The sequence below is a fragment of the Emydura macquarii genome, unplaced genomic scaffold, assembly GCF_026122565.2.
Source record: "Emydura macquarii macquarii isolate MOO-44397 ecotype Brisbane River unplaced genomic scaffold, CSIRO-AGI_Emac_v2 contig_1390, whole genome shotgun sequence".
Lineage (NCBI taxonomy): Eukaryota > Metazoa > Chordata > Testudines > Chelidae > Emydura > Emydura macquarii.
The window spans coordinates 20,961,263-21,105,441 of record NW_027131527.1 but is presented as its reverse complement, the minus strand read 5'-3'; the positions used below and the strand labels follow the sequence as shown (position 1 = coordinate 21,105,441).

General features: G+C 40.4%; 1 protein-coding gene across 6 annotated transcripts; it reads right to left on the bottom strand.

The window, feature by feature from the left end:
• Positions 1-39,868: 39,868 nt before the first annotated feature.
• PCGF5 (polycomb group ring finger 5) lies at positions 39,869-142,989 on the bottom strand. Of its 6 annotated transcripts, XM_067552826.1 has the most exons (13): positions 142,171-142,989; positions 141,962-142,040; positions 139,204-139,238; positions 133,104-133,219; positions 95,119-95,419; positions 87,159-87,255; positions 61,150-61,205; positions 60,978-61,037; positions 52,367-52,515; positions 46,244-46,342; positions 45,051-45,140; positions 43,000-43,059; positions 39,869-40,607 (listed from the first exon to the last, which is right to left on the bottom strand). In XM_067552826.1, the coding sequence occupies exons 5-13, from the start codon at positions 95,228-95,230 to the stop codon at positions 40,560-40,562; spliced, it is 771 nt and encodes a 256-aa protein (XP_067408927.1). In that variant the 5' UTR covers positions 95,231-95,419; positions 133,104-133,219; positions 139,204-139,238; positions 141,962-142,040; positions 142,171-142,989; the 3' UTR covers positions 39,869-40,559. The 6 variants fall into 6 exon arrangements, with proteins under 6 accessions (XP_067408927.1, XP_067408925.1, XP_067408929.1 ...); XM_067552824.1 differs by lacking the exons at positions 139,204-139,238; positions 141,962-142,040; XM_067552828.1 differs by lacking the exons at positions 139,204-139,238; positions 141,962-142,040; positions 142,171-142,989 and adding an exon at positions 137,626-137,820.
• Between the last annotated feature and the right edge of the window lie 1,190 nt (positions 142,990-144,179).

Here is a 144,179-nt window from a genome sequence, read left to right as displayed (position 1 = left end):
AAAAGTACTTAAGATCACAAAGATATAGTATGTTAGAATGAGCCAAAAATTAACAGATTATGCATTCTCTTTGGAATCCATTTAAGGACGTTATGGGTGTAACTTCAAATTCTCTTTAACTTTGGTGAGAGCCTAATGTGGAATGTCCCTGGGAAAAGTTAAGAGAACAAAAGCTGTAAAGTAACAAAGTATAGATAAAAAAATAACTGGGAAAAATTCATAGCAGCAGAATATCTTCTACTGGATTATGAATCTGGGAAGGTATTCTTTTGCTCTGGCAACTGGCAATTTGCCAAATCAGATCACACAAAAAAGGGTTCAGAAAAGAAGCTAAGTGCTCTAGCACGGAGATGAATCCGAAGAGGATGTACTGGCAACTCACAATGATTGTAGAAGAGTTTTCAGATTTTTTTTTTGTCTTCAGTGGGGGTTTCAAAAATATTTCACCTTTATTCTATATCATTGACTTACTTGTCTTTAATAAATGAATTTATAATTTTAAGAAATGTTTCATTTTTGAGGTGATGCAAAATGGTGATTAGAATGACTGAAAGGAATTTATCTAATGAGACTTACCTTTTCAGCACTGGCATTTTGTTTGTATTTTATAGCAAAATGTCAGCTTTTGATTCTAGTTCATTTCAGAAGTAGTTGGAAGTTGATATTTGATAGCTGTTTGGTGGCCTATGTGAAATGAGTGGATCTCAGTCCAGCTGACACTGTACTCTCCATGACTTGTTTCTATTGATGTTGACCACAAAGTCATGGTCAATTTTTCCCCAAGCTTGTGTTCTAAGTAGGGCAGGCTGGAAAACAAGAATTCCACACTGCCTCAAAAAGAAAAGGAAAAAAAAAAAAAAAAAGCTTTTGCCATTTGTTTTCATTTTGCTTTGGAACAAAAATTAGACTTTTCAAAAAAATTTTGTGAGGAAAAGACACACTCAGGAACAGAGACCCACCTGGGATATGGGAGTCCCAGGTTCAAGTCCCCACTCCAAATCAAGCAGAGAGGTTTCTTGACATTAAGGGTATGTCTTCACTGCTGAGTGAAGTTGACTTACTTAAAGTTGACTTTCACCCATCAATTTTTAAAAGTCGCAGCAGCATGTACACACCATGCTGTTTGCGCAGGTCTCATGCGTCCACACTCACAATGCTTATTTCGACTTTCAAAGCAGTGCAGTGTGGGTAGCTATCCCACAGTGCAACTAGCCGCGGTGGCTGTTGGGATGAGTGTCATTGTCCCATGATGCAACGCTGCTTCTCCCTCCCTTCTTCCCCAAACAAACAAGAAAATTATTCTTGCAACGTTTTTTTACCCCACACGCTCGCCATTGCTGCAGAGACGTGGAACCAGCTCAACTCTGCACTATTATTGTGAGCATCACAAATACATTGCGGCTTATCATCAAGTATTTTCAAAGTAGAGCATGAAGCCGAAGCACAGGCAACAGCGATGCCACCGAGGCTGCCCTGCTACAAGCCATCAAGCAGAACAATTCCCGATTGCTGCAGGCTCGAACGCATCATCTGCAGTCCGTGGAGTGCCGGTTCTGGTGCAGGGAAACAAGCGCAGACTGGTGGAACCACATCGTTATGCAGCTGTGGGATGATGATCAGTGGCTACAAAACGTTCATATGCGAAAGGCAACTTTCCTTGAACTGTGCTCAGAGCTGGCCCCATCCCTGAAGCACGTGAATACTTGCTTGAGACAAGCTCTGATGATGGAGAAGAGAGTCGCCATCGCTTTGTGGAAGCTGGCAACCCCTGTCTGTTACTGCTCGGTTGGGAATCAATTCGGAGTCGGTAAATCTACAGTGGGCACCGCTATGATTCAAGTATGCAGGGCCATCAATACATTTCTGCTATGAAGGATAGTGACATTGGGAAATAGTGGATGGATATGCCACGATGGGGTTCCCGAACTGCGGGGGGGCATTGATGGGACGCACATCCCTGTCTTAGCGCCTGCCCACCTAGTGACCAAGTACATAAACCGCAAGGGGTACTTTTCCATGATCCTGCAGGGCCTTGTGGATCACAGGAGTCGTTTCACAGACATCTATGTGCGGTCATATGGGAAGGTGCATGACGCACGTGTATTTCGGGCTGTTCTCTAATATGGAGGCGGGCACTTTTTTCCCCAGACCAAAAAATTCACATCGGGGGTGTGGAAATGCCCATAGTGATCCTGGGGGATGCTGCTTACCCCTTGCTCCCTTGGCTAATGAAGCCATACACCAGGCACCTTGACAGCGACAAGGAGTGTTTTAACAACAGGTTAAGCAGTTGCAGAATGGTTGTAGAATGTGCTTTTGGGTGTTTAAAAGGTAGATGGAGGAGTCTCCTCACTAGGTTAGACATGAGTGAAAAGAACCTCCCTTCGGTGATATCTGCGTGCTGTGTCCTTCATAATGTGTGTGTGAAGCGAAGGGTGAGAGGTTCCCCCAGGGTTGGGCTGTGGAGGCAGAAAGACTGGCCGCCAATTATGAACAGCCAGATGCCAGCAGTACGCTGAGAGCTAACCGCGGAGCTCTTTGCATTAGGAAAGCTCTGAAAACCTGTTCCTGTATGTTGTTTGCCTTTGCTAAACATCCCCCCAAAATAGATATCTGTACCCCCCCAAATTCCTCCAGGACAACATATGATTTAATAAAGAAACATGTTGAAATGATGTAAACTTTTATTTATGAACATTCAAGTTATGGGTGAAGGGGGGAGTGTTCATTCACTGTCTCAAGGGGTAGGGTGGTAGCTTGCTGGCCAGCTGTCAGTGGGGCCGTTGCAGATTTCTGCTCGCCTCCACCAGGGTGGAGGCGAGCACATACTGCAGCCTGACCATTCTCCTCCGAGACCTCTTGGGGGTGGAGGAGGGGCAGGGCAACAAAGCCCTCGGTGGAGGAGCATTATGGAAGGGCTGTAGTGGAACTCTGTCCTGCCTCCGCTCCTCCTGAAGCTCCACAAACCTCCGCAGCGTGTCTGCTTGGTCCTGCATGATTCACAGTATCTCCTGCGTGGTACTGCGATCATGCTCTTGCATTTCTCTGCGACTCTCTCTGTCCATGTCCATATTCTGGAACAAGATCAGCCGCCACGCTCAGAGCTCTGTCTCTGCGGCTGCGTTCATGAGCTTGCCAAACATGGCATCTCTTGGGTCTTTTTTCCTCTTTCTAATCTGTAATAGTCTTTCCGCAGCATTTCTTGAGGGTTGGGCCAAGGCCGAGGTGTCTACAGAATAAAGAGAAAGTAACAAGGTTAGCAGACTGAAGAAAATGATACAACTGCAACAATGTAGGCAATACTCCCCATGCAGTGCACATGGCAAACACAGACCCTCAATCTATTCCTAACATCTCAGAAGAGTCGGTTCACTGTTCCCTTACAGAGACGAGAAGCAAGGGGATCTGTGGACAGTGTGGGGTGGGGGAGGGGTATATAGTCTCTGCTTAAACCAGATAAAAGTAATCAAAAGTTTTTTGGTAGGACACTGCAATGGGGAATACAAAAGCACAGGGCATCTGCTGTATAGCTCGGGTATTTTAAACATGTGCCGTGAGATATCAACTGATGATTTTCAGAGCGTATCTCATCACATAAATAATCTGTTCTGTGGGTAACCCCACAGTAAAGTCCGATAAACTCCTGAAATCCCCTTCCTGCCCCCGCCTCCCATGTAAAAGGACAGAACTGCTAAGAAGAAAAAAAACTCACCAGATGTGCCTTCCCCAGGATCATTATTGCTGTCCTGTGTGCTGCTGGACTGCTCTGGGGTCAGGAATGGGTCCTGACTTTCAGTAAGAATAGACACCCTGCTCTCCTGCACCCTGCTCTCCTCAGCCTCCTCCTTCGCCTCGTCCACGGAGTCCTCATCTTTGTCCGTGGACTGTGACCTAGCGGAGGTATTGATGCTGCGGGGAGGCATCGTGGTGGGATCGCCACCGAGAACTGCATGCACCTCATCGTAGAAGCGGCATGTTTTGGGTGAGGAGCCAGAACGGCTGTTAGCTTCCCTGGCTTTCTGATATGACGGATGCAGTTCCTTGATCTTCACGCAGCACTGCTGCATGTCCTTCTTGTGTCCCTTCTCCAACATGCACTGGGATATCTTTCCATAAATGTCCAGATTCCTTTTGATGGCTCTGAGCTGAGCCAGAACGGACTCCTCACCCCACAGACCAATGAGATCTAAGACCTCTGGTTGACTCCATGCTGGAGCACGTTTGGTCTTTGCAGTAGCCCTGAGGAGTACAGCGACAAAGTTCTGTCCACGCTGGCAGCACAGGAAATGAAAATTCAAATGTTCCCGGGGCTTTAGAGGAGAGGACATTTCCAGGGAGCGTGACCACAGTACAGCACAGCGCAAATGTCCAGAGCGGTCACAACAGAGCATTTTGGGATACCTCCCGGAGGCCCATGAAGTCAATTTAAGTGAAGTTGTGTCTACACTAACACTAAATCAAACCAATAAAATCGAATTAGGCGCTATGCCACTTGCAGAGGTGGTCTTATTACGTCATCTTTTGCTGTGACTTAAGTCGACTTAACTGTAGTGCCAGTGTAGGCGCAGGTGTTCAGAGATCGACGTAAGTGATGTTACATCGACCTCCATCACCAGTGTAGACCAGGCCTTAGTGCCCTAACTACTGGGCTAGTGGCTATTCTGGGAGGTCTCTCTCTCATGATTTCAGTGGAGGTATGCCATTTTACATCATCTGAGCACCTAGCACTATACTAAAATAATCCATGGTGTGACTCCTTGACTTCAATACCAGGCTAAATTTTTGTGTTGCACAGATATTTAAGGGATTCATCAATAGCTCTTACTGACATTAAATTTCTGATTTAGGTTGATCCATAGTTGGAAACCAAGAACATAACTTCCATAGTGCACCTGGATCTCTCCTGATATGGAAGCCCTCTACTGGGTTAGTGGTGATAACAGAAATAGCTATTCCATACATTATTACTATTGGAGATTTGTAGATCTGCTGGAAAAAACCATTTTTTTGTGAACCGTTTTGTGTCATGTTATCCTTTTTAGACTGATCTGATAAATTGGGAGCCTGAAATTTGTATCATTTAAGCTTTTTGAAGTCCAAGATTCATAGCGTAAAAAAATAGACATATGCCTAACACCAAAACTGAATAGGAAATACACTCCATATATGCTACCGTTTGTTATACTCCTGGTTACATGCAGAGTTGAGTTTCATGCATACATGCTATCATGTCAAAAGACTGCCTGTTCCAAGTAGTTTTAATCATAACTGCATAGCAACACTACTGAAGCCCTTGAGAAGATCCCACGAATAAAAAGTTTGTTCTTCTAGCAGAACAGATAGTGAAGGAGAGGCTTAAGCAGAACCTCTCTCTAGTGAAGAAGAGGTTCAAGTAAACCAAAATAATTTCAACAGTGTAGCTATTCATCCACAGACAGCAATGAACAGGAGTTATGCGATGGAATTATACGTACAGAAAGTCTATCTTAATGAAAGAAGATTATAGTTTATACTATAACTACATGGGCAGAAAAAAGTGAGATTTGGTTTAATGTGCTAACTATCCATCAGTCTCTCATGCAAAACAGGAAAATGTAGTCTCTGTGAAAGGAACTCTGTTTCATCCTAATAAGGCAGAGCTCTCTGCTAGCAACATAGTCTGGATGCCTTATGTATGAAATAATGCAAACCATCAGGAGAGTTGCTTCAGTGTGGCTGAGGCTGTATCATCTTTCCATCAATAGTGAGGCATGATCATTTTTGCAAGATTATTTATGTAAGCCATACGCAAATGCTTTGCTCATATGCATGCTATATCTGAGTTTCATGTTACAAGAGAAGCTACTTAGTGTCCTGGCTTACCCTCTGCATTCCTCCAGTGTGAAAGAGCAGCGAAAAAGACTATGCTTGTCTAGTAATCAATTTGCTGCTCAGGGAATATAAAGTAATAGCATATGTTTGATTTCTTTTCTCCTAGTAATAAAATGTCTCTGTGTCTTAGTTTGAACTGCAAAGTGTTTCCTCGGTTTTGATGATAACATGATATGGCTGAATGCTTTAGAACAGTGGTTTTCAAACTTTTTAGGCTGTGTACCCCTTCCCAAATAGTATAATCTACTTCATACCCCCATTTGAGATAGGCGGAGGTGATGTGGAGGGGTGGACACATAGCCTCCCAGATTTCTGCCTTCCATTTAGCAAAAGCTTCTAGCGGTTTACAAACTGTGGGGAACACCCCTTAGGAGGCATGGAGGAATGTTCGGGGGGCAGTAGGGCTGGCCAGTTGCACTGCCACATGACAGGGCTCAGGAAGGGAGCGCCACCTCCACCTCGACTCACCTCAGCAGGCCACCCAAAAATAATTTTGAGCTGAGAGTCTCCTTTGAGTTACAATTCCCTCCCCTCCCCACCTCACACATATTATAGAAGTATGGTTTGGATGAATGGACTATAAGACGGATAGAAAGCTGGCTAGATCATTGGGCTCAATGGGTAGTGATCAACGGCTCAATGTCTAGTTGGCAGTTGGTAACAACCAGAGTGCCCCAGGGGTTGGTGCTGCGGCCGATTTTGTTCAACATCTTCATTAATGAACTGGAGGATAGGCTGGATTGCACCCTCAGCAAGTTTGCAGATGACACTAAGCTGGGGGGAGTGGTAGATATGCTGGAGGGTAGGGATACGATCCAGAGTGACCTAGATAAATTGGAGGATTGGGCCAAAAACATCTGATGAGGTTCAACAAGGACAAGTGCAGAATCCCACACTTAGGATGGAAGAATCCCATGCACTGCTGCAGACTGGGGACCGACTGGCTAGGCATCAGTTCTGCAGAAAAAGACCTGAGTGTTACCGTGGACAAGAAACTGGATATGAGTCAACAGTGTGCCCTTACTGCCAAAAAAGGCTAACGGCATATTGGGCTGCATTAGTAGAAGCATTGCCAGCAGATTGAGGGAAGTGATTATTCCCTTCTATTCGGCACTGGTGAAACCTCATTTGGAGTACTGTGTCCAGTTTTGGGTCCCCCACTAAAGAAAGGATATGGACAAACTGGAGAGAGTCCAGCAAAGGGCAATAAAAGTGATTAGGGGGCTGGAGCACATGACATGAGGAGAGGATGAGGGAACTAGGCTTGTTTAGTCTGCAAAAGAGAAGAATGAGGGGGGATTTGATAGCAGCCTTCAACTACCTAAAGGGGGGTTCCAGGGAGGATGGAGCTAGGCTGTTCTCAGTGGTAGCAGATGACAGAACAAGGAGCAATGGTCTCAAGTTGCAGTGGTGGAGGTCTAGGTTGGATATTAGGAAAAACTTTTTCCACTAGGGGGTGGTGAAGCACTGGAATGGATTACCTAGGGAGGTGGGGTTTTTAAGGCTCAGCTTGAAAAAGCCCTGGCTGGGATGATTTAGTTGGGGTTGGTCCTGCTTTGAGGAGGGGGTTGGACCAGATGACCTCCTGAGGTCCTGTCCAACCCTAATATTCTATGATTCTATGACAGGCTGGGTGGTCCACTGAGGTGAGTAAGGGGGTGGAGGTGTTGCTCCCTCCCCGAACCCCACCGCCTGGGGCTGCTCCCTTGAACCTTCCTCCAAGCCCCCCCCTTGATTGGGGCATGCCCCAGAGTTTGAAAACCTCTGCTTTAGAAGTACTATGGGAACAGGCAGCAACAGCACAGAGCAGGGCAGCAAATTGTTTTACTGTTCAACAAAATTTTTTGAGATTTCAAACATTGTCCTGTTTCACATCTAGATGAAATGGAAGTCTACTGACTTTTTCATGGAAAAGGAGAGTCCCTCCTCCCAGAATAGCCAATAGTCCAGCAATGATGGGATGTGGGAGCCCCAGGTTCGAGTCACTGATGTACCTGATTTAGAAGTAAGCTAATAACTAGACTATTGGCTCTTACGGAGTATGTGGGACTATTTTTAGCGGAAAATCCATCCTGGACCTGAGAACCCTTTCCCAATGAAAATTTTATAAAAACTGGAATATTCCAGCAAAAAGCTTTGGTTTTGACAAATCTGCATTTTCTGACAAATACAAGCATCTACTTGAAAAATTCCTACTGAGGTCTAGTCCTGACAGCAGTTGCTTCTGCTGACTGCTGAGCACAGGGGTGGCTAAATTACCTGTTGATGCTGCTGGAAGGAGATAAATGAGCTCTGCAATAATTCATGATACGCCCTTATTTTAGAAGGGCTCTTTGTTTCTTGATCTATTTATAACAATCAGTTCAGCTATGTCAGTGCATTTTGAGGTGTGAGACAGATCTCAGCAATGACCTGAAGATAAACAGTTGAAAACAGCCAATGCAATCTTTTAGGGCCCGTGTTAATGGTTGTTTTAAAAGTAGGCTCTGTGGGTTGGGTTGTGTGGGAGAATTCTCTCAGCTCAGGCAGAAAAATAGTTTAGAAGAAAAGGTAGTAAATAAATAGGAATATCATTCCAAAACTACCAAAATTTTGCAAAGGCTCTTATTTTTTGCTGTCACATTCTATAATCCTTATTGGAGAAGAACTCCTATTGAAATTAATGGGAGTTTTGCATAAGTATGGACTGCAAAATTTGACTCTTGCTTTAAAAGTCTGTCTTGATTTGTGGACATAGTAGGCATTTCTTGCCATTCCTTTCTGTGAACAGTACCTAACATAGTAAGGGTATATTTTACTACAGTTTGGTGCTTTTTTCAACGGCACCAAAATTCATTTAATAATGTACTCACATTTGCTTAATAGTTTTCATTAAGGAGTGGATGGGTAATCAAGTATTGCAAAGCCATTAGTGGTGATCAGCTTTTGCTTACACCGCACCTCTATGATCTGTGGTATGTAACTCTACTAAACAGCACAAAGGCTTTACTATTTTTAAAAAAGGTTTAATTTTTTCATGTACATATATGCAAGAAAGAGCTAGCAACTGGAAACAATTTACACAGAAGGTGGAATAGCATTTCATATGGCTCTGTCTGGTGAATTCAAGAACATCAAAATAATGTTCATTCAATAGCACAGAAATAATATGGTTCTTAAACTTTGATCTGAGAACAAAAAAGGAAAGCCATGTGTCTATATTCAGCTTGGATTTTTTCCCCAGGTAGTTCGTTCATTGTTATGAATTCCTAAATTTGGGGCAAAATTCCTTTTTAAACCATTGGAAATTTCACACTGTGTCACCTCCTCACACACAAAATGAAAATATTCACAGTAGAATAAATGTACCCTTGTCTCAAATCTTTGCCCTATTCAGAACTGAAAATTGGATATACAAATTCTGTGAAATGCAGGATCCCTGTGAGGCAATGTCCCAGCCTATACAAAGCCATTCCTGCTAGTACTGCCAAACCAGCCACAAAAGGCAAAAGTTTGAAGGGCGCTTTTAGAAGTGCCTTTAATTAATGAGCACATAGAGCTTAGGAAGATTATGTCGCCTCATACAGAGCTCTCTTTTTCTGAAGTGACTGAACAGATGTCAAGTGGTTTGTCCATATCTACTAACCTAGGCTTCATACCAGTGGCCAGAGGTTACAAGCGAGTCCATAGCTCATTATCAGTTCTTTAAGCCATGTAGTATTATGTGCAGAGAGTCAAAAGCAACTGATGATGTATCAGAGTATCCTAGGCTATGTCACTTGGTTTAATCTGCAAATATATATTTTTTCTTTAAATTTTGCTCGCTGAAGTGGAAAATATGAAATTTACCAAAAGATAACAATATTAAACTTTTCATTGACAAACATCATACCTGTTATGTCCTACCACATTTCAGTTAATTTAGACTATGGTTTTTTTTTTTAATATTGAAAATAGGTACTATTACACTGCACAATGCTGCATAGTGCTTTCATAGGGGGAGCATGGCTTCACAGTGTCACTTGCCCAAGGTCGGGCCTAAAAAGCACCGTCTGGTCCTAAATTGTTTCAATTATGGTTCAGTGGGAAAAGGCCCCTGTTGCATCGACACAGAACGGTTCTGTTCCAAAGTTAGGGTCCATAAACTAATGTATGAATTATAAAAGCAAGCAGTAAACTCCACACTTCACTTCTCTTCATACACCTCCCTCTTACCCATTCGTCTACATAAGCAAAGGGACCAAAATATGACACCGCTTTTCTTCAGCCAGGGTCTTTTCCACACAAACCTATGAGTTTTCTACACCGAAAACATTAATCATTACTCTAACAGCTACCTCTGGTCTACTTTTGAAGACCTACATCAAAATGAAACAATGGAACAATGTGATGCCTCCTCAAGAACAAAAGAAATGCCAGAGAAAACATAAGATCCAAACCACTTAGCAACTGGAAAGAAAGGAGGTATCAACTATTTCAGTCAGCCGCATAGGGTTGCAACTCAGTGTTGCACTTAGATTTAAAGGGCCCAGCTACTAAGTTGAGGAAAGCATGATAGGAAATATCCTCTACACAAGAGTAAACAGAATACAGTGGTGACAAAGAAATGGCATTATTGGTTAATTAGAGGGACTAACTCCTGTCTCCCTGATAACCACTGAGATTTAAATCCCTGAAGGCTAGCATTTTGTATACAAAGCATAATTATGCCAATCTTCTGTAGTATTCTGATATAGATTTACACAAAGTTCAGACAATGGAAATCCAGCTTCCTTTTTGCTGTCCGTCACTGCCTGTGCTTTAAACATACCATCACATTCTCCTGAGTAAGAATCATCGGATCTAGTCTTTTTATGACTTCTCTTCTGGAGGAAGTGTGTTTAGGTATGTTGTGGGTAGATAGATGCCTCAAGCTCCATGAGCCATTTCTTTCTAAGAGTGGAATTTATATTTATTTAAAGTATTTCTTTGGTGTCTATCATCATGGAATCTAGCAATCATTTTCTGATAATGCTACTCTGAAATGCCAGGCATATCCCAACACAGCTTTTTCCATGCTGTCTTAGAGCAACAGCATTCTTTCCCTGTTTGAAGTAAGTATTGGGCTTTGTGTTCCAGTTTCCCACTGAATCATGTGCCAAATGCATTCATTTAACAGATGGATTCCTGCACAAAGCACTATCCCTATATGCTCTATAAAGGCAACTGCTCAAATTAATAAATAAAGTTCATTTTCACTCCCTAAAGCAGCCACCCACCCAAGCAGATGTTCAAATACAGTCACTCTAAAACCGGAAACCCACTCTGATCCAAATGCCTCTCACCAACTGTCAACCGACAGTTAAAATTGGAATTAATGCTTTACTCGTTCTAGGATATAAAGCAGAGAGCAGTGAGTCCTTGTTTTGCTGTCCATAACTGCACGACTGGAGAATGAATAATCATTTCTTTTCTTTTTTTAAACAGAACCATTCAGTTCTAAAACATTAATTTTTATCTTTTTGCTGCCAAAAACATTTTACGATAATGTTGTTTGTTTTCTTATTGAGCAAAAGGCAGACAAGAGAATAAGATGGTATAGTTTGCATGACCAGAAGGTGTAAAATATCTCCTCTGAATTTGGCCCAATGATCAAGGGAAACTGCCCCTTTGGGTAGGTCTACGCTGAAATTAAAAACTTGTGGCTGGCCCGTGCCAGCTGACTCGGGCTAAGAGATTGTTCAATTGCGGTATAAACCTTTGGGCTCAGGCTGGAGCCCAGGCTCTAGGACCAGTGCTTGGGCTGTAGCCCGAGCCCAAAAGTCTACATGGCAATTAAACATCTCCTTAGCCTGAGCACTGCGACTCTCAGTCAGCTGGCATGGGCCAGCCACAGGTGTCTAATCGCAATGCAGAGATATCCTTTGATGTCTCTTATGTTCCACTTCATAAAAGAGATGCCACTTCCAAAGGGGACAGAAAGTTGTTCCTCAGAAAAGCCCGAGGAAATACCACAGCCTTATCATTTCAGCTTATTTTTAGGTAATAATGTAAGACATATGGATCAATCAATATTCAGAGGAGTCATTCAAAGACTCATTTTGAGTAGTGTCCCCTGTAGTGAGTAGTGCATATTATATCAAGCAGGTCAGAAATGCATGCAAATGTACACTTTTTCTACATGTACTGTCTACTATGGATGTAATCATGAGAGCTAGGTAAAATTATATGTCCAAAACCTTTTTCAGAAAAAAATGTGGATTCTGTAATACTTAAACTCATGAATTTGTGTTGATTTCTCTCAATTGTATTGGACAAAAACTCCTCCTCCCCTCAAAAAGAAATAAAAAATTGATACATTTTGTTTTGAGATTTTTTAAACAAACATTTCAAATTGAAAAACTAAAGTAACTTTTTTGTTTGGAAATTTCATTTAATTAAAAAAAATAGTTAAAAATGCTCAAAATCAAAATGAAACATTTTGTTTGACCCATAATTATTTCTTCTCCCTGACTTTTTGATTTGCTGAAATATTTTAAAATTTTTGCTTTGGCCTGAAATGGATTTTTTGGAATTGTCAGACAACCAAAATATCTGTTGTTATTTGCCCAGCTCTCGTAATCATAAATGATAACATTTAATATAATATAAAAGGGCCTAGGAGCCGGATTCTAACCTCACTTACATGAGGTATCACTCCATTGTCCTGAGTTGAGCTACTCCAGATGTATGTTGGGGTGAAGTCAGAATCAGGTTCTATATCTGTAGAGTCATATCCTACTCCGATTTATGCCCTGTTCAATCTCATTGACCTCACTGGATTTGGATAGGGTGTAAGTCAGGGTAGTTTACATTTTCTTTGGGGCTACATATAAGCGGCAGAGGCACTAATTTCCCACATCCAAAACTTCTGGACTGGGGAGCCAGGTTCAAACCTTTCAAGTAGGGGAGAAGGAAATGAAAAGTTTTTATTCAACTGAAATACTCCAGAAGGTGGACTTCAAAAGAAAGAAAAAAAAATTGGAGTTGTTCTCCAGTAATATAACATACTAAAGTATACCTGCACAAATGCAAAGGAGAAAACGTAAGAATAACTGTAAATCATGTTAAATGATGAAGATGATGGTTTAGCAGGCATAACAAAATCTTGATGGAACAATCCTCAGAAATGGAATGTCAATAAAGAAGGCCCACGCTCTAGAGAACAAATAGAGCAAGAAGAGAGGTGAAGGGGTGGCATTATATGTTGGAGATGTTTACAATACAATGTTTACAATTGGGGAGCTACAACTTGATAATAAGAGAGTGTGATGGTGAAGTTCTGTGGATAAAGATATAAAGGAATGAAAAAGAAAGGAGAAACTGCTGTGGTTATGTGATCAGAATAGAAGGAAAATGAGAATGATAAATTCTCAGTTTATTGAACCTGGATAGTGCCAGTGAAGTCAGTAAGCCTATTCATGTGCATAATGTTAATCGCATATATAACTCTTGGTAGGATCAGGGCCTCTCATAATCATAAGCACTACAGGACACTGTATTCACTGATTCTGTATCTATCTAGAAACAAATACATCCTAACAGGCATAATCCAAACATTTCCTAAATGACACAGACAATAACTTTATGCTCCAGAAAGTAGAGGCTATAACCTGAGGAGTGATCCTGAACCTATTTGTTACTAATAGAGAGAAAGTGATTGAGAATCACAAGACTTACATTTTGAAATTGGCTGCAATGCATTCCTACAACAGGGAGAGTAAACAGCAAGTAGCATCCTTGGGACAAAAATAGAACAAAGAAGAACTTGTTTAAAGCACATGAACTGTTACAATTTCAAGCAAAGCTGTTGCTAAGAGGAAAACATATTTATGGCACATATATGAAAATCCTGTGTAGAAAGGATACATGAAAAGATTTTACTCAGACACAAAAATTCAAAATAAATACCATATTAATGCAAATGAACATATGTGGGGAGTGGAGATCTGGAAATATTTATCAGTATTTGTAACACTATAGAGAGTTCACTACAAGTAACAATACTGAAGAAAACAGGGCATCCTGCTGGTGCTCTGATGCAGGAGCAGGTGAATGGTGTCACCTCCTGATTTAACTGCATTCCAGGAAGGTACCTTAGATACTGAGTTCCCAAAAAGCAGCAGCTGGCTTTGTTGGAGAGATGTTTTGTAGCTCTAACCACAGAAGAAATATTTAGCTGTCACTGTGACCCTGGGTTTTATTAAGGTGCCAATTTTGTCTGCTATGATCAATAAGCGTCTCTATTATTGGTGTTTTCCCCTACAGAATTTCCTCTGTAAGTAGCTTGTATTAACAATTAACTCTTCAGATTTCCACCCCCATGACACACACTAATCCTACAGAAAGTATAAACACCTGACCCTTTTACTCTGTAAATGGAAGTTGAATTGAAATTCTCATCTGAAACTAAATAGTGATAATCTCAATGAAACCAATAATCACTTAATTAATATCACCCATTTTGTTGGAGAATATACATTTGGAAGGATGCAAAGGGACCTGGCATAGATGACTTCTAGTCTAGTACTTGTGGCATGATGAAGAGAAAACAGAATAGCAATGACTCCATCAGAAATGAAAGTGCATTAGCCCTTCATCCTATATGCTAACTGGTTCTGCTTCTATATTTGTATGCATTTCCTACAAAAATAGAGCATAACCCTTTTGCAAATTAAACAAATATCTGTGGCATGCTGTACATATAATGAACCTAAATCACTGGAGTCCCAAGTGCTTGTTCCAGCAACTCTGGGGAATGTCTCAGTAATGCGAGAACCTTGCCACTTAACTCTTAGGTCTACTTATCACAAGGTGGCAATATTTCAGGCTTATCTACCTTAACATTTCTGTATCTTATCACCATAATATCTAATGGACAGATTTTCAAAAGTGCGCAGCATCCAGCAGCTCCTGTTGAAAACAAAGGGTGCTGCTGGGTAATGATCAAATTTAGGTCTGCAGAGTGTTGTCCAGAACATTACTATCAAGTTACATTGTCACAGAGGTGAGTTTCAGAAACTTAGGACAAACAAGACAGGTAACACATAAGAGTATTACATTAAATCAAGCAACTGTCTCCTGTCATTGGGGTTGTCACTTGCCCATCTTAGTAAGATTCTGATCTGGTTGTACAAAACCTTGACTCTGTCATGTTTCACTGAACCCAAGGAATGGTTATCGTATGTTGAGCTTTTGCAGCAGTGAGAAATTAGTTTATCTAGTTAGGATTCAATCTCTATCTTCCAACCGAAAAAAAAGATGTGTAAAGGAAGAAAGGACTCTCTGCTGTAGGGATATGAATGGACAATGAAGAAAATTTTTTAAAATCTTTAACAGACACTTTTTTTGGTGTTGATTTTCTCAGCTTCTACTTTGATGACCAGTTTAATGAGTTATTTTTAAACCTTTTGTAGCTTTCATATTCAATGAGTCTCTCCTTTGAAACATCTTTGTTGCTGTCCCATTTGTGAACCTCTCTAGATGCCATGGGAGGAGCTTTGTCTTCTAACTTTGTAGCTTTCAAACTGACATTTTTGCCACTGACTAGCTTTTAAAATTCAGTTTGTGTTTTGGGATCATAGGAAAGTGATTGTTCTTTCAACTGTAGCAGAGAATAAGCCCCGTACATTCACTCTGCCCTCAAAAAACAAGATCCATGAATTCTGGTGGGTTAAAGCTAGATGGGCCCAGACCCACCAGAATTTGGAAGAACCATGGCGGGACTTTCCCTCCCATCCTTTGTGATAGACCTGTCTTCCTCCCATTCTATAGACCTTGATCTTCGTCCCAAGTGAGACCACTGGGCCCATCGGGCAGCAATCAGCTCTGTGCTGTGCTGCTGCCCGCTGCTCTGCTTCAGATTCACTTGTATGACTAGGCACAGGACCCAAAGAAGATCCTGCATTAATTCATCCCTGGCTAACTATCAATACTGTACTGATTAATTTGGGTTGCTCTTGTGTGCATGCAAGTCAAGGAAAATCACCCTGTCATCTCTTTTAGCATTTTCAATAGCATCCATCACTGGAATATCTAAGTGCTGCACAGGACAGACCCTGACAGGAACCTATTTTTTCTCTATAACCGTGGCATCCTTAATGCATCCTTCATAGTCACCACCTCACCCACATCTTTTTTTCTTCTTTTAATTATCAGTGATGCGTAAAAAGATGGAGGTTCAGTTAAATCCCCAAAGTTGAGCTCCTTCACTTTGTATGGGAACAATTTTGGGGCATGTTCTCTTGGCTGTAGGCTAAAAACCGTTAAGTTGCTGTTCATGCTAAATTATACCTTTTCTCTTTGGCAACTATTAATGGTATGGAGCACTACCTATCATCCACTCACTCATGCAAGTATTTTACATATAGCCCTGCCTATGACATTCATTACCACATTACCTGAAGACCTTTCTTTTTTCTCATACAAAGCTTCTTCCGGCGATGAATTCTTCTGGGGCTACCTGGCTGTCTTTCAGATGAAAAAGTCTTGATGCTATAGTTGCATCATGTTACTGTCTGCAGCCAGGCACTTCCTCCCCACTGCCTGTGCTTCCTAAAATGATTGACAATAAGAAATTAATAAAATCAGAGATTATGCAAAGTAACTGTGGGGCCACTTCTAATTCCATCACCACCTATGACAAAGTTTCCAAGCTTCTGCATGCTCAGGCCAACTCTTTGGCCCTTTCTACTGCCCATGACATCATGCCAAGGCCATGCTGTACCTTTCACTGCTTTCCAAATTCATGCAACCCTGTGTTCTCTAGTAATACCCTTACATGGACTGGGAAACCAGCTGCTGAAGCTGAAGAATTACCTTCCAATCCTCAGAGGAGGTGAGTGTTTAATGAATTGAGTCATTGCAGTGGCCTGTTGGTAGTTGAATTAGGGCTCATTCAGACTGGGAACATGCATTGTGTTAAAAATGTGTTAGCTGGTCAATGTTAACATATTTTAAACATTACTGTCATTGTTGACACTAAAACCGACATGGTATTTAACCTTGTGTTAGAATCTTTTCTAACAGGAAGCATTTTTTTCAGTATAGACAGGCTTTGGACCGGATTGCAAGTGAAGAATAAAGCTCTGGCTGGAAAATTATATGGTGCAAGGTCTTTGGAAATACTAGGCCCTGTGCTGCTGCTAGGTTGTACCCTGCCACTGATGCAGGAAATAATGCAAGAAATAATGCTATCTTCACTTCACTTCTTGTTTTTGGTTAAGTGGGCACTATTCATGATGATAATCTCTCTCATGCCAGTTCCTTCTAGTCTAAAACCAGACAGTACTAGCTAGCTAGAGAAGTGAATTCAAGCTATAATCATTTGAAACAAGAAAAGGTAAAGCAAAAACTGAGTTTTGTTTTGGCTCTGGTTTGAAATGTCTTGCCTAGCTAGAGTTTAAGTCTATTTTGCACTCCAGTTCTGTGGCAGGTGGTTGCATCCTATGTAAAAACCGTGTGCTCTTTCTTGGCTCCATATTACATGCTAAATGGCTGCATTCCTCCCCACTAGGTGTTTCTGGCAATGTCATTTTCTTTCATCTCACTTAGAGTAGCTGGGGCTAGAGTCACAAGGGGGACAGAGGAGCCAAACTGCCTCTTTAGATGCCTAAGGCCAATGTTCAGGTGCCACTAGTATTCACAAAATCACCACTCAGCTGTCAGTGCCACCTAACCCAGTAGGCAATTAAGCTGCCACTGGCAAAGTTCCGTAGATACTTACATTTCTGCCAGTGGCACAGCTGCCTAAGTCCTGACCTCCCCTAGCTGCTCTGCACCCTATCTCATCCCTAGCTAACACCCAGCAGGATTCACAAACCAGCAAGTCCCCTCCCTATCTCAGCTGCAAAGCCCAATCCGGCAGCCAAGTTCTGAGCATGCCTAACCTGCACAAAAGACACTGGGGAGGAAGAGATGCTGCCTTTATATCCAATAGCCTAGTGGTTAGGGCATGCAGCTAGGAGACTCAGCTCAAATACTCACTCTGCCTGATTCAGAGCAGGGACATAACCCAGGTTTCACCCTCCCATGTAAGTTCCAAACTCCTGGGCTATTGGCAATGCTTAATTTGTACCAGGGCTGAGCCCCAGCAACTCTAGGCTTGGCAGTTCATAGCTTGCTGCATCAGTTATGAATATAAAAAATTGCTTGAGCCCCAGCAACAAATTGCTTGAACCCCGGCACCTCTTTCATTACATATTAAGTGCTGGCTATTGGGTGTGCTGGGGTGGGAATCCCTCCTGCTGAAACTAGTCTGCTTTGTATGAATTACTTAACTAGTCACTGGAGCAGGGACCCAAGTCTTCTCCCTTTCAGGACTGTGCCCTAACAACTGGGCTATAGAGTCATTCTTACTCTCTCTCTGGTCTAGTAACTACTTAAGTATTTCATACAAAATGGAACAGCTTCAACAGAAGCGACTCAGCAAGCCCCACCCCAGTGGTCAGGACATTCACCTGGGAAGTGGGAGAACTGGGTTCAAGTCCCTGTTCTGAATCAGGCAGAGTAGGAATACCTGGATACTCTATGTCCCATGTGAGTGCGCTACCCACTGGTCTATTAGGCATAAGGGGACCACATCTAGTCCAGCCCTACTACCCTGAACTCATGGCAAGAAACACTGGTCCTTGTTGCAGGACAGAGGGGTGACCTGGGGAAAGGTTCAGACACTCTGTTGTAAGAGATAGGGGCCAGCCACAAAGTTCAGATCCATAGCTGAACCTCCTGAAGTTCTGGGGGGTTCAGAACTAGGGTTTTGCTTTAAGAGCATCCCTAAAACATGAGTTTTGAGCTTCTCAGGCCCCCCTCCTGACATGAGATACTGGCTCACATCTTAAATCTTTCACAACTGACTCCCATGTAAAAAATTGCCCTCGTCTCCATTCAGTACTGTAGTAAAATTGATGCTAAATGCTAATTATACGAGAGACAAGTGGAACTAGGAGTACTGGCCATTTAATTTCTCCCAGGACTCAAGATTTTGCTTTAGCTGGTCTCCATTGACTGAAAAACACATAAACTAAATACATAGCCCCCCCCCCCCCCCAAAAAAAAAAAAAAAAAAAAAAAGGGTACTGTAGTCACTGCTGTCACATCAATGAACTTTTCAAAGATGAGTGGTCTGAGGAACTTAACAAGAACATAGTTTCGCCTCCAATTTTGTAGGCTGCGATTATTGTTGTAGCTTCACCATGTTAGCAACTGACTCTGTATTAAGGCTTACAGCCAGAAAGCATTTTACTCCATATTTCCTAATTAAAGGTTCTTTGCGCCTAAGAATCTGTTTGCTATGGAATTTACTGCAGAGCTTCTAAGGGGCTTGGCCAGCAGCTGCAAACAGAAATAAAAAATAACAATCTTTCAAAGGGACGTTAAATCTGAGCTCTTTACCCCTTATCATTAAAGATCTTTTAGCACTTTTCTCAACAATATGGGTGTTAGATCATGTCATATTCCATTATTGGTGATTACTGCACATTAGTGCTACCTTAAAAATTTCCCTTCAGGTTGCAGTTGGGTTCAGTATTTCTTTTCTGTCCTAAGCTACCATGTTCTACTTCTATCAATGGCTGCAATTCAGCAGTATAGTGACTGGGGTTTTGTGTGTGTAAAATTTATAAAGCACTTTGGATTCCTTTAAGATGAAACGTTTTTCTAGATGATATGCTTTTCTTGCGTAAATACATTCTGTAAAATACACATCGCTCATTAACAGAATGGACATTTATGTCTTCCAAATTTCTAAGATACTGTTACTTCAGTACTAAGGCCTCGATCCTGCAAATACTTATGCATTTATAACTTTACCCATTTACTCCTAAATTCCACACGTGCCTGGTTGTAGAATCAGGATATCCATTTCACACTGCTTTAATGGTGCAATATAAAAATTGTTTCTTTCCATTTATTTCCTATGGTTTTGGTGGAGGAAAAGGGTATTAAATTGTAATTTTGTTTTGGTTGCAAGGGTTTTTGTAAGTATCTAAAGTTGGATAATGTAGGATGCATAAAGAGCTATTGAAGTTACTGTTGAACAATAGCCAGGGCCACCTTTCTTTTTGGTGGGTTGTAATATATTATTATTTATTTGTATTATAAAAGCAATGAGGGGCCCTGATCAGGGCCTATTGTGGTAAATGCTGTGCAAATACAGAATGAAAGATTGGCCCTTACTCCAAAAACTTACAGGACAATCACATCACACACAGCAGTGTAGCATTCTCTACAGGAACCCATCATTTTGTATGTGTCTGACCAGACACTGTAGATTTCTAATCTGTAGACCTGAGAAAAAATTGACATTTGCAGTATACTTTTGTGAGAAAGGGTTGGTTGCCTTTTCTGAAAACTGAAACAAGAATAGACCAACTTGTTCTCCTTTATGGCATAACTTGCTTCTTAAATAGACTCTGGTACTAGTCGGTTTCTTTATCTTCATACTACTACATTTCAACTATATCAACACAACCAAGTGGCATCTACATTATGTGTATGAATGAAGACAAATTTTACTCAGTTAGATAAAGAATGTGACTTTATTTACTAATAATTTCTGGAAACATGGACCCACACATCTGCTCTGTTGAAATATGGCGCCATTAAATCACGAGAAACAGCATGTTGAGTGCCTTTCCTCACAGAGGTTAGCAGTGCCAGGCCTCCATTTGTCAGGTGTCACTTAATGACAAAAGAAAGGTTCTGACAATAGGAAAAAATCCAGAAGAGAGGGCAAGAGTGGAGTGGAGTGGATTAGCAACAGTTACATTCAGAGAGCTCTAGTTCCTGGTAAGGAGCCTTTCCCCTTGTTCCACACACTCCTAGGAATGACAGCCACAGCCTGGCCCTCAGAGGCAGATGGGAACTCTGCACACATGGGCTGTAACTGCTGCTACCCCAGCTAACAATTCAGCCTGGCTCAGAGATGGAGAGGGAGAGGATCGTGCTCAGCTCACTAGAGCTCTCCTGGTGCTATTCTGGGGTGCGCTGATTTCCGGGGGAATCTGTTGGCCACAGGCTGCAAAAGTGGCTCTTTTTGAACAGGCTCAAACACCCACAAGGCAGGCAGAGGCCACTCCAGGCAACCCTCCCAACCATAAGTTCCTAGCAGCTGGGTCGCAGGCTGACGGGACTGACCGCAGACCCAGGCCAGGGCTTGCAGAGGCTGTTGGGTGCCGGTGACCGACCCACGGGATGGGACCAGTCTGAGGGGCCCCAGTTAATGGGCAGCGAGGATCCCCCCTGCATGAAGCCTCTGAGCTGGGGGCGCTGACGCTTCACGCTAAGGGTGACAGGCTTCTTCCCACAGGAAAGAGTGGGGGGGGTCTCCCGCCTTGACCCCCGCATCCCACAGCCCGCCTCCCTGCACCCACCAGTCATCCCAGCCGAACCCCCCCCCCACATCTTTCCGGCAGCAGGGACTGGGGTCTCGTGTGGGGCAGGCTGGGTACAAGAGTTGTGGTCGGGGCAGGCAGGCAGTGGGTGGTTTCCGCCAACAGCGTCTAACTAACCCAGGCCGTGGGAGGGGTGGGGCAGTCACAGTCCACGCCAGCCCACCACCTTCGGCTGCGCTGAGTCCGCCTGGAGCTGGAGGGGCTCTGCTGCCGAAGCTTAGACAGCAGCAATGACAGGGAAACCTGAACGCAGCTGTCTGGAGGCGGCCGGAGGTGGAGGCTGGCCAGGGAGGGCAGCGGGGCTGTTCACTTCACATGACCAAGGAAAACCCCTGGACGGTCCCACAGAGGGCGGCCTGCCCCACCCTGTGCTCCTGGCCAGGCTGCTTTGATGCTGAAGATAGCAGGAACGCGATTTTAATTTAGGTTAACACTTCCTAGCCCTCATAGTGAAGATTCAAACCATTACCGGTTCCAGTGGTTCAGTGCCCTACAGCCAGACTCAGGCAGCTGGCCCAGCTCACCACATTGATTAGGTCAAGGCGTTAAATGAATTTCCCCCCATTCTGTGGAAGATTTTCATGCCCTGTTTTTTGATGGAATGTATTGACCCTGTTCAGTCTGTAGAACATAAATATGCTTTGCATAATGCTCCTTCAAGCTAGGACCGCGATTATTCTTCATACGCAAAAGTGGTTGAATCCTGCTTTAAGTACAAAATTAAAATCAGTCTTAATTATGGAGCAGCCCGCACCTCCATCATAATTTCAGGTGATTAAACTCCTGGAAGGGACTACTTTGTTTTGAGCAGCCAAAAAGGAGTACTTTGATAGGAGAAACAATGCATAGGGTTAGCAGCATGGCTAGCGCTTGAGCAAATCTTGACTCCGTGTTACTGAAGAGGGAATCTGTGAGTCACTTCTGCAATCAGAGCTGCAGTAGATGTATGAACTGCAAATTTGGGAAAGAACTGGTAAATGTTTTACAGCTTTGCTGTCATACAGTAATTCACTGAACATCAGGAGTTCAACATATAGATCTTCCTGATGGTAGAATTATGCTTTGAATTTTTATATTGTCATTTTTTCTTATTGTGCTCCATAGGAGAATATGCTGTGCATTAGCGCTAGGGCTTATAGCAATTTCTTGTCTAAAATTTTTCCTTCAGAGGAAAAATGATTTAATAATCCACTTTTCATTAAAGAAACAGAAATCTGCTGCCAATCTGTAATGTAAGTGCCTCATTCCAAGGGCAGAGTTCCAACAATTTCATTTGGAAAAAAAGTCTGTTGCTTCATAATTCATAAAAGCATTGGCATCTATCCCATTAAACTAACAGAGAAATATTCTTATGCTCAAAACATTCCCTCTTTTCTGAACTATTTATATGTGAAGGGCTATTATTTTCCCAAGCTCAAATGTAATCACAGTGTGTACATGTACAGATATGCAGGTTAACCCAAAAGAATAAGAAACCTATTTTAAAAAAGAAAATAACTTTGCTTAATTTGCTTAAGAACTATTGGCAAGCACCATAACTTCCTCAGATTTGATTTTTATTCAGTGATCTTGGAAAAACTTATTTTTTTTTAAAAAAATGCATACATCCACACCTTTACCCTCATTCCTCCACCCCACCTTCTTAAAAGGCTTCTAAGGTTTTTTAGTAGTGCCGGTATTTTCATTAAACACCTTAAACACAGACAGTAGTGTCAAAATTCCACATGAATCAATTTCTTTCCATCTTTTTGTTTTTCGCCCACCTACGTCTTTTTCAAAGTGATATGATTTTGCATGACTGCATATTAAAAGATGTCTTAATCCCTTGCTCATCCAGTTGATATACTAAAAAAGCTGCAGACTGACCTGGACCCAGCACTTTCTGCCATTATCTAGGTTCTTATACAGCATCCATTATATCTGAGCACCTTTAGAAAATGTATTAAAAGGGACTCAACTAATTAGGTATAGCTCCTGCACTTTGCTGGCTCGTGATACTGATTGTTAAAATTGCTTTATTACCCAGGAAGGGAATGTTTTCAAACAGCAGAGCTAATGGTCCATTCTAAAAGAGACAATACATGGTTCGTTTTAAGAAAATGATGAGCTACTTGTGAAGTCAAGTTTTACTCAACATGAGTAAGGGTGGTGCAATCTGAACCTCTGTTATATGCTTAGATATTGAGTGCTTTAAAAATGCCTGAGATAGCTGCATTGTACTAAATCGGATGAGAAATGCAGCACATTTGGTGAGGGAATGAATCCAGTTAGATAAGCAGATGCAAATTGCTTCCAAAAGTCTATAAGAAATTTCACAAGCTGATGCCAAATGCTCTTATAGGCTCTCTTCCTACTGACTGCATTGCAGTCAGTAATCCATTCTGATTGATTAATCTGAACCAGAGCAGGTTTTCACTTTTTTTTGAGCTGAGTCCCCCCTTCGAGCTACAATTTTTGGTTGTGTCCTCCCCCAACAAAAATAGACAATTACTTTTCCCTCACCCCTCGGGTTTTCAGGGTGTGGGAAGGCATGTGCGATGGTCTCTGGGTGCCGAGCCAGCGCTGTGTGCGGAGGCTGCCAGGAGTGGAAATCAGCATGGCCACAGTAGCTGTTGACACTGACCCACAGGCTGGGTGGCCCCCTGAGGTGACTCAGTGTGGAGGTGGTGTTCCCACCCCGCCGCACGGGGCTGGCCCAAGCCTCACCTGGGATTGCTGCTCATCCCCCTGAACGTTCTTTTCCACCCCCTGTAGGGAGGCATGCCCCCCAGTTTGAAAATCTCTGGTTTAGACCATGTGTGGTGGCATCATGCAATACAGGCTTCATTGCAGCATCCTAAACAAAGTATCCTCTTTGTTCCTACAGCCAAGTCCTGTATCTTCTGTATCATGAGGCACACCATCGTCACCAAGATAAGCAGGTGGCTTGTGATGGAGAAAGTGAGAAAGAACTGTTCTAGCTGCTACACAGCCTGGTGAATCCAGACCATCTCCATTAGCTTGCAGAGTGGAGCACTTCGCATTGCGGAATTATTACTTGCATAAGATCAGTCCAATTTGGATGGCAGAACCACAGGTGCAGAGGAGTGGGGCAGGGTGCAAATATACTGTCTTCTCTGATTTAATTTCAGTCAGTGACAATTACAAGGTTTCTGGAAGTGTTTGAAGAGTTCTGGGCTATAAGCTGTGGCCACATGTTCTTGATGGCTTGTGGCCAGTAGGGAGGCAGAGGGAGTGCACTACTGGAAAAGATCTCCCGGGCCTCCATTCAGGACTAGTGCTAGAAAGGGGATTTTCTAGGTTCTGGCTCAAGAAATTCTCTTGATAATGAGAATCTCATCAACTTTCTCCACTTTTCCTCTTTAGTGAATATTGAGAAGGTTGTGGTGAAGCAATTCTGTAAAACCTGAAGTCCTCAGATTTCCTGGATATCCTGAAAATATTTTGAGTTTGGAAACCATATGGATCTTGTTGATTGATGATCATCTTCTGGCAAAGGATGAAGACCAAGTATCCCTGCCAATTTCTTTAGATTTATGAGCAGCCTTTGAGATCACTGACCATGAGGTATTGTTGATATGACTTTGACCTTAGCTGTGAGCTTAGCTTAGAGTTCCTCTGGAGTGGCTTCTCTCTTTTGTGTCTGAGATGACTCAGAATGTAATAAGTTGATTGCTCATCTGCCTCAAGAGCTCTCTTTCCTGTGGTGTATCTGCTGGATTATAATTAGTATGTATATTTATTTTTAATATGTTTTTCAGTTTCTTGATAATCCTAATAAACAGAAATTAGAAAATATACATCCAATCAAAATGAACAATACTGAAATCATGTTAACTCAAGCAAACACTGAAACAGAATCAAAAGGAAAGAATATAAAAGGGAAATTAAATGTCGATGAAAAAGGTACAATAGTATTGTTACATTTAAAAGGATTGCTTTGGAAGTTATAAGTAACTATAAAATACTAAATTGTACTGTAAACCACTCCCCCCCCACACACACACTTTATAATCTGATTTAAAAATACACTTAAGATAATGGTGTATTTTAAAGATGGGTATTCCAAAACCATTCAGTATTTGTTAACCTGATTTTGTTTTGATTGAAGTTAATGGTAAAGCTCCCAATGACTTCAATAGGAGCAAAATTAGGCCAACATTGAGCACTTTTGAAATTTCCATCCATTTTTTTTACCATTACAAGTACAAAGTTTCATGACTACAGCACAATAAAGTATAAAATCAAAACAGAAAGACTCATCAAATCAATCTTACTGATCTGGAAGTTAACAAAAAACCATTAGAGCCAAGCCCTATTCCTAAGGGACATGTGAATTTCTGTGTAATTTTCAATTATTTGGACTTGCTCCAAGAAGCTCAGATAGGAACACTTTAAAATTATCTAAATAAATTAACAATATATCATATGTATTTTGAAATGTATTTAGCGTAATGGCTGTATGATTTGGAAAATATCAGAATGCTGGTCTGAGAAAAATAAAATAAATAAATAGCATGAAACACATAAGGGCAGGACTGTGCATAGTACATGATTATTTATGGTAGTTATGGAACCCAAACCCTCTAAGGAGTGTCCAGAAATCAGTAGTAGGTTCTTTGGTTCAGAAATGTTAACTTTAGATTTATACAGACAAAGCACATTGATTGAAATGTTCCTATCAGTCTCACATCAACTAAAGTGGGAAAGTGGGATTTATTTCACCTAAAGGGTGGAATAACTGGCACTCTTGAGATTAACCTTCTAAGCAAATTTCTAACAGAAATTAAATGAGGAGGAGTGATAACATCATCTGGTTTGGAATTCTACCATCTGAAACATGATTTGGAGTTAAGCAGATTTGAGAGCATGTAAAAATATCAATATTAATTTTTGTATCCCTCAGACCCTATTTGCCACTTTTCTAAGATTAAGATGTGTGGATCTGACATAATTTTTTCTTTATACTGCAAATAATTGGTGAAGGTTATGCTCTAATGGTTATTGCACATCCTGTCTTCTATTTGTAGGGCAGAAAGCAGTGTAATACTTAAACTTCCATACAGCTTTTTAAAAACTTCATAAAAATTCAAGTATGTGTGATATCATCTAGAGCAGTATTTCTCAATGACCTGTCCGTGTACAGGCACCGGTCCCTGAGATCTCCCTGATAGAATTTAGGAAGGCAGCAACCTGGTCTCCGGTATCAAAAAGGTTTAGAAACACTGATCTAGAGGAAGTTTAATATACAGGAAGATCCTTTCACAGTTAAGATGCTGCTGGCAATGACTCTAAATCCTGTATTTAAAGAACACACAACAATCTTCCACATAAAACAAGTGCATGCTGATCTTTAGACCTAGCAAAATATATTGCGTTCCATTTCCAGCTGGTTTTGAGCATTGGTATTACATATTTTTAAAATAGGTTTTTACAGAGGTACATTCAGAATGAAGTTTTCATTTCTGGACACTTCATGTATTTTAATATTACATTAAGTGATTATTAAAGCCCTCCAAAAAGAGCTAATAATGTAATAAGAAGTCCTGGTCTTTCATTGCTCTAACACTGTCATGTCCTATCTCTTCTCTCATTGTTTATGGTCACCTCTTGTGTTATACTTAATTTAAAGCCTGATCCTGTGGGTAACTGCGTGCCATCAATGACTAGGACACTCCGCACATCTAAGCACCTTATAGCAGTGGTTCCCAACCTTTTTGGCTGTAAAACCCTGAAGGGCCACCAGTCTCCGCCAGCATCCCGCCCACCCCCATTGCAGCCAGAGGGAAGGAGTTCAGCGAGGATCTCCCGTCCCCCTGGCTGCAGCAAGGAAACCATGTGCTCCACCTGGGTTCATAGGCAGTGGCACCCTTCTGCAACCAGGGGGATGGGAGATCAGTGCTCCCCTCTCTCTCGCTCCAGCAGGGACCAGCACCTAGACACCCAGACAGAGCGCTTTGCTCTCTGCTGGAGCCATGGGAGGAGAGCGCCCAATCTCCCGTCCAGCCGGCTGCAGCAGGGAAACCATGCGCTCCACCTGAGTCCTTAGGCAGCAGTTCCCTTCTGCAGCCAGGGGGATGGGAGATCAGTGCACCCCTCCCTCTGGTGCCAGCAGGATCCAGTGCCTAGGGACCCAGGCGAAGCATTTTGCCTTGCTTCCTGCTACAGCCAAGGGGAGGGGAGTGCTGATCTCCGGTCCCCTTGGCTGCAGCAGGGACCCACAACACGCTCTGCATGGGTACTTAGGCAGTGGCTACGGCTCCCTTCTGCAGCCAGGGGGACGGGAGATCAGTGCTCCCCTCTGACTCCAGCAGGGATCCAGGCAGAGTGCTTTGCTGTGCTCCCTGTTACAGCCAGGGGGAGGGGATTGTTGATTTCCCATCTCCTTGGCTGCAGCAAGGAACCTGCACCAGCAATGCGCTCCCCCTTGGTACTTAGGCAGCGGTTCCCTTCTGCAGCCAGCGAGAGGGGAACCACAGGCCACTCTGAAAGACCCTACGGGCCACGGGTTGGGAACCCCTGTCTTACAGGATTGAGAGTTAAATCAAGTGCCACAAGAAGAGACTCCTTGGTGCAAGGCACCAGCCATTTAATTGATCTATAAAACCTGTACGATTAGATTTGAAACTAGGAAACATGAATTAAAATATTTTTACAATCTAGAGAAAAGTCAGCTAAACCAGAGAAATTTTTTATTGCACAAAATAAATTATATAGAAAACAAAATGCAACAAAACAAGTTGTATTTGTAGGCTGCACAACAGATGTTACAACATGAATATATTTATTGCTTTCAGAAAGGAGCAAATTCAGTGCTAGTAAGCAGATTAGTTATACTTGCTCATCTAGATTTTTCATAGGATTAATTCAACTGGGCTAGAGGCATCTTGCAGCATATACACCATACATAAATGTAATTTACTATAGCAGTAATGAAGGTGCTGCAGACATTCTTGACATTAACATGAAGCACTCAATATAACCTCACTGGTACTGAAGCATACATACAGTGACAAACTTAGAAACAGTTATATATCAAATATATTTAGTACGTAAGTTCTTAAAATGTCCATTTAAAGAGTTTGCATGAGCTACTTTACTAAAATTTACCCTTTTTACAAATGTAGATAACTCCAAACAAACTTAATTCACTCTGCATCAAAATACAACAAAGATCAGATTTTGCCAAAATGAAGTCTAGTACCAACTCAGTACCTAATTATAGAAGTGTTCTCTAGTTCTAGTGTAGTTACGGGCTTATCATCCTTTTTCAGGACAACCCTGTGTTTTTAAAGGGTTATGACTCAGCTGAAAAGAATACTTCTGAGTGTGACCTTTGGCATTGCTGGGGGGAAACTACAGTGCTTCTTTTGTACACTTTTAACAAAAATACGCATTTGGTTGTTTAGAAATATATATAGGACTGCAACATATATTCTACATATATATTACATTTATAATTCAAACTGGTTTGAGTTCCTAAAATGCTACTTTGTACACCCTGAGATGGTGAGACCCCATTGATTTAATATGGACATAGCTCTTAATGGTATTTAACAAGAAACGTAAGAAGTGTAAAATATTCAAATTGTAAGATGTTTTAAAAATATTGACCACTTTAGGAACGTAAGAAAAGCATGTGTATTAATATGGTAAAGGTTTTACCAAGTATTTATAATCTATTAATGAAATCCTCCCATGATGTAATTAAGTAAATATTTACACACGTTTAGGATTGTAATATTGTAATTTACTCTGGACTCCTGGGGCTTATAGCTACAAAACGTTACAAACTTCTGGAAGACTAACATAAAAAGATTAAGTGTAACTCATGTTAGAGATCTGACCGACTCCACAAAAGTAAGGAAATTCAGAGTTATGGTGGGAACTCTTGGCCACATTCAAATCTGTTACATGAAAGTGAAAGCAAAGAAATACCATTAAAATCTAACCTAGAGCTTTGACCCAGCCGCAGGATCTGTTAGTATGAACCCATGCAAAGTCCCATTATGTGAAGAATTTGGATTTACATGCATGGAATTGAAATCAGAATCTGGCCATCTGTCTTTAACAACCATGTGGCAGAATTAATTTGGAATGGTTTGTATATTGTTGGGTTCTTTTAGAGGTAAGATATACTACAGAACAAACTGGTACAACAAAATGGGTTAAGAATGGCATTTCAGCCATCATTTCAATTTCACCATTTCAATTTCCATGGTTCTGTGAAGTCCTAATGTTATTTTAATGTGTTTTTTTGTGTTTTCATAAAAGTATTTTAAAAAGTACGGTTGGTATAAATGACTATGTACTAGTAACTCAAAAGGTGTAGTAGTAACATGCGTATGTTCCAGCAGCAGTTTCCTAAAATTAAAAAATACTGAGTATCATATATGTCCCACTGCACTAGGAAAATAGTATTTGCTTCACATATCTGGTATGTCATTTTCATTCAGTGGGGAATTTGCTATTAGTGTAACTACTGATGTCTAGCAAATCTGTTGTAATTTTAGACATTTTAGGATTGCATAAACTGTAAATGGACTGTGTAAATATTGTATATCTTAAAACATCCATCGAAATGTGACCCTCACAATGAAATTATTAAAACTTTGCTGTAAGACAACAAATACAATAAAGTAGGAATGTAATAAGGTAGGAAGAAACTAATATCAAAAATGAAAAAACAGCACCGTCATTATTTGTTATGCAATCAAGTTGTTGAGAATGTAGATATTTTTTGTAGCATGGTCAGATATACTTGGCTAAGTCCAGGTATAAAATGCATTTAGCCCAGCTGTAACAACTATACAGCTTTATACAGAATAAACATTCCATAAATCAACCGAAAATGCATTTGAGCACAAAAATAAAAATATTTAAGTGATTCTCTAAGCAGCATTTTGTTTTTTCAAAACATAAACATAGATATTGGACTGATTAAATATCTACAAGTGCTTTTCCTTTACAAAAATACATATATTCTTATTAGTAGGATAGACTAAGTCATTAACAATGACCTGGTATTTTTTTTTCACTTCAATTTGAATGATTTATTAGCTAAATTTTACAACCACAAAAAGGTTTATTTGTAATAAGGTGTTATCACTTTTGACAAAAAGCTTAAAATATTTTATATTTTAAAAGAAACTGAGCAACATAACATTACAATATGTTCAATGATCTCTTAAGTATTGTGAGGGCTGTTGTATTAAACTGATAGCCATTGACAAGATGCAAGGAAGAATTAAAACATTGTTACTGCCCACCACAAGCTCCTTTCTTATCATTACTTGGATCACAGCTTATATAAGGACACTTAGGCCCCCATCCAAAACATGCTATTTAGAGTACTCTATACAGACTATTCAGTAGCCTGGAATGTCTAACAAATCAGGCTTTGCATTGATTTAAAAAAAATGCAAAATATTTTCTTTGAGTTTGCATTAGGGAAAAAATTTATAATTATGCATTACTTAATGTTTATTCCAGGAAGTTTCCATTCCAGAAAAAAAATAAAATTAAGAGCTACTGCAATTTTTTAAAGAGACAGATTAAAAAAATTCTTTAAATAATTGTTCCATTATTTTCCAGTTTAGTTAAGGACCATCCTGGAAAAGGAATGCAAGAAATGTATCAATTTTTTAAATTTTATGCTGCATAACACATAAAATAATCTTGACTTCTTTGCTAATCAATAGTCTGATATTACTGAAAGCAATGTCATTTGCTAAAAAAATAGCTATAAAATCTGTAAAATGTACGTTAACATCTTTTTCATGTTTACCATCTTTTCAAAGTCTGTCCTTTTCACCCTCCAAAAATTCACTGAACTACAGATAGAAAACCCAAAAGTAGGTTGGTGAATATTTTGTGCTTTGGAAGGTTTATGAGATTGACAGCGCACTGAAGTATTTTATTAGTTCACAGGCCAGGTATAGCACAGACATTAGTAATGCAAGCCTTTATGCTTCTTTTTGTTAACAGACATTAGCCATGACCTAGAGGGACCACTCTTTCTGCCCATGACCGGTAAACCCAATCCTTATGCTAATTTCTACAATGTATCTGTTATTCAGAAACTGACCGGTATGCCAAACTCTGGTTTGGCAACAAACAGTTAGCACCAGTAACACACATTTGTTTGATACCAGATGCACTACACTTAACCAACTAGAAGTCCACTTCACTCCTCAAAGGAAAATGACAATGTTTTATTCCAAGTCAATTTCTGGATGGTTGACCTTTGGTATTAAAAAATCCCTTACAAATATTAGGCAAGCAGATTATTCATAAAAATATAGTCTTTTTTTTTTAAACAAACTTTGTGAATAAATTAAAAACCTGATAGGCAGATGCACGGAATAATTTAAGTCAATCAGCATTTAGTTTTCTAGTAAAAAGATACAGTAAGCAACTTTGACTGTACTGCACTAAAATCCCTCAGACACATCAGCAACGTTTACATTACTAATCACCTGTTATAATACAAAAGTTATAGGAACAGATCATCATCACAGAGTAAGTGCATCTCACTTTGACAGTAAACATCTGTGCTTCACCTTTGTTTGCAATAGAAAACTCAAAACTATAGCCAGCAGCCCAAAAATGTTTCACCCTTTTAAGAATTTTATATATTACACTACTCTCCTAATCCTAACCCTTTCTGCTGTACACTTTAAGAAAAAAAAATATCCACAAACTACTTATGTTCATCCCATCCATCGTTTTATGTCACATATTGTTAAGCCTCTTTAAAAGTATCTGCTAGAAAATATATATAACATTTACTGTAAGAAAAACTACATATCATAGCAATATGCAAATTCAATCTAGCGCCTCTCTTTGGTTCTCTCTCTCAACATAATCATGGAATCTTTATCTTCTGGGACTGGCCTCTCCTATAGTCTGAGACATTAGAGCTGCACTGTTCTTTCTACAAGTACACGAGGCAGCTCAGGTTTACAGGGCTTTTCCCCACCCCTATCACCACTCTTGAAGTGCTTCCAGAGCTGTATGGAAACACTAATTGCTTATTAGAAAATGAAACAAACTTCTTAATGGTAATGACTGGATTCAGAAGTGGTCGTTGTGAAGACACCAGCAGAATGCCTTGTGTCGAAGGAAATCCTACTTAGAAATCCCATCTTAGAGATCCTAACCTCTCTTTCTCCCCCTCCCCCACCCATCTGAGACATTTGGGATGTACTGAGCCATAAGAAAAAAATTAGCAGAGAAGTAAAGACGAGTAAGACAAGGAAAATGTTCCTATTCTCTAAAATTAATAGCATTAATCTATTTTGGGATCACTGTTTGGAGCACATTACCACAGGAGGTTGCTTCAACTGAGAAGTGAAGATCAAACCAACAATGTTTTATGAAAATGTTGACAGATGACTAGTTGAAACCTTTTCAGATTTTCTCTGTGGTTGTTCAATATCTTTTTGCCATGAAAGCCATCATGGAATATTTTAAGTAGGCTCTGAACCCTTTGAGACTCAGTTTGTCTACAGGTGAATATGCTTTGGTAAACTAGGACTTGATCCACCTGGCTGTGGAGGATTTACCTGGCGTAGGCCCCGGCATTAAGGGGGGGAAAAAAAAAAGTGTTCAGGTATTGGACAAATGAATGAATGATCTCCTGTGAAGTACTGACTGGTTAACCTTGTTTATGAATGCCTCTAAAGTAGAAAGAGCATTGCCTCCTCCTCCTGGAAAATTTATTAAGGCTTTGTGTCTTCTAAGAGCAATGTTTTCTGAGCCTCTTCTGATGACATGATTCACATTATAAGAAAATACAAAGAATTATATATCATTGATTCAAAGGGCTGGATTGTGAACGCTTGTAGCATTATGGACAGTTCCTATGTGGCTTGCTTTATTGGAAAATAGATGATCTTATTCTCAGAAGGGAATCTGAATGACTTTGGCATTTAGACTTGAGCTTCTCATGTCAATTTATATATGCCACGATCATGACTCCTTGCTCCTTCCCTAAGGCAAACACTGAAGTCTAAAAAAGCCAGTCTGAAGACTCCCGAATCTAGGAAACTGATGCTTTGGAGCTTTTTTTGACTTTGTTTATTGTGGTGCTCCAGGTGTGCTCCCCATCCTGACAGGCTGATACCAGTGGTCTGGATTTTGGGATCTGGATTGCAGAAGGAGGTTTCTACTATCATATGGGCTTGCCATCACCACCAAATGAGGGACTGAAACACTCTAGATAGTATCTGCTTTCCTTTGCCTCTCTTGTTGTGATAATTCCAGATTCATAAGAGAAATCCTTGATGTTTTATCATGTGCAATCTTGTCCAGGGTGTAATCTCTATGTACAAGACCGGAAGACCAAGGGTCTGCAAGTACAGATACCTTAGAGATTAGTGCCTGGGCCATGTTGAATCTTTCCTACGTTGGTAAGGCTGCATTCAACTCCTAGGTGAATGAAATTCAGAAGACTTCAGGAAATTCTCCTATCTGAATATTTTCTTTTTTGTCAACCTGTTTATTTTCTTTGTCTAAGACTGCTTGGGCTCTCCTGATCTTTTTCTTACTATAAAGAATATGAAGTAGTCCTGAGCATTTGAGGAACAAGGTCCATTGCTCCTCACTCCAGGTTGTCGTCTGACTGAAGTAGGACATTCTCCTTCAGGTGTGAGATCTTCAGGATGGTTTGATGTTTCTAGTTGTCTTTCAAGGTTGGAGGGATGAAAAAGGGATTGGAGGAGTCTGGAACTCCAGAGTACATCTCTGCTTCATTCTGTTATGAACTCACCTGTCTGAAAGCAATTAGAATGAGATATCTGGAAAAAGAGAATATCATACTTCAAAGGCTATTTTGGATGCAAGCAAACTGTTGCAGTTAAACTGAATGAGCTGGAATGGGTTGGACTCATTTCCTGAATTGGGCTTTCTTCTTATGTTCTTACCCCTTTGAGGGTATGAATAAAAGGACCTTTACGCCCTTTGACTTGATGGAGGGAAGTGAACACTTTGGCTAGTCCATGTAATTGGCTAGCACTTTAATAAGCTTTTCTCCGAACAGGATTCCACTTGTGTGTTTTGAGACTCAGACGACTGACACTGAATAACTATGCAGACTAGAATTTAAATCAGTTAGGCCTTGTCTAGTTGGTGGCAAGCCAGGGCATGAATATACCCCGCCTTATTTTGCCACGTACTGACATGCATTAATATTAATACATCTTGATCTAGTTCTATATCATGTCAGCAGAATCCACATGCACATGTTCTTGACGGTAGGCTATTGTAGGGTAGATTCACACTGCAGCTTGCAGCCAATTAAATGTTTGTGTAGACAACACCTTAGTGTCTGGTTGAGCTAGCTGTTGTGGTTTCGCTGCCACCACATGGAATCCCCTTCTTGGACCTCATCACAAATAGATTGTCTGTAGTGATAAGGAAATGGAAAACAAATAGAGCTAAGAGTTCAGTGTTATCCCATTTAGAGAGAAAAGCCCGACAATTTTTGGTTCACTACAGGAGAGGAGAGAACAAAAGATTTTGGTTGCTGCTGTCCCAAAATCAGCTTTAACAGCTAGGATCACAACAGATAACGTGGGAGCCCTGTCCACCACTCTGTGCTGGAGAAAGTGAATTTAAGTCTTAAAGGAGTGTGATCAAACCTAAACTCCTATGGACAAGTCTGAATTGCCTATGGTATTTGCAGGAAGAGAAGTACAGCCAAAATATCTCAGACTAGGGAAAAAGATCAGGATGCAGAATACAGGTTATTGCTTAGGGGAAAATAAAATTGATTCAACATAAGACTCATTCTTTTTAAATAGTTTCTAGTTCGTGAGATACAGTATTTGTCAATATTTAAACTGCCTAATTAACAGAAAGTATTTCTTCGATGTCGCTTGTTTCACTTGAAAGAAGGTTCCTCTATGTATAGTTTTATTAAGAAATACTATTACTGAAAATATTGAGATAATTTATAATGCACAGAAAAATATTCTCACTTAAAATGTATGAAGTTGGTCTAAAAATATTCTATATTAGTAATCCATCACTTTCCTTTAAATAACATTTTCAGTAAAACTGGAAGAGTCAAAATAATTTACAATATAAAATTTCATTAAAAAGAAGAATATAGTAACATTTTAGTGGCACATTAACTATTTCCTATCTGAGCATACCATACACTGTTAGGATATGATCCTGAAAACATTAATTTGAGTAATCCTTATTATAGTGATGAATTCCACTAACTATAGTGGGACTATTCAAATAAGAATTATTCATGTGTTTGCAGGATTGGGCCCTCAGTCAAGGTATTTAATAGTATACAATGTAATACACATTTCATGCTAATTTAATAAATTTGTATTTTATATGCTTTTGAGATCTTACAAGATCATAGAATCATAGAAGATTAGGATGGGAAGGGACCTCAGGAGGTCATTTAGTCCAAGATCTTGCTCAAAGCAAGATCCCACCCTGTACACTTTTAATTTACAGTATGTTACATAGGATATATACTGCATATAGATTTTTAGTCAAACAAAAGGTATTATACTTGACTTCCAGTGACGGGCTAACTGGTGGAAAGGAGGTGGACGTAACTTCTGGGATCTCATTTTAGAAAACACCTTAAACTTGTTGGATAGAGTTAAAGGTGTACAATTTGGGAAAGTGTCTCTTTTTAGGTCTGATCACCCCCTCTTGCAGTTGGGTGCCACCAATATGGAAAATTGCAGAATAACTATTGTGAGCTCAGTTATTTTCTTCCTTCTTGACTGACTCTATGCAGTGATGACACTGTCTGCTATTGAAATGTCCACATCAAACATGCCTTTAGGTAGTATTGTTTATTTTATTTGGACACATCGTGTGATTTTCATCAAATACCCATGTGCCCATTGCATTATAATCTGACTTTGGCACTCAAAAGTGTCTGTACTTGCATTCGACTATTCTTACACTTTTCATGTTTTTTTAATTGGCACAATGTATCAACAGGGGTAATCACAAGTACATATGTGTAGACATGTCGCATCTATGCAGCATAAGAAAAGAGGAATTTGCTGCAGGAGAGACAGCACTTGTGTTATGCAAGCTACCCATGTAGATATCAGTTTGGTTGGCATCTAACCCCTAAGACAAGTATTCAACCAAACCACAGGCAGGCACTATGCTGTCATATCAGAAATGAACAATTGTAGGTAGCTAGATCGTATGTTTATAAAAGCACTGAAAGCCAGGATTCTCAGCTGGGTATACTGAAAACATATCTGTCCTTAGTTTCAATGCTTATAGTGAAGATTGGACATCCCTTATCCAGTTCTGAGCTGGATTTAAAACAAAAACAAAATATCCACCATGAAATAATACAGCTGTTAATTCTAAGCAAGACACATTTTTGGCTCCCTGAACTGAGCATGCAGAAAATCTTATGAAACATTCAACCCCCCTGATGGGTCCTCATAATATGGAAAAAAGAATTTTCAGTGGCCATGGTAAATCCAATATGAATTTGTTGGTAGGGTGCAATATTCTGTCTCAAAGTGAAACATTTTTTGTTAGACAAGATAGGTGAGGTAACATCTTTTATTGGACCAACTTCTGTTGGTGAAAGAGAGAAGTTTTCGAGCTTATGTAGCGCTCTTCAGGTCTGGGAAAGGTACTCAGATTGTCACTGCTGAAGTACAAGATGGAACAGACTGTTAAACATAAGGAGTTAACAGGTTTCAAGAGTTCACTCAAGATAAAGTGGATAGTTAACACCTTTGCAGTCCTAGGACAAAGGCGGGTTAGTGAGTTACAGAATGTTGCAATGAGCCATAAATCCAGGGTCACTACTGAGTCCATATTTTCTAGTGTCCAGCAATGTTATGAATTTAACTTGCCAGACTCATCTTTTGAAGGTGTTGGGCAGGTTTCCTTTGAGGACTAGCACGGACTGGTCAGAAATTGAGTGATCATTTTATGAAAAATGTTCACCCACATGTAATATGTTTTCCACATTTAAACACATATGGTGAATCACTACATAATTATAACCCATAATCAATGCGCCACATCCTGAAATAAATCTTTTTTGAACCCCCTCTTCTGGCCTTCAAACAACCTCGCCAAGGTCATCATCGGAAGGAAGGTCCCCACAGACCACGACATACCAACTAAAAGCGGCACCAGACCCTGCCAGAACAACAGATGCAAAACCTGCAGACATATCTCCACTTCTACAATGATAAATACCGTCCACAACACGCTTTTCAAAATCCATGGGTCCTACATGCATAACACAACATGTGGTATACCTCATCCAGTGCACTAAATACCCCAATAACAAGTGTCGGTGAAAACAGACAATCACTACACTCTGAAATTAACTCACACAGAAAAACGATAAAAGACAAAAACCCTATCACTCACGGCCCAAGCACCTTTCACAAAGCAATCACTCCATATCTGACCTATCCTTGTCCTCAAAGGAAGCCTGCAACATACCTTCAAAACTTGGAACAATTCATAACTCTGCTAGAGACTAAAAATTGTAGACTCAAAAGAGACACTGGATTTATGGCTCATTATAACAATGTGTACCCCACTAGCCCTCCTTTGTCCCATGACTGCAGAAGCATTAATTGCCCAGTTCACCTTGAATGGTCTTCTTGCAACATGTTAACACCTTATGTTTAGCAATTTGTTCCATCTTGTGTTTAGCTGTGACACTATGAGTACCTTTCCCAGACCTGAAGAAGAGCTCTGTGAGCTTGAAAGCTTGTCTTTCACCAACAGAAGTTCGTCAAAGTGTTATCTGACCTACCTTGTCTCTCGAATATCCTGGGACCACAATGGCTACAACAACACTGCAAACAAATTTTGTGTTTCCTTCTGGTTGTTTAAAACACCTCATCCAAATTTGCCAAACCAGAAAATACACAGCTAAAGAAATATATTGAGTCTCTCAAACTAACCAAAAATTAAGCTTGAAATATTGCTATTAATTTTATGACAAACTGAAACCAAAAGCTTTGAAATATACCTTTCATTTTACCGTGAAGCCTCTTTGAAAATAATGTGAAGGATATAAAAATTTTAAGGTGTCATTTGTATGTACATGTAAATATTTACAAATAACATCCTACTGCTCTGTTATAGAGGAATTTAGTATGATGCAGATAACATTGATATGAAATAGAAATATGGACCCCACTCCTGCAAGCTGATCCATATGGGCAGACCTCTGTGTCTGCGAAGAGTCCCTTGAACTTGTAAAGGCTCTGTGTAGGAGCTGAGGTTTATCCACGCGGAGCAGCTTCTTAGATCTGACAAAGAGCATGCCATGGACTGGGAAGGAGAGTGCCATGGACTGATAGGGCAAGAGGTGACTAGCCTCTGTAACCAGCATGTTGCTATCAACAATATGGGTAAACTAGCCCCAAAAGCAGTCAGCACATAGTGCTGCAGAAGGGAGTAGCGGAGGGTTTTCCATACCACCCCGTGTCAGCACATTGTTTGCAATCTTGATCTGCAATGGCAGGATACCTTAACAGAATGCAACCGGCAATGTCTCTACCCCCTCTTGTTATGTGGCATTTGGAACACAAATGTAGCATTTGACTCAGTGTGTACAAAGAGGATGTAATCTTGTTCTCACTGAAGTCGATGGCAATACTCCTATTGACTTAAATGGGGCCAGCATTTCACACGTAATGCATGTTTGTTTGTATGTCCTACACATAAACTGTAATAACATCAAATTTCTATAAGAGCTATTTCCCATTGCCTATCTTTCATGCTGTGATTCCCTTTTCTACTTAGATTTTTTTTGATTTTCCAAGCACGATTAGTTCATTCTATAGTAGCTTCTGAAAGTCAATTTGTTTCCCTTTTGTTGTATACATAAAGTCATATAAAAGTAAGTAGGAATGTTGGTAGATGTGTATTAAGTAAAAATTATACGAAGTATTGAACTGTAAGCATCTTTGCAAAGTTTGAAGTAAAAAAACCCACTCTAACTTGTAAACTGAGCAAAGACAATGAAAGAATACAGAAAACTATGAAATATAATATTCCATGCAATATTACCAGAAGCCTGCACTAGAACCATTATATTTGTGATTCCTAAAGCAAAAATCACTTTGTTTCAGCACTACCAGGTCTCGGAAAAAAATGCGCTGAACAACCTATTATTTTCATCAGACTGCTTATGTGCCATATTGCATAACCTCTAATGTTATAGAACTAGCTTTAAGATGTGACAGTAACCAATGAAGTTAATCTGCAATAGCTTCTAAACGCCAAACAAACATAAAAGAAATGTAATGCCATTAAAGCTATGTATTTTGAAATATGTTAATGTGTATTATTTTACTCTATTATATGCCACACTTGGGCACATCTAAACCCAATCTTAAAAAGAAATCCTCAATTTGAATGGCAACAGAGTGACAAAAGATATATAAATTTTGCCATATGGTGTAATTTTAGAGAGGAATTTCTGCTTTTTTATTAGACATTTAAATGATTTTAACCTCACTTTTATACTGACTTAATTAAAAGAAACATAATTTGACCAGCTGCCATTATCCTAATAGTTGTATATCAAATTCCAACCTTTAGGAAATTTTGCTTTCATGAAGGCTACGATGCTATTAAGTGATACTAGTAGAATCTATTTAGATAATTTAAAATGACTCTGTTGGATTACTGTGTTCTAATATTGTTGTAAGGATAATCTTTGTTCATTGCACAATGATTGCTGCACACTCATGAGAGAGCTATACCTGGACCCATGAGAAATTTAACAAGAAAAATGTAGTGGCACAATCACCACTTTTCTAAATATATTTTCTATACAAAATATTTTCAAGGTATAATCCTTAACTTTTTGTACACTTCTCTATCATTTAAACAACAATAATCAGTAAAATAGCAAATATGTGACAATTGCACACCACATGGAATGAGCACTCTGCCATTTTGCTAGTGTAATCAACATTAGGACCAGAAAACTTTTCTAGTAGGCAGGCAAAATATTCTGTAGTTTCTGAATCTTGACTGCATGTCATGATTCTGGCTATGACTTGCAGCACACTTTTAAGATACCACAAATATCTTATGTACATTTCAGTAGCAGAATGGCACTTGGCTTGCTCTAATAGAAACAACATAGATTCAATTGACAATTTTAAGAAAGACAATGTCCTTATTTGCATGCTGAAAATCTGGTTGTGTCCCCTTAATCCAGGCACATCCATTCATTGTGCAATCTGTCGATGGGTAAACAAATAGTGCAGGATTCATCTCAGTGGGATCCGGCCCTTTGGTCTAACCAAAGTCAATTCTGGGTCGATACTGCAGTACCATAGGGTAAGACTAAAAACAAAAACAAAAGAACAACATACAAACAAAAAAAAAAAAAAGACAAACAAGGATAACATGAAGGCATGGTTATATGAAATACAAACAAGATACAAATAAACACTACCTTAAGGAAAGTTAATAACTTACCTCTAGAACCTATACATATTAGGGTTAACATCAGACTAATGTGGTTCTATACATTTCAATAACATTTACAACCAATTTTCAAAAAATATAATTAAAAGTCTCTTATACCATGGGGAGTTCAGTAGACAGATTATAATTGTATCATCCACACACAATACATATGCTGCTATATAATTTAAATTGTATGTTGACATACTCTAACCACGCTTGGCCTGACATTTCAAAAGTACAGAGAGCCACAGCTGCCATTATAACCAATTCTAACCAATGCAAGCTGCTGGTTACTCAGCAATTTTGAAAATCAAGTCAACTAGAGTCACTTGATCTCATGAGAAAGGAGGACTGAAATCTCCTGAAAATAATTCCTTTTCTTCATATTCACTCAGGGCTACATTTTCAATAGCTGTCAATCTAGCATTTACAAAAATGCAACACATCCATTTGGATACATAAACTGAGCAGCACTGTGATTAGGAAAGGAAAGTGGAACTTCTGGTCACTGCTGACAGTTCCATTCTTTTCAGTCTATCAGGTTTTTGTCTAACTCTGATGTTTTCTCCACATAACTTTACTAGAATGTTGTAGCTTCTCTAACACAAAATCAGGAATTGCCTATTACATCATAAGTAGCAGAGGGTTCAGATAGCCTCTGACTTTACTGGCAGCACCACAGTTGAGGTACAGATTTTTTTTAATTGTGTGTGTGGAACTACTGAGAGATTTTACAAAATTATCATTAGCAACAAAAATATTGCATTCTTTTTTCATGTGTCAAAAACAACAACAGATGAATCTCAGAGACCAAAAAAAGAAAAACCATTGAATCTGAGACTTATGAAAGAAGTTAATGAACTTTTCTCACTATGGTAGAAAAAGGGTCAGAAACTGGGGTAATCACAATTGATGTGGGCTTGTAGGTGTGGAATTCTGAAAAATCAGGAAATTAGAGCATTAGGTAATTTATAATAACCAGGGTGTTTGGGTGAGAAGACAGAAAGCACCTTAAATGAGTTCTTGTTATAAGTAATAACCATATGCTCAAATAAACTAAATCTCAGTTTATTTAGCCTAGGATACGATTACTACATGAGAAAAAGGAAACTATCCCATTTAACATTTAAGAGTCTTTCACACTTCAAACTAATACTTGGTCTGCGGATTATGTATCTGCTTCTGAACGCAAGCATCTAACTTCTATTAACACTAATAGGAATTACACACAAGGACTGAGGATAATTACACTCTTAAAACTTAGTACAAGACTATATTGTACTCAGAACAATTATGCACAAAGTCTGCATACCACTAGAAAAGTGTTGAACTAACTGCACAAATATAAATCGTGATGCGTGATCAGCAATGTTTTTCTAGAACACCCTCTTCCTTTGGACTGAATTCAGCCCTCAGTTATATCCAAGTTACTGTAATGAAGTCAGTACAGTTGCGAAGTGTAGTCTGTATCCCTCTATCATTGATTTTGGTTTTCCATGTCAGAAAAATATTAGTTTATATTGGGGTCATTTTTAAAAAATAACCACTTTTAATAGAGATGGGCTCAAATAAAATTACTGGAACCAGGTTCAGATCCAAATTTGCAGCTTGAAACCTTTAAAATAGGCCAAATTAGACCACCCATTGTGAACAATATGGACATTTGAGAAAGTTTTGATCAGATTTCAATTTCAAGGAGTATTTAGATCTGGAGCTTTGGTTTGCTCCATTAGAAGCAATGTCAGCCCATCTCCCAATTTTAAAGCAGTAAAAAGGAACACAACATTAGAAAATCTAACATTTTTTACTCTCTTAAAAAGAATATAGGAATTGTCATACTGAAATAGATCAATGGTCCATTCATTCCCATATCCTTTGTCTATCATTAGCCAATTTTGGATACTTAAAGTTTAGAGGTATAAACTTCCATTATGTCCCTAAACATGCAGTGCTACACATCATGAGGGAGGATAAGGGGAGAAAGGGAAAAGTGGGAGAGGTCTTTTAGCATGCTGATGATGATCATCTTATGCACTGAAGCATGAAGATAAAGAGCCCTTATTATAAAAATCATAAGCCTTATAACTCCTGATGATACTTCATTCATTCAATACAAGCTTTATTGAATGAATAAATAGAATTCTTAGACTTTATATTTTCAAGTTTTAGCTCAGAGGAACATAGAGTTATAAAACCTCCACAATGATGAGTTACAATTCAAGTGCTGACAGGACCTGTAATATGTACAGTCGTGAGTGCCTCTTACCTGATAAAAAGTGCCATCCTGTGAGCAGACTTGCGAAGATGAGCAGTTCTGACACCGAAACTGCGAAGGAGATGATTTTCTGATCAGATAAGAGGCATCCACAACTGGACACATACATTTATCATCAATCATTTTTTTGTTTCAAATCAGAGAATTAAAATAATGATTTTTAAAACAGGAAAACATTTTCTAAGGAATAAATGGTCATTATTTCTTAGATTACATCTAGCTCTCCTAGTGTCCACAGGTGTGTCAACAAAAGCTCACAGTGACCAGTGTCATATAAACACAGATAATGGATTTACCTGATCTTCATCCATCAAAGGAAGAGATTATCAGCTAAGAACCGGTACAGCTTCTGTACTACACTTGGGCCTAAAACCAACTTGATCAGTGGCTAGACAACCATAGAAAAGCAGATACCACTGGGACTGACTTACTATAACCTCGATAATTTCCCCCCCCCCAAAAAAAAGAAGTTTCCACACAGGTTAATCATTGGAGATTGTCACCAAAAACAATTTCTTAAATACTTTATTCAGGCAGGAATAGCACCCTGAAGAGACTTAAGTTACTTCAAAGAAGATAATATTATGTATTTTATAATTTCTATTGTTTTTGGTTTGCAATCATTGGCTATTAAGATTAATTTATAATCATCCAATGGAAAAGATGATTCTGGAGACACCTGGAGATTCTGTATGTCCATAAATGTTCCCCAACATTTTACTGAGTTTTCAGTATCATCATATATATCCATACACATACACATTTAAAAACATTTTTCTTTTACATTTTTTGAAAAATTTAAGCTGGCGCATATATGGCCATTTGACCAAATAGGATACATTTTGCCTCCAAACCAATGCAATTGTCAAGAATCCATGTGTTGATAGGAGGCAGTAGTTTCAGCCATCATGAATACATTTCATTGTTATTGCCTCATTTCTCCTCAATATTTCCTTAGACCACAGGCAATGTTAACAAAATTCAGGTTATCAAAGCAAATGCCAATTGGATTCAAGGGGAATATCAATGAAATATTAATCTGAAATTAAAACACTTTTTGATGGTGCAATGTTTCATTCCTGATAGCCATTTTAATCTCAGTAATATTATGTCCTCAAACCCAGTCAATATTTGCTATGCACAAATTTTAAAAAAATTAAGTTCTTTCTAGATTTAAAAGTAAAATTGTTAAAGAAGTTTGTGAATTGTTTGATCAAGATTGTTCTTAATCCCCTCTCTTCTCTGCCCATGTCACAGTGAATACTTGTAAATCAGAAAAACAGGGTGGTGGGGCTCTGGAATTTACTACAGCTCAGTATGTAAAACCACACCCAGTACTTAACCTTAATTGCACTTATGTGCAGCTTCCACTTGCACTGAAATGCAACCACTTTGTAGACAATGCAAAGGTTTGCAAGGTAAAGCACGATATCTACATGAATGAATATAGAAACGAAAGAGAAAATAAATACAACAAACAACAAGATGATTTCTGACAATTAGTGACCAAATGGGAGTAGGTAATGATAGAAAGCAAACTAAGGGCTATTTATTCAATCTGATCATTGATCCCTAACAAATGTCCTTCAGCAAGATAGTTACTGCTTTTCTAAACTATGTACATGGAGAAAAAATTTAGCTGTCCTATCTTTTGTGGACATTATTATATGTTAACTGTACAAGACATGAATACAGAATTAAGCAATGTCAAAAAAAGTAGATGGCTCAGATGATTTCTCAATGTCCCATCATATTATAGATAGAGCATTTTGAATATAGAATGATTGGACACAAACTCCTAGACTTTTGCTAGTTAAGGGATCATAATATTTTAACTGAAAATCCTAGGATGTTTCAATAACTAATCTTAGAATTTTTTAATATAAATAATCTGGAGAATAGTTGAGATTAATTTTTAAATACAGATTTTTGTGAAGATCACAGAACACCTTTTGGACCAAGCCATGAAGCCATACAAACTGTATAAAGAAATTTATGCACAAACACCCAGAAATACATGTAAAAATCATAAATGTACTTACATTTTCGCCTCTTAGTCTCCATCTTGTCATATAGATGAATTCCATAGTATGATCCTTCCCCATGATTTCACCATTGCATAGAACATCCAGCTTAAAAAAAACAGAGTCCAACAGATATCCAATTGTTACTTTTAAATGAAATCATAAGTGAATATTTTAGCTATTTAATAAGCCCACCAGAGATTCAGTGCATGAACCATACATTGACTTAACTTAAATAACATGTTGACAAATGAATTCAGAAAATTCCCCCTAAAATATTGATTCTATTAATCTCATACAGTTACCTGAGTAAAGAGAAAGGCTTTACAGTGTGCCTTGAAGGTACTCTGAACGCTGCAATACTCTTTCAGTCCTAAGGATACACACACAACTATCACACTTTCCTGCTTATTAAAAAGTTTAAGAACAACCCTAAAAATGCAAATATCATTCTTCATTTTTAGAGGACTTAGGGCATGAGAAGGAAGCAATGAGATGAAGTGAGATTCTACAGAGAGAAGCACCTCTACCAAAATGGCATTGTGGGTCCCATGTTTATTATCTTTTAGGTCTTACCTCCACTGAGACTTTTTAGAAATTTTCCTATTGCTGTTCAGCACAGGAGCCACTCCATTAGCCAGCTGAGTATTACTTCCCCACCTCACAGTGGTGTTGTGAGGAAAAATACAAATTAAAGATTGTGAGGTGTTCATATACTATGGTAATGGAAGCCATACAAGTACCTAGACATAGGTTGGTTTGTAGGAACTGGGCTGCTTTTTACATTACACAGTGAAAATGAAGGATCACTAATGAAACTGTAGAATGTTTTGGTGGTGTCTAGTCTCCACTCCTTCTTTCCCAGCGGTTATAGCTATAGGCTCACTTTTGTTATTAGCGATATAAAAGGAGGCAAGAAGAGAAAACATACATCTGTATATCAAAACACAGAAAAGATAATAAAATAAAATGACAATCACTCCAAAGATGAGCAACAAGCAATACTTATATGAAGGTGTCTTGGTAGCAACTGCAGTAGGGTGGTCCATTGGCTAAGTGCCCTTCAGTGGATATGGCTTATTCCAGGTCTGGAAAATCTTGTACCAGATACTGAAAACTGCCTTCTACCCACTGAATGAGTTATTTTAAAAATCCTTTGTTTAGCTGAAGGTTAAATTTAATATTTTGCAGGTGGGGGAGGGGGAATTTACCTCATAAGAACTTGGAAGCTTTAATTTTAAACTGAGAAACTTTTTGATGGTTCCCACAGTCACTCGTGTAGAACAGCGGATGAATTTCTTCATTAAACCCTAAGGAAGAGATCAGAGAAGGCGTGTTAGATATTTTGAAATGAAGCACCCTCACAGTTAAATAGCATGTAAGCAACTTTTGGTACAAGAATACTTATTAGAGTGTGCCTTTTTACAGTTAACTACTTTTATTGTATTGCTTGAATTTATATTTATTTATTTATTTATGAAGTATTAATTAGGTTACAAATCCTTGCCATACCAATATCAGAGATAAAACAATAATTATTACAAGGGCACACTTCTGTTTTAAAAGACACTATAAAGGAATACATCATTAGATCTCTCTAACAGGATGCTACCGTTGTACAGCATGAGCAACATTACAACACCTATGACATGCCATTTTTAGGGATTTTATTAAATTGAATGAAATCTCTGATTGCACATATTTAACAGAAAAGGCATATCTATCAAATGTTAATATTAAAAAAAACTGAACAGGTATGCTAGTTTTTTCACAGGTGAATACACTTTGTCTGAGTACTGAATAAATGGTAATCAAATATCTCAGATTCTATTTATCCTCACTCTATTTTGCTGGGTACATAAGTGGTGTATTAACTTTTCCATAACAACAGCCTGCCATATTTTTTGAACCATTCCTCTATGGTTGAGCTATTTTTCCTTTTCCCATGAGAAGCTACCAGTAGCCACCAAGCTACTAGCTGATGAAAAATTAATTCTTCATTTTCTTTTGTGTGACCATTTTTCAAGGAAGCCACAGGAGGATTACCAAAGATCATCTGGTAATAAATATCCAACAATTTGTGATATTTGGTTATGAATTGCATCCCAATGCTCTCTAATGACTGGACATATCCACCATATATGCACAAAATCTCCTTTTTTCCACCACAATTTCTCCAACATGCATCCTCATTCAATCTATATATTTTTAACCAGACTGGCGTGAGGTACCATTGAAACAGTATAGTAAAGAAGTTTTCTTTTATTGTGATACAGACTGAGGTTGCTGGCCTACTTTTTCAGATGAAACCCTGTGAGGTAATTTTTTTTATCCAGGTCCCTTTCCCAGTGGGTCATATATGGATATTTTATGTAAGGAAATTTGTCTGCAAAGATTGATAAAAATTAGTTAATGTTTTGTTTGCTAATTCACTAGACACCATTGCTTCTATTAAAGTTAGCTTTCTGTATAAAAGTTTTGCTAGAAAGCTGAGAAACAATGTCTGACTTGAAAGTATTGGTACCCTGGAACACTAAGTCAATTAAAATTAGTTTTGATATTTTTAAATAAGTTATAAAAGTTTCTTTACTTAATAGCTAGCCAGTCATACGTATCCTACGGCTCTCCCAATCTTTAAAGCTCTTTGGTTTGTGATTTGGGTTAAGATCTGGATTATATACAATGGGTATCTTTGGTGAGGGAAAATATTGTATTTTATCTCTAGTTTTAGCCTACACCCACATATCAGCTTTTGCTAAAGATGTGCATACATTTTTGGAAGGCATGATTTTTTATTAATCCAAGATAACCCGGTGACATTTACACAGCCACAAATTTCTTGTTCAATAAGACCAAATATTTGGCTGGGTTAGAGCACTGCTACTTCTTTGTACTGACAAGTGTGATAGTACCATAGAATATTGGAACAGCTAGTCCACCTTGTTCAATGGGTCGCTACAAGAATCTGCACTCATTTTTGATCTTTTCTTGTTCCATGTAAATTCTAACATCCTTTGTATTTCTGCAAAGGTTTTATCTGGGATAATCACAGAAAGATTTTGAAACTCATACACTATAAGGTCAGAAAGGACCATTATGATCATCTAGTCTGACCTCCTGCACAACGCAGGCCACAGAACCTCACCCACCCGCTCCTGTAATATTAACCTATGACTGAGTTATTAAAGTCCTCAAATAATGATTTAAAGACTTCAAAGTACAGAGAATCCACCAGCAAGTGACCCATGCCTCATGCTCCAGTGGAAGGCAAAAAAACCCCAGGGCCTATGCCAATCGGGGAAAATTCCTTCCCGACCCCAAATATGGCGATCAGTTAAACCCCGAACATGTGGGCGAGACTCACCAGCCAGATACCCAGAAAGAATTCTCTGTAGTAACTCAGAACCCATCCCATCTAATGTCCCATCACAGGCCATTGGGCATATTTACCGCTGGTAGTCAAAGATCAGTCAATTGCCAAATTAGGCTGTCCCATCAAACCATCCCCTACATAAACTTATCAAGCTCAGTCTTGAAGCCAGCTAGGTTTCTTGCTCCCACCACTCCCCTTGGAAGACTGTTCCAGAACTTCACTCCCCTTTATCTAATTTCAAGTCTAAACTTCCTGATCTTTAGGACCTATCTCAGCTATCAAATACTACTTTCAGCGATGCATGATCTGACCCTATAACGGTGCCATTTTGTGCAGATCCTGTCTGCTTCATTAAGGATTTAGAGATTAACATTAAATCTAATCCAGTGTGGGTGTGAATAAAGTATATAGTCGCTTTCCCCTGGGTACAGTTCTTTCCAGCAACCCAAGACTGAAATATCTGCTGAAACCAATCCCTTTCATGCCCATAATTTGCCCCCCCTGAGAATGAGTTTCTTGTTACTTTAAAAGGAAGCCATTGAGGATAAATATTTAATTTAATGAAACACTTGAAACTATTGTTATTTTTTAGCTGTTTGATGGCATGAACTTGTTTATCTAATGTCTCGATTTCTAATTGTGTTGCATTCATGATAGTTTGCCTGAATATGGCTTGGTTTCTGTTTGTAAACTTCCTTAGCTATTTCCTGTAATACTTCCCCTCTGCTTCCCTAGCTCCTTCCCCAATCCTGCCTTCCCCCTAGTTTAAATCCAAAAACAAAATGCCAACATAGCATATAAATCACGTCCCAAACAATTGTTTTGCTGAACCCTAAACCTCTGTACTCTCCCCATGAATACAGTAGAACCTCAAAGATATGAACACCAGAGTTACGAACTGACCGGTCACCCAAACACCATGTGAAACTGGATGTAAGCAATCAGGCAGCAGCAGCAAAAAAAAAAAAAAAAAAAAGCAAATACCTGTCCTATACTGTGCCTGTATTGCCATATTAGGTATGCAGAACAGAAGCAGCCTGGGGTCTGTGCTGTTTCCTGTAAGCCAAGGGTGCTGTTCCCCCCCCACACCTCACTCCACTGGGAGGGGGAAGCTATTTTCATCACCACCCCCTGTGAGGGGGGTCAGTCCGGAGCCTGAGAAAGAAGCTGTCACAGGGAGCTACCGATCTGCTGCTGTTGCAAAATCTAGCCTGGAACTAGAGTGGAGGAGCTGTGCTCTGGAGGAGTTTTAAAGGGCCACAGACTGTGCACCGATGCGGCCCAAGCTTTGCCCGTGGCTGCACTCTTGGACTTTCCAGCACCACTGGGAGAGCAAAGGGCAGGGGAGGGAGGGTGCTGGCAGTGGGCTGGCACCAAACCCCTGACAAGTGCTGCCTCTGGAACCTGGCTAGCATACACAGAGCAGAGCAAGTCCTGGGAAGAGGTGGCTAAGGGCTAGGGCTTGTAAGTGCCAAGGGTGTGGGGCAGGCTCCCCTAGTTCAGCCCAAAGGCAAGAAATAAAAATAGGACAGGGCGCTGCTTGCAAACCAGGCAGTACTACTAGGTGCCACCTTTGCAGAGATTTCTCCCAGTCTCATCTGGAAGACACTGACTGCAGGGTACTGTACCATAATGTTCAAAGTTATGAACATTTCAGAATTACAATCAACCTCCATTCCCAAGGTGTTTGTATCTTTGAGATTCTCCTGTATTTGAACTGCTTCTCTTGTAATTCAAAGGTGGTACATTCTCCACCTATGGGACCTTGATAATGGATCCGAGGGTGAGGGTCATCTATCACTTGAGTTATATTTGAGCCTAAGGGCTTCTAATTCCTTCTCTATTTTCTCCAATCTCCTCCTACCCATTCCCTAGTATTGTCCTTTGTTTTCTCTTTTTAAAATATAGCTATCACAAAGTTATGATCATCCCACTTAAAGTAAACACCGTCACTTTCCATTCTAACATTAACATAGTTACTTCCCAATTGTTCATTCCTGATGACCTAAGGAAGTCCCTTTTGGATAATTTTTAGATTTTTCCTCAGATACAGGAGTACTTCTGTTCAGGTTCACTTCTGCCACTGACAATGCATTATCTAGAAAATCTTTTTTTTCTTTCCCTATCCTCCTTTTTCTTGGGTTTCACCATCTACCAGGATTTTTCCAGCATTTTATCCTTGGTTTCTACCTCTGGAGTATTCTCTGTATGTCTGAAATTTGGAGTTCTATTCCAAGTGACTGGAGTATAGTTTTTCCTTGTTTAAAGTCTCTTACTGTAATACCAACTTTGGAAGCTGAATGAGAGTTCAAATTGGAAACCCCATTTGTAGTGATATTTGCCCTCCTGAGTGTTGCTATAATTTCCCCCTAAGTCTTTTCTCTTTCTTTAAGGTTAATGAAAAGGGGTCATGAAAAACTTGCAACTTGTAGCCTTTGAGTATGAGCTCTGCATGCTCTATGGCTTTCTGCTAATAATGGTGAAATTTCAATAATAGATTCAAAGATCTACTTGTATTATTCAGCCCAGGTGGGGGAAGCGGCGCCCTATGTGCTCTCTCCACTTTCACATCTTCCAGAAAGCTCAGAATTAACAATTCAGCAATTAAAGTTTTTACGTATTGGTTGGGTTTCTTCTTCAGTGTTTTCAGGCAGTCCCTTAATTAATTCTCTTGTTCCTTCTCACTCTGTTTTCTATATCATCCAATTTAAGATGCATCAATGCCATGTGGCTCTGCAGCTCTGTCTCTCACTTGCTTCATAGGCATGTCGTTAGCACAGTGATTCAATCTTCCAAGTCAGTTGCTTCTGGCAGTAAAGAAAAAAATTTCGTTGGCAGATCATTTCTTATGGCCTTAATCTCAGAAACCAACTCCCAAGTGTTCACATTGATGTCCATTTGATTTTCTTCAGTCTTGGCATTTCTTCTTAATTTGCCTGCCATGTGCAGCTCATTTGGAATCTGAGAGGTCAGCCACACTGCAAACTGGAAACACTCTTTTTAGTGAGGTATCTTTTAATATGTTTTGGTTTTTTTTCTTGGAGAATCTGTCTTCTGAAACCCTATGCTTTGTTTTTTGGAAGTCATTAGTAGGTTTAGGAAGTCAATGGAGGCAATTTACTTTGCTAATCCCTTAGATCTCATTTCTGTCCAGCACCTTGCTGGTACTCTACTGCATTTCTTTTAACTTTCTTTTAGGGGAATCCACAAATATTACAAAGCAAGTTACAAAAAAGAAAGAAAATATAAAAGGGACACAGGCTAATGTGAAAAGAACACAGTCACATGACTGCTGAACAGATGGAACACAGTAAATCTGCAAGGACTCCTAAGTAGCTTACTCCAGGTTGGATACCCATAGCTGATCCTCCCCTTAAGAAGGCCTCAGACATGAGAGAAAGAAAATACCCCAAGTGCTGGAAGACTGGTAAGCAAGCATTATCACCTCCATTTTTCAAATAGGAAAAGTGACTTGACCAAGGCCACAGAACAAATTAGTGTCGAAACCTGGTTTATAGCTCAAGATATTTGACTCTCAGTTCCTCAGTACTCAAGCAATCCTTGGGTTAAAAAATACTAAAATCCCTTTTTTTGTGAAAGTGGTGGGAAGATATTTGAGCCAGTTCCTCCTGTAAGTGGAAAAATCAAAACAGAAGAAGATGAAATGTACTGTAATATTACGGTGTACACTTCTATTTGGAATTCCAATTCTCATACTGTTTTACCACGACGTGCTAGTCCTATAGCTTATTGAAAAGGTTAATCATAAATGAGTAATTTCATAGGCAGCTAATTGTGAAAATTGCAATATTCTTTATAATGCTCCAATCAAGAGAGTATCTTATTATGGTAACCATGAAGATGGTTATAGGTTATGAATACTACAATATTCTCTCCCACAGAGATTTATCTGAAATTGTCAGGAAATAACAAGCATCATAGATTGTTTGCAACAACTCACTTTTACTATGTTATCCCCTGACTGCCCATTGTTGCGTAAACAATCAAGGCAAATAGCAATTTGTGGATCACTCCTATGATAGTCTTTATCATCTTGATTTTCATCACCATCTTCATCTACTTTGGGCTTGTCAGCTTTTGGACTTTCATCTGTAAAATATAAAGATCAAATTATTCAGGTACCATGCAATTAAAAGGAATGGTCTGCAATGCCCGGGAATTAATTAATACACTCACACAAGCACAGAGATACAAATATGAAATCAAAGATATATTTAAAGCTAAATTCTCCCAAATGCATTAAAATGCTTTGGTTCAATTATTTTAAATCTGGTGTGGTTTTCTAAAAATGTGACTGAATTTCAGTTCAATGCATTCGTTAAAAACTGCTCAATTTATAATCCCTGAAAACTGAAGTTTATTACTGAAATTGCAATTTAACATGTGCACAAAGGACTTCTACTTTACAGACAATGTTTAGGCAGGTGCCAGTAGTGATTATAGAAATCTATTTTTTGTGTGTTTACTTCCTGTAATTAAAAAACCCCATATCTCTGAATAAGTCAAGATCATTTAACTGTGCAAAACTAGTCTATGATTGTTTTCACTGTGGGATAAATAATATTCATTATTAGCTATCCTGCAGTAAAATCCCAGAGGAAACAAGTCGTATTTTTACCATGAAGTATACTAAGCGAGATCAACTACAGCTGGAAGTACAGTACTGACTTGCAGTAAAAACACAGGTGCCTTGTCTCCACTAGGATTTTACAGCTAATGTGATAAATATCCAGCTGCAAAAAAACCACCTTTTTTTTGCAGTGATGGCACAGCCGGTGTAACTATGTATTCTTGTACTGTTACCTTTTATCCTCCTTCACCAGTTCTCTCCATTTATTTATTACACCCATTTGTTGCATCTTAACTTACACTGTACACTCTTCAGGGCAGAGAGTGTTTCCTACGGTGTATTGTACAGTGTTTAACACAACAGGGCCCCAATCCTAACAGGGACCCTTTGGATGTTGTTGTAGTACAAATAATACTAATCATACAGCAAAATAAAATGGAGTGTTTCTAACTGGTTTGGCTTTTAACCAGTTTGGAAGACGATATAAAAACACACCTGTCATACATACCTAATAGTGGCGATCTCAAAGTCCAGCTATTTTATTTATGTGGTCACTAGCAAAGTCTGCCTATTGCAAGCACAAAACACTAATTCAAGATACCAAGACTGCTAAAGTTCTGACATGAGTTACAGAAAAACGAGTAGCTGATTTAAAAAAACCTGAGAAATAAGAATGAAATTAGGACAAAAGAACAATTCAAATAATCTTGAGCTATCAACTCTGATTCACATGCATGCAAAAACTGGTTTACGAGATAAACAAGTGACTTGAATGGATTTGTTTTTGACTATTCTGATACTCGGTCAAATCAGGTTCTGTTATGTTTTTGTATTTCTACCTCAAATTAATCATACATGAGTAAAAACAGTTAAAATGGGAAAACAGAGTCAAAACTGTATGGAAAACAATCTCTCATGCCTAAATAATGATGCACACATTTCATTAACTTATTCACCTGGTCCAGCCCTACATACCAAATTCTTTGTTAAGGTAATACTTGTGTTACTTTTCCTTTAAAAAATTTAGAGTATCTTAGACAAACCAGAAACAAGATGACATGATGTCTGAAAGACATCACTAACCACTGGCACGTTTCCTACTTGAAAATTCTTTTTTTTTTATTTATCCTTGCTGCCTTTTATAGTCTATAAACAGGATGTACTGTATTAAACTACCAAAGAAAGTTTGTTTAATTCCTGGAATTTCACAGCTTTTCCTCAAACAGGCAAAGTACATATGACGAGCAACTGTCTGTGGAGAATTATCTGTGCTTCACGGCTTCTGCAGCAAATACAAAACCTTGCTTCACTTTAATTTTCAGCAGCTACCAATGTTGAATAATAGAGGAAGCCTTAATTACGGAACTGTGTTTCCTGCTTAGGCTTTTCCAATACCAGAAACTAGGAATAAGCTAACTCCTAATCAGCTAAATAATCCGGAAACATCTTAAAGACAGAGAGACAAAGGACGGAGGCAGAGTAGAAAGGAACAGTGGAGTGGACTGGAAAGAAAAAGGGAAGACATTATTCAGTACACACACAGCTTCCTATATTCCCCCACACTTTTGTCACAGAAAAACTGTCATGGCTTCTGGGTGTAAGAGAGACCCTATCTGGGAATCTTTTAAGAAATTCCTTCCCTGGGTAAAAAAGGAAAACATGTCAAGTGTAAGCATTGCAAGAAGAAGATGCAGGGCCTAGTTGTAAGAATGAAACACCATAATGAAAACTGCTTATTGGGAGAAAATGATGTGGATGAAGATGTGGATATGTCTGAAGAACAATGTGGATCAACTGGTTAGTAACTTAAATTATTCACTTTGCAATGCATCTTCTTCAAGACACTCTCTAAGTGTGATTTAACAAGTAAATTCCCAAGCTGTTTGCTATGTTGGATGTTGCTAAATAAAAAAAATTTAGCTTTGTTAATCCTTATGGCTTGTTTCATTAGTTAACTAGGTTTAGAATCTATCACCCAAGTATACAGTACAGGAAGCTGCAGTAAGAGTTGCCAGTTGCCACTGGGTGTCATTTTCTTATTTTATATTACATAATACATGCCCCTTATTTTGGAACATCATAGCCACAGACCATAATGGTGATGACATAAGACTATTCCCTATTTTACTTCACCATAACTCAGTTTTCCCAAGGGAACCCATCTTATACTTGTTTTCTCAAAAAAACAGACGTGCCTGTGAGTTTATGGGGCTTACTCCAAAATTAAGTGCACTCTAAGTGCAGTCAGTCTTAGCTTTTTTGGTAATTTGGAATCAGATCTGCATCCTTGATGAAAAAAATGTAAATGATTAACTGAATAATAGAGTGAGAAAAACTTAGAAGAATGACTATTCTAAATCTTTTTGAATTTTGTTTCAGGATCCCATTTAAGCATAAGAGACTTGGACTGTGACTATCTATCTGCAACAACTGCAAAGTCATCCGTTGGTACTTTTAGCAGCAGTGCTGCAACTAAATGCATTTCAGACAACAAAGTATCAGCAGCAAGCAAAAGATTTCAATCATCCAGTAAAACCACCACCATGGATGGGTTTGTAGTAAGGACCAGCAAATACCAACAAGCCACAATAGATGAAAAGATTGCTCAGTTCATTCATGCCACAAATTCTCCTTTTTGCATTGTAAACAATCAACTCTTCATTGACGTGGTTGAGTCCTTACAACCAGGCTACACTGCACCTGCTATAGCAGACATTGGTGGAAGGTTGCTAGATACAGTGTATGAGAAGGAACTTGAACAGTGTGCAAGAAATACTGAGGGGAAATTTGCCAGTTTAAGCCTTGATGGGTATGTACACAATGATTCAGAAGATGGGGTTGCATATCTTTCAGAAACAATAGATACATCGGGAAATGCCCACACAACAGAACATTTAAAAGAAGTGGCAGTGAAAGCTATAATAAACTGTGAACAAAAATTCAACCGTCACGTGCGCAGTTTTGTCAGACAATGCTTCAAACGTGGCAAAGATGAGAAGATACTTAGAAGAAGAAACAGAAGGATGCTCCTTAATAACATATGGCTGCAGTGCCCATTTAATGCATCTTTTAGACAAAGACTTAAGTATGTCTTCTCCAGGAATAAAAGAAAATGTTGTTGAAGTCGCAAAATACTTCCGTAACAACCATTTTGCTTCAGCTTCACTGAAGAGAGCAGGAGGATCCAAATTAATTCTCCCTCAAGATGTTCGATGGGATTCTGTGGTTGATTGTTTTGAACAATTTATTAAGAACTGGCCTATTCTCATAAAACTTTGTGAAGAAAACCGTGATAAAATAGATGGAAGTATCTCATCCAAAGTATCTAACATTGGATTAAAGAGGAATGTAGAGGATATGCTCAGTATACTGAAGCCTATATCCATAGCCTTAAACAAACTTCAGAGTAATTGTTGCTGCATTGCTGATGCTGTCGAAATTTGGAAGGCACTTCAAGAGACATTGAAGAAAGAAATCTCATCAGAAAGTTAAACTGCAGGCAATAAAGAAAGGAATAGATCAAGCACTAACTCCACCTCATATTCTTGCGAACATTCTCGACCCCAGATATAAAGGTAGATGCCTAACTTCTGAAGAAGATGATACTGCCATGGTATGGGCATCTGTTATGCCAGTCATAAATTTCAGGGCTGCAGCGGAACCATTTAAACAGGACGTGTTTACTGATGATGTTTTGAACAGTCACTCCTCTGAACTGGTGGAAATCATTAGCCAGGCACCTTAAAACAGAGTTCCTTCAGTTGCTAAGTCAACTTTTCACTGCAGTAGTTTCCTTTGCAGGCAGAGAGAGAATATTTTCATCATTTGGTATTATTCACTCGAAGCTAAGAAATCGACTGGGACTTGAAAAAGCAGGAAAACTCATATTTCTGTTTCAGTCTATGAATAAAAATGACAGTGGGAGTGAGGAAGACGAGAGCTAGTTGTAGAAGTTTTAAGGATCATGTACGTTTAGCGTTGTTATGACTTGTCTATTAGAGTTAATAAAATTTGAAAAAAAAAAGGAGTTTAAGGACAGCCATCAGCTGGCAACTCAGGAGAGTGCTGCAATTGCAAATATGAAACATCTATGTAACATTTAAGATTTAGTTTCATAAAATATAAGTGCTATTGTGTTTGTGTGTGTGATTTAATTCTTATCATTCCTAATGTACTGCTGCTGCATCTGCAGCTTGACACAGGTAAATGAGAATTATGTACTATTTCCTAAATTAATAAAAATCAAGTTATCTAAAAAATTACAAAGTATACCCTCCTAGATGTTTAAAATGCTGTTTTGAGTTGTAAATTAACATGTTTAGTGATCAGATTTGCACCATTGTTTAAGAAATATGTGAAGTATCAGTGAGAAACTTGATTTAAATCAATGATTTTCTCGTGGTGATTGATATCGCCTTGATTTAAATCAATCCACCCTGTTTTAAAGTATGACTTGATGAGATTGAAAAAAATTATTTTTTAGACTTATAATACTGAATCAGTACCCAAAGAATTTCTTCAAGTTAAAAGAAGTTGAGTCAAACCACACATGGCAGAAAAATCATTCAGACATTACAGTATTAAGCTGCTGTAACACAAGGCAACACTAGTGAAATTATTCAGTAAGAAATCCATACACTTCATTTCTTTTCAGAACAGATTTCTAAGCACTTTCTGTGTGTCTAACTTATTCCAAATGCTTCTGTTATGTAAACGTGTCTATCTAACCTGTTATCCGGACTTAGAAGTGTCTTGCAGATCCCTCAGCCCAAGGTCACCCTTGCACTAACAGCAAGACCTGTATCTGTGGCTCTATGGAAGCATATTTTGGTAGTTTGAGACTTGCTCTTGTGGTGAACAGACCTCAATACTGATTATATTAATAAAATTATTATAACTTATTCTTAAAACATTAGGTTATTACAAACTTGTTTGTGCCTTTATACTAAATATTAACATATAGGTTCAAATCGGTTATAGCCAAGGTGCTTGGTGAATATGACAAACATATTATGTTTTTAGTTATTTATGTTATTAGGTGTTCAAGCTAATCAAACGAATTCCAGGAGGCTTCTGCTTCCTGTCACCCCAAGGACAAGTCCCCACGTATCAAGGGAAATAACTTTATGACTCCTAAGAGCGTTTACAAAAACTAGAAAATGCTGCATTTTTAACTTTATCTTTGCTTTAACCTTCTATGCAAATTTCTTTTACGCCATGTTTTGGGAAATAGATGTAAACTTGGTTGTTGCGATTGATACTTTACATACAATATTTAATTGGAGTTTTAATTGTAAAAACTGCAACTGTTAAACATAATTTAGTCAAAAGGACTTTAAAAAAAACCCCAGTTACTAACCTTCTGTAACTGTTGTTCTTCGAGATGTGTTGTTCATGTCCATTCCAAATAGCTGTGTGCGTGCTGTGTGCACAGTTTGCCGGAAGGTTTTCCCCTAGTAGTACCCACAGGGTCAGCGCTAGTGCCTCCTGGAGTCATACCTTCATGGCGCTCTATATAGGGCCCTGCCAATCCTGCTCTTCTTCAGTTCCTTCTTGCAGGCAGGCTCCGACAGAGGGCTAGGCGGATGGGTCTTGGAATGGACATGAGCAACACATCTTGAAGAACAGTTACAGAAGGTTAGTAACCGTTTTTCTTCTTCGAGTGCTTATCCATGTCGATTCCAAGTAGGCTAGATCATAGGAGATGGGTCAGAGCTCAGAGTCCCACAGACTGAAGCACAGCTCTGCCAAATGTGGCATCATCTCTGGCATGCTGGGTAATAGCGTAGTGGGAGGTGAAGGTGCGGTAAGAAGGAACTGAAGAGGCAGAGTGTCAGCAGGGCCCAATATAGAGCACCATGAAGGTGCGACTTCATGGGGCACTAGAGCCGACCCTACGGGTACTACTAGGTGAAAACCTTCCGGTGAACTGTGCACGCAGCATGCACACACCTACTTGGAATCTACATGAGCAAAAACTGAGAGACAGCATCTAACCTGGGTGCTATCCATGAAACATCGGATGCCCTCTAGGACACAGAGTATGCTGGGAAACTGTTCAGAGGCAATAGGTAACTTGTATTGGAAAAGGGAATTTAACTAATATAGAAGTGTAAAGCCTAAAACCACATCTTTTTGTTTATTTTCTGTGTAACTTGTGTTTGCTTTTCCTCCCTACTTCATCTTTGAATCTATGAGTTTTCTATAAAACAAAACTTTTGTTTATTTTTACTGCAAGCAGGAGTTTATTGTTCAAACTGTGTGGAGTATGTGTGCTAAAGTGAACTGAGAACTGGGGTGGGGGGCAGATTTCACTCTTTCAGGGGTGATGAACCTGAGAAGAAAAGTCCAAGTGTCTGGTAGTTAAGAACTCGTGGACACAGATCTGAGGGAGACTTGGGACTAGAAGGACTCGTGGTGTCACCCTGCAAGGAATAACTAGGCAGGTGGAAGCCAGAGTTGAGACCTTTATGCTTGTAGACTGGCTACTGGTGTCAGAGCTCTGAGCAATTAGAGTATAGCAGTAAGGCACCCAAAATTACAAGACAGGGGGTGACAGAACCCCATACAGATCTGAGTGATCCCCAAAATGTCACAACAACCACATAGCAGCGGCAAAGGCAGGCAACCTTCCAGGCTAGAGGACAACCAAGACTTCATCACCCATTTATATTCTACACACTGATTCACAAAACAATGAATTCATTAGATTATCAACTGAACTGTATTGGATTAACAACTGAATTATTTGAGGAAGGTCTGGAAGGATGAACTGGTTAAAATATACCAACTGTACAATCCTTATAACAGTGTATAAATGTATAGTAATTATAGCTTACAGTGTATTGCTTTGATTCTGCTATATTCCTTTAAAATATAACACCCTCCTTTTACTAGATCATTATGATGAGTAAATAACACTATCAATAATTCTGTTTATCTTTAATAAAATGTAGTAAATAAAAATATTTGTCTAAAGTTTATTTTACCTACTATGTACTTCTAATTATATTTATACTTTGTAGTAGACTAGTATAATTTTGTCTAAACAGTACTACAGGCTAGCATTTAAATAACTGTACTAATAAGAAGAGAAAAAGTTTCCTCTATAATGTTTGCCAAATGTAAAAGGACAAAACTAGTGAGGAAGGAAATGTTATTTTTTCAAACTGCAAAGAGGATATTATAAACAACAGAAAGTTTAAAAAAACCTATAAAAAGAGTACTTGACAATGCCTCTTTGAAATAGATGATCCTCATACAGTATAGTAAATCTGTTTTTGGATTGACAGAGCATCTTTAAAAGGTTTACAAAAAGCCAAACTTGCTGTGGCATCCAAATCATGAAGCCAATTCAGAGAATACAAAAACCCTGGATTTACTTCACCAATCATCTGAATAAAGGACTCTCAAAGGTTTTTAAGACTACTAGTGAAAGACAACCATTCTGGAATCTATGTAATACAGTTGTTTAGCACTTGTGGAAAAACATTTTTGTTACTTGTCAAACCTAATTCTTGACAACCTCCCACTTAACAGCTGGTCAAATTTGATAACAGAAATTAATCAGTACATAAAGAATCACATAGTTCTATGTCTTACCGTTGGCGGATTATAACTAGGATCAAAGTAGAAAACATCAAGTATGCAAGATATTAGGAATTCAGAGCAGAAAGTGGTATGAATCTAAAATATAGGAATGTTATTGGGAAATGCAAGTAAAAATAATGATGAAATTGTTACATTTAAAATTTACAATAGCCAAATAGACAAACATCAGGGTACTGTGGTCCTGGATTTTGTAAACACTTATGCAAAGGTATAATTTTATGCACTTGTATAGTTCCAACCATTGAATTCAATTGAAGTATAAACAAGCACAAGCATTTGTAGAAGACTGAGGCCTATGGGTGGAGCCACTACATTACTTATCAGATACACTATTGAATTTATAGATAGAAGAACAAAAAAAAAAAATCACCTTGTCCATTTTCTTGAGGTTTGTTTTTCTTCCAAAATTCAATCTCACGCTGAAGTTCTTCTAGTCAACATCAAACAAAAGCAATGTGATTTTCAGATCAACAACACAGAAATATCACTAGAAATGCTGCTTCCAGCAATACAAAAAAGATAGCAAAACTAATCAAACTTACGTTCTCGAAGTCCAGGCACCAGCTTAAATATAATTTCCTCTAATGTATTATCCAGCCTTTCAAGGGAAAAGAAAAATTCTTTCAAAGAAAGAAGATGCCTTTGCAGCATTTTAGACACACATAATAAGTCTTCAAAAACAAATTGAAAAAGCCTCCTGAACAAATAGTTCAATTACTTACATAACAATAATCCTGGTAAGTAATACATCATTCACAATCTAGTAGATTTCAAAACGAAAAGAACGAAAAAATTGAGTAAAATATATTCACATTTATCTCCCCTCAGCCACCCCTTGCACTGATTTGTTTCAGATTCAGGCATAACTTCAGGTGTCAGTATTTTAAAAAAAATACAGAGAAGAAAGAGGGGAAGAAAGAGAAAAATCTCACTATATAAAACATTCATAGTAGTTTTCAATGTCTAATCACATGCAAATGATTGTATATCACTGTGGAGTGGCTTACTTGATATTTGAAAAGTACAATTAGAAAAATGGTAAAATGTAACAAAAAAACCCTCAGCACTGTTGCCAACTTTACATAATAAATTCATTGACCATAACATTTCTCTGGTAATTTTCTGGTTATGACTGTTTTTTTTTTCTGGACTAAAGAACATTGCTATAAACTATTACAATCATAAGCATTTTAAAGATATCCATCGCCACAATATCAAGGTACCATCAAATATAGCAATAGCACACCATCTCTTAAAGATCATTAAAAACAAGTAGCCCTACAGAAAAATAACAAAAGGGTTAATATGCAGTACTAACACACAAAAATATTATGTTTCATAAGGTTATAGTAGTGGCACAAACTAACAAAAGGAAGACTACTTACAGATAAAGCTAATATATATTTTTATCTTGATGTGTGTAAGCAGACAAGGGTAATTATCTAGTACTGAAATTGTTTGCTTAAACTTTATGAAACAAGACAGAATATGCTTCTACTATCACTGCTACCAGCCTGGCCAGGAATTCAGTTCTATGATACTGCTTTTTATATATTAACAAAACATACAGTTTTTTTACAGTAAAAAATCTATGTATTTTGGGTATGAACAATATAGACTATGGATAAAATAATCTAACAGCCCCATCCAAAATATAACTATCTATTATAGAATAGTAAAACTATAGGATCAATTTCAGTGGTGATATAAACTGAGGAGCTAGAGTAGTATAACTCACATGGATATTGCATTTATTGGGTGTGAAAAATTAATGTAATTTACACATCAAAGGGCAGGACAAAAATGAAAACAAGAAGTAAACTGAAAAATAAAGCCAAGATGATTCCATTCCACTTTATTGTAAAGCAGCTAGCAAAGAGGTGTAAAATAAAGTGGTGGGATGGGCTTGCTTTTTATACCCTTCTGTTAGTTTCTTTTTCTGCTCACCCCGCTTTCAGCATCCACAATTTGGACACTCATTACACTAAATCCTTGGTCCCTGTTCTGGCTGCTTTACTGGGGACTCACCTCTGGACTCCTCCAGCTGAGGATCCCACAAGTGGCACAAAGCTGGAGTAGCTGGCTCAGTGCAATGTGTTCCACCGCTGCACACAGAGGGTGTGATGGAGTTGGAACATGCTAAGAACGAGTCTGAACACACAAGGCTCTGCCAGATCCTCAGCCAGGACACTGATTGGCTGCTGCGTGCATAAATTAGAGGCTGCTCTAAATTATACTGGGAATCCTTTTGGCCAGCGCAAGATCAAGGAAGTAAAAAGGTAGCTTTGAGCCATCGCCCAACTTCCTCCATGCTGCAACGAGTGTAACCTTGGCACAGATGAGAACTGAGGCTACTCGATGCCAAATAGATGCAAGTTATGCTACTTTTCCATTTACACTAGTTTTGTTATCCAGTTACACGCAATGCTTACATCATCCAGTGACTGGAGTTGCAACCATTTAATTCAGGTCTAAATTTGGTGAACAGATGGTTGCCCTACTAGGTTTTAATGTCTTCAGTTCAGCTACAGTCCCTCACTAGAAAAAAAACAAATACTGAATTTGTGGTTAGACACTATGTACATGGGCATTTAGAGACTTTAAAATGTGGGGTTTTGATATTAATTCTCTCAATTTTCTGATCATTGAAATGATATGACCCATTTTTTTCAATACAGCTGCCAAAAACAGATATAATCTTTTCCAGAAAATAACATGCATCTTTGTTTTTATCGCTAACGCTAAGAATGTTCTTTTACCTCTCTTAATCTCACCCACTCTCCTGTCCACTTAGTCTATCTTCTTCTTTCTACCTCTTCACCTCTCCTTTTTGGTCTCCTCTCCCTCTCTGTTTCCTCTTCTCTCCTGTTTTCTCTTCCTTCCTCTCCTCCCTCTGTTTCATCTCCTCTCACCAACAGAAAAGCAGGCTGTTCAGAACCTGGACAACAAACAGGACTCTAAGGCAAACAAATAAGGTATAATGCAATACTACTAGGGAAACAAAACAATTCTAGAGTCACTCAGAGGTCACATCTCAAATGCAGTGCCTGCTGTTGGATTATTTGAGTTGTCTGTAGCACACACTACCTGCCCTCACAATAATCAGTCATGTAGAAGGAAAAATGCACTCATACACACACCTTTAATATTGAGGGTCAAAATTCAATGAAAAGAGCATGTTATTTTCTGGAAATCATGGTAGATCTCTTTGTTAAAAATACTAAAGCACCAATTAACATTTTACTAACATCACTATTAATATTTTCTAAACAAAAATCCCTTAAATTTTCCATCCCTGACTCATGACGCGTATTATACATCATTAACTTGCAAAATGGCAATGTAGAAAAGAAAGCTGTTTGAAGTTTTATGTGTGCATCATCTGAAATTCCTAACTTCAGTTTGTTTATTTTGACTCTCAGACTTTAAGGCCATAAGTGACCATCGTGATCACCTAGTCTGACCATCTGCACATCGCAGCCCACAGAACCCCATCTACCCACTCCTGAAACAGACCCAGATCCTCTGGCTGAGTTACTGAAGTCCTCAAATTGTGATTTAAAGCAGTGATCCTCTGACTGAGGCTCACGAGCTGCAAGTGGCTCTGTAATGTGTCTCCTGTGGCTCTTTGCAGCAGAACATGATATTAAAACACTATGTGATTTAATTATTAACCAATCTAAGTTATTAACCAATCAGGATGTTTTATTATGTTATTAGCCAGTTGCAGTTGATAAAATAATAATACTTGCTTAGTCATTTTGCTGTGGGAATAATATGAGTAAATAAAACAATGAATTCACACTACTGTGGCTCTTTTGGGTAATGTTCATTGCTAATTTCGCTCCTGAACCATGATGGTCTGAGTATCACTGATTTAAAGACTTCAAGTTACACAGAATCCTCCATTTACTCTAGTTTAAACCAGCAAGTGATCCATGCCCTATGCTTCAGAGGAAGGCAAAGAGAACACAGGGTGTCCGCCAATCTGACCTGGGGGAAAACCCCTTCCTGACTCCAAACATAGTGATCAGTTAGACACTGAGCATGATGGCAAGACCCACTGTATGAAATCCAGATTGAAGCTATTGCATTTCCTTTGTTTAAAAAAATCAGTTATCTTGTCAAAGAAAGAGATTATGTTGGTCTGGCACAATCTACCTTTGTAAACCATGTTGTATATTATCCAAATTACTGATCACCTCTATGTCCTTAACAACTTTCTCTTTCAAAATTTGTTCCAAGACCTTTCATATAACTGAAGTCAAACTAACAGGCCTATAGTATCCTAGATCATTTTTCCCTCTCTCTTAAAAATAGGTACTATATTAGCAATTCTCCAATCATAGGGTATGATCCCCTAATTTATGCAGTCATTAAAAATCCCTGCGGCCTTGCAATTTCATGTGCCAGTTCCTTTAATATTCATGGATGAAGATTATCTGGGCTCCCCAGTTTGGTTCCATTAAGCTGTTTGAGTTTGACTTCCACCTCAGATGTGCTAATTTCTACTTCCATATCCTCCCTTCCATTATCCATCCTGCCACTACCCCTAAGCACCTCATTACCCTTATTAAAAACTGAGGCAAAGTATTTAGGTGTTGGGTCATGCCTAGACTATCTTTAATCTCCAGCCCATCCTCAGTGCTTAGCAGTCCCACTTCTTTCCTTGCTTTCTTTTTATTTATATGGCTAAAGAACATTTTACTATTAGTTTTAATTTCCTGTGGAAGATCCAACTCTCCTTGACTTTTGGCACTTCTCACTTTTCCCGTACACTTTCTGATCTGAAAGAGGTAGTTTTCCTTACTGATCCATCCCATTTTCCATTCCTTGTAGGCTTTCTCCTTTCTCTTAATAACCTGTTTGTATGCTTGCTCGTATAGTTTGGCCTACACCCTTCTCTACACATTTTTCCCTCTGGCTTGGGATGCAAGCTTCAATAGTTCCTGCAACTTTGACATAAAGTAATTCCAAGCCTCCTTCAAATTTAGATCGAATTCTTCAGTCCAGTCCTCTTCCCTAACTACTTCCCTTACATTTTTTAAAGTTTGTTCTTTTGAAATCAAGGATCCTAGTTGTGGAACTATTTTCATTTATCCATCCATTTAGTTTAAACTAAATCAGATCACGATCACTTGACCAAGGCTGTCCTCTACAACCTGTTCTTCTATGAGGTCTTTGCTACCAACACTAAATCTAAAATGGCATCACTTTTTGATGGTTCATGACTATCTGGTGAAGAAATCTGCCAGATATCATATCCTAGAATATCCGAGCCATACCATTATTAACAGCACTCATCCTCCAAACTGTATCTGGGAAAATTAAAGTCTCCCCAATCACACAATTCCAAGTAAAAAATATTAAAAGAGGTCTCCTATCCATATCCAAATTGGATCCTGGGGGTCTGTAGCATACCCTAAGCACTATCCCACTGGAGCCTCTGTTACCTTTCTTCCACCAAGTGATTTTGACATAAACAGATTCCATTTAATTCATTATTCAACTGTACAATAAGATATCGTTTTCAAATTTCACAGAAAAAGAAAACTATGGTACACAACCTTATTCTCTGACTGAGACATGCATGCCAAGTTTCAGCCTAAAAAATATTTATAATATATGCCTCCTATAGAGTGCACGTCTGTTCACTATCTTTTCCTCTGAGGGGTAAAAAGTTAAAGAGAGGAAAGACGTGATCTTTTAATTGGGGAATGGATAAAAGCCATTTCTACAGATAGTTATCTTCTTGTAGTAAATATATGAGAATTCCAGATTCTCTCTTTATAGAAAGTGTGTCTAATTTAAAAAGATCAAATTAGATCGGTCACTGAAGCATTTTGGCAGGAGATAACCATATTACCTTTTGAACTTTAGTCCTGGACTATTGTGTCACATTGTGAAGAAAACCCTACCATGGCATTTTTCATATTTTAGGCACTTTTACAAATCATTTACTAATTATTTCTCAACTTCCTGCCATACCAGAAATGACACTCCACCAACTGAAATGGGTTGCCCCAACAGGCCACGGAAGCTGAGAAAGCAATCCTGCTAGGCTGGAGGGAAAACAAGAGTCCCAGGATGTTGATACACCCCTGCTTTGATAGTTATCCTAGCCCAAGTGGTACTGAGGCCCTTTCATACCCTCAGGCCTGGTTTACACTGGCGACGTAGGTTGATGTAAAGTCACTTACGTCAACCTACGTACACCTGCTTCTACACTGGCACCACTGTTAATTCAAATTAAGTCGCCTAGAAAATCGACTTAATAAGACCACCTCTGCAAGTGGTATAGCGCCTAAATCGAATTTGTTAATTCGATTTAGTGTCAGTGGAGACACAATTTCATTTAAATCGAACTTACTGGCCTCCGGGAGGTATCCCACAATGCCCCATTTTGACCGCTCTGGATAGTCACGCTGTGCTGCTCTGTGGGCACGCTACCAGGAAATGTCCCCTCCCCTCAAGCCCCAGGAACATTTGAATTTTCATTTCCTGTGCTTCCAGCATGGAGAGAGATTTGTCACTGTTCTCTGCATGGCTACTGCAAAGCCCAAATGCGCTCCAGCATGGAGTCGACCAGAGGTCTTAGATCTCATCGGTCTGTGGGGCGAGGAGTCCATTCTGGCTCAGCTCAGACCCAGCAAAAGGAATCTGGACATTTATGGGAAGATATCCCAAGGTGTGCTGGAGAAGGGACACAAGAGGGACGCGCAGCAGTGCTGCGTGAAGATCAAGGAGCTGCGTCAGTCATATCCGAAAGCCAAGGAAGCTAACAGCTGTTCTGGCTCCTTGCCCAAAACATGCCGCTTCTATGATGAGGTGCATGCAATTCTCGGCAGCGATCCCACCACGGCGCCGTCCCGCAGCATCGATACCTCCGCTAGGTCACAGTCCATGGACAATGATGAGGACTCCGTGGACGAGGAGGACGAGGAGAGCAGGGTGCATGAGAGCATGCTGTCCGTTCTCCCTGAAAGTCAGGACATATTCCTGAACCCAGAGCAGTCCAGCAGCACACAGGGCAGCACTAATGATTCCAGGGAAGGCACATCTGGTGAGTTTTTTTTCTTCTTAGCAGTTCTGTTCTTTTACACTGGGTGGGGGGCATGAAGGGGATTTCAGGCGTTTTGGTGACTGTACGGGGGTTACCCAGGGAACAGTTTGTTTATGTGATGAGAAATGCTACGTTTATCATCAGTTGATATCTCACAGAAACTTTCATGATAATCTATTATCCTTCGCAAAAGTTTTCAGGGGAAGGCTGCCTTGTTCCTCCCTCCACAATAGGACTTTGTTGCAATCAAGGGAGCCTGCATCATGGCAGAACACTGCTGGTACCCTGCTGGGTCCAGCAAATCTTTGTTTTAAGCAGAGACTTCCCCCTCTTCCCCTCCCACCGCCAACATGCTCTCCACAGTTCCTCTCTGTAAGGGTTTAAAATACCAGCAGAGACTTCCCCCCCCCCCCCCAACTGTCCGCAGTGTCTCTCTGTAAAGGCAGACAGCGCATGTTTAAAATACCAGCAGAGACTTCCCCCCCACACCACGCTCTCCTCAGATCCTCTCTGTAAGGGCACAGCAAGCAGACCCTTCTGGGATGTCAGGAATGGAATGAGACTCTGTGTTTGCCCTGTGCACCGCATGGGGATTATTGTCTACATTGCTGCAGGGGATTGTCTACATTGTTGCACTTGTATCATTTTCTTCACTATGCTAACAGTGGCTATCTTGTTATTTTTTTTTTCATTCTGTAGACACCTCAGCCTTGGCCCCACCCTCAAGAAATGCTGCGGAAAGACTATCGCAGATTAGAAAGAAGGGGGGAAAAAAAACCCCAAGAGATGACATGTTTTGCGAGCTCATGAACACCTCAGCAGCCACAGAGACAGAGCAAAGAGCATGGTGGCTGACCTTGTCCCAGAATATGGACATGGATAGGGAGACTCACAGAGAAATGATGGACGATGATTGCAGTACCACGCAGGAGATGCTACGAATCATGTGGGACCAGGCAGACATGCTGTGGAGGCTTTTGGAGCTTCAGGAAGAGTGGAGGAAGGACAAAGTCACACTGCAGCCCCTCCATAATGCTCCTTGACCGAGGGCTTTGATGCCTGTCCCCAGCTGGTCCCTGAGGAGACTGGTTAGGCTGCAGTACATGCTCGCCTACACCCCGGTGGAGGTGAGCAGAAAGCAGCGGAAGCCACGCTGACAGCTGGCCAGAAAGCTAGCACCCTACCCCTTGAGACAGTGAATGAACACTCGCCTCCCTTCCCCCATGACTTGACTGTTCATAAATAAAGTTAATCTTCATTTGAACACGTTTCTTTATTAAATCATATCTTGTTCTGGAGGGATTTGATGGGTACAGATATCGATCGCGGGCGGGGGGGTGGGGGGGGAGAGGGGAGGGTGTTCACCAAAGGCAAACACATACAGGAACAGACATCAGTCCTGCATCTCATAGCAGAACCTGGTTTTCAGAGCTTCCCTAATACAAAACGCTACGCGGTTAGCTCTCAGCGCAGTGCTGGCACCTGGCTGCCCATAATTGGCAGCCAGTCTTTCTGCCTCCACAGCCCAACCCTGGGGGAACCTCTCATCCTTCGCTTCACACACATTATGAAGGACACAGCATGCAGATATCACAGAAGGGAGGTTCTTCTCAGTCATGTCCAGCCTAGTGAGGAGACTCCTCCATCTACCCTTTAAACGCCCAAAAGCACATTCTACAACCATTCTGCAACTGCTTAACCTCTTATTAAAACACTCCTTGTCACTGTCAAGGTGACCAGTGTACGGCTTCATTAGCCAAGGGAGCAAGGGGTAAGCAGGATCCCCCAGGATTACTATGGGCATTTCCACACCCGCAATTTGAATTTTTTGGTCTGGGGAAAAAAGTGCCCACCTGCATATTAGAGAACAGCCCCGAATTACGAAATATGGGCATGTCATACAGCTTCCCAGACCACCCCACACAGATGTCTGTGAAACGACCCCTACGATCCACAAGCCCCCCCGCAGGACCATGGAAAAGTACTCCTTGTGGTTTATGTACTCAGTTGCCAGGTGTGCAGGTGCTAAGACAGGGATGTGCGTCCCATCAATGGCCACCCCCTGCAGTTTGGGAACCCCATCGTGGCAAACCCCTCCGCTATGTCCTGCACATTTTCCAAAGTACTATCCTTCGTAGAAGAAGTCTATTGATGGCCCTGCATACTTGAATCATGGCAGTGCCCACTGTGGATTTACCGACTCCGAACTGATTCCCAACCGAGCGGTAACAGTCTGGGGTTTCCAGCTTCCACAGAGCGATGGTGACTCTCTTTTCCACCATCAGAGCTTGTCTCAAGCGAGTATTCACACGCTTCAGGGATGGGGCCAGCTCCGAGCATAGTTCCAGGAAAGTTGCTTTTCGCATACGAAAGTTTTGCAGCCACTGGTCATCACCCCACAGCTGCATAACGATGCGGTTCCACCAGTCTGTGCTTCTTTCCCTGCACCAGAACCAGTGCTCCACGGACTGCAGATGATGCGTTATAGCCTGCAGCAATCAGGAACTGTTCTGCTCGATGGCTTGCAGCAGGGCAGCCTTGGTGGCATCACTGTTGCCTGTGCTTTGGATTCTTGCTCTACTTCAAAAATACTCGATGATAAGCCGTGATGTATTTGTGACGCTCACAATAATAGTGCAGAGTTGAGCTGGCTCCATGTCTCTGCAGCAATGGCGAGCACAGGGAGTAAAAAACAGCACAAAAATACTTTTCCTGTTTGTCTGGGGGGTGGGGGGGAAAGGGGAAGCAGCGTTGCATCATGGGACGATGACACTCATCCCAACAGCCACCGCAGCTAGTCGCACTGTGGGATAGCAACCCACTGTGCACTGCTTTGCAATACAAATTAAGAGTGCTCAGTGTAAACACAGGAGACCTGCGCAAACAGCGTAGTGTATACATGCTGCTGCGACTTCTAAAAGTCGGCTGCTGAAAGTCGACTTAAAGTAAGTCGACTTCACTCGGCAGTGTAGACATAGCCTGTGTCAGCTCTGAATGTTCAGTGCAGCTAAGTGGGCACTGCTTTCTATAAGGTTCCAAAGCTTAGTTGTGCAGGGGTAGGGGCACATAACAGAAGTGGGAATATGCACAGTTCACCTAGAACCAACTCCATATCCTAAAGCAGCTCTAACCGACTACTAGAACTCTCCCCCAAGCCCCCCAGCAGCTCCAGCTGACTTCTACAAACACACACACTCCCTCTCTCTCTCTCTCCCCTTTTCATTTACAGAATGGAACTCCTGGTATTTTTTATTTTGTCTTCTAACCATGGTGCCAAAGATGTCAGTTCTGCTTATATAGCCAGATATGCAGCACACTTGGTAAGTTTTGAAATTAGCCCTGAGAGCTGGTTTTGGGGTCTACAATGATTTTGTTTTCTTTCAATAAGCAAACAAACCAAACTCAGCCATTTTGACATTTGCTCTCTCAGAAGCATAAATATTACATAAATCAATATATGTCTGAAATAAGAAAACAAAAAATAGCAGAAAAAGGAATGTTAGCTTCTGACCACAAACTATAGGGAATAAAAAAAAATTAGAAACCTATAAAAAGTACTTGTCACTTTCAGGTGTGCCTGTCAGAATAGTTCTATCATTCTAAGGTTTTGAAAACTGCAAGGAAATGTTTTTAATGATGCAACAAACCAATTCCAAAATGAAACCTGAACATCTATGTTAGATAATTCCAGAGTCAATCTTTTCTGCCATTTAACATAACAGTTCCTGTAAAAGCTGAAGCAAATATTTTAATAGAGTAATTATAGCCGCCTTTCCCTGCACCCAAAAAACAAAAAAATAAACAAACAAAAAAGCATATGTCATGTACAGAAGAGTATAAGACATCAAATATAAATACCAGCTTTTGAATGGCTCCTGACATTTTTATTTTTAAAAGACAGGATGAATCACATGAACAAAGCAATTCCCCACTATTAATTGTGTGTCACAAGGCAAAGTAAAAACTCATTCAGGTTCATTCGTGTCCATAGAGCAGGATACCAAAAGAGTGTGATCTTGCCTTCTTGGTGCATCCAAGGTCCCCATTGATTTTTGGAGCATACATAATTTTGGTTAGACATGGAATGCAGGAAAGGCCCAAAGTGATTTTAACAATGTATCTTCTTCCCTCAGAAAGCGAATCTCCATTTTCAAAATGGACATAGAATTTCACAGTTAACTTAACTTTGCACTTTAGACAGGCCCTGAACACTAGTAACTGAAAGATTTTTTTTTAAATAAACACTTATGGTAATTACTCAGAAGTTAGTTTATAATGATATAGTACTTATATTTCAAAGATCTAACTGTAATGTGTAATAACATAGTTCATTCACGTATCACTCAGAATTTTTTTTCAAGTGTAATAAACTACATCATTCATTTTTAGTTAAAAACTTCATAGAGTGTTTAATGCCATTGCACATAAAATATTCTTCCATTCTCAAACAATAAGGATAGGCTCTCTGAAAACTCACAGTATATAATATACACAGCAAGCTAGACAGACATCAGAAAACCCAGTTTGATATTTCTGCTAACCTGCTCTTCCCATTACTTTGAGCTGAACATATTTTTAAAACTGTTTTTATACATTGTAATTAGCAAACTACTTGTTTTATGAAGTTTCTTGTCAGACAAACCCAGTTACCCTAAAAGGGGTTTAAGGAAATTTTCCACAGAAAATTCCTCTTTCTGCAGTTCTAGCTTGCAGTCTTAGTTTTTCTCACCCTCATAATTCCTGCCTAGAGCACAAAATTATTTTTACAAATCAGACTGCTACATATTTCAGAAAATATATTTTTCAGATAAAGTGAAATTTACACATGTCAACGTAAACATATTTCTATTATATTTTTGTTTTCAGCATGTAAGTAGCAGTGTTTGTGCTACATACCATCTTCTGAGAGGACACAGTTTAAAAAAACATTAATTTTTATATATATAAAAATTAAAGAGAGAGAGAGAGATTCTTTCACCCCTACCCTCCCCAAAAGCTTAGAATGACAGTTTTCAAGATACTTATTAACCAAATTGGTCACATGCTGCTGAATATATCCTTGTCTTTTCTGTATATAATTTAAACATGTCATTCTCCCATGAACTGCTCTACACACAAACATCTAAACCATAAACTCACAGCCAGTTGTAGCTGTCACAAGGGAATAAGCAAATAAACAACACTGACATTAAGACCTGAATTTTTGTTCTGATAGTGACACCAGTATGGATATTTTCTTCATTTTTAATGAAAAGCTCTAGTGGCAAAATATCTGTTACAAAATAAGCAAAACCTCAGGCTACATTAGTGGTCTGTAAGTTTTTTGTTTTTACCCTTACAGAAAGCAAGAGACAGTTGCTAGGCAGAAAGAGATAGTAGGTAGTCCATCATGCTTCCTCAAAAATTATCATTAACATTAAACTACCTTTTCAAGCATGTGAGTCAGACATCTATTACAGCTTTTCCCACGCGATATTAGACAATTATAGTCAGTTTCGCCATGTGCACTGTACCTCAGAGAACAGTTAATTTCTTATCTGTTCATTTGGTTTGTTCAGATCCCTCTGAAAGCCCAGACAACAGGTAAATGTCTTTTAGCAGCACAGAGAAAAGTACCAAACCAAACCCACCAACTTAGCTCCTGTGATATCACTCCCTCAAGGGCCTCTATACAGCAGTCTGGCTGTCAGCCTTATATACTTTAGATAGAAGCTACCTGAACAATACAAATCCTGCAAATGTAAAGGAACTCCATGGAAGATTATTCAAAGAAAAACACAACCCCAACTCAAACAGCACCACAAAAACTGTGGGTTATATACTGTGTGGTATAGAGGAATACGGAGCAACAAAATTACTTATCCTTATTACACCTTTACTCTAGTCATCAAGAAACTCCAGAGAAGGCACCTATAAAAAGCCCAGAGAGTAACAGACTACAGTGGGCACAACTGGAAGACCTTGGAGGTGGTGAAAAGCTGTCAGGACATTGCATTCCCAAATCTGATACCCCTTTGGTGAAAAGGGCTGACCCAAGGGGAAAGGCAACATTCAGATTCTTCTTTAACAATTTTAAATTTGAGTTTCTCTTGTAGGACAAAATTACCAAAGTGATTTTTGCCCACTAAGTTTGTAGCCTTAAGGCATCTCGAACTGTACTCCAGGCATCCACAACAAAGATGGAAGTCCTGATGGTCTAACAGATGCCACTGCAGAGAAAAGTCTCAAAAGGGGGCTCTACCTAAGAGAAAAAGGGCTCATTAGTCTGCCTTGGAAACCTAAATTGTAGACAGCTGTGACAGGTTGCAGGGGCACTACCTGGTCTTTAGTAGACAGGGGATTAACTTCAGTTCAACTTCACCCTCCTCTTGGCCCCTGTACTCTGGGAAGAAACATAAAATAGTTGTTTGGGGGACACAGAGGGAAGAATGCCTGTAGAAAGACAGGGCTCCCACAGAACTGAGTTGAACTCTAGGCCACGGTTCTCATCTGTTAATTTTTTTTTGCCTATGTCAACTCAGCTTCGTGGAAAAGTTTTAAAAAAACTAAATATTTTCTGTGAAAATGTTCAAATTAAAATATTTTCACTTTGTTCAAAAATTTTCACTAAAATGTTTCAATGAAATTAAAATCGTCTTGTTTTGAATCATCATTTTGTTTCAGTTACAGGAGGGATTATTAGTGGAGAAAAACATATCAGAAAATAATTTTAAATTCAAAATAAAACAATTTTCATTTTGATCATTTCACTGAAAATTTTTAAGGAAACAAAAAATTCCATTTACTTCAAAAAGCCCTTTTTCATCGAAACATTTATTTATTTATTTTATTGATTTTATTTCTGTATACATCAACCCTTGAGGAAAAAACCTCACAGACTATACTGGTGTTTTGTTCTGCTATATCATTCTACCAGACTATACCACATTACTAAAGGCAGGATTGTGTAGGTCACACAGGCCACAATCCACACAGAAACTCTGCAAAAGTCATGAACTCTCTTAGGTGCTCTCTCTCTGATTTCCAGCCCACTGAAACCTTTGGACCCTCCCCCACATCCAGTCACTAGGAAAGTGGTATTCTTAAGCATCTCAAGATGCACATTAGGGTATGTCCAACTCACCCGCGTAGGAATATCTTCCCTTTAGGATTACTAGTTTTCATAGCTTTATCCATAATAATTATATCCACAGAGGGATGATAATCCACTCATGAAAAAACTCTGAAACTGAAGCTTCTTTCTCCTTTGGGTCAAAGACTGAAACTGTGAGTTGTCTTGAAATTAGAACAGAGACCATGATCATGACTGCTGATATACTTCATACAAGAACATTTTATGGGAGGACCTGCATTTCTCCCAATTATCACTTGACCTAGTAAGTAGTCACCAGGGAGAACAGCTGGTCTCCCAAATCTAGAAGGTCATCCAAGGATGGCACTGTAACTACCATTGCAGAACATGGGTAAAAAGTTTTGGAACAGCCACCCTAAGGACGACCATCACACAAACATTTGAGTAGGCAGTTCGTATTCCCTCATCTAGCAAGGCCATGGCTCCCTCCATGATGAACATATTTGAATGATTGAGCAAATGGGTACTAATTTTCACCCTAAAAGTTCCCTTCAGAAATCACAGAATTATGAAGACTGGATGTTGATAGGCATCTAGTCCAGCCCTCTTCACCGAGACAAGACTAAATATTAACTAAAGCATCCCTGACATGTGTCTGTCTAACCTGTTCTTAAAAACCTCCAGTGACAGAGATTCCACAACCTCCCTGAGTAATTTATTCCAGTGCTTAACTACTCTTACAGTTAGGAAATTTTTCCTAATGTCTAACCTAAATCTCCCTTGTTGCAATTTAAGCCCATTAATTCTTGTCCTGTCCTCAGTGGATAAGGAGAACAATTTATCACCCTCTTTATAACAACCTTTTATGTACTTGACAACTGTTATGTTCCCCCTCAGTCTTCTCTTCTCTAGATTATGATTCTCAACTAGGGCAGAGGTCTTCCAGGGGGTACTCAGCTCATCTAGATCAGTGTTTCTCAACTTGGGAGTTGCAGCCTTGAGGGGGATCATGGGATAGGTTTAAGGGAATAGCCAATGAAAGTACAAGATTTATATTCCAATCAATTAATTTTATAATTATATGGTAAAAATGAGAAAGTAAATAATTTTTCAGTAATAGTGTGCTGTAACATTTTTTGTATTTTTATGTCTGGTTTTCACAGAAGTGTAGGACTGGAAGGGACCTCGAGAGGTCTTCTAGTCCAGTTCCCTGCACTCAAGGCAGGACTCAGTATTATCTAGACCATTCCTGACAGGTGTTTGTATAACCTGCTCTTAAACATCTCCACTGACGGAAATTCCACAACCTCCCCAGGCAATTTATTCCAGTGCTTAACTACTTCCACAGTGATGAAGATACTAAACAGAACCAGACCCAGAATTGGGGTCCCACTTGATATGCCCTTTCAGCTTGACTGTGAACCACTGATAACTCCTCTCTGGGAATGATTTACAACCAGTTATGCACCCACCTTATAGAAGCTCCATCTATGTTCTCTTTCCCTAGTTTGTTTACGAAGGGGTCATGTGAGAACGCATCAAAAGCCTTACTAAAGTCAAGATATACCACATTTACTGCTTCCTCCCATACACAAGGCTTGTTACCCTGCCAAAGAAAGCTATTAGGTTGGTTTGACATAATTTGTTCTTCACAAATCCATGCTGACGGTTACTTATCATCTTACTATTTTCTAGGTGTTTGTAAATTGATTGCTTAATTGTTTCCTCCACTATCTTTCCGGGTACTGAAGTTAAACTGACTGGTCTTTAATTCCCCAGGTTGTATTTATTCCCCTTTTTGTAGATGGGCATTATATCTGCCCTTTTCCAGTCTTCTGGAATCTCTCCTGTCTTCCAAGACTTTTCGAAGATAATCATTACTGTCTCAGATATCTCCTCAGTCAGCCCCTGGAGTATTCTAGGATGTATTTCATCAGGCCCTGAAGACATCTAACTTGTCTAAGTAATTTTTAACTTATTCTTTCCCTATTTTAGCTTCTGATCCTACCTCATTTTCACTGTCATTCATTAAGTTAGATGTCCAATTGCTACTACATTTTTTGGTGAAAACAAACAAAAAAGTCATTTAGCATTTCTGCCATTTCCACATTTTCTGTTACTGTTTCCCCCCCAGACTGAGTAATGGGCCTACCCTGTTCTTGGTCTTCCTCTTGCTTCTAATGTATTTATAGAATGTTTTCTTGTTACTGTTTATGTCTCTAACAAGTTTAATCTCATTTTGTGTCTGGGCCTTTCTAATTTTGTCCCTGCATACTTGTGTTATTTGTTTATATTCATCCTTTCTAATTTGACCTAGTTTTCACTTTTTGTAGGACTCTTTTTTGAGTTTCAGATCACTGAAGAGTTCCTGGTTAAGCCAGGGTGGTCTCTTGCCACACTTCCTATCATTCATCTTTCCTACGCAATGGGATAGGTTGCTCTTGTGCCCTTAATAATGTCTCTTTGAAAACTTGCTAGCTCTTGTCAACTGTTTTTCCCCTTAGACTTACTTGTTTCTCATGGTATCTTATGTACCAACTCCCTCTGTTTGCTACAGTCTACCATCTTGAAATCCATTATCTTTATTGTGCTGTTTTCCCTCCTACCATTCCTTAGAATCATGAACTCTACCATTTCATAACCACTTTCACCCAAGCTGCATTCCACTTTCAAAATTCTCAACCAGTTCCACCCTACTTGACAAAATAAAATCTAGAACAGCCTCTCCTCAGTAGCTTTCTCCATCTTCTGAAATACAAAACTGTCTCCAATACATTCTAAGAACTTCTTGGATAATCTGTGCCTGCGGTATTATTTTCCCAACAGATGTCTGGGTAGTTGAAGAGGAAGTTACCTTGTGCAGTAACTGTGACACTAGGCCCAAAACAGCCAAGCAACTTTGCAAGTTGCAGGGCCTAATTCTGACCTTTCAAGATATATTATAGGAAAGTACAAAGGTAGTGAGGATCATTCCTTGTAAGTAGATTAAAGCTTGGATACGCAAGTGTATTGTTCGTAGTCATTTGATGTTATTTACGTATCTCATTAAGAGGTTAGCAATGTAGATAAATTGCTTTCCTGTCTGTCACTGTTCTATTGACTAAGAGTTCAAAAGGAACATATGAACATTTGGATGGAATTTTGAATATAACAGTACTATTGTTTATATTTCTCTTTGAAGTTTAAAAAGTGAATACCTGTGAATGGTTGTAAATGGCTAATTACCTTATGCTAATGTTACTAGTTACCAGTGTGCTCAGGACATAGGAGATGGTACTTCAGAGTCCCAAGTAATCATCTATTAATTGTTCAAGGAGCTACCTGCTGTCAAGAAAGTATTGGTCAGCCTGCATGGATCTATAAAAGACTCTAGGGGACTGATCCTTTTTATCTCAAATCTGTCCGAGCTTGTCAGGAAAAATTTGGATTGCAAGATTGAGATCCCAGCACCAGTCTGGAATCACCCTGCTAATTCTCAAGAATTTGAACAAACTCTGCACATGGACTATTTAGTCTTCATTCCTCTGGATCAACTCATCTACAAACTGAAGCTGTGAATCCAAGGACTGAAACCCATTCAGATACTGGATGTGCACCAGAAGGACTATACAAGCCTACGAACTCCACATTTCTACTGGAAACCTGACGTGTATGGACTTTCCAATCATTTGTATGTATGTGATTGCTTTGATCCTTTAACACTTCTCTTATGGTTTGTTTCTTTCCTTTTATAATAAACCTTTAGTTTTAGTTACTAAAGGATTGGCTGGCGGTGTGGTATTTTGGGTAAGATCCAAACTTATATTGATCTGGTACTGTGGCTGGCCCTTTGGGGTCAGGATAAACCTTTTTGGTAAAGGGCATAGCGTTTTTAAATAACTGGTCTCTTTACTGGACCTAGTGGCTGATAGGGAGCCAGAGACTGAAATGCAGTAAGGGGGGCTGTGTATATTTTTATTTTAGCTTCTTGATAACCAGTGTGGGGAATCAGAAGCATTGTTTGTGGCTGGTTGGGAAGTCTGACTTCAGTGTCACTCACCAGTATCGGGAGAATCTGCTCTCCTTTTGCAACCTGCCCTGACCTTGGCATTTTCAGGTGGCTACCCCAGGCATGGACGCGACACAGTAACAATGATTCTTCAAGATGTGTGTCCCCTCTAGTTGCTCCACTGTAGGTGTATCTGCCTCCAGATCCTCTAATCGGAGATTTTTGGTAGCAGTGTCCATTCAGCTTGTACGTGCGCTCTCTCCCCCTCGTTGTCTGCTTTGGGGCTAGCGCTGCACGGGCGAACCCCCCTCAGTGCCTTCTCTATCACAGAGCCCCTTAGGGAAAATGCCTAAATAGAGGGGCAGAGGGTGGGTTGTGGAGCACCCATAGAGAGACACATTTTGAAGAACCATCGTTACTGCACAAGGTGAGTAACTTCTTCGAATAGTGTCCCTATGGGTGCTCCACTATAGATGACTTCATAGCAGTAAGCCCCATGGAGGGCTGGGGCTTCAGAGTAGAGTCTGTTTCTATAGAGAGTACCATGGAGCTGAAGATGGCATCGAAGGTCGAATCGCCAGTGACTGCATGATGTTCTGCAAAAGTGTGGGCAGAGGCCTAAGTCACTGCTCTGAAGATTTCCAAGATAGAGACATCTTTAAGGAATGTGACCAAGGCAGAAATTGACCTTGTGGAGTGCATTTATACTCTGGATGGAGATAACAGGTTGCATCCTTGATAACAGTGATTAATGCAACCAGAGACCTATTTGGACAGTCTTTGAGCTGATATCGCAGAGCCTTTGGATCTTTCTGCAAGCGAAAGTAAGAATTTAAGGAACATCCTGAAGTTCTTAGTCCTGTCCAAGTAGAATGCTAGTGCTCTTCTAACATCTAACATATGCAGAATTGCCTCCCTGTTGTCACAATGCAGTTTGGGGGGAAAAAACAAGAAGATGGATTAGCTGATTCACATGGAAAGCAGAAGCAACTTTAGGTAGAAACTTGGGATGCAGCCTCAAACTTACATTGTCTTTAAAAAAAGACTGTGTATGGTGGGGTGTGCCATTGGGGCAGCTATTTCTCCTATGCTCCTAGCTGAGATGATGGCAATTCGAAATGCTATCTTCATGGACAGGTGTCTGAGAAAGTTGCCATGGGTTCAAAAGGAAGTCTAGTCAAAGGCCTGAGAACTAGGTTAAGATCCCTGGCTGGAGCGGGTGATCTGACATGCAGGAAGAGATTCCCAATGCCCTTAAGGAATCTATGGATCAGTGGGTGAATGAACACCAAGTATCCGTCTACCAAACAGTGGAAAGTCATTATCGCCATGAGATGTACCTTAAGGGAGCTGAGTGAGAGTTTTGACCTCTTGAGGTCTAAAACATAGTGTAAGATCAGAGGGAGGGAAGACAAGGTTGAGTCTATGTGCTTAGAATGACAACAAACTTGGAATCGTTTCCATTTTTAAAGGTAAGTATGTCAAGTGGTTGACTTTCGGCTGTGTGGCAACACATCCTTCACCTCATCAGAGATTTCTACCTCCAAGCCTTGGTACCAAGAAGGAGCCAAGCCTGGAGGCGGAGAACCCACAGGTGGGGGTAAAGCATCAGCCCATTGTTTTGAGAGAGCAGGTAAGGTAAGGGCAAATAGGAACTGGAGGACATATTGCCATCTGTGTCAGATAAAGGAACCAGACTTACCTTGGCCAGGAGGGGGCAATCAGAAGAACCCTCATTTTGTCTCACAGAATTTTCAACAGGATCTTGGATAGAGAGGAAACAAGGGAAAGGCATACAAGCAGCTGCAGGCAGTTCTTGGCCTGTATCTATGAAATTCATAAGGGTTGTGAGTTTGTGCAGCAGGAAGAACACTCTCACTTATTCTGCATCAAGGTCGGCGTTGATAAATTCCAGTCGCTGTACCCAAGTTAGTGTCTATTTCTGTAAGTTGAGCTGTAGGCTCAGCTGCACAAATGTAAGCATAGTTATCTGGGTGGCTTGTATGGCATCCTCAAACGAAGGAGCCTTAAGGAAATGGTCATCTAGATACGGATAGATAGCAATGCTTAATGTTTGTAGATGCGCCACTCTGCCAGAGGGAACCTTGGAGAATATCCTGGGTGCCAATGAGGGGCTGAATGGGAGTGCTGTGTACTGATAATGGTCCTGCCCAAAGGTAAACTGTAGGAATCTCCTGTGAGAGGTTGTATCGAGATATGGAAGTAGACGCCTTATAGGTCAAGTGCAGAAAAACCAATCTCCTCGCTCTAGAGTTGGAATAATGGCTGCTAGCATGATCATTTTGAACTTCTGTGCCTTCAACGTATTTGTGTAATGACCTTAGCTCTATAAGTGTTCGGGCCTTTGACCAATCCGTCAATGTGCTTAGAAGAGGAGGTCTGAGAGGTGATGGATTGGGATGCTGACTGCTTTTGTTTTTTCGCTGGACCTCTTACACTGCTGCTCATAACAGTGCTGAGATGATGGGTACTGAGGAGGTTGTGACCTGTGCTGTGGTTGAGAGCTAGATCTTCTCTTCCGTCCCTCAGTGTAGATTCCCAGGAAGTGTAATGTGGCTGAGGAATCCTTCAAGGTGTGAAGAGAAAAGTCTGCCTTCTCTGTGAAAAGTTTGGACCCATCAAACTGGAGAACTTTTGCAACTGTTTGAGCAACCCAAAAAGGTGTAGCCAAGAAGCCTGCCTCATTACCACTGCTGTGGAGACAGAGGCCTGGCCTACATTGCCGGCAAAATTCGACAGCAGTTGACGGGAGTTATGCAAGTGATGCAGAGTGGCTTGCATAACTCCTGTTGACTTTGTAACTTCCCTTTAGCGCGCCGTCTCCACTGTGCTGCACCAACAGGAAATGCGTACCTGTTTGCGCTATACTGTTGGCCAAAATCTTGTTTTTGAAATATATGTAAGAACAGAGCCACAAACACCCTCCCCCCTTCCCACCAAAAGGCACATCAGTCTGAATCAAAAGCTAAAACCTCAAACTGACTCTTACTGGTCTACCCTTTTAAATGTTAATTCAAGTCTGTCTGTACTTTGTATAATTTTAAGATTGTTTGTAAATGTCTGTACTATGTCCACTGGCCAGTTTATCTGTTAATTTTACCTGCTTCCAATATATTTGTAAAAATCCTATTCTAAGTACAAAAGCCACACTGTGCAATGTAATGTATCTATCTAATTGTGAAAGACACTGTCAAAAATGAAATAAGGTTTGCTCTAAAAATAATATGTAAGTTCTTCAGCTAGGAGTTGGCCCTGAGTGATTGAAGTGTGAATGGCTCAGCAATTGAGTTGGGTGTAGACAAAAAGAGTGATTGAACAATTGGTCTGAGTAAGGGATATCGAAACAGACATGAAGAAAACACCAGCCTCACCTAAAACGCTTGAGGGAAGATGAAAGAAGCAAAGATGATCAAATGGCCGAAGAGGAGCCCACCCTGATAACTTTGGAGCCAGCCCATTTCAAAGGACAAAATCTGATCAGGCTTGCAACAATGTGGGTGATTGAGGATCACACCAAGAATGCAGTGGCAGCATGACAATGCAAAACCCATAGACTTACATGGGGTCCTTTCCCTATAAAATGGGACAAGAAGATGAAGGCTGGAGGTTCGGGTCTACAACATCACATCAGCCAGGAGTACCGATGCGCATCGGCAGAACCTTGCTCCTCATCCTCATGCTCTAGTCACCTGGCCAGTGACTATCATGAGCACCAAGAAGCTGGTAACTATGACATCTGGAAGATCCCTGTGTATGTTTGTCTGTCTCTATCTGTGTGCGCCTGTCAGTGTGTGAATGTGAATGAAAGCATCAACTGAAACATGTCTCTGTAATTTGTAGTATTGATATAATGTTAATACTGTTTTCCTAGTGTTTACATTATTATTAATGCTATTTCACTAAGTAGAGCACAATATTAATGTTATTACAGTGTTGATACTTTTCTTTTCTTTGATACTATCTACAGAAGTTTCTGTGTTCACAATAAATGCGGCTTGTTGCCTTATCCCCTAATAAGATCCTGTAATACTTGTTATTTGGGTAACAATACTCTTTGAGGAGGTGGTTTTATTAGATTGACATCTGGATCGATTGTGCATGCCTTCACTGCCGCGCAATAGAACCAGAAAAATCGATCTGACGGCAGCAAATTTGCCACTGTCAGTGTAGACATAGCCAGAGTGGGCTGCTGTATCGGCTGTGTCCAGTGCCATCTGTAGTGCCATTCTGGCTATTAACTGACCCTCTCTGATAATGGCTGAAACTGCTCCTTTTTGTGTCTCTGGTAAATGTTCAGAAATGTCTTGAGTTTCCCATATTTAATAAAGTCACATTTGGCTATCACAGCTTGGTGGTTTGCAACTTTAAACTGCAATATGGCCGATGAATACACCTTCCTCCCACAGAGATCTAGCCTTTTCCATTCCCAGCTATATGGGATTTAGCCTTTTCCAATCCTGATTGACTTGGCATGATGTCACTTGCCTCGTGCATTAATCACATCCACTCCTATGGAGTTGAAACAGGAAGTCTGCCTCTTTGGGAGGGACATAGTATTTTTTGTTGGCTCTCTTGCAGATTGGTGCAATGGAGGTTGGTGTCTGCCCGATGACTTTGGCAGGATCTAGAATCGCCTCATTAATTGGGAGGGCAATTCTGGATGAGGAGGAGGTGTGCAGAATATCCATCAGCCCGTGATGTGTATCCGCTCTCTCCTGTAGGAGAATGTGCATCTGCCACACTGATCCTGAAAATTCTTAAAATCATTATCTAGTGATGGTGGGGGAACCTCATCTGATGGAGACGAGGAGGAGTTTGCTGGAGGAGTAGCTTTCCCTTTGAGCCCTTCTTTCTGTTCTGCAAAAGCTTTCTCCTTCTCTGGTTCAGGGGCTCAGGGCAGTCAAGTTGTAGAAGACTGTCTGGTGGACTCTCTGAGAGACACTGGATGGCCGCGATGTGTGAGATATGTACATCACCCAAGGATTCCTATACAGCCATGTGGGGAAAGGTATGGGAGGTGTCCTACCACAATCATGGGTCGGCTCAATGGAACCTTGCAGGAGAGGCACCTCCTGAAGCAGGGAGAGCCGGGCATGCCCCTGGGGTGGGTGTGTGGCTATCACCCTTTAGCAGTGAAGGATGCAGAAGAAAGTTCTTCTCTCCTCTTCTTACTGGAAAGAACTTCAAGAGTCTTCTAAACTCCCCTGGAGGGGAATCCCCTGAGAAGGGGCAGGAAACATAAATTGAAGTTATTTTTCTTCTTCTTCTTTAGTTTATTCCTTACTGGATAAAAAGGAAACATTAACTACTAAGAAGAACAAAAGAACAGGAACAAAACAAAAAGAACAAAAACAACTACTACTTATGCTAATGACACGGATAAGGAAGGGACAACTGCTTGCTCTATTGGAGGCCAAAGGCCGTGGAGAAGGAACTGAGGGGGGTTTGCCTGCACAGTGCTAAATAGCCTTGAAGCAGATCATGAGGGAGGAAGAGCGCATGCAGGCTGATTGGACAGTGCTACCAAAAATCTCTGATTAGAGGCGCAGATACATCTACAGCAGAGCACCCATAGGGATACTACTCGAAGATGTCCCCATCACCACCAAGTTCTGTGCTTTCAATGACTTTGTTAGTTGTTTTAGTTGTGCTGTAAGCAAGTAGTTTTTAAGTGAGGTGAAACTTGGGGTATGCAAAACAAATCAGACTCCTGAAAGAGGTACAGTAGTCTGGAAACATTGAGAACCATTGCTTTAGACTAAACACACCCAATTTTTTCAATCTTTCCTCAAATGTCATGTTTTCTAGACCTTTAATCATTTTTGTTGCTCTGCTCTGAACTTTCTCCCATTTGTCCACATCTTTCCTGAAGTGTGGTGCCCAGAATTGGACACAGTACTCCAGGTGAGGCCTTATCTGTGCTGAGTAGAGTGAAACAATAGCTTCTCATGTCCCTTACTCCAGTAACCACTTGCACCTACCACTAACATAAAATGGTTATGAGGCAGCAAATGGAGGCATAGCATGAGACAAGTAAAATTCTAAGGTATTACAAAATGGTTATTTCTGTGTAGTCCTAGAAAGCATACGTTGGCCTCCCTGCCATTTAACAGAAAACACAACACTGCAACTAGAGAGCAGATTTCCCAGATAGGAGCGATTCAGAAGGTTTAAGAAAAACAAATATAACTGCCATTTCAAAGCACCCTTCACTGAACAATCTGATCCTGACAGAAAGGTGAGAGAGAAGAAAAGTATAAATATACAGAAAAGTTCTTAGTCTAGTCATCCAAGAGAACTATCATAATGGGCAGGACACAAACAGACACAACCAGAGCCCTGTATAGCAGGAGTGATGTCACCAGAGTTTTACTTTTCTCCTACTCCCTCTGCTAGTAAGAGAACTTACAGTTTACCCATCTATCTGGGCTGACATAAAGGACCTTGGAGAAACTGTTCTGGAGTGCAGCTCCTGTTAATCTCTGAAGCTGCCAGTATATTGGTGACACGATCACAGAAAGAAAAGAAAGGAAATGGGGGACAGAGCTAGGGCAGGTGCAAAAAATAAAATGTGATTTTAAAATAGTAATAGATATTCCATGTTCTCTCCATGAGGATTATAGCAGTGAACTATTTTTGCATTTCAAACAAGCTACAGAATTCTATATTTCATATACAATTTTTTCTCTCCATAGTTATGTACATAAGTGTGAACATTTTCTAGAGGTAGCCTTCTTAGTCTAAACTGGATCAAGGAAAAGCTGCTCAACAAGGCAGATAGGACAGATAATTTAGGTATTGGAGGTTTATGCCTTTAACTGTATGAAATATATTTTCATAGGCGTGCGCAGCACATTTCATTAGGGTGTGCACACATTACCTAGGGAATTTCACCTGCATCCTTATTTTTCGGCTATGGCGACCTGACGCCCGACGTCTTACCCGCCGCTGGAAAAACCACCAGCGTCTTTATTTTCGGCGGCAGCTCACGTTGGGCACCAGGTCGTTCCCTGCCACCGGAAAAACTGCCAGCATCCTTATTTTTGGCGGCAGCTTGCGTCCTCCACCACGTCATTCCCCGCCGCCAGAAAAAATACTAGCGTCCTTATTTTCGGCGGGTTTCTCGAGCCCTGCATTAGGGTGTGCCTGGGCACACCCGGCACACCCCATGCGCACGCCTATGTATATTTTCACATCATGACAATTCAAAACTCTGTTAAACAATTGTTTTTCTTGAAACTTTGAATTCTTCTGATGCAATCTTATGCTGAAACGAAGGTGATAGGCAACTTATAAATATGATAGAGAGAAACCAAGAAGCATGCCATTGGGAATGGAAGCACAAACTAATTTTCTCCTGCTCATGAAGACCAAAAATGTGACAGTAATTAATTCTGCTGTGTCTATTTCATATAACATTCACAATGGGTTTCTTTAAGAATGGAAAGCACTATGTCTACTTTTCTCATGTCTGCTAAAGAGGGGATTTCTGTCTAACTTGTGCCTACTGTCTTGAATAAATCGAAGTATATTATGGATATTTAATTCTACATTTTAATGATGCTTGCATCCAGGTGGAGTGTATATAAAATTGTAATGCCAATTTACAGGCCTACATCAAGCAATCATCTACATAAGTAAACTTACTGTATGTAATTCTTGGTGACGCTGTTATCTGGAAAAGGGAAACTTATTAGAGATTGGATTTGAAATAGCACCCAGCAACTGTACAAGTGCATTCTGGAATGTTTGAATTATGAATGAACAACACATTGAAAGGATGAGGAGAAACAACAGTAAATTTAAATATAAACATTAGGCTACAGAGCAATGGAGAGGTGACAGACTGTTAAAATGCAGTAACGATAAACTTAAAATAAACCTATTAAAAGAAGAGGCTTAGAAGCAAAACTGGCAGTTTTGGAAGTGCTTTCTAAGGAATACACAGAGTTTGTACCACTGCTCCTTTCCCAGTTGCAAAATAGGCTTATAATATCTAATGCAGATATCAGAAGTATTTTTAAAGTGCCTTCTCCTTTTAAGGGAATTTATTCTAAATGGAGGTTAGTCAAACTACAATGGTCATCTTTCTTTCCGTGCATTTGAAAATAGGGAGTAATTTAAAGGAGGGGGAATTGAAACTTTTTTGTTAAGCAGTTTGCTTCTGGTGAGCTGTACTGCATTATACTGCTGTACTGTAGTTATATTTGATATTCATTTAGTTTTATTTTCAAGTAATATCAAGGGTGCCTAGAGCATACACACAGGAGTACTTTTCAGCAGTTGTATAAATTAAAAAAATAAAAAGAAATTATGGCATTTCCTTAGAACAACGAAGTTATTAAAAAGACTGTTAAAAACTTACAATTGCATTTACTAAGTCTAATTTTGTTTAATGTCATCTTACCTTAACATTTCTAATGGATTGGTCTCATGCACCTGATTGCCACACCTGGGGCAGTCATTGCTCTCTTCAAAGTGCTGAACAATACATGTTTTACAAACTGTAACAAAGAAAATATTGTGCGTTAGTAAGGCCTTACTTAACTTGCGATATTATGGAAATTACCAATTCTGCAATATTAGGATTCCACTGCAATTTTGACAACGGGAGCCCTGCTGTGCCCAGGGCTGACAGCAGGAGCCCCTGTTTTCAGCCCTGGACCCCTTCTCTCAGCCCAAGGCAGCCAACAGTGGGAGCCCCGCTCTCAGTCCCATGTTCCTGCTGTCAGCCCCAGGCCTTTGCTCTCAGCCTCACACAGCCAACAGGGAAAGCTGCTGCTCCCAGGCCTGGCTGGCCAACAGTGGAAAAATCACAGAAAAGTAATAATGGACTTTATCACCACAAATAATAAGGTCCATTATTATTTTCCCCAATTTTCCATGGCTTGTTAGAACTCAGCTGCATATTTTTGACAATCATCCCACAATTCAAGTAAGGCCTTATGCATTAGGAAAAAATATACATTGTGACAGTGTAACTTTTAGATCAAGAAATTATTATTGCTCACATATGGATTTCAATTAAAAAAAACATATTAATGCTGAATGTTTCTTGTAGCAGGAACAAGAGGGGTATTTTTTAACATAAGTAATTACAATGCACCATTAACTTATCTGTTTCTTGTTCCCCAAAATGATGACTAGCTCTGAGCTGCTGAGATATTACAGCATTGAGCCAATATATGTTAGGAAAGTACTATTCATAAGTATGTAAAGTTTTTATTTTTGTTTTATATTCTTCACAACTTTGCACAATGCAAAATCATGCCACATAAAGGACATAAAAAGCCAGTTCAGAGAAATGCATGCTGTGAAATCTCAGAAAAGCAGGAGCCAGCCACGATTTTGGAGGACCAGAAATGAAAGTAAGTTTGCAATCAGTTATGATACAGAATTCCTATATTATCCTTGTTATGCTGGTGACTGAAAAATTTGTCATTTCCTATTTTCTAAAAGGGTAACAAGAAAATTATAAAAAATTGTTCCACAAGTTGAAGCTAGCTATTTTCCCCTCCAGATATATGGCCTTTAATAACAGTGACGGTAGAAGAACTGGTGAACATTCAGTACTTGAACCATAACATCAAAATCATCAGAGGGGCATGGATATTGCATTAAGATCAACGTAAGAGCCTGCAAATTTATATTAACTCAAACACTGCTATAGTTTTTCATCAGAAAATATCGCACTCTGGTTGCTTCCAAATATGATAAATTGCAGATTTTAGCTTCATTAATACAAAAAATAGAACATAAGTTGGCAAGAATTAATAGGTTTGCTATTATTCATTTGTTAAAATGTTCTGGATACAGATTAACTCTCTTCTGTGTTTGTTATCGTTTTTCCTGAACTGAAATTAGAACTGCAAATAGTTTTTCATTTATTAAAGTATCTTCTGAAATTCTGTTATAGCAACTACTGCAATACTATTTTGTAATTTCTTTCAATAGTTCTCCAAAGAACTAAGACCACTTCTGAAACAAAAACAGTGAACTCTAACAATATGGGGATCTTTAAGGGACTCCTGAAATCTTCAGAAAACAAGCATTTTAATAATCTGGAAAACCAGCCCAGGAGGCTCTAAAGTCTGTATTCACATCTCCCCGAGTCAGGGATGCAGACTTTAGTGCCCACTGGCTGGCTCTCCTAATTATAAAGATTGATGGCTGGCTTCCCAAGTCTGGATAGATCTAACAGCCAGGCTGCGCTGTAGGTCCCCCATAACTGTAATGAAGTAAGGAGGATCTCTTGCTGGCAAGTCCAGCAACAAGGGCACACCTGCTGCACTCCAGGCTTGTGACAAAGAGTGAGAGGAGAGAGCAGATGCTGCTGGGGGGTACAGTACAACCCTCAGGACACAAACGAACTTTCATTATCTTGGGATGCATGCTATAAAGTGTTAATATGGAATAGCAACAAACAGTAAGCACACACACTTACTACACAGAACTTGTTACAGCAATCAACAATAAAATATTTTAATACTTCTGAATGTTTAAATACAATTTGATTTTCATTGGTATGAAAATACATGCACAAAACAAAACTATCTTACAGAGCAAAAATTCTTCAAAAGGCTTAACTTGATATTCTGGTCTTGTTTGCTCTGATATAAACTTTTTTATATCTAAATCTCTTAAACATGAATACTTCACTACTGTTATTTTAGGGTCATATGAATATATTTACAAACTATTATAGAAAACACTATGCAATAAGTCATCAATACTCTAAACTTTCCAAATAAAAAACAGCTATAAAATCTACATAAGAACGTTAAAACCCTGATCCAGCAAAGCACTTTAAACACGTTTTACTTTAAGTACATTAATAGTCTCAATGACTTCTTACAGATCTGCAGTTAAGAGCTTTGTAATTTGGTTTTATAAAAGTGACTGATAATGACCTCTGCATGCAGCTGAGAATAAGCAAAAATATTCTCATCCTCCAAAAAAGGACAGATATCAAGATGTCTTGTGTTGGAACTAGAAAAACTTCACTTTCCCAAATCCCAGTTAAAGAAATAAGTGCATAGTTTGACCAAAATTGAATGTAACCAGCCGAAAACACTAGGTCATCATCAGAAAAGAAAAATTGATTTGCAAATGAATATTGATGTTATCTATATGTCAGTGCCGCTGCACACGTCAGCACTGAAGGAACACATCATGATTGATACTGTATTTACAAAGACAAAGTGGGTAAGGTAATATCTTTTATTCGATCAACTTCTTTTGGAGGAAGAGACAAGCGTCTGAACTTACACAAAGCTCTTCTTCAGCTCTGTGCAAGCATGAAAGCTTGTCTCTTTGAAGAACTGAAGTTGGTCCAATAAAAGATATTACCTCACCTGCCTTTCATTTCTAATATCCTGGATCAACACAGCCACAAGACTGCAAACAACTGTATTTACATACCATTCTAGTTTCTTTATGCCAAAGACAGCTCAAGGGGAAGAGCCTCTCTAAGGCTAGGTCTAACACTACAGCTTAAGAAGATCTAACTTACCTCACTCAGGGGTGTGAAAAAGACATCCCCCTGAGCGACGCAAATTACAGAGACCTAAGCACTGCCCATCAGTACTATGTCAGCTGGAGACGCTCTCCTGCCGATAAAGCTTTCGCTTCTTGTGGAGGTGGGGTAATTGCCTATGGGAGAGTGCTCTCCCATTGGCATATAGCATCTTCACCAGACTCATGTAGCACTTCTAGTGTAGACGTTGACCTTAGATACTTTTAAATGATAATCACAAAGGAATCTAAGCACTGATTGTATCTAACTAGAAGTCTCATATTGGAAAAAGAGATTTGCTTATATTTTGCATATTGCATTTTATACTGAATAACTGTTCTATTTATGTAAGATAAAATTTTCAAAAAAAGTGCTCATCATAGGGCCAAATCTCCCTCAGAATCAGCCCAAATCAGGGGACTGAAGGCCTAAAACTCAAAGACAAATTGGAGTCACTGCTCAGAGGCTATTCCAGACTCCACTTGATTGTAGCAAAGAAGGGGAAACCAGGAAGGACCAGAGGATCCGCATAGCATCTGGTCTTCCAGCCCTGACTCATCTCTCCCTTGACCCTCAGCTAAATAACAAGAAAGACAATACACAGAATAGCTTCTCTGTAGATCAACTACTTTATTAAACTAAACTTTTACTTCTTTGTATACTAGCTTTAAAAATAACCTACCTTTTAGAACAATGTCCTTGTCAGAGAGCTTAACATTATAATTAAAAATACTTCACTTGTTCAAGGGCATAAATAGTTGACCGTTAATCAGTTACCCACTTACACACAATGCAGAATTCCATTAAAGGCCCAACTATTCCCTAAGATCTACTGCAGCAGATTTACATGCACTCAATCACACTTCTGAAAATTACGTAGGCACTTATCTTCCACTTACATGCTCCATTAAGTGCCTATCTGCCTATTTAGGTACATGGTCAAGAGATGACTCTACCATTAGAATTACAAGTAGCAGCTCAAACCGGAGTTCCCTTTTGGGGTCTTGGTGGCAGGGTATCCTCATTAAGGGACTCACCTTGTTCCAAAACTGGATGGGTTTACTAACCTTCAGGACACACTGTAAGTCATATGTATTTACTTAGGCTTCAGTGGAGGGAGAATCACAAAAGGGACTGAGGTTTGTTTGTGGGGGGGCTGGGAAGTTCTGTAGGAATTCTGATGCAGGTACAGCACTATTGGAAGGTGGTCGTAGGAGGAGCTGGTAGTTTCAGCAGGCAGATTTTTTTTGTAACTGATGTCAAAAACACTTAGATTGCTAGATAGACATTAGATGATGATGATGAAATGTGCAACAACAATAAGTTTTGACAAATCTGGCCCAGGTAATTTTTCCATGTGGACTGGCATTCCTAAACCATGATAAAGCTCCTATTCCCTCCTTCTTCAACTTCACTGAGAAGACATAACATGCTCACATGATGAGGATGCTACTCTTTGAGCCTGACCTGCAAGGACTATGCTCTGTGTGTAAGATATCCCAGAGAGCTCTCCCTATCATTCACAAGGCTTAGATTAGGCAGTGCGCTAGGTGGGAATACAAAATACATAGCTCTGATGGCAGAAAATCTGTTGCATGTCCAAAAACCAAACCATGCTACTTGTAACTGTGCCTCTAATCAGTTACAGATCAGTTGTAGCCATAATATGGATGGGCTTGTTACACCTCAGGACTGCAAAAAACTTTAAAAAAAAAAAGATTCTTTAAACAGAATTTTAAGCACACATAGTGCTGGAAAACTGACTGACGCAAGCAATTGGCAATGAGTTATCCAACTTGCCTCACCTAGGCCCCACATTCATTCACTTAAGCCAGTAGTGACTGAAAATGCTTGCCATTTGATGAGTGTTTAGTGGCCTATATATTAGTTTGGTAGTCTTGGTTCACATCACAAAATCATCTTGTTGGCAACATTAAAAGACAAGCCCAGACTGAATGGATATGGAAAATAAACTACCATCTCACCACTAAAAGTGGTCCCTGAAGAATAGAAGGGGAAGTCTGTGGAAGCTTACATTGCTGCAACCTAAGTTGCACTTGCTCTGAATGGTAAATGGTAAATTTTAGTTCCTAGGCCTGTCAATTCAAGACTTTCAAAAGCCATAGTTCCACTTAAAAGTTAATGCTGCTTAAATGAAGAATTCATAGTACTCATTTTACTGTGTTTTTTCCCAGTAAACAGTTAAAACAGAAGATATGAAATTAATAATAATTAACACAATAATTGGAGAGCATTATGTCAATTCACATTTTTCTTCTTGTCTAGAGCCAAATTAAAATGAAAAATATATAGCCCCAAGGGCATAAAATGTGTGCCCATCTAGAAGTGTTGATATCACCTAATGAATCTGCTCTGTTTATTAGATTATTAACATCTACAAATTTAGATCATATATGATAAATAATGCTTTGAAATCTGGTAATTAGTTGCTCAAGGCAAATACAGTGGACATTTTCAGTTCTTTTTAAGCATGGAGATAATGATTTGGATCTGACTGAGACTGTTACTAGCATTATAAAACATTACGAGAATTTAAATCTCTTCCAAATTTAGCCAAAAGTTCCACAAGTAATTATTAGAACAGTTATCAGAATTCTGTTACATGAAAATTGTCTTTTCTGTGTAGAGATGATGGCTTAATGTCAAATGAACTTAAATGTTTCACTGCCGTTTCAGTCATTAAAAGTTCCATGTTCCGTCTACTAAAAATGTCTTTAATGGCAGAATATTTGAAAACTTACCTTCTATACAGTGTATTCGCTAACAGCCTGATCCTGTAACAGGCTCTGTAGGGGGCAAACCTCTGTGACTATATAGAATCCCAATGAAGTTCAGGGCCAGGGGTTAAGTGATGATGGGAGAGGTCATTTTAAGGGCTATTGGGATCCCAAGTGGAAAATTTATAATACGAAAAACTGAAAAAAGAAAGCATATTTTTGCTGTGGAAAACAAAGCACTCCTGCCATTATTGTTTTATAACAAGTGCAAAAATACATTTTTAATAATAAATCTAAAAACCTAATGGACATATACTGTGCAAAATAATTTTAAAACTATTTTCCGATTTAACTGGTCTTATTTTTTGTTCAAATTTACGAGATAGTCTTTCCTCAGTCAGCTCTAGCCACACACAAAGTTTTACATTTTAAAGTTCTACCATTTTGAGTTATTGGTTGCAGGTGGAAAAGATTTTTAAAATAGGGAAATAGTTTTGCCCTTTTATCTTATTTTAAAATGGTTAAACAAACTATTTTGCTAAAGCCTCATCAAAAAGAACCAGCCTCTATCAACAAAAATAACCTGATATATCCCTTTCTTGAGCTAAGGCATGGAAAAATTTAGCTCACAGGGAGTACTTTTGTAAAAATTATGCTGAAAATAAGGACGTTAAATTAAAAGTTGGACTATGATGTTCACAGTTCTTTTCTCTGAATTGCACATTTTAATTTTCTTTGTTATTCCATGTTTTATTTGTCATGGATGTACCCACATGTTCTGCAAATTAATTAAGATCATCACAAACAGAACAACCCTGCACAGAAAGCAATTGAAAAAATATCAGTGCAAGGATCTAAGAAGTTTGATTAGCTCTCTTAAACAAGGCTGACGTATAGAAAATCTATCACTCCTGTATTTTAGGATGATTCTAATTTTATCTGAAAAGACCTAAAATTCTCTAATCTCAACAAGGTCTAATTAAACTGTTTTCTATTCAATATATAATGTATGTATTATTACTGTTTTAGAGCCAATCCTGCACATATGCACAAGAGTAAGTTTACTCATGCAAGTCGTTTCACTGACTTCAATAGAACTATTCATGTGTTTAAAATTACTTATGTGTGTAACTACTTGCAGGATTAGGTCTGGACAGGGATTGAGAATTGACATAACACAATCTATATAATTTCCCACCAGTCTTCCATTTAAAAGAAAAGGCATCTAGTCAAGTGAAATCTATCCTGGTAAACTTTCTATTTGTCTGCTGATGCACAAGGAAACCTTTTTGATATGATGGGCATTACGTATGAGAACACTTTAAACATAGAAATGAAGTTCAGACAAGGAATTTCCCCCATGAGATTGGCTGTTTGTAACAATGTCCCCTAACTCAAAGTAAAGATATATAATAAATCCAAATATAATTGATGACATACAATAACATTGCCATCAAAAACCATACCTGCAGAAACTGGAAGAGGATTACTCTGTTAGAAACTCACCCAATGTTTCCAGCTCCTTAATTTCATAGTAATGGAACAACCCAATACTATCCCTATCTGGATGAAAGTAAAGACTGGAGACAAAAGTTTAAAAGGTGTCAAGATCACAAGTTATATGACTAATTTAATTAGTTGTAAAGGCCATACTGATTCTGCAACAATGTCCTATTTAAAAAACTATCTTGCTTTTGGTTCTTTGAAGATGCCTGTGATTGAATAAGGATTCTCATGAGTGCTCTACACAGGGTGAAGATCATAAAAGTTCAATAATTCTCATGTTACTAGAAATGTACATTGTATACACTATACTTTAATTTTAAGTATAGTACAATGTCAGAACCATATATAGTATAGTACACTGTCAGAACCATAACAGATTTCTTTGAAATATTTATGGATTTCTCTCTTCCCCAATTAACTCTAAACTTAAAAGACCAAAGTACTCCACACTGAGATTTTTCAGTGATACAGTGTACATGCAAGCTGAGCATGGTGAACATGGTTAAACACTTTATAATCTTTCGTGTTACACATTTTAAAAAATGAGTGGTGATATCTGGAGAAAGCATTACTTGTGAAGGCTGGATACCTTGCAAAGTACTACTTACAGGTATGGAGGCACTCAGTTACTGTGGTTGGCTTGATAAGATATCCTTTACAGATGTAACAGGTGATATGAGGATTGAAATCTTTCACCAAGTGCTTCCGCTGGGTAGCCATTCGTGGGACAGGCGATGCTGGCTGACTGCTTTAGGCCAGAGGTGCAAGTGTGACAACTGGAGTTGATGTGGTTCACAGGAGCTGCTCTGTGCAACTGCACCTCTCCAGGCATTTGATGGACATTCCAGATCTCTCACGGGGACATCATTCATAACTCCTGCTCCTTTTTTGGACTAGGCATTTTCATACCTGCAACACATGTGAAAAGAGGCATAATGACGGTGACGATGCCCCAGTAGACAAGTGTCACAGTCCTTGAATGAGGCAATACACAGCACTGATTCTGTGCTAGGTACTTCTTTAGGGACAAGAATTATGCCAGTGCCCCTCCCCCCCATGAGTTTACTAGGAGGCTCTAGCCGAAGTGACGAGTGCAAGTGGGGACAAGGTGCCACAGGCTCAGAGCTGGGGGAAGTGACAGGTGCAGGGGCTGCGCTCAGACTGCCGGGGCTCCGGGAGATTCCCGAGGAGCCTGGGAACGTCCCATCTTGGACCGCACACAGGGCGAGCCCCTCCTCCCGCAGAGGCACAGCCCGTAAACAGGCCGCACAGGGAGTTCCGGTGGAGGGCGGCTTTCCCTGCTCCGGTCTCGTCCCCCGGCCGGAGGAGAATGGAGGGGGTCTCCCCTCCCCGAGCGCTGGGCAGCGGCTGGGGCACCACGGCCGGGCTCAGGGCTGCGGCTGGGGCGCTCCCTTCCTCTCAGAAAACTCCCGTCCCTCCCCCCATGCACCTGCGGCACCTCCTGCCCCGAGTCCGCCCCAGCCCTCCGCTCCCAGCGGTACCTGGCCCCGGGCCGGCAGCTGCCCCAGCCGCGCAGCTCAGCGAAAGAGAAAGGGAAACAGCGTGCGCCTCCCGCCCCTTCAAGCCCGCCTTCCTTCCCGCCGGGCTGCCGCGGCTGGTCCCAGCGCTGGGCCACAGCGAGCAGGCGGGACAGGCGCGCAGGCGCTGCTCCCACGCCGAGCCCTCCTGCGCCGCAGCCCAGGCGGCCTCTCAGGGCACGGCGCGGTGTCTCTCCGCCCGCCCCGCGGCTAAAGCTCCCCAGAGCCCGAGCCAGCCGCCGCTGCACTGGGGGGAGAGTAGCTTTTGGGGAGTTTGGGAGAATGGGTAGCTTTGGAGATGGGGCAGGTGGCTATGGAGAGGAAAGGTGCCTGGGAGAAGTGGGGCTGGAGAAGACAGATGTTTGTGGAGAGGGTAGATGGCTGTAGAGAGAAGGGGTTGCAGCAGCAGTGCTGGAGAGGCCAGATGGCTGGGGCGAGGAGGGTGACTGGGGGAAGTGGAGCTGGAGAGGTTTGATAGCTGTGAGCCGCATGTGATGAGTGGCATTAGGTGAGGAGAAGGTACTTAGTACAAGAGAGCCAGGACCCCAGCCATGTGCAGTCACCTAGTTTTCTCTTCCTGGGATCGAGTTTTTACACAACTCTCTGAGAGGACTTCAATCACCTCTCTCAAGGTGTATTTTTTTTTTTTTTTAATACTTTTTTTTTTTTCTTCCTATAATGACTATCAAACTTGTGGAAGGCTGAAAACTAATTTTCAAAAGTTTTATCCTTTCTACATAGCGCTGGCAGTTTAAGGAGAGAACACACTTACTATCAGTAAAATACTGAAATAAATTAGGCCCAGGTCCAGAAAATGATGACACACATGCTTACCTTTAATGGGACTACTCCTAGATGTAAAATTAACTGTGACTGATAGCATTCCGCATTGTCAGATGCTTACTGTTTTGCTCCCTGATTTATATAAACACATGATTGTTGTTAAAGTTGTTTGTAAGGAGGAGGCTGCTGGTGTGTCTTTTAAAAAAAAAAACAGTAATGCATGATTGGGGGAGACAAATTAGGTAGGATTTGCTAAAGATAAAAACAGAACAAAGTACTTCCTATGCTGTTATTTTGCTGTAGAATCTTGACTGCCATGCCATGCCATGCCTGCCAGCTGCAGCAGGCAGCTGTAGTGACTTTCCGCTTTGCTTTGCTTTGTCTAGGCCCAGTTCAGTCTCATCTTCCATACTTTAGCTATGCTGCAACAGTAGAAGGCTTTCCTAAGGCTGAGTCCTGCCCTCAGCTCCAGCTGTGTGGAAACTTTACACCCAAGTGGAGTCCCATTATTTCAATCTGACGGCAGGATAGGGTCAAGTATTGTTTAAAAGAAATCTTATTTATAATTAAAGTTATGGTACAATGGGAAAAGTATTGGAATTTTTTTTTAAAGTATGAGAGAAGATTTTACAATATAAATTAAAGTTTGCTGAACTAAAATCAATTTTGACTTAGCAGTAAAAAAACAGCATATACTATTGTCTCACAAAAGTTACATTTTGGTGGCTTTGGCCTTGTGCTGTTCCCATTGTTTGTCATTATTAGACCATAATACACACTCTGGCAAGTTTTACTAAGATTAGAAAATACCAACTTGTAAGAGGGAAAAGATGCAACATAAGAAAATATTTGTTGGATGAAGAAATTGTTTAAAGGAAATATAAAGAAACAGGTAAAAAAGTCTCAAATACTTCCATAAGTTTCAATTAATGAATCACTGCAAGTTCATGGAAAAAACATTGTTTCCTGTAATTTAAACAACTTTTACCCCGGCGTATGTAAAAAGGAGGATTTTAAGACCCTGTTTTCTAAAGCTTTTCCTTTATATCCAGGCAGGCACTGACTCAGATTGGGGAAATATGGTGGGGAAAGGGCGGGAGAGGAAATCAGTAATTTTTACAGACTACAAAGTTGAGTCACATAACAGTTTTTAAACATAAGTAAAAACAAAATTATTAATATACAGAGTTCAGCTATTTGAAATGAAGTTGGAAAGGATGTGGATGGCTGAAGGCAGTATATTTAAAAAAAATAACATTGAATTATTACTTTTTTTTAAATCATAATGATCTTTAACAAACTTATTCCTATGATACTAAACAAGTCCTTTTCCATATCAATCAGCTTTCAAACTTTTATTGGCAAATTGAATATTTCCATTCATGATTAAGTTTTGTCAATTTAACAGATGATATTTTTCAGAATCATCACTTGGGTGGCCCTGCTGAACATGAATTAAAGTCTATAAGCATCAGAGTGCAACATGAAACCCCTATGTGTGTAAAATAAGCAGCTGCTGACATTCTCTTGGCCATTTCAGAATGATTGAAGCTGGGAGGGTTGCTTTAAAAAGAAATTCTGTCTGGCTCCTAATTTTGCGGACTTCAAAACTTATTCAGTTTATAAAATCTCTTGCTTGTTAAAAAAGGTCTTTTCTAAATATATTGGTTTATCCAGCAGACTGTTTCAAACAGTAATTGATGCACAACATTCCATTCAAGCACAGCTATAAAGGTGGAATGATATTATTGTAATGATGTCTAACTCATATAATATCTTAGAGCCAAACTTCAGTTGTGCTAATTACCCACACAGGTGTGCCTGGTTTAGACACTTATGAAATTCAATAAGGACAAATGCAAAGTACTCCATTTAGGACGGAAAAATCAATTGCACACATAAAAAATGGGAAATGACTGCCTAGGAAGGAGTATTGTGAAAAAGGATCTGGGGGTCATAGTAAATCACAAGCTAAATATGAGTCAACATTGTTGTAAAAAAAGCTAACATCATTCTGGGATATATGAGCAGGAGTGTTGCCAGCAAGACACAAGAAACAATTCTCCTCTACTCTGCCTTGATAAGGCCTCAACTGGAATACTGTGTCCAGTTCCGGGCACCACATTTTAGGAAAGATGTGGACAGACTGGAGAAAGTCCAGAGAAGAGCAACAATGATTAAAGGTCTAGAAAACATGACCTATGAGGGAAGATTGAAAAAATTGGTTTTGTTTAGTGTGGAGAAGACTGGGGGAAGAGGGGACATGATAACAGTTTTCAAGTACATAAAAGGTTTTTGCGAGGAGGGACAAAAATTGTTCTTTTTAACTTCTGCGGACAGGAGAAGAAGCAATGGGCTTAAATTGCAGCAAGGGAGGTTTAGGTTGGACATGAGGAAAAACTTCGTAACTTTGAGAGTAGTTAAGCATTGGAATAAATTGCTAGAGAGATTGTGGAATCTCCATCATTGGAGGATTTTAAGAACAGGTTAGAAAAACACCTGTCAGGAATAGTCTATAATATTTACTTCTGCCTTGAGTGCAGGGGACTGGACTAGAAGACCTTTCAACGTCCCTTCCACTCTTACACTTTTAAAATCCCTTTTTATAAGGAGTACCAATCACAGTTATTTTGAAAATATGCTGGGTAAATGACACTGAGCCTCAAGGATTTTTATCTCATTTCTCTACAATCTAAGACAGGGGTGTCAAACTCGCTGATGGTGATGGGCCAAATTCTCATAAACTGCACTTCACAGTGGCCATGCAATACCCTCTGCCGAAAAATTTGGGCCATCTTCCCCTTTTCAGTGGTGCGATTTCGCGGCGGGCCATGTTGCTGGATTGCGTGCATTGCCACTTTAGGGGATTTCTAGGTGCAATACCCTCCGCTGAAAAATTCGGGGCGTCTTCCCCTTTTCGGCGGTTGCTGCCATCAAAACTCGCTGCGTTCAAAACTCACTGGCAATGCCGGGCCACATTCCAATAATCCTTTTTTCCAGTGGGCCATGCCCTCCGCCGAGAAATCTTACTGCCGCCTCCTTTTCGGAGGCTGGATTTTGCGGAGGAAGGTATTGCCGCGTTAAGACTCTCTTAAAGTGGCAATGCCCTCCGCCGACAAATCTCTTAAAGTGGCAATGCAGAGAAATGTCTTAAAGTGGCACTTTCGGTGGCACCACAACTCACTTAAACTGGCCAAACGCGGGCCGGATCAAAGAGGTTCGCAGGCCACATGCGGCCCGCGGGCTGTATGTTTGACACCTCTGATCTAAGGGTTTGAGTCTGCAAAGTGCTGAGCACTTCCTATTAGGTGTTGAGCACCCTCAACTCCCACTGAAGGCAATAGAAGTTGAAAATTTTCAGCACCTTGCAAGATCACAGCCTTGAGAAGAAATAAGAAAAAGTACAAGAAAAGATCTATTTCCACTTATAACTAAGGAAAGTATTTTAGGGAAGACATTTAAATGTTTATTGTTATCATCCAGCACAAAACAGCATATAATCTTTAATCCAACTTACACAACTTACTTACACAACAGTAATTTGCTGCAAAATATATGAAATATTTGGATTGTCACTAACTCTTAACACTGGATTCAACAGGAATATTTAGATATATAGGGTGAAATAAAGATCTGATGTAAGCAAGTGCATCTGCTTGCATCAGTTCTCATTTGGCCCTTAACCATCTAAACAGGATTTAATATTTTGGTGTCAAATGAGTGATTACTTTTGCATTATAAGAAAAATAGTATAATGAAGAACAATAAATTACATTAGTGCTTTTAAATATATAGAATCATGGAATCGTAGGACTGGAAGGGATCTTGAGAGTTCATCTATATCATATGTCCGGGGCATCAAGTACAGAGGAGATAACTACATCCCTCAAATGCTGAATGATGAAACTAATGCTGCTCTAACTTTTCCATATTCTTAAACATCTGACTTTGCTACTGATTGGCTTGCTCTTCTTTTTTATAGATGGTAGAAACAAAAGTGTGTTCTGTAACATACTATGTTTTTAGCTAGATATCTCCATTACTACTATGGAAAGCAGTCTAATGTATGTAAAATAAAGAATATATCCTAAAAAGTATTAAAGTAGAGAGGAAATTTATTGTATTCCCTACTAAACATTTGCAGCACCCTGACACGTGATGTATAATTCCTTGCATTCTATAGAAAATGAATGTATCTTTTTAATGGCGTGGCAAGGTCATAAATAACAAAAGCAAATAACACAACGTGTGAACTATAACTGCTCCATTAATTTTGCTGGTTAATGAAGCTGTAACACTTTCAAGAACTGACATCAAATATTGACAACACTCAATAAGTTTTCAGCTATATGTCAAGAAACAGAGAAAATAAGTGTTGACCAGTAGTCAAGCTGACACTACCATTTTACAGTCAAACTAAGACCCTGATCCTCTAAGCAAATACACCTAGATAGACCCTTAGACCCCTTTAGAGCCCTACTGGCTTCAATAAGCATGAGCATCTATCCAAGCAGCTCCAGTTGGAGGACTAAAGCCCCAGATTTTCTGATTATCACTTTGAGATACAGTTTAAAAAATGAATTGATCAAAATAAAATGTGTTCTATTTTCTCCCTTACATAATATCCATTCTAATCAAGCACCCAATTATCCCAAGAAATATTTGGATTTACGGGGTAGGCAAAAAGGTTCCTGGGACACGTGGATTGAGAAAATTGTTGGCCATATAAAGAACTATGTTTGTTTGGAAAACTATTTTGTCTGAGCAGTCAGAATCCAGTTTAAGAGGAGTCCATTGTACTCACTTCCATCAGTAATAGTACCACTAGACAGGTAGTAATAATTAGGAAATAATCTCTACTCTGTGGCAGCAGTACTAACTTTAAAACAAATACTAAAGATTTAAAAGTTACTGCATCTTTTCACAGATGAAAATTAAAATATGCTAAAGATAACCTCTTCTAGCACTTTACTTTTGTTTCTGATGCTAGGTTGCCTAATTATGGTTAAAATATATTTTTCCTAAATATAAATAAACTAACTGTTTTTGTTGTCATTATCTTGTGATCATACACTGCCATTTTCTTTACTTTTCAAGGGAAGGATTACATTTACTACTATGTAAAAATAATTTTATTTTATTCAAATTTGTACTATCAAAGGCTATCTTTCACTTGGGGTTTTTCTATCTCTGATTTGGTGGAAAAGTGTGGGAACAGACCTAATATTTCCTTCTTCCTCATACTCCTGAGAAAGGGTCACTATAGGGGCTTTGTCTTATGGGAATCCTTTCCCATCACCTTTGAGCTCTATACAAGATGCCTATCTGTTATCAGCAATTGTTTAACTAAATTTGTTAGAGGATGGCATTTCTTTCGCATGCTCACTCTTATTTTGTATGCTATGAATGCGTAATGAACTCTAAAGCGCTAGCCTGAATACGGTGATACCACTGGCAAATAAATATGCTGATAACTTTTTTTGAGAGGAGTGCAAGATTTCATCATAAAGAGGACTCCTATTGATCTTCGTTGGTCAAAAACACACTCTATAAAACTTTACATGATGCTCTGACAGTTATCCTATTTGAATTATAATAGGATACAAACACCTGAATTATTTGGGGTCAACTGAGAGCATTATTCAGGCCTTGAAGCATGGATATTAAAGTGTACGTATGGATCCAAATAAAGTTACTACATTATCAGACTTGTCTACAAGATTCAGATCAGAGATGGCAAATACCTATTAGATCATTAACCCGTCACCCTCCCAAACTAGGATTGTTTCTATATTCTATGTAAGCCTTATCTTGAAGCAAATAGCTGCACATATACTATCTTCTGCAAAAAGGAAATAGGATGAATCAGCTGAGCAGTATTAGGTCAGCAGAAAGCAGTGTGATGAATCCGTTAAGGGTGAATTTGCTACTGTTCTTTTCCTCCTACTCAGAAGAGGAATTTCCAGAGTGACTGGAAGGACAGTTGGTGAGGAGTGGCTCACAGACGTAGGGTGTCGGGTGGCCCTGAGAATCCTGTGGTGTGGGAGGCAGGTCGTGGAGTGTGCATTGGGACATATGTGTTAGAGCTGAAGACCCAGCTTTTTAATGGTATTTAGGTATTGCTGCACTCAATTTCAAAGGGGATTTACATACTTAAGAGTCCTTTTGAAATTGATATATAGGCTGCAATACTGAGTGCAGCAATGCCTAGATACTTAAAAATCTGGGCCATAGTGCCTAGTGCTTGGAGTGCCTGCAGCACTTGCTCCAAGATTGGGATTATCAGAGCACACAGACAGTTAGAGAGGACTGGTGTACCACAGGATTCCAGCAATGCAAAAAGTAGGTGTCGATCACACAAAGAAAATGTCACGTAGAAAACCTTAACATGATTGAGACAAGAAGGGTGAGGTAATTTCTTTTATTAGATCAACTTCAGTTGGTGGAAGAGACAAGTTTCTGAGCTACCCAGAGCTCTTCTTCAGGTCTTGAAAAGATAAACAGTGTGTTGTAAGCCTTGTCTACACTAGTACTTATGCCGGCAAAACTTTTGTCACTTGTGAAAATACACCCCCCTGAGCAGCATAAGTTTTGCCAGCATAAACACTTGTATGGACAGTACTACAGCTGTACCACTGTAAATTTTAAGTGTAGACTAGTCCTTAGCTAAGTACAAGGTGGAACAGATTGTTAAACATAAGGGGTTAACCCATGTTGCAAGAAATCACTTAAAATGAAGTGGGTAATTAACATCTCTGCAGTTCTAGGACAAAGATAAGACAAATTGTTGTAATGAGCCATAAAATCAGTGTCTCTGTTGAGACTATGCATATGTAGCAGACGTGAACCCATGTTTGTCTTCTGAAGGCATGCAGGTTTTCTTTGAGGACAAGGACTGATAGGTCAGATAAGGAGAGCTCGCTTTAAGAAAAATGGTTGCCTATGGGTGTTTTTGTGTTTTATTATGTTTCTGGAAGAGTTCATTTGAGATTGGGTTTCATGTACATGGTGGTTGTTGGGGCATTTGATGCACTAGATGTGGTACACCACATGTTATGATAGGCCCATGGATCTTGAAAGGTATGTTGTGGGGTGGATTGATCATTGTAGTGGTGGAGATATGTGTGCACCACTAAACCAACGATATACCGGAGATACATCAATTGTGTTTTCATCCTCTGGATAGAGGACCTAAATTCCCTCATGGATTTTCACCACAACTTCAACAACTATTACCTGCCCATTATACTCTCTTTAGAACACTCCCAGACCTGCATCAACTTCCAGGACACCACAATCAGCTTCAATAGAACTCTAGAAACAACTACATACAAGAAATCTATTGATCTCCACTCTACAGCAGTGGTCCCCAACTTTTTACCTCATGCCCCCCCAACCCCTCTCTATGACCCTGGCCCCCGCCCAGCTAGGACTAGGAGCAGGGCCATGATCAGGGCCGGGGACTGTGGCTAGGAGCGGGGCCACGATTGGGGGCCTGCAGTCAAGGCTGGAGGCCAAGACTGGGAGTGGGGCCACAGCGGCCAGGTTATGCTCCTTAGCATGCTTAAAACTGCCTTCAAACAAGGACACTCCATCAGAAGTATTGCATCATGGACTAAGCCACCCAAATACCCGAGAGAACCTGCTTCAATACAGAAAAAGAACCCGCACAGACCGCACACCTCTAGTTGTCACCGTCCACTCTCAAACGAATCCATACAGGGTATCATCAAACAATTTAAATCCCATACTTGATAGGGACCACACCCTGAAAGAAATTTTTCCTGAACCTTTTCTTCTGGCCTTCAAACAACCCCCCAATCTTGCCAAACTCATCATCAGAAGCAAGCTCCGTACAGATCAGGACATACCAACTCAAAGTGACACTAGACCCTGCCAGAACAACAATTGCAAAACCTGCAGATATGTCTCCATTGCTACAGTGATCAATATTGCCCACAATGTACCTTTCAAGATCCAAGGACCTATCATAACATGTGGCATAACTCATTCAGAGCATCAAATGCCCTAACAACCACCATGTATGTGAAACCTGCTCCCAAATGAACTCTCCCAGACAAATGATTAAAAACACAAAAACATCCATTCACCCGTAGGCAAACATTTTTCATAAAGCGAGCTCTCCTTATCTGACCTATCAGTCCTTGACCACAAAGGAAACCTGCATATCACCTTCAGAAGACAAGTATGGGAACATGTTTGATAGATATGCATGGTCTCAACAGTGACACTAATTTTATGGCTCATTACAACAATTTGTGACCTACTAACCCTCCTGTGTCTTATGACCGAAGAGATGTTAAATTTCCCACTTCATATTAAGTGGTTTCTTGCAATATGTTTTAATGCCTTATGCTTAACAATCTGTTCCACCTTGTATTTAGCTGTGACACGCTGCTTATCTTTTCCAGACCTGAAGAAGAGTGCAGGGAAAGCTCAAAACCTTCTCTCTTCCACCAACAGAATTTGAGCCAATAAAAGATATTACCTCACACACCTTGTCTCTTTTATATCCTGGAACCAACATGGCTACAACAACACTGCAAACTAATATGACTGTCAGCAAGAAAAAGCAGAAAGAGTTATGAAATAGAGTGGAATAAAAAGATCACTGGAAGACAGACAACTTAGCTCTATCCACTTGTGGGCAGAGGCTGGAGAAAAAAGTAAAAAAATATTCCATGTGAGTTTGAATATATTATTAGTTGGCCATTAAAGATATTAGGAAGGAAGTTTTAGTAACTAGCTTGTCATATGTCCCTATGGTTTATAGAGATTTAAGAACTATGGTGACTGAGGGTATTTGCCACCATCAAATCGATTTATCCAGATTGACTGAGAAGTGAAGACCTGCTCAATCGATCTGGAAGTCAATTTAATAAAAACCACCTCCCAAAAAGCATAGCGCTGCGTCAATGAGTACGCATTTCCTGTCAGCGTAGCACAGTGGAGATGGCACACTAAATGGAAGTTACGAATTTCGATGGCAGTGTAGACCAGGCCTGAGTGTGGTTACTTCAGCTTCAAAGGTGTCATAGCTCAAAAAGTGGAGTTGAATGTAGTTTATAAACCAGGACATTTTCACTGTACTAACTTGAATATTTTGTTGCTATTTTGTTTTCTTCTGGTTCTTTCCTGATCCATCCCTTTATTGAAGAGTAGGATCAGCTTTCTGTTAATGTAGTCATATGTTCTCAATTTTCTGATTTGTTCCCAACAAAACTGGCTCCTTTGCACATTGCCTGACAAAGGTTATTCAGTGCACTTCAACAACATTCATTTTTTTAATCCTGAAATTTCTGTCTTCTCAACAATATTTTAATTTGTGTCTTCTGCTGCTTATTGCAAATTCCTGTTCTAGATCTTTCTTTGCTGAAATTCCACACAATGTTTTTTCATTAAGACATTATACAACAGGCTGTACAATGTGTAATATTTACATGATTTTACAAGGCTATCTTTCAATTTCTTGAAGAAGGAAGAAAGAAATAAAAAGGCAGAACCCTTCACTGATTTACTCTCAAATTATTACCACTAAATATTTTGCTTTCCACAGCTCAAAACTGTAGCAAGAATATGAATCAAATTGTATTGCACAAATAGCCAAAAGGTTTACATTTATATGTAAATTACACTAAAAATTACAAATTACCAATTAAAAAATTAAAAGAGCTGTTAATAGAGCTTAGTGAGAACAAGTGTAAAACTCCAGTAAACCCAGCAGAAACAATCCCCAAGAACTCTATGCATGCCAATTTTTTTGCACAACAGACAAACTAACAGACTTGAAACTAAGAAAGTAGCAACCAAATTATCTACTCTTTACAACACAAATTAATGGTTTTACAAACAAAAGATTTAGGGTGGAATTTTCAATGTGCCAAAGGGAATTAAGAATCCAACTCCCACTGAGTTTCAACAGGAGTTGGTCTTCTAACTGTCAGACATTAAGAAATGAATGTCTTAGGCCTTGTCTACACTACAGAGTGTTCGTCAACACAAGTTAGACCAATGATAAAAAAGGACTGTAATTACAATGCTTGCACATTTCCACACGGCACTCGTGTTGCCGGAGCACATCCACTGTTGGTGCTCTCATATTGACAGTGAGAGCAGTGCACTGTGGGCAGCCATCCCACAGTGCAGCTCACTACCTTGTGCAGCTAAGAGTTGGGAAAAGGCGAAGAGGATCTCAGTGCATCACGTCCCATTATGCAGTGATTTCCGTCCTGTAATTCCATGGGTTTCCGAATGTGTTTCGTGGCATTTTTCAATGGCCCCAGTTTCCTGAGCACCCACCATCTCTATCTGAAAGGATGGATCCTGCACTGCTCTCCACTGTTGTCAGGGTTCTGAACATATCACGGCTGGTCATGCAGTATATCATGAGCTCCCAATCAGAACTGGAATCCGAGGTGCTTCAACTGCTGTGTGCCATGCAAACAACACCGGAATACTGTTTGCATTCATGGAGCATCTGCATACGGTGCACCGCCGCTTTTGGGAGCATGAAACAAGCACTGAATGGCAGGAGTGCATTGTTATGCAGGGCTGGAATGATGAGCAGTAGCTGCAGAACTTTCAAATGCATGAAGTCACCTTCATGGAAAGCTGTGCGGAGCTTGCCCCTGCCCTGCAGTGCCAGGACACCAGAATGAGAGCTGCCCTCTTGATAGAGAAGTGGCTGGCAATTCCATACTGCTACCAGTCGGTCGCTAATCAGTTTGGAGTTGGGAAGTCCACCATTGAACTATGTTATCCCAACTGTGCAGGGCCATTAATCACATTCTGCTACGAAGGACTGAGAATCTTGGAAATGCTTGTGAAATAGTGGATGGCATCGCAGCAATGGGATTCCCTAACTGTGGCAGGGCAATAGATGGCACACATATCCCAATTTTGGCCCTAGACCATCCTGCAATGGAGTACATCAATAGAAAGGGAGGGGTGCTTCTTTATGGTACTGCAGGTGCTTGTGGATCACCGTGGGTGTTTCACAGACATCAACACAGGTTGGTCAGGGAATGTGCATGATGCATGCATAGTCAGGAACACTGGCCTGTATATTAAGCAGCAAGCAGGGACTTTCATTCCAGACCAAAAGATTTCAATGGGAAATGTTAAAATGCCCATAGTGATTCTGGGAGACCCAGCCTACCCCTTACAGCCATGGCTTATGAAGCCTTATATGGGCAACCTGACTAGCAGCATGGAGCACATCAATAACAGGCTGAGCAGGTGCCAAAATGACCATTGAGAATGTGCATTTGGCAGATTAAAAGCTTGCTGGCAATGCCTTTGTAGCAGATTAGACCTAAATGAGAAAACATTTCCATGGTTATAGTCACGTGCTGCGTGCTCCATAATATTATTGAAGTTAAGGGTGAAAAGTTTCCTCCTAGGTGGAGCGCAGAGGTGGGTCATCTTGTGGATGAATATGAGCAACCTGCTGTCAGGACTATTAGAGGGGCGCAAGGGGAGACCATTCAAATCAGGGACCATTTTGACAATGAGCACCAATAAGGTGTCTTTGTAAACAGCACTATGCCATGCTATGACTGCTAGCCAGCTTGCACTGCGTATGAATGTGAGGTGCAATCACCATGTGCAAGAGACAAAGAAAGTTTGCTTATCTTTCACAGAGTATGTTTTTATTAAACAACAGTTATTTACAACACACTCAAAAAGCTGGCCTGGAGTGGAGAAAGCAGTGAGGGGCAGTGTGAGCTGTGACAGCTGGGTGTAAGTCCAGTTATCATTCTGGAAGTTGTCTGAAATGGCCTAGTGGATGGGGTACCAAGACAGACCAGGAGTTTGGTAGGACTGTGTGGGTGGAGTTTGGGGAGGGCATGGAAAGCAGTTTTGGATTGACTGCAAGAGGGGGACGGGCACAAGCATGAATTCAGTCTGCCGCATTATGAGTGACTTTAGCAGCTCCGTTTGCTCCTCCGTGGCTTTGATCCTGTGCTCGTGACCTGCTATCACTCACTCCTGGTTTTCCCTCCTGTCCTGCTTATCAATTTTCTGATTTTCAGACATTGAGTGTCTCCATACCCTTTTTTCTTTTTACACCTCAGAGGACTGGAAGAGTTCTTGGAACATTTCCTCTTTGCTTCTCTGTGGTCGTTTTCTTATCAACTGCAGACGCTTGGCAGGTGTGGAGGTTTCCCCTCAAGGATACATCTGTAGAAGCACAATAAACACAGAAGCATTATTGTGAGTGCAATAACAGAATTGATGCATTACTGTAAAATGCACCTTTCTCACTGTCCTCTGGCAAGCACACAGTTCCACGATCATCCAGAGCATGGTGAGTTTTGCCCAAGGGGCAGGGCCACTCAAGCTGGGGAAAAAGTCCTGGGTGGTTGTTTGGGGTATTGAAGCAGGTAGATAGGGACAAAATTTCAAATTATGCCACCATTTTCCACAGGCATGGGCCATAGAAGCTGATATCTCACTCGTGAGAGTAAGCAGGGATGCTAAGGTGCATTATCTCCATGCAAGCAGCTTCAAACCGGGTCCCTGTGCTGCTTGCCTCTGTGCCGCTTTGGTCCCTGCACAGGTGACTGCTGCTGATTGGGATGGGAAAGTTTCCTACAACGGGGAAAGAAACAAAGCAGCTTGGCCAAGGAATCTTTGGTAGTGGATTGGCAAGTACCTCCAGGAAAGTTTCCTAGAGAGTTCTCTCTGGAGGATTACCTTGAAATATAGGTGTGCATTAACATGCTTTTACATTGCACTGCCTAGCTGCACAGAGGAATGGAAAGCACATGCAAATACAGCTAGTCTTGTGCATTTCTATCCCTTCAACCAGCTGTATAATGCAACTAAACAAACAACAGTTGTACCTCATGTAACCAAGTAGCATCAGGTCAAAAAAGACACTTACCAGAGCTCCCCTTTTCTGCATCCTGCATGCCAGAGCTGGAGGATTGGGACTGGCTCAAACTCTTTGGGGTCAAGAAGAGGTCCTGGCTCTCCATGTCCCCAAATGACCCAGTCCACTGCTCCGCCTAGTCCTCCAACTTGACCTTCTCGTCCATGACTTCGTCTCCTTCGTCCAATGACTCTAGGCCCGCAGAGATATCCATGGGTCTCTTGTCGGTGAAAGTGGGGTCGCCACCAAGGACGGCTTGCAGCTGCTTATAGAAGCAACAGGTCTTTGCTCCAAGCGGGATAGCGTTTGACGTGGGAGCCGCCATGGTCAGCTGGGAAGATGTTCTCCCACTTGAAGCACGCCGGAGCTTCTGGATCTGATCAGCATTTGGGGAGAGGTAACTGTGCACCCCCAGCTCCGCTCCAGCAGAAGGAACTTTGATACCTACTGTCAGATTTCTCGTGGCATGGTGGAGGAGGATTATGAATGGAACATGTTTCAGTGCCATGTGAAAATCAAGGAGCTGTGGCAGGGGTACCAAAGGCTAGGGACTCAAACCGTTGCTCTGATGCAGAGCCAAACACCTAATGCTTCTATAAGGAGCTGTATAGAACCCACCTCCACTGCCAAGAGACCTGTGGATACCTCCGCAGGCCCAGACTCAACCCCAAAGAAGTCGTGGACATTGGAAGATGACACACCTCACATGGACACACAGTGCAAGCTTGCTAGCAGTCACTGCATGGCACAGTGCTGTTTATAAAGACACTTTATTAGTGCTCATTGTCAAAATGGTTCCTCAAGTCCTCCCTGATTCAAATGGTCCCCCGTTGTGCCCCTCTAATAGCCCTGACAACTAGTTGTTTGTATTCAGCCGCAAGGCAATTCGCCTCTGCGCTTCACCAGGAGGAAACTTTTCACCCTTAGCTTCACAAATATTATGGAACACCCAGAAGATGGCTATAACCATAGGAATATTTTCATCATTTAGATCTAACCCTACCATGAAGGCATCGCCAGCGAGTATTTGATCTGCCATACGCATATTCAATGGTCATTTGGCACCTGCTCCACCTGTTATTGTAACGCTCCTTACCGCTATCCAGGTTGCCATCATAAGGCTTCATGAGTCATGGCTGTAAGGGGTAGGTTGGGTCTCCCAGGATTACTATGTGCATTTTAACATTCCCCATTGGAATCTTCTGATCTGGGAAGAAAGTCCCTGCTTGCAGCTTTGTGTATAAACCAGCTCCTGAAGATGAGTGCGTCATGCACCTTCCCTGACCAATCCACGTTGATGTCTGTGAAGCACCCACAGTGAGCCACAAGCACCTGAAGTACCATAGAGAAGTACCCCTTTCTATTGACGTACTGCATCAGAATATGGTCCGGAGCCAAAATTGGGATATGTGTGCCATCTATTGCCTTGACACAGTTAAGGAATCCCATATCTGCAAAGCCATCCAATATTTCACACTCGTTTCCAAGACTCTCAGTACTTTGTAGCAGAGTGCGATTAATAGCCCTGTACACTTGCAATAACAGTGCTAACAGTGGACTTCCTGACTCCAAACTGATTAGTGACTGACTGGTAGCAGTCTGCAGTTGCCAGCTTCCACACAGCAATCGCCGTGTGCCTCTCCACCAAGAAGGCAGCTTTCATTTTGGTGTACTTGCACTGCAGGGCAGGGGTGAGCGCCACACAGAGTTCTATGAAGATGGCTTTGTGCATTTGAAAGTTCTGCAGCCACTGCTTGTCATCCCTGACCTGCATACCAATGCGATCCCACCACTCAGTGCTTGTTTCATGTGCCCAAAAGCAGTGGTGCAGTGTGCACAGATGCTCTGCAAATGCAAACAGCAATCCAGCATTGTTTGTTTGCATGGCACACAGCAGATCAGGCACCTTGAATTCCTGTTCAGATTGGGAGCTCATGATATACTGCATGACCAGCCGCGATGTGTTCAGAACACTGACAACAGTGGAGAGCAGTGCAAGATCCATCCTTCAGATAGAGATGGCGGGCACACAGGAAACAGCAGCCACTGAAAAATGTAACAAAACAGTCAGAAACCCATGGAATGACAGGACGGAAATCACTGCATCATGGGACTTTGAGCCCACACTCGTGATGCACTGCGATCCTCTCTGCCTTCCCACAACTCCTAGCAACACAAGGTGGTGAGCTGCACAGCGAGATAGTTGCCCACAGTGCACTGCTCTCATTGTCTATGCTAGAGCACCAATTGTGGATGCACTTTAGTGACATGAGTGCTGTGTGAACAGGCACAAGCGTTGTAATTACATCGCTTTTTGATCATCGCTATAACCTGAGTTGAGAACACACTTTAGTGTAGACAAGGCCTTAAATTAGACTAAAACATGCATTTAATCTTGTAATATTGGATAATTTTAACTTCATTTGCATTGTATGGGAAGACTCTCATGCATGGGAATGTCCTTTCATCTGCCTATTAAAGCAGTAGACTTCATTGCCCAAAATCTAAGTCTAACATAGACATTTCTGAACTTACTAAAATAAGCAGAGGATGTGTTCTCTGGCTGAACAGAGAGGAAGTAAGGGGCAGATCAAGATACACTGACCCTAGCTTGATCTTCCTGTGTCACCCTTTGATTAACAATTTGACAGAGATATTGAGTAAAATTGTTCCAGACTTATGCCTTTTGTGTGCCCACTGAAATCCATAGATCATATGCAATAGAAGTTGTGGCCTATAGACAGAAAAAAACATTCTTTCCATCTTTGTCTAAGACTAGGCTGAAATGGGAAAATCTTTAAATGATTTGGAGCGTTATATTAGTTATTATTAACAAATGTGAATTATTCTGGATAACATTTTACTGGAAGCATATCTTGAAACATATTAATAATTCTTATTCAATATCTTAATGGAATAAACTAAGCAAAATTGGTGTTTTTTAATCGATTTCCTATCTGAATAACACAGTTGTAGGAGGAGATAGGATCAAGATTCTAGCCAGAAAACATTTCTCAAGTGAGCAATCACTCACCACCCCTAACCTGGCACTGTATGACAGTTGTGAAGTCACTTTGGCCTAAAAACTGACAGGACTGGTTTCTTGGCTTTAACCCTGTATCTGTAATGGAATCATAAAATTTCACCTATTGATTTCATACTATTATCTTTATTATCATCTGTGTGAGTTTTCCAAGAATTGGATTTAGAAAACCAAACTCTCAAGTGTATTAACTCATATTTTTAATTTTATTTTATAATCACAGAACTAAGAAATTCAAACTCTCAGAGTTTCAAATGAATTTAATTTCTCCAGCCGTACCTCCTTGGGTTGAGAATTTGTTCACTCTCATAAACTATGCAGGATAGGTTGCTACTTCCAGAGAAGACAGTTAAGGAAAACCCAACTGCTTCCTGCAATGCTGGTAATACTTCAGAAGTCGGCACTCTTTCTTCTGCATCTGTACTAAATCAATGCCTCATTATAGTGCAACAGGGCACAGTGTTGCTGGAGGTTCCATCGTTTGGATAAGATGTCAAACTGAGATTCTTGCTTGTTGTGGTCATTAAAGATCTGATGACACTTTTCAAAAAGGAGTCTTGATTGTAGCTCAAGTTGGGTAATTGCATTCTACTGCCTCAATTTCCTGTGTTTAATTTGGAAAACAATAATCTTCATTTCCAGCTAAAAGCTGTTGCGTAGCACAGTGAATGCAGAAAAGCTGCCATGTTCTACTGGAGAGATACCTATATTTCAGTGGCATGTAAGTGATGCTTGTATACTGAGACACAAGAACTCCTTAATGCCACTTGGCAAGAGGGATACAGGAATATTCGGATCCTAGTATGTACATTCTGGTTTACCAAAGAATGTCAAGTGAGGTCTTAAATGAAAGCCACACTGGCTCATTAATATCATTGTGGAATGTACGTACAGACATTATGAATATATACTGAAAATATGTTTTTAAAGTCTGTATCAAGGCAAGGCTGACAAACAGATTTCTGTCAGAAAGAAATATTTATTCACCTGTCTCTCTGTTGAAATGATAGAGTTCATGATTCTAAGGAATGGTAGGATGGAGAACAAAATTAAGACAATGGATTTCAAGAAAGCAGACTTTAGCAAACTAAGGGATTTGGTAGGTAAGATCCTATGGGAAGCAAGTATAAGAGGAAAAACAACTGAAGACAGTTGGCAGTTTTTCAAAAAACATTATTAAGCACACAAGAGCAAACTATCCCATTGCATAAGAAAGATAGGAAGTATGGCAAGAGACCACCCTGGCTTAACCAGGAGATCTTAAGTGATCTAAAAGTCAAAAAAGAGTCCTACAAAAAGTGGAAACAAGGTAAAATTACAAAGGATGAATATAAACAAATAACACAAGTATGCAGGGACAAAATTAGAAAGGCCCAGGCACAAAATGGGATTAAACTAGCTAGAGACATAAAGGGCAACAAGAAAACATTCTACAAATACATTAGAAGCAAAAGGAAGACCAAGGACAGGGTAGGCCCATTACTCAATGGGGGGGGGGGGGGGGAAGAGAGGAACAATAACAGAAAAGGCGGAAATGGCAGAAATGCCAAATGACTTCTTTGTTTTGGTGGCAAATGGACATCTAACATAGTGAATGACAGCGAAAATGAGGCAGGATCAGAAGCTAAAATAGAGAAAGAACAAAGTTAAAAATTACTTAGACAAGTTAGATGTCTACAAGACACCAGGGCCTGATGAAACGCATCCTAGAATACTCCAGGGGCTGACTGAGGAGATATCTGAGCCAGTAATGATTATCTTCGAAAAGTCTTGGAAGACAGGAGAGATTCCAGAAGACTGGAAAAGGGCAAATATAGTGCCCAACTACAAAAAGGGAAATAAGGACAACCTGGGAAATTATAGACCAGTCAGCTTAACTTCTGTACCCGGAAAGATAATGGAGCAAATAATTAAGCAATCAATTTGCAAACATCTAGAAGATAATAAGGTAATAAGTAACAGTCAGCATAGATTTGTCAAGAACAAATCATGTCAAACCAACCTGATAGCTTTCTTTGACAGGGTAACAAGCCTTGTGGATAGGGAGGAGGCGGTAGATGTGGTATATCTTCACTTTAGTAAGGCTTTTGATACTGTCCCGCATGACCTTCTCTTAAATAAACTAGGGAAATACAACCTAGATGAAGTTACTATAAGGTGCGTGTAAACCTTGGTTTGATTATAATGGTTGGAAAACCATTCCCAGAGAGTAATTATCAATAGGTTCACAGTCATGCTGGAAGGGCATAACGAGTGGGGTTCTGCAGGGATCAGTTCTGGGTCTGGTTCTGTTCAGTATTTTCATCAATGATTTAGATAATGGCATAGAGAGTATACTTATTAAGTTTGTGGACTATACCAAGCTGGGAGGGGTTGCAAATGCTTTGGAAGATAGGATTATAATTCAGAATGATCTGGACAAACTGGAGAATTGGTCTAAGGTAAATAGGATGAAATTCAGTAAGGACAAATACAAAGTTCTCCACTTAGGAAGGAACAATCAGTTGCACACGTACAAATGGGAAATGACTGCCTAGGAAGGTGTACTGCGGAAAGAGATCTGGGGGTCATAGTGGACCACAAGCTAAATATGAGTCAACAGTGTAACGCTGTTGCAAAAAAAAGTGAACATGATTCTGCAATGTATTCGCAGGAGTGTTGTAAGAAAGACACGAGTAGTAATTCTTCTGCTCTGCTCTGCACTGATTAGGCCTCAACTGGAGTATTGTGTCCAGTTCTGGGTGCCACATTTCAGGAAAGATGTGGACAAAACAGAGAAGAGCAACAAAAATTATTAAAGGTCTAGAAAATCTGACCTATGAGGCAAGACTGAAAGAACTGGGTTTGTTTAGCCTGGAAAAGAGAAGACTGAGAGGGGACATGATAACAGCTTTCAAATACATAAAAGACTGTTACAAGGAGGAGGGAGAAAAATTGTTCTTCTTAACTTCTGAGGACAGGACAAGACGCAATGGGTTTAAACTGCAGCAAGGGAGGTTTAGGTTGGACATTAGGAAATACTTCCTAACTGTCAGGGTGGTTAATCACTGGAATTAAATTGCCTAAGGAGGTTGTGGAATCTCCATCATTGGAAATTTTTAAGAGCAGGTTAGACAAACACCTGTCAGGGATGGTCTAGATGTTACTTAATCCTGCCATGAGTGCAGGGGACTGGACTAGATGACCTCTTGAGGTCCCTTCCAGCCCTATGATTCTATGTAAATTAAGCATTGTAAGATAATACAATGGGTAGCCATTTACATGTAAAATCAACATGTAAGGACAAGGAAAAACAAGTGATGGGAGGGGGGTTAGGCTGCCTTTGAGTACAGACGATGAACTTTGGAAATATAAATAGAAGGCAAAGATCATCCCATTTTCATGCAAACTTCCTAGGTGCAGGATAAAGGGGTATCACAACCAGCCTTGGCTGGAAATGCTGCAGAAGACGTTAGGTGAGGTAAGACTTCTTTAAAACAGGAGGTTAGCCTGTTTAGTCTCTAGAAAGCACGTTATGATTTTGTTTTCTATATAAACCTTTTGTTTCCATTATTCTTACTCACTATCTCTTGAATCTCTGACAATAAACTTATCCTTGTTTTCACTACAAATATATCTAAGCGATATCTAAGTGATATTAAGCAAGGTGCTGATCCTGAGCTGAATCATACAAGCTTGCGTGTACACTGTTCCCTTAGGGACAGCAAACCTAGTAATTCTCTGAGTGTTCAGTGGACAATGCACTGGATGCTACAGAGGACTGCTTCAGAGGGACGCAGGGACTAGAGTGTACTTATTACTTTGCTTTGTAGGTTAATAAGGGCTAGCATTGCCCCAAGGTGTTAGGGAGCTGAAACCCAGCTTACCACAAGCAAGTCTCCCTCATGCTGCAGGCAGAGGGATACCAAGATGGTTCACAGTCTTAGGTACTCCAAGAACTGCCACATATATCTACAATACATAAGTCCTGATTCTCCAAAATCTTATACACATACTTATGATGCATGTCAATATTCTCATCAACTTCAGTGGATTACTTACATGTGTAAAACTAAGCATGTGCGTCGCTGCAAATTGGGGTCAGAGTCTATAAAGCACTTTAGAATTCTACACAATGAAAAGTACAATATACATTTGAATTATTGTAATTTCTTCTACATTCCACAGCTAGGAAACAAAAGTAGATAGGTTTTTTTAATGCATGGCAGTTTAATACAGTATTAATACTACTTTATGCCTTACTGCTATTTCTGCTCCATATTGTATTAATCCCTAGCCTTTAAGGTCATCCTCACATTGTTTCTGGAATCTAAAATGTGAGAAGATTTACCTCAGCATGGAAGCTTCTCACTCTAATTCTTTTCTTACTCAATTAATGAACAGAAACTAATGCATTACTTGAGCTCCAGTTAAACATTTTTCAACAAACCTGTCATCTAAAGCAGATGACAAAGTCTGCTTTCAGTAGTGATTAACGTACAACACCATGACCTTTCAACATTCCTCCATCATCTTTATACTCTGCTCAGTTATACACATGCACACACTCCTATACACCAAAAACCATGTTCTAAAGGCCTCCTAAAGTAAGTATGCTTCATTTATCAATCTGCATAGCAAACCTCCTTGGCTTTCTCCAGTTTAATATTCTTCCTCGTTAGGATTTTAAGAATAGAAAATAATATTATGACACCATTGGCCTTTATCACAATTGCATGAGATTTGCTGATAGGGTTGCCACAAATCTGGGTTTTACCCAGACAGATGTACTGACTGGACACCAAAAGTCTGGTTATCGTAGGGCAGGGGGAGGCACCAGGTCATTAACCTGCACCCCCTATTCAGCCAGGGCTGCCTCCTACCTGCAGGCAGGCTCCTTGTCAGGCTGCAGCAGCTCCTGGCCCAGCCCCAGAGCAGAGAGAGCCCAGCGGGGGGTGGGGAGACAATCCAACGAGCGATGGGGGGAGAGCAGCACATGATGGAGGCGGTGCCTTGGGAGGAAGAGGTGGAGCAGAGAGACCTGGGGGTGCGAGGGGAACGGTGGGGCAGGGCTTGGGGGAAAAGATGGAGTAGAGGCAGGGCCCTGAGGGGAAGAGGTGGGGCACGGACAGGGTCTCATGGGTCTAGTCCGGTTTCCAGAAATTAGAAAGGTGTCAACCTTACTTGCTGATTAACTTTTTGACAAGGAATTCAGCTTATGAGCACTTATTGATAAACATCACAACATGTAGCATGTTCATATTATCTTAATTCTTGTTATTCTTTTAGTTTTATTTCTGCTAAGCTGTGGAAACTAACATAAATTAAGGAGATTTATCTCTGCTGCTGAGAAAACTAGAAAGCTGTCTGTTGTTTTATCATCTCCATGTGTCTTATAACTCTTCAATAATGCCAGTGCCATAGCATGCTTTCATGAACCACAAACTGAAAGTTGCCTATTTGGGTTAACTGCCCTCTGAGGATTCATATGGATAAGAGAAGCCATTATTAGTAAAACAGCTAAAAAACTTAAAGACAGTTTGCCAACTGACACCTTAGTCTGAAATTTATGTTTACCTACTGTTGTAAGTTTTCCCTGTTGTTTCTGTGTGTCTGCCATATTGCAATTACTTTTAACAATTTTTTAAATACATACGTGGATTTCAAGTTGCCAATGATTTTTAAAATTGTTGACTTTGCTGCACAAAAGGGATGAACTGGTGAGTTATAGTACTGGCAGAGAAAATGTCTCAAACTTTCTGAAGTCTACGAAGTACAATGAATGTGATGCTAGTGAAACTGCTCACCATACAGTTTATTATAAATAGAAGAAATGGACAACATATTTCTCTGATTAAGTCAAATTACTGAAATAAGTTATTATACATAAAGTAAAATAGGTAATTCCAAAGTTCATCTATAGTCAAGAGAGATCTGCACATATCTCTCTAATAATATTGGTAAAAAATAAATTTTCCAGTTTCAGAGCTGATATCCTTAATATGGGCCTGATCTTACTTCTGTTGAAATCAATGACTAAACTATTGACTTCAATTGGAGCAGTAGAAAACATTAAATGGAGTTGACTATCTTGTGAATAACAAACTTTAAACAGATTAAAATGGATACTGCCAAGTATCTTAGGTAGCATGCATAATGGAGGATGGAATTCCCTGCTTTGCTCAAGTGACCTTCCATACAAGCCAGTGTTTAAAGCAACACTGACCAGACTCAGAATGTGAACTTGATTGTTAAAGGTGATTGTACTATCCCATTGTATCTCTTAGTCCCTCTCGTTATGGCTTCATCCAGCAAAGCACATAAACATGGCTTTACCTTTAAGCATTTGAGTACAGTATCAGTCTATATAAAATTATCTTATTTCTCTTAGTATTTCTCACCTGTGCCTTGTGTCCATTTCTGAAAATTATGTTTGTTTCCCATTTTTTAAAATTAGGAACTATAGTAATAAAACGGAACAAAAAAACCCCATCAAAATTCTAGGTACTGCATATGAAATGCTATTAATGGAAAAACTAAAGGCATTTTTCTCTTCCACAATTAATGAATAGAAGTTCTAAGTCTAAACATAAGGACATATTTATATTTAATTGACAAGACAAGTAATCTTATTAAACAATTCACTTTGGAAATGGCCAATAAACTAGATATTTACAGAATTGCACAGGAGAATTTTGGTTTTTAAAAAACAAATCTTGATAGCAGGCATAAAGGGCAAACAGCATAAACATGCAAGCCATAAAATTTGGCTGCATTGGCGTCTCTGTGCTACTCATTTTGATTAACACTCAGTTTTTTGTTTGGGATTAATTTATGTTAAAATGGCTGAGAGTAAAAAAAATCAGTAATTTAGGATAAAATACATTAGAGGGATTTTGTGATTATTCCAAAAATCAAATGCTATAAACTCGTGAAATAAGAGCAACACCATGAAACAAGACATACAAAGTAAATGTTATGTCCCAGTTACAGTGCTAACTGCACCACTACCTCTCTTCGTCTCTTTGTGGGCCCCCTTCTCCTGTCTCAGGGCTTGGGCCATCACTTGTCCGGAGATGGAATCATGCAATTCTTTCATCCTCAGACTCACCATAAATACACTCCACTGGCCCAGTATTAGAGTACCACTAGTAGAAATACAGGACCAACCATTTCCTTTCAGTGCAGTACCAAAGGGGCTAAATATTTAGGGCCCAAATGGATGTTTTGGGATCACCCAGACCAATAAGTTGTTCTGTCACCACCTGCCCTGTAACTTTGGATGCCTTTATGCTGTGCAGCTTGGGTTCAGCTCCCTGACCCCAGCAGCCAGTCCACAAGCACATAGTTTCACCCTGGCTTCCACCAGCCTAGGTACTCTTCGAAGGGTGACATCAACAGCCCTTCCAGTCCCAAGACTCCCCAAACCCACTCTTCTTGAGTTCTTAACTACCACGCACTCAGATTTCCATCCCCCCCGTCCCCTGGTTCATCACACCCGAAAGTGTGAAACCAGCCTCCATTTATCCGTTCACTTTGGCACATACACTCTACATGTCTGCACAACAGAGACCTGTTTGAGGTAAAAATAAACTAAAGGTTTATTTAACAGAAAAACCACAGATTCAAAGATGAAGTAGTAAGGGAAGCATACACACACAAGTTGCACAGAAACTACACATAAAAACACAGTATCAGGCTTTATACTGCTATACTAGATACAATCCCTTTTCTAATACAAGTTACCCATTGTCTTTCAAAAGTTTCTCAGTGTACCCCTAGCCAGTGTTCAGAGACAGCCTCCTACCTCCAAGACTGTGACTCAAGTTCTGGATATCTTCAGTTCATGTTGCATAGAAAAAAATTTAGTTTTAAAAAATATAAGAACTTGACCATACACATGTAGCTTGAAGCAAATCTTTGTTTCCTTTTCTTTAAAAAGGTAGAAAGTTACACAGAGGAATGATATAAAATACTGTCTATCAACTTCCATGGTAGCAGGAGCAGGCTCCAGATTATTTATTGTTGTGTGTGTTAAAAGTGAATGGAAGCCCCAACTGAGCTTGGTCCCCACTGTGCTAGGCACTGTACATAAGCCTGCTAAGGAATGGTCCTCGCCCTGGAAAGTTTACAAACTAAATAGACAAGACAGGCAAGTGTGGGAAAGGGAAGTATTATCAACCCCCTTACAGAAAGTAAGATGGGTACAGAAAGATTAAGTAACTCCCACAAAATCACATCAGAACTTGCTAGCAGGAGTTATTAGGCAGGATAGTACTACTCTAGGAATTAAACCCAGCCCTTGAATCCCAATCCAATGCCTTAACCACAATACCATTCGTCCACTCTACATTCATTTAACTCCTGACCTAAACTAGACAACTTCTGCATCACTAGAAAACACTGAACCTGAGTGTCCCAAATGTCACATAAAATAATCAGGGGAAACACTCAAGCCTATATTAGCATGAGATTGCTTTGATTATTTTCAGAGGCTATTCACTGCCACTTTTTGAACAGAAGTTTTAATGATTTAAAGTCAAATCCCAAATTGCTCTCTGACCTCAGAAGGAGGCCAAGAAAATGGCCCTGAGAAACTGCTGAAGTTGAAGACAAAGCCTGATTCTCCAGTACTTTGTGCTTTGTGTAGTCATTTACACCTGTGCAAAATGGGACTGAAACATTAACATTTGATTTAGTAGCATTTTACATTCACTTTGCACATGAGGTGCAAGGCAGTGCAGAATCAGGCCCATACACTGCAAACAACTATTTTTCTTTATTAACATAAATTCATAATGAACATGAGGAAGGCTGTTTACATAGTCTAATTCCATAAATAGCCTCCACAACTTCCAGACACTAGTTAAGTTATTTTTATGCCACTACGATGTAATTAATCTATTTATGCTGGTGGTGTGATGAACCAGTTATTGGGTACTATGCATGCAGTACTGATAGATTGCTTCATAGCTAAGCGTGCATTATTAAAAAGGAAATAAAAATACATTCATCTGCTCATTTCCAAACAATGCTTTTAACAACAAAAACAATGGCTGAAGCAGAAATATTGTCTCATTTTGTATTTTTAATCAACAAAGAAAATGCTCTGGACAAATTAAAACAGTGGTAACAGCTAGTTTTATGCAAACACGTCAGTAAACTCTGGGAGCAGGTATGTTTGAGGACATCTCTTCATAACCACTCTTTGGAATAATGGAGAAGTACATGCACAAATTATGAGACGGAATGAACTAGTCCTACTTCATGTGTAGAGGGGCTGGAAAAACGCACAAACCCAAAGCCCATGAAATAATGGAAAATACACTGTAGGGGTATCATGATCCTCCTCTTGAAACTTGCAGAAGTCCCCTCTATGGGTATTTCTAAACTTGAAGCTAGGGATGTGGTTCCCAGCTCAAAGAGACATACATATGCTAAGCTGTCTTCAAACTACCATGCTAAAAGTAGAATGCAGCCATGGCAGCGTGAATGGCAGGACCAATTAGCCACCCTGAGAATATGCCTAGGGTTTCTGATGGACATGTACTTGGGGTGGCTAGCCTGTCCCACTGCTCATGCTGTCACAGTTACATTCTATTTGTAGCATGCTAGCTTGATGGTAGCTTGCACGGATATTTCTCAAGCCAGGAATCACATCCCCAACTCTATGTGTAAACACAGCCTGTGAGTACAGAGGCAGTTGCAGCAGAGTAACTTTCCACAGAATCGTTTCCCTGTGATAATGTAATGTGTATACAAATGCTGACAACATCAACCTTATCTTACATACAAATGTCCTGCGCACATTGAAACTGCCCTGACAGGGAGCTTGATTTCAGCTGTACCGTCAGGAGACCAAGGAATCTGAAGGTGTATTGCTTCTCTTTTGCATCTCTCTCCTGCACTGTAGACCCAGGGAGCTTTCCCCCATTTCTGAATGTTTTTGGAGGCTACACCCTCTGATTGCAAGGGCTGGATTTGTCCACCAAAGTACAAACAGAATGATCTTTCAGGAACCCTCAGTTTCAATTTGCAGAATTTCCATTCCCCTCTATGGGTTTTTCCCAAGGAGTGGATGAGCTGGCTCTAGAATTTGAACACCACCTACTCTGACCTTTTTCTCAAGGGCACAGAAACTTTTTCAGCATCAAAGCATATTCCTTGCTTTGCAGTTAAGTGGGTGACTCATTTTACTATTAGCATGTGGGCAGAGATAAGGAAAGAATGAGATTTTCACACAAATTTCCAATATTGTTATGGCATGACATCTCTTCGTGTGCACATGAAGAATGTTTGACAGCTTATATGTCTGCAGATCCCAAGTCAACAAAAATAATAGAAGCCACCATGATCTGTATTCCCAGAACAACCTTGTCAGTAGCTTGCAATTCTGTTATAAGAATTCACCTCAAAAATAGTTTCAGTTTCACTATAGAGAAATGCCACATTATCTTTCAGATCTCATTTCTTTTTTTTTTTTTTTTTTAAACTCCCCAAGTTTTTGTTAGAAAGGTGAAAATGGTAGAAATGAAGGAACATAGTTTAATTAGAATTTCCAAAAGTCTTTGATACAAGAAAATAGCTAGTACAACTAGAAAAAATATGTTTAAAGCAATGCAATTTTCCATGCATTATAAAATGTACACAGCTTTATATATGCATGTTTTATACAGTAAGATGAACAAAACCCAACACCTATTATAATAGGGGGCCTGCTCAGGTGAATATAAACATCTGTTTGAAACAGGACCAAATTCTACTTACTTCACGTGTGCCATTCACTGACTTTACCGAGACACCCTGCTTGAGTACATAGGATGGGAAGGGACCTCCTGAGTCATCGAATCCAACCCCCCGCTATTTCAGGCAACCCCGTTATATAACCCATTCATAAATTTAATCAAGCACCATCTTTATGTCCAGTTTATACCCATTTGTTTTTGTGACAATATTGTCTGTTAGAAGAGATATTTAAACTACCTCCCGGGTGTTTACCTCCTGATGTATTTATGAAGAGCAATCATGTCCCCTCAGCCTTCATTTTCCTAGGCTAAACAAGCCATGCTCTTTTAGTCCCTTCTCATAAGACAGGTTGTCCATTTCCCTGTTTATCCTAGTAACTTTCTCTGCCTCTGTTCCAGTTTGCATTCATTTTTCTTGAACCTGGATGACCAAAATTGTACACAGTATTCCAGATGAGGTTATACCAGTGTCTTGTACAATGGGATTAATACGTCTCTAGCTCTTCTGGAAATATCTTGCCTCATACATCCTTGGATCACATTTGCCTTTTTCACAGCTGCATCACATTTGTGGCTTATAGTCCTCCTGTGATCAACTAATACACCCTGAACTTTATCCTTTTCTGTCACTGCCAATGGATGGAGACCTCTTCTAAAAGCAGAAATTCTTGTTATTGGTTCCTAAATGCATGATCTTACACTTTGTATTATTTATTTTCATCCCATTTCTATTATTCCAAATCTCAAAGCAAGCAGGATTTGCAGGATAACAAACTTGTAACTTTTTGAATGCTAGTTTACTATTCCCTCCTTAAATATTAATGGGAGATAGAGCGGAATACATGAACTGTATCTCATATGATTAGGGTGGCTTTTCAGAACAAACCTTTTTGGGATAAAATAGACATAAATGTTACAGATTTGTTGTACTGGCTTGAAATGAAAAAAAGGGACAGACAACTTTTACTATACATTTAGCATATACAAAAACGCTTCAGCCATCTCACTCTTTAGTGTTACTGGAGAAGCCACCTGTAGAGGTCACATTCAGAGTCATGCGGTAGCATCATGAGATACCCAGAGATATAATGTGTCCCAAAGACCAGATAATTGCTAACCTGGGATTTTCATCATGATGGCTACAGCTTTTGCACAAAGCACATTTTTAAATAAAACCCAAGCAAGATATAATTGCTTTGCTTGAAGCAAACCCAAGTTATTAATAGTAAAAGTGTAAACCCCAGAGCCTTTGCTCAACATGTTAAACTTTCATTCTTTTCTATTGATGGGTAACAGAAAATTAGAGATCAAGAAAATTACTTATTCACTCTGCCCTGGGACCTTGTGTATAAATCCTGCACGAGAACTGAAGGGGATAAGGAGCAGGTCTGGCCAGTTGTTCCTGCAGAGCATGCACCAGTTGAAGGTGGAGCTTAAAAGGAAGCCAGACAGCTCAGAAATGGCCTGAGAAAGCAGGCAGGAAAAAGGACCTGCTTTGGGAACTCCTGAAAAAGGATGCTGCAGAAATCGTCCCTGGTGGAGGAAGAGCCTGCCTACTGAACCCAGAAGGGCTGCAGGTATAATTGGTACCTTTTCTCTTATGACTTTGTGACAGACCAGAAGCACTTGAAGTGGGTGATAGAAAGTGGCCCAAGGACACAGCCTTAAGGCACTCCTGGGTGCTGGAGATTTGATAACCCTCATGGGCCCTGGGCTGGAGCTTGGTGGAGTGGGAAGGCCTGGACTCCACTGCCAACCTCCTACCTCACTGAGAAGGGCACAAAAACCCTCACCTTCTAGACTCATCCCTGGAGGGAAGGATGGAAATGATTAATAACTTCTGCCATCCCTGGCTGGGATTGGACACTTGGAGGGAGGGACATCTCTCTTGAAACTCTGTCACACTGTAGTGAGAGAAGACTGAGTGGTAACTTGACTGGAGGGTTGAGTCAACCCCCAATAAAAGACAAACACCAGGTGTGAAGGTGGTCTAAGGGAAAGAGTAGACATGCGGCGGTCAGAGGCCTAGCCCCCTAATCACTAGGCAATTCCACCTCCAAACACCACCCCATCACAGGCTTCATCATCTTCTCTATAACTATGGTGGTTGTTAGTAATAGATCATTTCAGTTTGTAAATGGATATTAGAAAAAAGTATCCACTATCAAGTTACAACATCATCATACCCTCTTAATCACAAGATATGTCAACATTCTTGAATGGGCATAAACCTCTAATACTAAATCACGATGCACATCCAATACTTTATCTGTTGAGAATATTTCTCCAACTTGGGTATTTCTAACCCATATATCCCCACAGCATGAGTCATTATTAGAAAGCATTAAGAGAATGTCCACAAGTGGCTGTTATCGTCTTATCCCCCTTCCACAGCGGATATTTTGGTTTTTTTGCAATTTAATTTTTTTTTTTTTTTTTTTTTTTAAAGCTGATGCACTGTATTCTCTTAAAAACTCCAACAGACATATCAGACACTTCTCAATAATGCAACTGATTAGATTAAAATAGCTAAGAATTTCTGTAGAATTTCTTCACTTATATTATACATTGCCTTCTCTAATATAAGCAACATGTATATTAAAACAATAATAATAAAACAAAACCTGCCTCCCAAAGAACAACCTCCCCCAACAAAAATACCCTATAACCAAAACAATCCATGGTCCCCTGACACTATCCCTTGTGCAGAGTGCCTTCTTAGCTGATGTAAAGCTAATGTAAAGGCTCTACATCCAATTCAGGGATGGATCAGGATGTGTTGAAGATGTGGCTGTGGAACATTGCAGGATAGCTACTCTCTGTCTGGTAGCCATTGATGGTCATGGGAAGCAGAGCATCATTTATAGAAGCCCTGAGGCTGCTCTGCATTAGGGGCCAGGCAGTTTCCTGCACAGCCCTAGAATGCAGGGAGTGCAAAGGTGGCTTAAAATATGATTAATGAGAATCAGGCCCAATGATTTACTGTAGAATAAAATGTGATCATGAAACATTAAAATTCCGAGGCTGCTAAAAAAAGAAAAGGAGGGGACTTTATTTCCTTTCAGAAACTACCTTCCAAGAACTCAGACACACCTGATAATTTCAATTATACTGAGAGTACATATTTGCACCACCTTTAGAAAACTGTCATACACTCCCACAAGACATTTATTTTTCCTAGATCTTGGATCTGGCACTTTAAATTCAAATACATGCTAGGAATTCACTGAAGCATGACATTCTTTAAAAAAAAATATTTAAAACTAACTTTCCAGAAGAATTCTTTGAGGTTTTCTTTTTAAAATGTTTTCTAACATACTTGCCTTATTTTTGTCAAATATTATTAATTGATTCAACAAATATTGTAAAACACCATTCCTTTTTTACATGCGTTTTATAGAATGAAAAATCATTTGGGACAGATTTAATCTCCTAATCACAATATACAGTACAAATTGGAAGCAACAATTTTACGTCCAGCCAAAGTGTCAGATAAGTATCATATGCAACAACAACAAAACACACACACACAAAAAAACCTACCTATTTAGTAATCTGAAAGTCATATTGAAACTAATAGCTTATATGAACAAAGTAGCTACTGATTCAGATACGGACAATCTTTTGCTTCCAACTCATTGGATATTATTTGTTCAACTCATAAAGAGGAAAGATCATTTAAAACTAAACACACACATATTTAAGGTAACTGTTTTGTTTTGATAAGTCTTTTTTAAAAAAAAAATTGGATAGCCCACAGTAGATATACCAGTCTTGAAACTTTGGGCTCTATTGTCCAACAGCACAACACAGCTTTTTCTATACACAGGTATTTGTGCTTCACTTTTCTTGGATTAACATAATCAGGAGTCTACAGAATTATAGGTAAATTAATGCAAAATACTGTGTGTCAAGGTTGCACATAATTAAGCACTCAGTAAGGCTGAACGCAGAGTCTTTATTCTGTCCCTTTGAACATATGCGGTGCCATATAGTTTCTGGGCCTATCCTTGCTACTCCCAAAAAGGTCACAGGGATTATTGCTGAGCAATTTAAATTCCTGTCCCCACAATCAGGGGCTGACCATACTGTCTTTTAAACATTTTGAGCAGCTGCTGAAATAAGAGTGACATTTGAGGCTTTGACTATAATGATAGTGCATCTAGCATATCTAACTCTCTTTAGATCACCATGCTATAGTAGATTAGGCTCCTATTTAATCTTAACTATCAGTTTTCATCTCATAATGATGTCTGCTCTTCTATTATATATATTATCACAAAAGTTCCACTATACTATTCCAGGTCCCTTGATGTACATATTACTCCTAGGTGAACTGCTCTATCATCATGGTATTTAATTTAATTTATATACTGGGAAAACAAGGTTACTTACCAGTAACTGATGTTCTTCGAGATGTGTTGCTCATGTCCATTCCACTATAGGTGTGTGCACGCCTCTGTGCACGGCTACTGGAACATTTTTCCCCTTAGCAGATGCTGTAGGGCTGGCTCCGGTGCCGGCGCCCCCTGGAGCCCTGTGCACATGCCGTGGTATATGAGGTGCTGCCGGCTCTACGTCCTCTCAAGTCCCTTCTTTCCGCCAACTCCGGCGGCGGGGACGGGGCATGGGTTGTGGAACGGATATAAGCAACACATCTCGAAGAACATCAGTTACTGGTAAGTAACCTTGTTTTCTTCTTCTAGTGCTTGTTCATGTCCATTCCACTATAGGTGACTAACAAGCACTACCTTGGAGGTGGGCCTGAGTTAGCGGTGAGCTGCCTGCAACCCAGCTCTGCTGAAGCCCGCATCTTCCCGTGCCCATTGGACAGAGGTATGGTAGGACGTGAAGGTATGTACCGCCTGCCTGGCAGCTACTCTGCAGATGGCCTGCCTTGGCACTTCCGCTAGGAAGGCTGTAGATGGAGCTTGAGCTCTGTTGAGTGAGCTGTGGGGGCGTCCGGAAGTGGCACTTTCACCTGCTCGTAGCCGAACGCAGTGCAGGAAGTTATTCACAAGGAAAATGCGCCAGGCAGAGACCAGTGAACCTTTCATTTGGTCAACGGTTGCGACAAAGAGCTGAATCGCTCTCCAGAACGGCTCGTATATCTCATGTGGAAGCCAGGGCCACTCTCACGGTTTTAACAAGTGCCGCCTTCTCTTCTCCTCTGAGTAGTGTGGTTCGGGGGAAAAATAGGGAGAATAGATGTTGGTCACAATGAAACTGGGAAACCACCTTGGGCAGGGAGGTCTGGTGCAGTCTCAACTGAACCTGGAAGAGAGCCCGGCTGCCCTGCCTACCCCTGTGGTTGGCGGCAACCACCACCAGGGACTTGGGGCGGGGTGGTGAACAGTATTCAAACCCTTTGGCTGAGGTGTAATACTCTTCTTGGCTCATGTAGGCATCGGGCTACGGAGGAGGGGGCTTGCCACAAGACCCTCACTATGTTGAGCGCCCCTTTGTAGATCAGGAGGGCTACCACACTGTGGAGCCCACCAGTAGCACATTAAAGATTGTCTGACGCCCCTTTTGCCCCTTCGCCTCCAGCCCCAAGATGGAGGTCATCTCTCGAGCAGTTCCCAGTGTGCCCTAGAATCAACCAGGGCTCAGAAGTATGCTTCATCTGGTGGGGGGGGGAAGGGGGGAAGGGAGGAGGAAGGGCTCTGCAGGCCGCAGAACCTCTTCCCGCCGACAGGCGGTCCCCACAGGAGTCCCTGCCCGTGGGGCCGAGTTGTCGTCCAAGGGCGAATGGTGGCCCTTTCCCTGTACCTGAGGCACCGACTGCATCCCCGAGGGGTTGATGGACAGTTTCTCCCCCCCACCCCTGGGAAACCCCTTAGGCCTCCATACAGCCATTGGGGTGACCATTGCCTCTGAGGCCATCCGCCTGGAGCTCTGGCATCTTTCATTGGTTTGGTTCCCCCAGGTACTACACCCCCAAAGGGACACCGAGACACCGTCAAAAGACCACGGCTGGGGCTGCCCCAAAGGTTCTCCCTGTGCAGTACCGTCGCTCCAGAGAGCGTCCCCTCTACGTTGACGATCTTGACTACCATGTTCGTCGTGGGTGCTGCAGCTGGAGCAGGCATATGGACTACTCTCCGGCGAGCTGGACTGACCCGAGCGTCATCCCAGTACCAAGGACTTTTGCGCTGTGCATGCATCTCGGCGCTGAGTCAAACTCCGGCAGCCAGGCTCTGTCTGGCCTCAGTGCAGGGAGAACTCCTCAGTGCTGAGTCTGTCTCCGGCCACCGAGTTTGGCACAGCCTCGGTGTGGGGGCGAATCCTCAGTGCCGAGGCTGTCTCCCACATCTGGGTCTGCCTCAGTGCCGGGGCGAGGGGCGAACTCCTCGGTGCTGAGTCTCTCCGGCGTCCAGGTTTGCCTCGGTGCAGGGGGCAATCTCCTCAGTGCCGAGTTCGTCTCTGGCATCCGGTTTCAGCGCTGCCTCGGTGCAGGGGGGCGAACTCCTCGGTGCCGAGTCTGTCTCTGGCAAGCAGGTTTGGCTCACCCGGCGAATTCCTCGGTACCGAGACTGTCTCCGGTGACCAGGATCAGCACCATGTCCTTGTGGGCGAACTCTTCGTTACCAGAGTAGTGGGATGGATCTCACCCGGTGCTGGGGGGTTGAGACTGGTGTCAGGCGGGCAACTTCGCTCTCTGCCTCGATGCAGGTCAGTCCGGCAACCGCAACCTGGGATAACTTCTAGGGGAGCATTCCTGCTCTACCCTAGGAAACCGGTCTGCAGGAGATCTTCTTCCCCATACCAGGGATCTCCTGAGCCATTCAGGAGGTCCCAACGCAGGCTTTCCCCGTAACGCCAGCCCCTTCTCTCTCGTGGAGGTATGAGCGGTGGTGGCATATGCAAGGCCAACAAGGCTTTTGCTGCCCGACGGCCACCGAAGTCGACGGTGCCGGTAGGTGCTGAGGGGCTCCCCACACTACCCTGAGTCAAGAGAGGCTCCCTGGCTGGAGACGCTGGCTTAGGCAGCGGGTCTCCATGATCCAACCTTCGTACGGATCGGTGCTCCACTCTGCCTGCTTCGACGGTGCAGGGGAGTATCCACGCTATGAGTGCTGATTCTGTCTATTTGCGGTGCCAAATCGGGTCGGTGCCGACAGTGCCCTCTGCACCGATGGCACACTGGGCACCGCAGCAGAGTGGGTTGGCTTGTAACCGGCTCGGGGGCTCCATGAGCCAGGCTTTCAGGTGGATTTTCTGGAGGTCTGAAAGCCTTATTGATCAGTTCTTCTCCTTACGAAGGGCTTCCCCACCACACTCCAGGCAGTGGGGGTCACTTAGTGGGACAGCCTTCCCGCTGGAAGCGCACAGCTTGAAGTCATGACACCAGAGCATACCTGCTCCCGGTAAAGTCTCAGCTAGACTATCTCAAAGTCTTTAACTACCACTACAACAGTTATTAAGCTAACTAACTAACTAAACACCAAAAAATAATTGTTTAGAGTTCAAAACACGGGGAATTAAGCTCTTGCAACGCAAGCGCAGGCATTTCCAGTAACCATCACGGGCGGAAAGAAGGAACTGAGGGGGCGTAGGGCCGGGAGCGCCTCATATTCCGCAGCATGTGCGCAGAACTCCAGGGGACGCTGGAGCCGGCCCTATGGGGTCTGTTAAGGAGAAAAAAGTTCCGGTAGCCGTGCACGGAGGCGTGCTCACACCTATAGTGGAATGGACATGAGCAAGCATTCGAAGAAGAACACAACAATTAATCTTAAAATTGTCGCCATACTCTTTCAGCTATCGATGTTGTGAATGCCTAAAAAGTGTCAAGGCATATTTAGAAATTTCTTAAAACTTAATACGAGAAAACAGTGTCTGTGGAATATAAACACCAGCTAAAATCACTCACCTCTTAATTCTGCCTTTTCTCTCCATCTCCTTTCATAATGCTTTTTCCCAGAATTTGCAATTTAGCAATTCAGCTGGAGTCTAGTCTAACATTTGAATGAAAGTCTGTTGTATGGAAATCGCCATTATATTGCTTTAGGAATATTGCAAGGTTACATCGCCACCTCATTTCTCCTGACGTATAGATCTTTATTCAAACCTTTATGTCATCTTGTTTAGACTATTGTTGCAGAGCTCTTTTATGTTGTTTTGCCCTGCATGCCATTAACAGACTCCAGATGGTACAAAGTGCTGCAGCTAGGATTCTGCTTGGAATCTAACAGTAAGAGCATAACTCAAGTTTGGATCAGTAGACACTACATAAGTGTTCTTATTTAAGTGCATAGGTGAATGGACCTAGATAATCTGCAGTATGTAAGGAGGCCATGCAATGTTACACTACCAAGACTTTTTATTAGAAAAATTTAAAAAAGAAAAGAAAGTGGACATCTGAAACCATCAAAGGAAGCTTTGTCTCCAATCTAGATCTAACATCCTCAACCTCCAAACAGTGCTGAAATATAATCAAGCAGTTTCCAAAGGGGGTGACTGACTCAAGGCAGACAACTTGAAATGTAAAAGTATATTAAGTATTAGTGTGAGACTTTAAAGGGTCAAGTTATGGAAACAACTGCTAGTTACAAAAATGAAAATGTTGTTTTTCTAATTATAGCATTACTAAATCCCTTTGAGTCTAAACTTTCCTTGGTATGTCTTACATGCTTATGACAAAATCTGATTTAATTGGTAATGCCCCCTTTTCAGATTGATTTCAGGTTCACAGGTGTAGAGCATGTAAATCTACGTATTTTCTTTTCACAACCTTGCTATAACAAGGTAAACTTTGGTGCCTTAATTCAGTAGGAATTTTGTCAGTGATTTTAGTGGGACCATGGACCAGGAATTGGCCCAGGGACTCCTGTAGGTGAAACTGAGATAGGATCATCTAAATTAACACAGTATGTCAATATCTTCGGTCATAAGTGAATCAACTACCTTTTTTAACTACCTTTTGGCTTTACATGTAGGGGGGAGGGGTTAAGAGATATTATATATTCCCATCCCTATTCCCTTGTATAATTTTAAACAATACTTAAAATTCAACAGATCCTAAATAATCCTATTTGATTATGCATATTGCTTTTTAGCTTTCTACTTAGTTGCTTAAATCTTCACTTAAGAACAGATGCAATAATTTTAAAATGCCTTCTGTTTATTATCATTTAATAATAACAATATTTATTTTATTTATAGCAATTTTTTAACAGATCAGTATTGTGGAGGGTACATACTGCAATATGTTTTGATATTTGAAAGGCAATATGTCTCATAATATTTGCATAACTTTTCCTGTAACTACTGAAAAAATAGTCAATATTTCTAACAATGTTATTTCAAAACCTAGTGCCAGAAGGTACTGGCCTGTCATTACTATATATGAGGAATCAAGACCCTATATAACCTGTATCTTCAAACTTGAAGAGAAACAGGCCCCATGTGCAGTAGAGGTGATACTGTATTAATTAGAATCATATTTAAATATCATCCTTCCAGTAAGAATGGTTTCAACACTCTTTGCCTGGCCAATGTAGACCCAGCAGAAGAGTTTTACAAATTGCGTTCTATATTAGGTCAGGTTTCTTTTCCAGAGTAGACACTGTCCTAAAGTCCAACAAAAATATTTGTAGTTTCATACCAGCACTTGTATTCTAGATTCTGCTCCGCGATACTCCCTTGTTTTCTTTGTGATATACTCAAGTTCCTTCTGATTCTTAATTTATCTTCTAGCTGGAGTTTTCACCAGTTCTTCATCTTTGTAAACATGCAAAAGAAAAGGACAAATGATTAATGAAAACTAAAACCTTGCATATAAAAGCTTGAAAATAACTCTATAAAAAGAAATACCAAATTAATGGATTCATAAGCTGCTTACTCATCACAATATAATTCTCTACAGTCTATTTACTCCCATTCTTAATTAACTGAGTGAAGTTCAGTACCCCATAAAACAAGAATGGTGGCTATCCATCCAGAAGATAGGGTCCCATTCATTGTTCAGGCATTTGGAACAAGTTCGCCTCCATATCTGGTATAGACCCAGGGATCAATGTGTGCATACTTGGTGGAGTTCCTAGGGAGCATAACTGCAGTGGTGGCAAAGTGAGTGGCAAAGCAGGAGCATCAGGGCTTCCAGCCAATACTTCACATAAGCCCCACTGCACACATAAGCATGGTTGGAGGGAAAAGTTTCTCCAATCTAGCAGCAGCAGCAAAAACACAATAGCAGCAGTGGGGCCATGTGACACCTCTGATTATTGGGCTAAACTGTCACCACCATTATCTCTAACAGTTTGTCCTCTCACTAACCCAAGGATAGAACCAATAATTGCAGAAGACACGACACAAAAGAGGTGTGATCGTCTCTGAACTACAAAGTCCTCCCACAGCAAGACACTCAGGAAACAGTGCCTATTAATACGTTACTCAGTGATACCTAAGAAATGTCTTTGTATTGGTAGAAAAGCACAGGCATCAGTATTAAAGACCCAATTCCATATTTTAAGTAATGTTTGGATGAATAGGGTGGGCCTTACTCACTCTAGTGAGCTGAGCAATCTTGCTTGTTGAGATATTTTTAAAAAGCGTTTCTAAAATTTTTAATCTGAAGTATCTTGGATTTGTTTCTATTATCCCACTCTCCCACAAGTATCTTCTTGCCCCTCATGCATGAACACCCTCCACAAACAAATTCATAAAACCACTGCTATGTCCTCCCTCAAGTACCATATGCTTCTGCTGTGACGTTTATGGAACACAGATGGCTGATAACGGCTAGAAAGGTGGAGAACTTTGGTACCTACAAATTACACACCCAGTTAATCTATGAAAAATATGATGGTATTACTGTTGCCTCTCCTAATGCCATTTTGTCTATCACATTCATTTATTTAGACTGAAAGGTCTTTGGGACAAGGACTGCCTCTCTTCCTATATATTTGTAAAGCACCAAGCTCAGGTTGGAGCCTCTAACACTATTGTAATATAAATAAAAATTACAAGCAAAAACAGTTAAAAGAATTCAATCCCCTTTGTATGTACGCATGATACAGCCTTTAATGACATCACCATATAATATTTTTTCTCCATGGCACCTACCCATTCAGTTAATGGTTGGTTATTCAATATTTTTGGGCTCATCATTCAATCTGTGGCCTCAGGCCTTACTTACAACACACAATCCAAACCATGCACTGAATACAAATATTAACTTTCTCATGACCATTTTATGGTGCTGATTGCTATAACATCTCAGGGCTTCAAACATTCATGAATTCATCTTCAGAACATGCTGTGAGATTAGGTGATATTATTATCCCCATTTTACAGCTAGGGGAACTGAGGCATAGACAGTTTAAATGTAAAATTGTCATGTCCTCCAGTTTTGAATATCTACTTGAGTCACCCAGGGTCCAATTTTTTTAGGGTAGTTGGCACTTTATAGCACTTTTTATGTTCAAAGCACAACTCCATTGGGCTTAAGTGGCATCTGTGAGCATGGGCGTAGTTTGGGGAAGGGCACAGAGCCTCCCCAAATTGCAAGACTCGGGTAGGCACCGGAATTTGCCTCTCCTCACGCGGCCTCACTGGCCTGACTGGAGCTACTCCACAGATATGTGAGTGCTCATTACTTTTACAAACCTGGCTACAAGTGTCTCACGTTGGGCACCCAGGAAATAGGAATATGCAGTTGGTGGCCAACTCAACATTTTGCTTTACGTGACTTGCCCACCATCCCTTAGTAATTCTGTGGCAGATGCAGGAACAGAATTCAGTCCTCCAGGGTGTCATTCAACTACCTTAACCAGGAGACCATCCTCTGTCTTCCTGTAATCCCCTACCTCAGTAACTACCCATATTCTAGCTTCTTCAACAAACAAGGCGGGGAAAGGAAGGCATCCTACAGACAAATTTCCTTCACTACACAATGCTGATTCACTGCCATGATACAGTTCATCCATCCTGTGCACCCTGAACAAGGCAGGGGTCCTGTGGAAAAAATATCATGGAATCATGTAATTAATGGCTATATCATAATGCATACGCACAAAAAGGCTGAATTAAGGTTTCATAGGCAACCTTAACTCTGAAATTTGGAGTGCTTCACTTTACAACCTTAATGTTTTTTTAACTTATTATTTAATTTGTATCATTTCCTAATTTTTTTTTATTTTATTTTTTTAAGAATTGCTGTATTATCAGCTTCTTATCACATGGAATCATACTGACCCCCTCAGCTTGGTTATCATCAGGGGAAGGAGCTTTAAATCCACAACACAGACCTCTAGGACATGATATTATGGGGTAACTGGTAGAGAATAACAGTTCACAATTGCACTGAGGCGGGGGGCACAGAAGGGGGTACAGTTACAAACTTTGCCATTGGGTTTACAGCTATTTGATGATAGCTGAGGAATATAAACACTCAGGAATCCTGAGGTCAATTTGAGGTTCTGGAGAAGCATGTGTTCTAGTGGTTATAGATCATTGTGCCTGTGTGTCCCATGCCTCTGTCTCCCTCTGCTCCTATCTAGTGACTTTCTAGTCCTAAAAACTGACCCAAGGATAGCAATTATTTAAAGATATAAAAATGTAATATGTATCACTATTTTGTAAATTCACATATTTCCTATCCACCAGAATGGTACCAATAAAAAAAATCATCCTTATAAATATAATATGAAGATAATTTGCCTCTTTACGATATAGTAATCACAGTACTATAGCTCTTTTTCATCGTCAACATATCCCAAATCACTTCCCAAAGTAATGGAGTTAAAAAATGGCAATGCAGTGACTGTAGACATGCAATTTGCTAAAGTGTTGGCTTTCTCCACTAGAAACTAAGTCTATAGATGAACCAATTTCCAGTCTGAGTAGCAGCACAGGATATTTTGTGCATAGAAACACATTTTGGTTTAAAAAACAAAAACTCACATTTTAATTTTCTTAGGGTTTAATTTTGTCCTCAGTGACTCTTGTGCACTTGCCCTTGTAGTTGTTGGAGTTTCACAAGAATCACCAAGGGCAAAATTTAGGCTTACTTGTTTTCCTTTTTCATTCTTGTTATTGACTATGTGTTTAATGCTATTTGTCTTGTATAATGCTCTGGTGCTTGGGGAGAACACTCTGTTATCCCTGCAGTAAAGTGTCGTGTTTTTGTTTTGTTTTGTTTTGTGAAGACTTGGACAAAATTCTAAAATTATAGAATCATTTTTAAACATTGATATTGCAGCAGCACCTAAACGCCAAACTGAAATTTGTTAAAAAATGCCCTATAGGTGGCCAAAAATTTAAAAGAAAAACATATGGGTGAACGGATTGCTGCTGTGGACCATGGAGTATAAGTGAATTAGGAAATAACATCTTTACTATTGAGAATTCAATAATCTTTGAGAGCTGAACAGCTCCCAGTAACTTCCATGTACAATTTTTAATCCCCTCTGAGAAGGAATGCCTTTTCTCTTTGAGTCTTCTCACTAGTCTCTTTTGGGCAAATAAGATTATCATTGTACTTAAGGCAAAAAGGTCACAATATAGTGTTTCGAAAAAGGGACATTTCCATTCCTTTCTGTCCTTAAGATTCTTCCTTGAAAAGTTCTCCATGAAAAACAAATTGCTGAACAAATAACTAAGAAAACTGCTTGCAAGTGCAGTTCAATATGTCTTCCATTACTTCTTACAGTACACGGCACAGCACACAACTGGGTGCAGGAGAGGTCAGACTGGCTGAATGGGTGAAGGACAGAAAATTAAGGACATTTGAAGAGCAAAATTCTACAGTGAATTATACTTTGTAAAGTCCACTGGCATCAGTAAAGAGGCATAGGGTGACATGTCAGTCAGTACAAATGTGCCACTATCTATTTGTTGGAGAGAATGAAAGCCTCCATTCATGGGCGTGCACCCAGGCACACCCTAATGCAGGGGAGTGAAACCTCCGATATCTGGCCCGGGAACCTTTTTGATGTTGGCTGGTAGAGCTGCCGCCAAAAGAGCAGCCGGCGCGTGTGATTTCTTGGCAGAAATAGCTGCGTGATGTTGCGGGGGATGAGAGCACGCCAAAATCTGCCGCCGAAATCCTGTTCATCACAAGGTTTCTCGGTGGAGACTAGGACGCTGCGGGAAATTCAGATGTGGTGGAATTGAGTTTGACACACCTGATAAAGATCCTGGGTGCACACCCTAATGAAATGTGCTGCGCACGCCTATGTCTCCATTCCAGAATGATAGCACTGAAGAAATTTAAGAGGTTAGTTAGTTCAAATTCAATTAAACATTTTAAAACTAAGTGTTATGAACTTGCTAAGAGCTCCATTCAGTTAAAAAAAATTGTATAGCTTTTGTAGCTCTACACTAAGACCAAGGAAGCTCATTAAAAAAAATCTTTCACTTGACACCAAGCAGAGTAAAGTTACAGTACAACCATGGATCTGCAAACCTCATTCAAGGGCTCAGGGGCTAACATTTTTTTCCTCTCTCCTATTGTCATCATGTGTTTAAAATAATGCAGTTTGGTTGCGTTTGTAGTTCACATATCAACACAGCAAAAGCACTCCAAGTTACAAATACATTTAAGGTAATGACATAAAGGAAGAAAAGTATTTAGTCACAGAAGATTACAATATAAGAGGTAATGTCCTAACCCTAATGAAAAAAAGGGTTTGGGTAGATATTAGGAAAGTTCTTGGGGACTGGGTGGATTTGGCAATTAGTAATGGGAAATGAGCATTTCACCTTTAGATTACCAGATCAAATGTGAACATGGGTCAGTAGTGACTATAAATGGTTACCAGATGAGGGCTGTGCAGTGTTTTACATGTAGTAAGAGGTGATGGCAGCAACAGTTTAGTCTCTACTTGACTGGTGATAGATAATATATACCCTTCATATCACAAAACCATCACAACAGGTACCTTTATAGCCAGTTTTCATAGAGAGGACAGCAGGAGGACAAGAGATTGGAACACCACTCCACCCCATATGTACACTTAAAAGTTGTCTTGCCACATGATTGAAGCTGCTGCCTGTGCTAAACTTCTTCTGTTGATAATGTACTTCAGTATCAATGTCAAGCTGGCACTTTTCATGACCATTACAGTCATTGAAAAAATAATTAAGAAAAGAATACAATAGAGGACCAGACTATCGATGGAAATGGTCAAGCCAACAATAGCACAAAGATTCAGGAACAGGTTAGATAAGACATTAACAGGAATGATGGAGTGAATGGACAATGGTAGATTCTCTTATACAGTGGTCTTTTCTAGGCCTATGTTCTATGATATTTGGATTTATATTTGTGATTAGCAAAAGAAATTAAACCTATTTTAGATATAATTATTACTTTGCACAATATGTAGGAATTGGCAACAAGTATCGTCATTTAAGGAAATTGTGGACAAATGATCCACGGGCTAGTGTGTTCTGTGGAGAATTTTTATATAGATGTTAAAGGGAGTATTTCATTTCCCCAGTTTTGCCTCCAGTAGTGTTGCTTTCTATCTCAGTAGTCTGAACTTTGCTTTGGATCACTGCATGTGTCGAGCAAGGGTCTCTAAAGCAGGAACTGGGGTGAGGAAAGTGTCTCATTTTTTTCAATTGGGAGGCTAACTATTCATTTCCAGTTTTAGTTAGCTGGAAGAGATTTATATAAAGGTGCTGCTAGTATCAATCATTAATGGCATAGAGTCTGCAAAGCAGGTGATAACATACCTCATAAGCAAGATAATACTTACCTCATTTAATACTTCAGACATTATCCTCAACATTTCTTTAAAAAAAAAAGGGGGGGGGAGGGTTAGTTTAAGGTTTGGTATATCACTATGTGGACCCTACTGAAAACTACGCTGATCTATCCCTGATATAAGTCAACAAAAGCAACAAGATTCAAAGTTCATCTGACACCTCCCCTTTATCTGCTTTCTCACATCCCTTTACCCCCATCGTTCTTTGGGTTCTGCTATGTAAAATATAGCAATCTGCCTAACAATCCTAAAGTGGGTGCTGTGCTCTATCTACCTTAAACCCACCCAGCCATTCCACCTCACTTTATTCTGTGTATTTTACAGGCTGCAAAATGAAATTTACAATCTCCCACTTTTACTTTGAAGCCCATGAAGCACACAGAGCATAGAAGAAGAAAGCAGAGCAGAGAGTCTATTTACACTGCTAGTTTTCTTACTTAAGTTCAGTTTCACTTTTGTGCCAAATAGTACATAAATAGCATATGAGTTTTCTTTGACTTTGTTTGCTGATATTTAAAAGAAAATTAAATGTAAAAAACATTAATGCAGTGTTAATGTTGGTAATTTAAACATACCATACTAATTTTGTGTTAACTTGGCCATATTGCACACCTATTTCTGATTATTATTTTATTCATTTTAAAGTACCTCCTATTGTATAGTATTTCCCATATTGCTGAGCTAGCTAGCATTGCTATTCAGACTAACTTTTGTTAACTTCTGAGCTTATTGATTTTTGGATGTTAAAATGATCAAAATGAACACTGAATTAATCTAGTTTTTTTGCATCCAACAGCTACACTATCTGTTGCTATCAAATTGTTACTTATGAAGTGCCAATATGTTCACCTCAGTATGAACAAAGAAGGTATCATGCCCCCTCTCCTTAACAGTAATGTATGAAACACTAATAGCAAGCCTGCCAATGAACATTTTTGCTTTCCTGCCCTCTTCTGGAGAAGAACTGCAGGTATGGAGCTCAGCCCACTAGAGATAAAAGGATGTATGACCACTAGGAGAGAAAGTAAAGTGGGGGTTTAAATGGAGACTGTCAAATGGACACACACACACACACAATCTTGCCATAAATACTATGTTTTTGGATTGCAGGTGCCTGCATGTGCACCACACTTTCCCCTGCTATACTTGGCTGCTTCCTTCTTGAATGCAGGTTGGCACCACGGGGAAGGAGAGGAATTGTTTTTGTAAATTTTGTGTCACTGCTTCCATACAAAAAGACAGGAGACAGAAGTAAGTCAATGAAAAGTGGAAGGTATGCAAATGGGATTCCAGAAAGAAGCTGTAGATAGTCTCAGTGTAGTCAATGGCCATCAACTTCAAAGGGAGCAGGATCAGACTGTAGTTTGTTGTGTAAGGTGCAACTGTAGCACATTTATTGAACAAACTGGCTCAGCTTTCCCCCAAAATACAGAATGCTTGGAACACACTTTTATTTTGAGATTCTAGTCCAAAATAATCGACCTACAATCAAAATCCTTTAACAAACCCTTGTATTTGACAAAGAATGTCCTTGGCTTAGGTTTTACAGACATATAACTATACAATTAAATATTTTTCCTGTTCAAATCTGATTTAAAATAGCATACTGCTTCCTGGCCTGTACCCACATACCAATGATGAGATATTGGCAACCTTAATATCATTATTGTCAGACAGTAAGGCAGTCAAAGGGTTGGTTAGTTCATAAAAGCACAGATTACCATTCAACCAGATCTCTTCTGACTGTGCCAGGAAAATAACAGTTGAGTGTTGCAAGACTTTCACAGCTCATGAACTAGCCTCAGGAAACCTGGGCAGGTTGTGCAAAGTGCATCCTATCCCTCCCACCACCACTTCCCACTGTTTCAGAAACTGAACTGATCTTTCACTGTCAACAACAATGTAGTGTGTGTGTGTGTGTGTGTGTGTGTGTTCATGTACATGTGAGAGAGATGATTCACCAGCCTTTATTCCATAGAGCTGATGATTCATTCAGTCATCTCCAGATCATACTAACATACTAATATGCTCATTAATGAAGCAAAAAACAAAGTTCTTAAACTTTTTTTTGCTCAAATTTTTTTTTTAGAGTGAGAAATATGCAGAGTAAGCGGAAGGAAATGTGCAATGAGGAAATACAAAGGGCTATTTTTCATTTCCACCTCAACCTTTGGAAAACACACTCAACGCATGTGTAAAAAGAGCTCATCAGTTTTGCATGGGGGCTCAGACAAGTGTGTCTGCCAGTTCTACACTGGTTACATCCTTTGGGCATAACTAGTCCCTCTATCCCCAACTACCTGGGGAGAGAAATGCACAGGAGCAGCTCCCTATACCACAGAAGACTCCTTTCTCTTCTCCTTATGTAATACAAGCTAATCAAAACGGAAGCCAACCACGCTGCCATGGAGCATTAACTGGAGATAATTAGCCTAGGCACAGATGCTCTGGACCAGAACCTATTTCTAACTAGCCGCCCAGGCGCTTTGCTAGAAAAATCCTGGGTGGAAGCAGCACACGCAGCAGCCAAATGCAAATCTTGTTACCCAACAGTGAATGTGCCGCTGCTGCTGCTGCTGCCAGTCCCCATCAGGAAGCTACAAGCATCACAAACTGCAGCAGCTTCTTCCAAACACATTTCATGGTCTCTCTTCCCCACCCCCGCTCCAGCCAGAAATCTCAGCTCGTTCAGCCTCTGCCCGCACTGGAGCAGGCTCTCTAATTAAAGGGAAATAAAGGAGAAAGTTACGCTTTGGCTCTCTGCTCCAGTCCCTTGGAGCCCATGTCATCTCGCCGCTGCCAGCTGCCTACCTTGCTGCTGCTCGTCCCTGCAACATGATTCAACAGCAATGTCACGTTAAGCAACTTGTTACGACACCTGACCGCCCCCCCGCCCTTGCACCCCACGACATGTTCCCCAGCGCCCCGCTCGGGCGCGCGGGCAGGCGGGTCCCTTACCTTCCCTCAAGAGGCCCTGAGCGCAGGCAGGGAGCGTGGGGGGAGGGGGAGCGCGGGCGGGAGGCAGGCAGGCAGGCAGGTAGGTAACTGTAGGGCGCTACGGAGCTGGCTGGCGGGCGGGGGAGGCTGCAGGAGCCAACCAGGGGAGAGCCCGGTGGAGCGGAGTGCGAGGGAGCGGCGCGGGGGGCGGAGGAGTTTCCCAGGCTTGTTTACGCATTGCTGCCCTGTTCCGCGCGCACCCTGCACGCTCTGATTGGACACAAAGTGGGGCACAGCCTGTCGCCGCCCGCCCGGCCTGGCCTGACCAGCCAGTGTCTTTCCTCCCGGACCCGAGCCGCGCCGCCGCGCGCTGGCCCGGGCAGGAGCTGCGGCCCCGGCCCCGGGATCCACCGTCCGCTCTAGTCGCCCTGCTCTGCCCTGCCCCAGGAGCTGGTCTGCCCTCCCCGGCGCCACAGATGCTGACGCCCGCTGGGGTCCACATGAGCATGTGCACAGCGACTGCACACACAGGCCCAGCAGCGCAGGGAAGCCTCAGCGAGGCGGCTGCTGCCGCCCTTACCCGGCCCGTTGCCTGACTGAGACGCCCGCCGCCCCGCCCGGCAAGGGCAGCACGGGGCACGCTTCTCCGGGGGGCAGCGGAGCCGCTGTCTGAAGGCATTCAGGGGGTGGAGGAGCAGAGCGGGGAGACGGCTGAGCGAGCGGGGGGGACACACGAATAACCCGCAGGATTTAGCATTCTGAGCTGGATCCTGAGCGAGGACTATCTAGTGTGACAGTCTCAGACTCAGAGCCAGCCAGCCTGAAGCTCAGCCCCTTGGATTGCGTCCTCCCCACTCCCCAGAGCGTGCGCGTAGTGGCGCCCTTTCTAACACCGCAGCTGGAGCGTTTAGACAGACCATTTATGTTTAATGGCTTTATCTGTACCCCTCCTAGAATAAACCTCGTCATCTCTCACTCTACTTACTCCGTAAGGAAAACAACAGGTCGGGTCACGTCACTGCACGCGCAAGCTTTTACAAACGGATGAAAAAAGAAAGCTCTGCTACAAGTTCTTCTTACGCACATTACTGCTTCGGACAGTGGTAGCTTCAGCCTTTGGTTCGTTTTCCCATAAAATAATATCAATTGGGGATAGAGTGCAACCTAAAATAATGCTTTTTAGTGTTTTAGGGAACAGTTCGTGTAGAAAAATGCCACATCATTCTTCCTTCTCTCCCAGCAGAAGCCCATTACAGAACTTTAATACAGTGAGGTTAATTTATTATTTCTGTTGTGTGGATTGTGACTGGTCTTATCCCTGATTATTTCCAGTGTTAAAACCAATGAAATAATGAGATCTTAATAGTGTAAGGTTTTTTGTTAAGGCACCTCACTATGATTCCTTCCCCTTTGCTCCCTCCCATCTTTAGATGATGTTTTACAATTGCACTAAATACAGTTTCTCACTATTTCGCTACTGATGTTCTGCTTAGGGTGGAGATTTTCATAATGGAAATCCCAACTTGGTCTTTCATTGGGTGCATCTGGAGTTTTCCTGATTCACCTTTAGCGGAGTCAGTTTCTCAATCAAAGTTCTTGATTTTTACTAGACAAGTATTCATGTTCTTCCTCCTGATAACAAGCTTGAGTGCCCAGTTGTTGCACTACATCTTGCATGATGTTTAGCAGTGGTATCCTTGCTGGAACCATTTCGTGGCAGAGTGTAGAACAAAGATGTTGGATTCACAAACCCTGTGTCTTGGTCACTGGGTGATGGTGTAGGAGCTGTTAGCAGGGTAATCAGTTCTTTCAGTCTTCTGGAGCTTCTTTTGCAAGTGAGTAGTTACTGGGTCCTCACCGTGTGGCCTTGGGCATCAAAGACATGGGCCTTGATTGTAAGCAAGCAGAAAGTGTTTTGGGAAGAAGGAGGTTATGAGGCTTCAGGATTTCGCTCAAAACATGAGAAAATGTTAGTGTTTTTACCTTCACTATCAAACAAAAATAGATTAGCAGAAGATCAGAATAAAGTA

Coding starts and splice junctions, on each gene's coding strand:
- PCGF5 (XM_067552826.1), bottom strand. CDS start 95,230: ATGGCTACCCAGCGGAAGCACTTGGTGAAAGATTTCAATCCTCATATC. Junction 61,038..61,149: donor GGTGCCTGGACTTCGAGAAC/GTAAGTTTGATT, acceptor GATGTTGACTAG/AAGAACTTCAGCGTGAGATT. Junction 43,060..45,050: donor GGAGACTAAGAGGCGAAAAT/GTAAGTACATTT, acceptor TCTCCTTCGCAG/TTTCGGTGTCAGAACTGCTC.